A 129,293-nucleotide genomic window follows, 5' to 3' on the forward strand; every position below is an offset into this window, starting at 1 on the left:
TTCTGTCGTTTCAAGAAAACAACTATGACGGTCAGACTGCCTTTAAGAAGGTTTTAGGCTATTTTTGTATTTTTCTCATTTTTTTCCATACCTTTGGTGTTTATGGTCCGACTTCCAAAGTTTTTCACATTTTTCCTCATATCTTTGGTGTTTATGGTCCGATCTTAAAAATTTTTGGAGTTAAAAATATCAAAATTAAATTTCCCGTTGTTTTGAGTATGTAATTTACTTTGACCGTCAGTCTGTTAGTCATAGTACTGAAATATAAATATTAAGAAATTAAAAACAAATGTTGAAAGGTTTCGTGATTTTTTCCCAATATACATGATTGCTTCGCTACTTATGGATGTTGTCATCCTTGTGTTATACTGATTACTTAACTGACACTAGAACTCTTTTATTTAATGATAAATAACTGATGTTAAATGAAGAAAATGTGTAGAGTATGATTAGTGATACTCAGATAATCAATTCATGGCAATTTCCCCCCAATATCTACTGGACTACCAAGATACCCCATCCCTCTTTTTTCATCACTAGTTGCTACGCTCCTAGAGGCCTCTAAGGGTATTAGAGGTGGGTGAGGGGGAAGTCGATTGCCCCAATTATTTTAAATTTTAGTTTTTAAAACAAAACTCTTATTTTTTGTCTGATGATTTCTATTGTGAGGGTGCTGGTACCCTCCCCCCCACCCCCCCCAATGAGTTAAAAAGCTTCATATGACCTATAAGACGTACATTGTAAAGAAGAACCATATCGGTTCAGCAGTTAGCAAGATCCATCGGTACAAACAGACAGACATACTGACACACATCCTGTTCTTTTATATAAGGATTAAAGAAAAAAATTTGTGCTTTCTTTTGGTTAGATTGGATTTATTATGACTCATAACACATGGTTTAAGGTACTGAAACTGACAAATTAAAATCAGGGGAGGGCTATCGATGGTCCCCTTGTTGATTTAAAAGAGATTCTTCCTCATTGTACTTGGTATAGACAAATGATTTTACTCCAAGGTTCTTGATACAAGATATGTATTGTTAGGGTTTTCTTTCTCAGGAATCAAGGAATAGATCAATGAATGAAAAATTTGTCTTTTTTGTAATCATTATTTTGGTTGCTTTTGATATTTAAATATGTAGTCTGTATGTCCGTCTGTAATGTCTGAATCATCCAATCGAATTCAAACCTTACTCGTTGATTCCTGTAACAGTCAAGTACAATTTAGAAAACGTTCAGTGTCTTTATTTTTGTCAATTGTTGTTTGACTGTCTGATTTGTTGATCTTCTCTTTTGTGGATGTTGTCATACTTGTTTATTTTGACAAACCAAAAAAACAGGGAACTAAAGAGATAAGACACTAACCAATAAATTGATGTACATCCCCAATAATTATAAAATTACCCATTTAACTTAATGAACAAACCAACTATAATTCAATAAAAGTTAAGGGAAGCGTTATTGTAAAACTTTGGGGACTATTGTAATATACAGCCCAATGTCCCCTCCCTCCTTGCCAAAATAACACACTGACATAAATATCCCTTATCAAACAATCCCATCTAAATGTGAACTTAAAATATTTGCTTAATAAAGATGAATAAAAAAACAAATGTAAAACCGCAGTGATTAGTTTTTATGCAAAACTTTGGACAGCAAACAATCTTTTAGCAAGGTTATACTTACAAATAAATCTATCAAATATGTTGCTAAATTTTTTGTTGCTTGATTTAATTTTTTACTAGTGGACCACATATACATTAATTGTTGTTTTAACATGTTCTTTACTTCTTGGTTAGGTTTTATAATAATAAAACCCTGTAAGGAAAACTTTCTTGAAGAGGTATTTTTACTTTTTAGTGTGTATGATTTGTTATTTTTCTAAAGTTCATTCAGTTTTATGCTTTTAAGCATAAAAGTTTAATTTCAAGTTATAAGTTTTAATTTCAGAGTAAATTAATATGCTATTATTGAAATAAAAATTAGGTATTATTCTACAAAAATTTGTGAAAATTTATCTTTTTTTTGTAAAACTATAACAATTTTTCGTGTCAAAAGCAGACTAGAATGATTTAGGATGAAATTTATGATACCAGCTTAATTTGTTGGTTAGAACTCTCATGGTAAAAATTAATAAGTTTGTTGTGCGCAGATCCCAGGGTGGGGAGGGAGGGAAAATTGGTCCCCAAAGTTTTATGTGCATTTTCTCTTATTTGTCGAATTAAAATCTTTGGGGACTTTTGAAAAAATCTTTATTGTAGTATCCAAACTTTTCCACCAATAATTATAATCTACAGAATGGTTTTAACCATAATTTAGTAATAACATCAATTTATCGTCCATTGTCTTATCCCTTTATATTCCTGACAGTCCCTAGCTCAGCAGAGAGCGGAGGAGCACTCTGAGTTAAATGAAAGGGATTTGGCTTCAGATTATTTATGTCAAGACGTGTGTAACTTTTTAGCCATAGAGATACTGCTTTTCTTTTAATATTTTGTCTACTTAATTTGATCTAAAAATTTCTATTAAAGTTCATCAAATCCACATAATAGCAGGTTTAAATTAAATAGGTATAATTGGTATTTATGTTTTGTTGTTATCAGAATCCTCAATAAGATTTCAAATAAAACATGGTAGCTTCTCATAGGTCCCGGGAAGATTTATAACTATTTTGTGGGAGGGTACCACCACCCTCCCAAGAGAAATCACATTAGATTGAATTTTTTTTAAATTATAGACAACATTTAAAGTGTCACTAGATGCCTCTAGGGGCGTAGCTGCTAGTAAGATAGAAAGATTTTATTTTTTCAAATAAGGAATCCTTATATTCTATAAGTTGTATTGCTTACAGACAACATATGCTTTATTGTTAGTAACATACTTCAAACTATGGTCAAATAATAGACACATTACAATTAGAACTATATACTCACATACTTCAAACTATGGTCAAATAATAGACACATTACAATTAGAACTATATACTCACATACTTCAAACTATGGTCAAATAATAGACACATTACAATTAGAACTATAGACTAACATACTTCAAACTATGGTCAAATAATAGACACATTACAATTAGAACTATAGTCTCACATACTTCAAATTATGGTCAAATAATAGACACATTACAATTAGAATTATAGACTAACATACTTCAAACTATGGTCAAATAATAGACACATTACAATTAGAATTATAGACTAACATACTTCAAACTATGGTCAAATAATAGACACATTACAATTAGAATTATAGACTAACATACTTCAAACTATGGTCAAATAATAGACACATTACAATTAGAACTATAGACTCACATACTTCAAACTATGGTCAAATAATAGACACATTACAATTAGAACTACAGGCTCACATACTTCAAACTATGGTTAAATAATAGACACATTACAATTAGAACTACAGGCTCACATACTTAAAACTATGGTTAAATAATAGACACATTACAAGTACACATACTTCAAACTATGGTCAAATAATAAAACATTACAATTAGAACTAGAGAATAACCTAAACTATGGTCAAATAATAGACAGATAACAATTAGAACTATATACTCACATACTTCAAACTATAGTCAAATAATAGACACATTACAATTAGAACTACATACTCACATACTTCAAACAACACGTATCTAATTGCATTAGAACTAATGATTAGTAGGTTGTGATTCTAAGTTTTAAAAATAAGACCATAAACAAAGGCGAATATTTTATTGATCTTTCGAACTTTCGAACAGGACATACATTAGATGTAGAGTATCCGCGCTGTTGAAATTTTTAAAACTTAAATATGTCATTAGCGATCTTTTTTCAATGGATATAGAATATACATGGATATATTGACAGAGTAAAAATTGCCATCAATTTAGCTTGCTAATATGAACCTCATTTATTAGTCAGTTCATTTATCCTGTAGGAGGGTAGCTGATGAGGTAAAGGGTGTGGATTATTTTAGCCAGCTGCGAGAATAATTTTATCAGAGTACATGAATCCAAATAATAACATATCCATTCTTTTTTTCAGACCAGAAAATGTAACACTTTCTACGGAATTCTGTGGTCAACATTTTAGATTTTAGTCAAAACATTTTTACACAATCTGCAATTCAAGTGACAAAAAAAATTTTTAAATCTGTGGAAAATTCATACTTTGTTATTGTTATAAAAAAAAGAACCAATAAAGTGATCTAAAATGTCTGTATATCCAACAAAAAGAAAGATGGGATGGTTGAGACATGTACTGACAGTACTCAGTGTTATCATTTTTGTAAGTATTCCATTTTATTCATCATTAAATAGGTTTTATTTAATTGTTCTCTTATTTGTTGGCTTAAAAACTTTGTGTGCTTCCATTAAATCGTGATTGGTTGGCTCAAACATGCATTGTCCAATATACAATCTAGTTATTCTAATCTACAGATGAGGTAATTTTGTTTATAATCATTTGCAATGATATCAATATATCATCCATTGTCTTATCCCTTAATATCTCTGTATCCTTATACTAAAGTAACAGGATGTCTGTGTGTTTGTGTGTTTGTACCAAAGGATCTCGCTAACCGCTGAACCGATCGGGTTCTCCTTAACAGGGTAGCTTCTCATAAGTCCCGGGAAGGTTTATTTTGGGGGAGGGTACCACCACCCTCCCAAGAGAAATGACAAAAAAATCAAAAAATTTTAAAATTTAGGGGAGACTTCAACATCAAATAAAGAGGTATCGTACATAAAAAATTAACTTTAACAAACAAAAACATTTAAAGTGCCACTAGAGGCCTCTAGGGGCGTAGCCGCTAGTGGGGACTAAAGTAGTAAAATATCTTAGCTGTATGGGTTTCCCGAAAGATCTCAAAACCAGTGAAACTGATTAATTCTACAGTTAGCATAGAAATTTAGTATTGTTCTAAGGAAGGTTTTGTGCTATTTTGTGAGATATCCTCAGGACCACAAAAACACTACTGCTTTAACAACTAGCATTATGCGTTTCGTTGAAGTCACTTTTTAATTTTCAGAAAATTACTTTTTTATGAGAAAACAGTATTCTATATTCCCTGAACAGTAGAGCCCAATCGGTTCAGCGGAGATCTTAGGCTTTAGACATTGTTATACTTAGTAAAAGTTCATTATGGACTTATTTCGACAAAAATAGTCACAAAATTTTTGTAATATAGTCATTGTTTACCATTAAAACAGATGCAATATCGTCAAAATAATTCATAAAAAATGTCAACGAAATACAGACAAGTTTAATATGAATAATAAAGAAAGTTATTTAAAACAATAAAAAAAAGAATTATGATAATATATATATATGCTAATCCATTTATCACTAATCATTATAATAATCATAACAAGGAAATATTTATGCAAAGTAGCATAGCCATAAATATAGATTGAAAACAATGTACTGTTTTCTGTATACCGTTCTTAATATTTTAAGAGAGAAAAAAATGTAGAAAGATATACTAAAGAAGTCTATAAACCGCTCGTATGTACTGTAGAGTCTAGATTTAGTATTTTATCCAGTTAAGATTGAGTAGATACTGTAGAGTCTAAATTATGTTTAATGAATTAATGAAGAATAAAAGTCAGTCGGACGGATAGCCATCAGATGTATGCAGATAATCTTAATGTAGAAAAGATTCACTTTTTTTAAAAGCCACAAAACTTGAAATTTTTACATCTCATTGCCTTCTTTGGCGACGTGTGCCAATTTTCAAGGTTTTAACAAATAAAGTTTTATTTGTTAACTAAATAAAATACACCCCTTAGTCAAGGAAGTCCAAGCTTTTCTTGAGGGGCATATTTAAGTGAAAACCAGCATATGCTTATGAGCTGTTTTTTTACAATAAAGTAGTTCCTTTAATAAAATAAATTTTTTTGTTTGCATTCCCTTAACAAGTTCATTAGCCCTAATTTTCTGTTATTTTTAACAGATTTATTATTACAAAAATGTATTAGATTAAAACTTGTATTTGCCAACTTTTGTCTAAGTTTAAGAATGCACGGTTCAGTGATTGTGTTATATATATCACTATTTTCTAATTTCTTTAGTGTCTTTCATCCAGGGATCTGAAGGGATAAGACAATGGATGATAAATTAACATAAGAAGTTTAAGAATGTTTGGTTCAGTAATTTTTTTTTATAGTATTGCTATGTATTTTCGGGTATAGTCCCTTTTGTGGCAACGCGCACCTTAAAGGGGCGATTCTTAATTTTTTTACAGTAGCTTTTCTCCTATTTCTAGCCCTTGCGGGGGCTTTAATCCTGCGGAGCTAATTGCCTAACCCTGTGGGGCAATCGCCTAACCTAAAATAACCTATAAAAAGTCATTACGAAGAATCGCCCCTTAAGGTGCGTTGCCACAAAAGGGACTATTCCCGTATTTTCAAATTTTTCTTTAGTGTTTTTAGTCAGGGAGTTTAAGGGATAAGACAATGGACGATTAATTGTTTCAAATATTCTAAATTGTCTTAGTCTTTAAATTGTACAAACACTTAAAAAGACATCCTATTACTTTATTGATAGACTATTAAACCAAATAATATTTATGTATTGTTTAGTGTTCTTTTGTTTTATGTTTTAATTCATATGGGACCTTGAAATTAAAGGGTAAGGAAATTTTTTTCATTAAATTTCATTTGTAAAAATCAGGGATCTAAAGGGATTAGACAATGGCCGATAAATTCATAATGATACACAGAATTATCACCTCTTTAGATTATAATTAGTGGTTGAAACTTTTGGACATTCAATTTATTAAACCAACCTACCAAAACTCAAAAGTCCCCAAAGTTGTTAAGCCAACGAAAACGAAAACGTTGGGGATGGACTAGTGTAATAAAAAGGCCCCTCCGTCCCTGTGTACAAATGTTGCTTTTTGTTTAATATAAGTGTACATTTACTTTTTCCAGTATGGCTTCGAAACTGATTAATATCTGCTGGATTATAACCAGTTCTGAGCCATACTGAAGAATTATGTATCACATAGTATTACGGACAATTCTATAATAATAACAAAATCAAATAATGATATAGATACTAGTTTTGTTAGGACGGGCCTTACAAAACTGTTTATAAGATTTTCATTTTTAATTTAACATATGTATATGTAAAACTAACTTTAAATTTTCCTGTATTTTTTGCCATAATAATTTATTCAATCTTAAATGCTACTCTATAATTAACTCTGTCTGTCACTCCGTAACGCTATTATGGAATTGTCAGCTGCTATTTAAGATAAACTTATAATTTTCATTGAAAATGTCTCTTTCCAATGAGAATCCAGTACACAACTTACTTAGTCCGTCGGTCCGTTGGTTATGCTACTTAAGACATATTTTTTTATGAATGTTTCATGATTTTCTTTGGTTCTTCTATGTTTTCTTTCTTTTCCTTTTTCTGCTTTTATAGCCAATGAAAATTTGCAGATCTACTGCAGTTCACGGTAAAATATTGCTTGTAAGCAATATTTCCAAAAATCTATGAATTTTAAAGGCTGCTAGCTGCCAAACGGCTGAACATACAGATCATGCCCGCACACTGTTTTAAGCGGCATGAGAAGGCCTACAAATAATCTGGAATAGCCATAAATCACTATTGCATAATTATCTTGCAGTGCAGAGAAATGCGCGAAAAAGACCTATTTTACGCGTTTTTTCTTCAGTGAAGCTTTCCCTGTGCATAATTGGATCTTGGCTATTCGAGATTATTTGTTGGCCTTCTTATGCCGCTTAAAATGGTGTGCGGGTATTATCTGTACGTTCAGCCGTTTGGCAGCTAGCAGCCTTTAAAATTTATAGATTTTTGGAAATATTGCTTACCAGCAATATTTTACCGTGAACTGCAGTAGATCCAAATTTGCTTTATATCTTACTTTGTCCGATTGTTTATCCATGATTTTTGTACTTCGCTACTATGTTGTCATATTTGTTTATCATTTTTCTCCGACTTAAAATGTGCAGAATTAAAATTTCAGTAAGGCTTCGAAACCGATTAATATCCTCTTAATTAGAACCGGTTCCAATCCATACTGAAAAATCATGTATAGCACCGTATTACAGAAATTTTCCACAAATACTAAAATAAAAATCATAATATCAATACCAGTCTTGTTAGACCGGGCCTTCAAAATTGGCTTTAATCTTATAATTTTTTACTTTAATATCCCCGAAAAGATGTCTATAAAACGATGGGATAAATAACTATTATGAAATCTAGCCAGTGTGGATCATTATTATATGACATAATGAATTCAATGACATTTAATATTTTCTTGTACATACGTGTATGTTTTAAGTCAGTTTGTATGTAAAGTTTAACAAGTACAAAAATGTTCAAAAAAAGCACAGCAGAAAAACAGAATAATGTTAATATACATTAAATATTTAGAAAATTAAATGATTTGTTTAAAGAACAAGCAGAAGAAAATTACTTCAAGAAGGGAGAGAACATTAATCTGTAAATTACATTGATAACCAAAGTTTTAAAACAACGTTATCTTTTTCGTTGACTCAAAAACTTTAAGTAATTTATTCTGATTGGTTAATTCTAAACTATTAGTTTTTTAAATTTTCAGCAAATAATTCTAATCTACATATGGGTTAATTTTGTTTATCATCATTAGTGATGTACATGCATAGTTCCTCCATTGTCTTATCCCTCTAGATCCCTGCAAATTGTATGGTCGATCGAATTAGCGGACGTACGTCCAAGCCCTAATTATAAGGTACGTATGCTCCTATTATTTTTTCAAGTTTCTAGTATAATATGCGTATATGTGTGTGCAAGTGCGTACGTTTGTTTAAAGCGTTTGCGTACAAGTGTGTGCGTCAATTAAATGTCATATGGTGGCGTAAGTTTTCCAACAAATGCATATTTTCCTTCTCTTTGTAATTCGATAAAATATTACTTGGATGTTGCACCAAATTTTCATGTTCTCTAATAAAGTGATACTCGTAGCTGGCTAAGATATCGATACCCCTCCTTTACACCATTCCTTTCCCTCCTACTGGGTGAACAAACTGGCCAATAAATGAGGTCAATATAAGCAATTTAAATTGCGGCAAAATTTCCCTTCTCAATATATCCACGTATATATTATATCCATTTCTTTATATTACACACTTACACAAATACAAGTTTCATTGTTATAGCAAGTTGACAAGCTTCTGCGAACTTATTTTGTCCGTATATAAGTAATTCCACAAACATTTGATTGGTTAGTTTAAGCTAGCAGTATTTAATTTGTTCAAACAAAAATTCTAATCTACATGAGGGGTAATTTTGTTTATCATCCATGTAGTAATGTAAGTAGTAAGTAGTAATGTTTGTTTGTCTGTAGCATAAGATTTTGTTAAATACTGATCCAATTTAGACTCCATTTTAGGGAAGCTTTACAAATGTCCCTGTAAGGTTTTATGCTATTTAATTTTTTGTTTGAGTCTTTTTTGTTTAGTTTTAGGCTATTTTCTGTTTTTTGATTTTTTTTAAAGACACTTTCATGTCATTAATGAATATTATCATCCTTGTTTGTTTTCTGTTCTTTGAGATACACCATATTTCATATTATTGTTTTCAAGAGAGTAAAAATGTACAGAAAACTCCATACATTATAGTACGGGTCTATAGTGAATCATAATACGTCATTTTTACATACTCTCAACCTTTTTAACGCCCTCAAAATGTTTTAAGATATATTAGATTACCTCACTCAAAATAAAAAAGCTTGGACGTCCCAAGTTGTCGGCAATCTTTTACTTTAAAGTTTATCTTAATTAAAGTAACCTTATATCGGTCTTAAGAAAGAATTAGATAAACAGCTGCAGGTTGCCAAAATATCTATTTTTAAAAGCGATGCTTTTCTATAATACGTCCGTCCGTAACGGATAGCTTTTTTCGTAAATTAAGGTATGTTAGAATTGTCCTATCGATTTCAAACTTTGCATGGTGATTCCTGTATTAGTTAGGTACGATTTAGAAAGCATAGCAACTCTATAATCATTACCAAAATGTCCGTACGTCCATTTTAAACAATTTGATTTTTCTACTTTTTTAACAACAAATTTTTATGTGATCTAATTATCTGATTGATCTGATTTTTTGTATACTTATTCCTGGGACAACAGAGTACAATATCATAAGCGAAGCAATTCTATAATAAAGTCCGAAAAATATAAGTATGTCTATAAACATTATTATATATCAAGCAGTTTTTTAACAAATTTACTTACAATTTTGCATCGACTCTTATACATTTATATTCTGATTATTTAGTTCTGACACTATACAAGTGTTAATGTCCGTTTGTCCTACCGTTTCAGCACTTCGCTTTTATGGATGTTGTCATCCTTGTTGTATATTTCCTTCTTCAGATTCCAAATTTTTTTTAGAAAATCGTAGTTGTCATAGGATAATTTACATTATGGAAGATTTCAACATAATATTAGTAGATTTATTTTTTTAGTAGATTTTTCATGTCTGTGTACATAAAATATATATAGTTTATATGTGATAGTTAAATACAAAAGTTTATATTTTCAATGACTCATGATGGCTTTCATGTGATATATCGAAAAATTTGGATGTTAGAAAAATGTATAAAAAATATCGGGTATAGTTCTATTCGAAATATTGCACCTTATGGGGCGATTCTTCGTATTTTTCACAGTAGATTTTCTTCTATTTCTAGCCCCTGCGGGGGGCTCTAACCCTGCGGGGCCAATTACCTAACCCTGTGGGGCAATCACCTAACCAAATATAACTTAACCTAACCTAAAATAACCAATAAAAAGCAATTTTAAAAATACGACGAATCGCCCCTTTTGAAGTACACCTAGTGGGTAGTGCGGAGCCACTAGTAACTACAAAGTAAAAGAATATATAAAGATATTTTTTCATTGATATAAAGGACAAAAACACCGTTAATTTTTTTTAAAGTGAATTTTCAATAAGCAATCCATTGACAAAATATGATAGAAAACCTTTAAAAAACTGATGCACAGGGATATTGCAACTGAAAAAATTGTACAACTTGTTAACTATTTAAAATTAAGATTAAGACAAAATTTAATAGTAATATTTGGTAATCATAAAAAAAAGACAGGACGTTTTTCATAAAAATGTGAAGGCATAATATTTTCTTGATGACTATATCCCTGTCCCGTCGGGTACACATGAGTGACTTTATTAGATACAGGGTGTAGCCCCACCACGTAATAATTATTATCAAAGCTTCAAATGTGAGGTAATTTCCCTTATAATTACCAGTGGACCATAAATAGCCCCTCTATTTTTTTTATTTGTGTTGATTTGTTCAGCTTGGGTTAGGTGTGGATAAGCAAGGTTTAGTAGATCCCCAACAGGGTCCTATTACACCAAAAGTAAAGGCACTCCACTCTGCAGAGGAGGGGAATGTTATCCTTTTCTTTAAGTAAGATAAACAGGGGGGGAGTTCTGGGTGTCTATTATCAAGTGATGCTACAAACTGTAATTGCTAGTAAATACTTTTTCAACTCTTTGTCTGCTATAATTTTTAATGGTTGACCAAATTTACAAAAATAGCAATAAACTATAAACTAGGGTTTGTCCAATTTTACTCTATATAAAAAAAAATGCTTAGTTCCGATTTCAAAAATTATAGAAAAAACAAATTTACCACTTAAAGACATACAAACACTGATTGTAGAAAACCTTTGCACCTAAAAAGGTTAAACATGTTTTTTAAAACATGTATAATACAAATATCATATCTAATACTAAATATACAACATGTATAGCAACATATATTTTACCATTTATAACTCATACACATGTACAAATATTGATCTATTTTTTCAAACTATTTCCGTAAACAAAATTTAAATACTATAAGGTTAGGAAATAGTAGTTTTGATAAAATAAACACTTAAATAGTCTTGTAAAATAATGCCCTATCACCAATGAAATCTAAATGGAGGCTTCAAATTAGTTTAAGATTAATTAGATGGCATATAAAAGTTTTTAAGACCTTTGCCTAACCCATCGAGGGGATCGTAACCCTGTTGAACTACCCAGTATCCCATATAACCTAACCAAACCTGCTCTAAAGTAAGAAACCAATAAACTGAAAACTTCTTTTCAATTTATTTCAGTACTCACCAAGCGCTTTAAAGAAACCGCCTAGACGGCCAGCTCTGTAATTATAGAAAGATTTTTTTAAATCAACCTATTGTAAATATTTATTAGTTAATTGTTGTATCCTATTATAGACAGCTTTCCGCGGATATTAAAATGAAAAATTAAAAGTTTTATCATTTAAATTATAATATTTGTGGCAAATATGATGCTATACATGATTTTTCAGTATGGCTTTGAACCAGTTCTAATCCAGCGGATACTCGGTTTCGAAAAATATTTCCAATTCAAAATTCAAATATTCCCTCTTTACCAAAAATTGACATATTTTTCTGGTTACAAATATAATTGGTAAAGGTATTACACATTATTTATTAATAATAATTCTAACGCCTACGGCGGTCGATATTTTTAATTTATTTTGTCATTATGCTCTAGTTTACCCGGTTAAACTTGGAATAATTGTTAATTAAGTCGATTAAATGATAATTCAGACTTTTTTTCAGAGGGATGTAAAGGGATAAGACAAAAGATGATAAATTGATGTACATCGCCAATGATGATACACAATATTACCCCTTCTGTAGATTGCAATTAGTTGTTGAAACGTTTGGACACTCAACTTAATGAACTGACAAATCAAAATACAATACAAATCCCTAAAAATGTTAAGCCAAAGAATAAGAAAACGTATTCATAGAACTTTTTTGACTTCCTCCCTGTTTTTACAACTTATTGTCTACAATAAAAATTACTGTTTGGAACATATATCTATAATACTTATATATTCTCATAAATGATTATGTTGATATATTTACAGCACTTGAGTTTAATAAGTTATGTCTGAGGGTGTAATTATTATCTTGATATTATTTCATCATAAGCTGACCATATTGTTATGCAATTCATGTAAAATTACTAAATTTATAATTAGCAAAATATTCTATTATTTAAAGTAGTAAGGATTTTATTTTAGAAATTTAGTATTCATTAAGAAACATTATTTTAAACATAAGTTGAAGTACTTTTTCTTAAGACTAAATATCCCTCCCCAAAAAGAAAAACGTGAAATAGTTATTTATCGCAGCGTGTTATAGAAAGCTTTCCGTGGATATTAAGATTAAAAATTATAAGGCCTGGATTTTACGATTTTGATTTTAATATTCGTGTAAAGTTGTCTGTGGTGCGATGTTTTACTTGATTTTTCAGTATGGCTGAGAAACGGTTCTAATCCAGTGGATATTTATCTGTTTCGAAGCCATATTGGAAAAATATTACCATTTTTGTGTGAACACTTTATGCGTCCATATTGGCCTGAAATGAATGGACCCGCACTGCATGCGTACATGACAGATGTAAGACAGGTGTGCGTATTAAACAACAACAAAAATCCATGAATAATCAGCGTAACATTATTTACAAATAAAATTATATTAATTAGTTGTGACTGTGCCCCTAGTATCTATGGACCCTATATTTAAACAGAAAAATGGAGACAGAAAAATAGTATACTAAACCATCCCGAAACCTCTGTGGAGCTTCCCCTAAAAGGAAAACTCTATAAGTTCAGTAGTTATTATAATCATAAACTTCAGCAAAAAAATTTACTTTATTATTGAGGCAAAAAGATTATAAACTGTCTATGTTAAATGGGTATATTATAAAAAAAATCATATTTTAATATTTAACAAAATTTGTAAGTAAATCTAAATTCAAACTAGACTCAAATAAATCTTTCCAAGTAAAAACATAAATACTGACATTTGAACATCCAAATACTTTTAACTTTGAATTTTTTATGTTATTTTGATTTCCAGTATTAAAGTAGGAACACTTTAGGTGGCATGCAATAGTAAAATTATTTAACATGTCATGTATGAAATTGTCTTAATGTTTAAGGATAATTAGTCTAGAAAATAAAAAGTATGTAGAGAAAAGGAGGTTATATTTTAGTAAGAAATAACAGATTTAATAATATAATTTCTCGTATTCATTCGAATCCGGTGGATAGGAACCGGTTCTCATCCATACGAAAAAACTATGTCTAGCATCGTATTATATCCAGTTTTCTACGAATATAGAAATGTACAATCATAAGATTGAAACCAGTTTTTTTTAGCCGGTGCCTCCGGCATCTCGGGGCTAAAAAAACTAGTTTTAATCTTATAATTGTACATTCTATGTCCGCGGAAAGCCGTTTATAATACGATACGAGAAATAACTATTCTTATTTTCTTCTATGAAAACAATGGTAGTTTACACTAATAAGAAGAAAAACAACATTTTTTCTCAATCAAATATAAATTTTACTGTAAAGTTAAAAGTAAAATTAATGGTACAATTTTTTATTTTAAAGGGGTTTTAAAAGTTTGGGGGGGATATCTAATGCATTTTATAAATTTTGAGGGCATAAAATGAGAGTTTTTAAAGTTTGAAGGGAGTAAACACCCCTTCACCCCCCACCCTTGAACTTCTATGAAGTTTCACACAACTTTGCCCTAGCTCATTAGGGCATCTTTAAATTGAACACAGTAATAGTGTCGGACTGATTATGACGTAACAAAAAAAATTAGCCAATGAGAGGCCACTATAAATTTTACCATTGGTCAATAATGGCCTCTCATTGGCTAATTTTTTTTGTTGCGACATAATCAGTCCGACACTTTTACTGTGTTCTTTAAATTAATAAAAAAAAGATCAAAATGATTTTAAGACTATAGTTTCATACTTAAATAGTCTAAAACCATCCCAGGAGCAATGTGAAGCTTATCTGAAATGAAAAACTCGGACAAAACAACAAAAACCTTCTTACTATACATATACTACAGGATATGTGTACCTGTCTTTGCATATGTATTGTCTAAGCTCCAAATTCATTACAATTTTCTCTTTCGCGTTTTCATTATTTTTGTTTGCATGTTTATATAAATTTACAGAATTAATACGCTCCTTGTATTAGAATAAGCGGTTAGGCCTATCAATCCCTTTAGATTTATTTTAAAAATAAGGGGGGGGGGGGGGAGGTCTTCAGTGCTCATCTTTAACTTGTGAAAATGTGAAATCTCTAAAATATTTTTCTTATAACAAATATGATCTCAAAAACTTTTTTTGTCTGTAGCTTAGGATTTCGGTAGCTACTACACAAACTAAGTTTAAATTTAATTTAAAATTTACCCCTACCCTGCTCCCCCAACGATTTAGGAGGGGGTATTTACTCCCCCCAAACAATTTTGGGGGGGGGTAAATACCCCCCCAAAATAGAAAATCTTTAACAAAAAAAATTTTTGCGCGCTTCGCGCGCATTTTTATACTAAATTTTTGATCAAATTTAAATTACGGAAATTTTACCCCGGGGGTAAATTTTTGGGGGGGTAAACAAATTTTACCCCTGCCAACAGATTTCAGGGGGGGGTAATTACCCCCCCCAAGCAAATTTTACCCCCGGGGTAAAAATTTTGGGGGGGGGTAAAAAAAATTTGCGGCGCGCTTCGCGCGTCATTTTACCCCCCCCTTAAAAAAATTTTACCCCCCACAAAATAAAAAGCTTGGACGCCCCTGATCGATCCCATGGTGTTTTTAGGCTATTTGTTTTATTTTTCAATTCTTTGGATGGTTTTAGGCTATTTTCCCGTCCATTCTGTACCTTTTTAACACAGAGCCCCTTAATGCAAGGGGCACATCCGCTAGTTTTACTTTATAGATATACGTTTTAAATAGAATTGATTATAGGAAATAAAGACAAGATGATGATATGATTACTGACAGCTCTCAATAAACTACCTTTCTTAATAACAACAAATTTAGAACTAAATTTGTTTCCTTCTAGAGAACTGCCATTCTATACTTTTTAAAGTCTCTTTTTAAAACTTTTGAATATTTTGTAATGTAATGAAATCCACTTGCGCTTTACTTGTATTCAAAGCGTGCACAGCAATTTACCAGGGGGGGGTGAAATAAGGGTAAGGCAATCTTTACAAATTTCAATTTTAAGGGGGCATTGACACCCCTCTACATTTATATTTTGGGGTTGCTATGTAATGCAGTTTTGTATCAGTGCTCAAAGGAAGGGGTAGTAATTTGACATCTTAAAGTTTGAAATTAGTAAATTATAGAGTAGATTCGCTGCTAGCAAACCTAAAAATACATTCATAGTAATATTACTGTAACTTGTTTCCTTAATTTTATTTCATTTCCCGATATGATCCTCCAATTCGTAAGTGGACTACTATATCACTTGCCTCCACACACAAAAAAAAACAGCTTCTTGTTGTGAGGAGAGGGGAGAATGGGCTGTTTATGACACAAGTACATAAAGTTTTCTCATTCGTTGCTCAACAAATTTGGGGACTCAAATGAATTTTAATTGTCCATACGTCTCAACCACTAAATGTAATCTATAGAAGGGATAGTTTTGTATATCATCATGGGATGTACATCAATTTATCGGGCATTCTTGCTAGAATGTATTTAACTTTACTTAACATATCCTCACTCACCCCTAAGAAAAGAAATTAAGAGGGGAGGGCGGTATTTTTGACCAACTGACGAATTTGTGGGATTTTGCCCATTTCCCTGCTTTATGACAAGGTAGGGAAGTGGAAAATTTAAATTTTATATGCAACACAGGGGATTAGAAAGGGACAAAAATTTTAAGCTGAAAATATTTTTTATAAAACTTTTTTAACAAAAATTAATTGTTTCGAGGGTAATGTTACATCACTTTCTAGTTAAAATTGCATTGTCAACTGCTGCTTTGTCATGTGAATAACATAAATTGTAAGGGAAATTTCTTGGCCCACAAACAGACGTATCCTTTAGTTTGACTTTCCGATATAGTTCTACATTTATTGGATTTGTTGTCCGTTGGGCGTTCATCACATGATCTAAGGATACACTTTAGAAATATTAAGGCAAACCTCTTGATTTCAAGACGTTTATTGACTACTTTTAAAAATTGAAAAAATTCATATTTTATTGTGTACAATAAAACACTTTTTACATGCTAAATAAATGCAATTATTTTTTGTAAGGAAATCATTAAATTTTACCATAGAAAAGCAAATTAAAAAGTAACATTTGTTTAAACATTTTTTTTTACTTTGACATTAATATGAATAAACTAAGACTATGTTAATAGTACAGTAAATTGTTATACTGTGAATTTAAAGAATTATTGACTAAAATATAAGTTAAGCTTGTCTAATATGATATTAGCAGCAAAGATTTAAACAAGGATGACAAGATCCATAAGTAGCGAAACACAAAATAAATATTTCAGCCGTTATCTTCAATAGCAACCACGAAAATCACATTCAACATAAAGCGATGCAAACTGACGGACAGACGGGCGGACAGTCAAACAGAACTAAAGATTAGCTATTCTACTTAACACTTTCAAAGAATTCACATTATTTTTTAAAAAGATCCTTTTATCCCCAAGATCCCTGATTTAAAGTCAGCTAAATGCTTTGTCATTAATTTGTAAAAAAGCCCTGCAAAGCAAAGATTAGGGAATTATCTTTTCCGCCTTGAAATTGAATAAGAATAGATCATTTAGAAAAAGAGGTCTAAAATGCTATTTAAAATCTTTTAAGGCTCGGCAATAGTAATGGATATATTATTACTTGGATCTTACACCACATTTTCATGATCCCTGATAAACTGAAACATGTAGCGGGCTAAAACAAGGATACCCCCATCCTCTGCTTCTGGATGAATGAAATGACCAATAAGTAAGTTCCATGTTAGCAATACCTCATAAATTGTAGGTTGCATTCTTGTGAAAAATTGCAACTGTGATACAGATTTTTTAATTAAAGCGGTTGTGGTTCCGTTGCTCTAAAATATAGACGGCTGTGTTCTTATGTGCAATGGTATGCATTTCGGCAGCAGATTGTTCTAAAATTGATCACAAGCCCATCATTATAAGGGAGTCATGTCATTTCTACAACGAGCAAAAGTTAGCTACTGTGTTTTTGACAAAAAGCAGTCGGTTTTTTGTCAATTAGATTTTTAGATATATAATTGACATTATTTTAAAATCTCTTAATTTTAAGATAATTATTATTTGTCGTATCTTATTGTAGACAGCTTTCTGCGGTTTTTAAATGAAAAACTATAAGATTAAGACTGATATTGATTTTATGATTTTTAATATTCGTGGACAGTTGTCTGTAATACAATGCTATACATAATTTTAGTATGGCTTATTTTAGTACTAATCCAGCGGATATTAATCGGTTCCGAAGCCATACTGGAATAGAAATTATTGGCCATCTATTTCCAATATCTTTTTTGTCATGAAGCAAGTTTGAACTGAGTACTTATTTACTTAATTTAGTCCTTGAATTCACAAATTTTAGGGGTTATACCAACATCCGTTCGTCTGAAAACATGGTTTGCATTTATAGATATACTTATTAGAGAAATTAATTATCCACTTCATCCTATAGAAGAGTAGTATGTTGTCTGTCTGTTTGTTTTCCACATCAAAACAATATTTATATATTTTTATGCTGATATTGTTATCAATTTAGATGATATGGGTTATTTATAGCATCGTATTATAGACAGTCTAACAAAACTAATAGGTATGAATATTATGATTTTTATTTTTATTATTTACCTTAATTATTGTCTTAAATACGATACGATGTATGATTTTTTTAATATTGCTCAGAACCGGTTCTAATCCAGTGGAATATATTCTTTTCTTATGTACGTTATATATTTAGTTTTAATCAAATTCTGGGGGCCAATTAGATTTTTGTTGTTGTTGAACTATCCCTTTCTTATAATGATTGTGAATCCTTTAATTTTAGAATGACTGGCTAGGTTGTTAGTAGCGCGTAGCTACTTTATAAGTATTGAATGTTTATGCCGTATTAGTAAGTGGACTACCGATATAACCTCTAGGGGTGAGGCTGCTTTAACGTTTGGTCCAACAACCAAGGATAAATTAGGGGATTCATGTGTCCTTTTCTTTCCAAACACCCAGGGTATTGTGCAACGAAACACCCTAACTGTACATGGTATTAAGTTGTTCCTGTTTAAGAGCCAAGGCATTTCTCCCACCTTTACTATAATTGTTACGTGGCTGGCACCATAAAACTCGAACCCTACAACTACAAAAGACACGTTGCCATTGAAAATGCCGTTGGGTAGAAATTTACTAAAGTGTGTAAAATGAAAATAAATGCAACGTTCTTGTTGTGTTATTGTTATGTGCAATTTTGTCCTTGTTAGATGACTTGAGTGGAGATATAATGACAAGTAACACCTCTCTATTCTTATTTACACATATACACATTTAATACCAGGGAGGGAGGGGACACTGGGTTGATCATTACACTAGTCCCCAAAGTTTTATAATTACATTTTTCTTTTTGTACAACAACGTTTAAGACTTTAAAGAACTTTGATTGGTTTGTTTAGAGTGAGTGTCCAAACGTTTCAACTACAAATTTTAATCTACAGAAGGGATAATTTTATGGATGATCATTTGGAATGTGAATCAATTAATCGACGTTTGTCTTATCCCTTTAGATCCCTGGTCAGCACCTACAAATTATGTCTAATAGTTTACCCTTTCAAACAAATATTTAGATTTCTATGATTTTGCATGTTTTTTTCTAATAATGAGTGTTTTATACTTTTTAAGCTCTTGCTGGACAAACTAAGGGGGGGGGGGGGCGGGCGGGATATCCTCCCCCTCAAAAATATTATGGCATATTGGTTCAACTCCTTGTTTTTACAAATTCACGTATTATTTACATTTCACAACATCTCCCATACACAAAGTTTCTCACAAGTGGGTGTAGGTACCCTCCCCTAAATTAGATAAAAACAAGGATGACAACATCCATAAGTAGCGAAGCATACAAATTAAATAAGAATTTAGATATTAGTTGACAAAAGCATGCATATTAGGAAAAAATCACGAAACCTTTTCAACATTTGTTAATTTCTTAATATTTATTTATATTTCAGTACTATGACTAACAGACTGACGGTCAAAGTAAATTACATACTGGATGCTCAGAACGTCGGGAAATTTAATTTTGATATTTTTAACTACAAAAATTTAAAAAAAAAACGGACCATAAACACCAAAGATATGAAGAAAAATGTGAAAAATATAAAAATAGCCAAAAACCTGCAAAAAGGCAGTCTGACCGCCATTGATGTGTTCTTGAAACGAAAGGAAATTTAATTTTGATATCTATAACTGAAAAACTTTGGAAATTGGGCCATAAACACCAAAGGTATGGAGAAAAATGTGAAAAATAAAAAATAGCCTAAAACCTGCTTAAAGGCAGTCTGACCTTCATAGTTGTTTTCTTGAAACGACAGGAAATTTAATTTTGATTCTATAACTGAAAAAATTTTGGAAATCGGACCATAAACACCAAAGATATGGAGAAAAATGTGAAAAATACAAAAATAGCCTAAAACCTGTTAAAAAGCGGTCCTATCGACATTGATGTTTTATAGTTAATTGTGCTCCTTGATAATGGGAATGTTGTCAAAAAATTTCAGCCTTTTATCTTTTATAGGAGCCGAGAAAATCACGTTTCCCCCAAACTAAGACGGACAGACGGACAGACGGACAGACGGACATTTCAAATTATAGAGTAGCTTCGCTACTAAAAAACATACCAGGACATATAAGAATCTTTACTGTAAGAGGTAAGCGATATCTTTAGTCACCGGCAGACAGACATCCTACCACTTTTATATGAGGATTTATGCAGAATTAAACACTAATGTAGATGAAATTGAGTGATTAGATTTAGGTTACGTAATAATAATAGAATAATTCAATTCTAAATGGTCTATTAGACTACGCCCTTTTATTAAAAACGGTAAAACGATATGAACTGTTAATAACCTCTAGCAAATATTTTATGTATTTCTAAAATTATCATATGATTTTTGCGGCAAATTTAAAGAATATTTAGATATACTTTTTTAAGTCCTTAAACCTTTGAAACCACCCTAAAAAATTTCAAAAATACATCAGAATACCACCCATAAACCTTTGAAACCCCTCCCCCCCCCCTCCCCGCAAAAAAGCTTGTTAGGAGATAAGACATGTTGATAATAAATTTAAGAAAACCACCAAAATTATCCTTTTTTAAATCAAAATTATTGGTGGAAAAGTTTGCCAGTTTGTACCACCAAAAGGTTTTCAGACATTAAATTTGTGATCGAGATTATAAAACTTTTATTACCAATTTAATTTATGGTTAATTGTGCCTTCCCTCCCTCCAAGTTAGGTACAAAACAAATGTATCTTTCACCTATAAAGATTAGTTTATCATACATTTTCCTGTCCCTGTATGCCTTGCTGTTGGTTGAAAATGTAGAAAACCGGAAATGTTTGCAACTCTGAGGCAAAATCAATTATAATGATAATGATAACATCCTGTACACAAAAAAAGCTATACTTACATTATTCCTTGTTCATACAATGGAGTGGGGATTTTGAATATGATATTATTTACTTGTGTGGAAAAATTTCCATTACTAGTAATAGTTATTTCTCGCATCGTATTATAAACAGCTTTACGCTGATATAGAATGTACAATTATAAGATTAAAACCAGTTTTTTAGCCCCGCAGTGCCGAAGGCACCGGCTAAAAAAACTGGCTTTACTCTTATGATTGTACATTTTTATATTCGTACATAGAAAGCTGGATATAATACGATGCTAGACATAGTTTTTTCGTATGGATGAGAACCGGTTCCTATCCACCGGATTCGAATGAATACGAGAAAAAGATAATTCACAGTCAAAATTCCTCTTCCTCACCCTGAAATTTAATTTTCAAAACTCAATAAGAACTAGGGTGTATAATCCCTTTCCTTACAACGCCTCTAAAGGGGCGTTTCTTCGTATTTTCACATTGCTTTTAATAGGTTATTTAGGTCAAGTTATTATAGGTTAGGTGATTGCCCCGCAGGGTTAGAGCCTCCCGCATTGGGTAGAAATAGAAGAAAAGCTACTGTGAAAATACGACAAAAAAACTCCCCTTAAGAGGCGTTGACACAAAAGGGACTATAATCAAACTATTAACATAGATCTTTTCTGCGTTTATAAAAAAGTGAATGTTTTAAATATAGCATAGAAAATATCACTTTTTAAACCAGATTATTACAAATCCAAGATCTATCACAGATAATAGAAAATAAGAAAAACAGGCAAACTGTGGTACATTTAAATTTCCCACTATTCCAACACATTATGTCCATAACTAGGACAGTCAACTGGTAGTTTTACATAGATTTTAATATCAAAACTTTCTTTTTAAAATTTAACACCCTTCTCCCCCTAGAAAAAAAACACTAAGAAAAAAAGTCAAAAAGCGTTACTTTTTTGTGCAATTATAGTTTTTAGCAATAAATAAAAAGTACTTTCCATTTCAAATTGACTTTTTTACAAAATGTTTAAATTTATCATTTTCCCTCCTCTTTAAAGAAATCTCTATGGGACGACTTGGTAAATAATTTATCTCTGTGTTTTGTTGATTTTAGATGTGAAATTAATTCTTTACTTCCTTGGTTTTTATCATAAATAATAATGATTTATTTAGCATCTTAAGGCTTAGAAATTATGATTTATAAGTTTGTAAACTTTTTAGAAAATTTTATATATGAAACAGGCGCCATGGACCTTAAAGGATAAGACAATTATGATAATAAACAAAATTAACCCTTGTATAGGGTAATATTGTTCTTGAAAATTATAGCTTGAAGCAAACAGCAAAGATTTAACAAATGTACCTAAAGTTTTTAAGCCAATGAATGAGAGAACGTGATTATAAATAATTTGATACTAGTGTAATGTACATTGTGCAATCAAATGTAAAACTTAACCTTAGTTTTATTTTTATCTGTATATAATGTAGATTAATTATAATGTTATTTTGTATTTTAGTTCCTGGGATGTGTGGTGATTGGTTACATGGCCTGGGTACTTGCCACCTCCGTCACTGTTACAAGATTTATTGATGGTTCTATGGTAAGTTTTATAATTGATTGCGGCATTTTTGGGAAATCGCGCGCTTATAAATAGAAATCCGCAAAAAAAAGTAACTTTCCATTCCAATTTTTTATTGGCTAAATTTGTTACTGTTCCAAGATTTATTGATGGTTCTATGGTAAGTTTTATAATTGATTGCGGCATTTTTGGGAAATCGCGCGCTTATAAATAGAAATCCGCAAAAAAAAGTAACTTTCCATTCCAATTTTTTATTGGCTAAATTTGTTACTGTTCCAAGATTTATTGATGGTTCTATGGTAAGTTTTATAATTGATTGCGGCATTTTTGGGAAATCGCGCGCTTATAAATAGAAATCCGCAAAAAAAAGTAACTTTCCATTCCAATTTTTTATTGGCTAAATTTGTTACTGTTCCAAGATTTATTGGTGGTTCTATGGTGAGTTTTGTTTGTTATGATGAAATGACATATAGTATTTACGTCTTCCACTAATTCAAACAAATTGTCTAGTGCTTACTCGTCATTTGTCCGTTGGGACATCTAAATCGACGGTTCGTAATTATTTTTTTTTCATAATGACTAAATTTGGAGGGATGGGTTATAAAAAAAATACAAGTATCGCTAATTTGGCGGTAGTCAGATCACCAAATTTTATAGTGAACAAATTTATCAATAAATTGAAAGAAACGTGTTTAAACAAAACAGGGTTATTAATATACAATTTTATCCAATTTTTGAATATTTTGAATATGACTTTAGAAGGATTTTTAAAAAATTAATTTTGAAAATTTTACCCATATATAAATAATGTACTCTTGGAGTCTAGAATATTAAATGTAAATGCATATAATGTATAATGTCTAATTTCCATGAATTTCCTTACATGCAGTTTTCAAATATATTCTTGTCTATCTTTTTATTCCGGGTCAATTTATTTTTTTTTCTTCAGTTTTAGTGTTTTATAAATGTAGCAAAAATGGTATTTTTATAGCACAAAAATTAACCCAAACATTCCCTTTCAAGTTTTCATAAAATGCAAAAAAAATCAACTATCTTACTAAATGAGTACGCCTAACTTTTTTTTCTACTTATATTTTTTTTGAATAGTGCAAAAATATACTTTAAGGGGATGAAAGGTGGGAAAGGGTAAAGTTTTTGGGTAAGGAAGTAAACAAGGAAGGGTGGGTGGGATGCAGGGCGGGGTAATTCTCATATTTATGGGAGGTTAATAGGGGTCTAGCATGCCTCATTGTCATCAGTCTCTTCCTACAATGGATTTAGAATATGTGTGGATATTTTGACAGGGTAATTAGATTGCTTTTATAATCCTCAGATATTGGTCAATATGTTCCTCCGTGGTCAGGAAAGTGGAGGGGTAAGGTTTTGAATCCTTATATTAGCAAGCTGGGAGAAACATTTTATCAGGGTATACGAGAATCTCTCACAATATCCATGTATTCTATATATCCATTGTCATTATAATGTTGGTACAGAACAACAACTTTATTAACTTTTTTGTATTCATTCGAATCCGGTGGATAGGAACCGGATCTCATCCATACGAAAAAAACTATGTCTAGCATCGTATTATATCCAGCTTTCTACGAATATAAAAATGTTCAATCATAAGATTAAAACTAGTTTTTTAGCCCGTGCCTTCGGCACCTAGGGGCTAAAAAACTGACTTTAATCTTATAATTGTACATTCTATATCCGCGGAAAGCGGTTTACAATACGATGAAAGAAATAACTAATATTACATCCACAAGCAACATTTTTAAATAATTTAGTCTGTCTTAACAAGTTTTAAGTTTGGTTTGTCAATCATACAAAAAATATTTGTTTAACTATTTAACTTTCAGCTGGGGAGGATACTTTTATGCCTCTGTAGTTTCTACACTCTTTTTAAGAAAATAATTATACCTATTTGTTGTTTTTATATTTTGGTATTACCTTAATAATGCAAAAACGCATTCAATCCACGTTCTCCAAAAAATATATGCAACAATTATAGCATTATTATTTTTATTGCCAGGAGGAAAGCTTTAAATCAATAATTAGTTGAAATATACTTTCATTGCCTTCTCATTTTAGTTCTTATAAAAGGTTAATCTTGACCTTATCCTTAAAATTTTTTACAATGAATGTGGATTAAATAGAATCACAATTTTATCCCAACTGCAGGGTAGAATAACTCTACACCCCTATCTTTCCCCCACAAGGATGATAATTTACTAATATTTTCAATGAACAATATCCATATAATAAAGTAACAGGATGTCTATCTGTTTGTCTGTACCGAAGGATCTCGCTAACCGCTGAACCGATCGGGTTCTCCTTGAAAGCAACATAGATAGGTATCGTATTACTTTTTTTAAATATAGCCGCTTGTTATATATATTGTAGTCCAATTTGAAAAATTAACTTATTTTTAGTTGTAACATCCCTTTAACCCTAGTAAAATTACTCTATTAATTTTGCCACAAACTGTCAATTTTTGATTTGATATAAATTGAATAATTACACGGTAAGTAATTAATCAACCCTTTACATAGTATGATCGCCAGGGAGGGAGGGGAAATGGGGCTGTTTATTACACTGGTTCTTAAAGTTTTAAAATAACGTATTTTTATTTATCGGCTAAACAACTTTGCGGACTTTTATTGAATTTTGATTTGTTGGTTCATTAAGTTGAGTGTCCTAACGTTTCAACTATTAATTGTAATCTTCAGAAGGGGCTATATTGTGTATCATCATTGGGGATGTATATCAATTTACCTGCCTTTTGGGACTAGCTCAGCTCATTGTCAAAAAAATTATTTTTTTAGATGTTGTAATTTGTAACTTAATTCTGAATCAAAATCAATAATTTAGTTATATAATGAAAAATTATAATGCTTTAAATTCATAGGTCAATGGTCAAAGACAATATATGGATATAGTAAACGGGGAAAGTCGTCAATTTAGGTTACTTATATGAACCTCATTTATTGGTTAGTTCATTCATCCAGAATGAGAGGGGGAGTGGATTAAAGGGGGTGGAGATGGGTGTATCGTTATTTTAGCCAGCTGTGGGTTTCACTTTATTAGAGTACATGAAAATCTGGAGCAACTTCCAAGTATAATATGTAGATTGTTCAATGGCTAACCAAATTTATAAATTTCATCTTACACTTGGTTTAATCACTTAATTAAATTATGAAATTGAAATTAAAGTAAAATCATTTCTCGTATTCATTCGAATCCGGTGGATAGGAACCGGTTCTCATCCATACGAAAAAACTATGTCTAGCATCGTATTATAGCCAGCTTTCTACGAATATAAAAATGTACAATTATAAGATTAAAAACAGTTTTTTTAGCCCGTGCCTTCGGCACCTCGGGTCTAAAAAAAACTGGTTTTAATCTTATAATTGTACATTCTATATCTGCGGAAAGTCGTTTATAATACGATGCGAGAAATAACTATTAGACGTAACTTTTCTAAAATTTAAAAATTAGATTTGATCTTTATTAAAAATACATGTTTACGCCAGTTTTTCATGTAATCTAATAAATTAATTATCGCAGCTGGCTAATATAACGATTCTCCCTATCTTACCCCATCCTCTCCCCTCCTACTTGATGAACGAACTGACCAATACATGAGGTCCATTTTAGCAACCTAAACTGACGTCGAATTTTCCCCTGTGAATGATATATCCTTTGATAGAATAGACACCTAAATACTATTCCTGGGCTGATAAACAAAGAATAAAACAAGGATGACAACATCCATAAAAGCGAAGCTCTGAAACGGTAGGACAAACGGACATTAACACTTGTATAATGTCAGAACTGAATAATCAGAATGCGAATGTATAAGAGTCAAAGCAAAATTGTAAGTAAATTTGTTGAAAAACTGCTTGATACAGGATAATGATTATGGACATACTTACATTTTCAGGACTTGATTATAGAGTTGCTTCGCTTATAATATTGTACTTTGTTGTCCCAGGAATCAGTATACCAAAAATCAGACCAATCGGATAACTAGGTCACATACAAATTTGTTGTTAAAAATGTAAAAAAAATCAACATGTTTAAAATGGACGTACGGACATTCTGGTAATGATTATAGAGTTGCTACGCTTTCTAACTCGTACCTAACTATTACAGAAATCACCATGCAAAATTTGAAATCGATAGGACAATTCTAACATGTCTAAATTAACGAAAAAAGCTATTTAAAAAAGTTAAAAAAAATCAACATGTTTAAAATGGACGTACGGACATTTTGGTAATCATTAATATTATAGAGTTGCTACGCTTTCTAAATCGTACCTAACTACTAAAGGAATCACCATGCAAAATTTGAAATCGATAGGACAATTCTAACATGTCTAAATTAACGAAAAAAGCTATCCGTGACGGACGGACGTACGGACGGACCGACCCTAATTATAGAAAAGCTTCGCTTTTAAAAACGCATATCAACACTAAAGTTAATACTTTTAATATTTTAAACAAAATATTATTATTACAGCCTAAAATCAATAAAACAATTTATCTTTTTTGCAGTTATTGTAAATAAATCTTGTATTTTTATGAGTAATGATGAAAAGACGTGGTCTGGGTGTGGATTCAATCAAGCAAAAGTTTATCTTCTAGAAGTTTAATATTCCGAAATGAGATTTTTGTCTTTCTCTTATTATGAAGTGCTCAATTTTAGGGAAGATTCATATAGAATCATATGTTTTTTTGTAAAATAAATTCTTCGGATGGATTTAGTCTATTCTAAGCATTCTCCTTTCAAAATCTGATCCCCTAGATGCTAAGAGCGAAGCAACGAAGCTTTTCATAGTGCCTATAAAAATAACGTCATACTGGTCTACCATTTGTCAGTCAAAATGTATACTGGCCTGCCATTGGTAATTTAGTCTGTGTATTAGTCTATCATTGGTCATTTGTATTGTATGGCGTCATTTTTTAAAGACACTAAAAACAGCTATTATTGTTATTAAAATGCAGCAAAATTTCAAAATCAGCGCTGTAATGATAAATTTGTAGTTCTGGTGGGTGTCCTGCCATACTCCAGGGTTAATAGAGAAATTAATGTTTGAACCTTGAAATTTTATTTGTTCGCGCAAGTACAGCTTGGATAGTCAAGTGATTGTAGTATGGTAGAGAGAATATACTCTCTCTAGTTGGTCGCGCAAGTACAGCCGGGGTAGTCAAGTGATTGCAGTATATTAGAGCGAATATGCTTATATTCTTTTGATAGACTATAAGCACCTAGTCAATGTCCCCCTTCTCAATTATTAGTTTCTGTTTTGGTAGTCTACGAACGGGTTGTGTTTTTTTGTTTTGTTCTGGGTCTCAAAACCAATAGTCCGATGAATCTTCGGAAAATTGTAGACCAGTCAAAAAAAATTCTAAGATCTTACTAGAGTGTAATTTAGGTGTATTAGATGGTTTTGAGAAAATATGACTATAATTTCAAGCTTATCTAAATTTTTAACTCATGTTCAAAATTTGTTAGGGTTGGGGGATAAACACCCCATACCCCTCCCCACGATTTCTATCCATGAAGTCAATAAAATAATGAAATATTCGCTTTATTGCACCAAAATCAATTGTATATCTTGACTGAAGTATGTATTAAGTGTATATCTGTTAATATATTTTGCCTCCATATGGCTTATTACTTCTTCTACACTCAGGCAAAATAACTTTTAGCGGCTAGTAGAACATCCTGTCCTGTCCTGATTTCTTTCATTTTGACTTTTTTGATGAAAAGGGGGCAAAAAAAGAATAATTCAGTTACAAAAGACCATCAAAAATTCCCGGATGGATTTAAACAATTTATCAAAACTCTGAAATAATGCGTGGTTAGGGGGTTGATATGATATCCACTGTTTTGAGGGTTTACTTTTTGCCCCGGCCTTCCTTACGTTGCATATCTACTATCCTATGATATGAAGTAGTAAGTTTTTGTCTGAAGCTTAAGATCTCCATAACTTATACTGTACCAATTGTGTTCTCTATAAAAGTTAAGCTTCACATAGATCATGTGAAGATTTTAGGCAATTTTATTTTCATGTTTGTGTTTAAAGGTGCTTTTAGCTATTTTTCTAGCCCCTGTCTACAAATTCAAATACAAAGCCCTTAGAAGCTAGGGGCGTAGCCTATAGTACTTTATATGTATCTAATTTTGGAATGTTCATTTCAAAAACTCATATTTATTGAGAAAAAAAAGATTCCTGCAAGATTTTTTGATGTCATAAATGAAAATAGTTGCATGTTGTATAAAAATCTTACGGATAATTTACTAAATTTCTATCTAATAGCCTAGATGGGCCTTAGTTTCCGCGAATTGGTTAGCTATTTTGATTATTTATTTACTTGATTTTAAAGTTGATTTAAAGGGAATGGATCAGTTTTTACTCTAGTATTTTATGTGGCTCAGATGGCCATAAATGTGCATTTAAAGCAAGAATCGATATATATATTTAGTTACTTGGTTATTGCACCAGTTTTTCCATTTTTATGGTACTTCCATATGGCTAATCCGTCCCCTTTATCCCATGCCCTCTCCCTCCTACTGACCAATAAATGAATACTTTATTTGCAACCAAAATTGACGACTAACTTGTATTGTAAATCTTTCAAAGCAAGTTTATGAGTGGAAGGGATGATACACCACTACCTTGCACTAAAATAATCTTCGAATTTTGTATTTGCTGTTAAGTAACAAGGATGATAATAGTTACAGCCAAAGTAAATTGAAAATGAATTTTGGAGGGATACATATTTCATCAAGTGTATTTTCTCTCGGAAAAATCTTAATAAACATAAAAACATATTTTAGCATAAAATTTATTTCAAATAGTAGCTATTTATATTTCAAACATTATTTATAGTATAGCTGTGCTTATCTCTAAAACAATTAAGGCAAATTGTATTTTAAACATTTTGAAAATTTTATAACTTTTATTTTCATTTTTAAAAGCGAAGCCAATATAAGATCATGAGTGTCCGACGGTTTATCAGTCACAGTATCTTTTTTCTTTATTTTTGCTGTATCAGACTTTACTCGCCTCATTAAAAATATGTTAGCTTGTTATATGGAGAGTGGATGTAAAAAAAACGGGGATAATATGACAGTCGAATTTTTGTCGTCAGTTTAGGTTGCTAATATAGTCTTCATATATTAGTCAATAAGTGCCTCCATGGTCAGCGGAGGAGAAATAGAGGGGGGGGAGGGGTCGTTTTATTAGCCAGCTGAGAAGCACATTTTATTTGGGGGTGCGAGAATCTCCCCCAATAATCATGTATTTTATTTATATCCATTTTGCTTAGCTACTTACTAGGCTGATTAGTTAAAATATTTAAAACAATATGGTAGGAACAAAAACTTTTTATCATCGTGACCATTAGAGTTGTTTTTGCTGGCATACATATCGGCTAACCAATAAACCAATGAAAAATTTCAAGTCATACATCAACTTTTCAGGGATTAAAGTATTTGTAAGTTAGAAAAAATTGGAACAAAAAAAGTATTCAGTACAATGATAAGATAAAACAATGAAGAAATATATAAAATGTTATGGTATATTTATTAAATGTAATTTTTAAAAGACAATTTTTTAATAATGGCTAAAACTTGTTTGTATAGATGTTCTTAGTCTATCTGTGTGTACCGAAGGATCTCGCTAACCGCTGAACCGATCGGGTTCTCCTTTACAGGGTAGCTTCTCATAGGTCCCGGGAAGGTTTATAACTATTTTCTTAGGGGGTGGGACACCCTTAACCCCCCCAAAAATGAAAAAAATCCCCCCCCCCCAATTTTTTTTTTTATTTTCTTTAAAATCTAAAACACGGAAAATTAGTTTGATCAAACCTCTTGGGGCAAAGCCCCTAGAGGCTAGCGGCGAAGCCGCTAGTGATAAGATAAAACAATGAAGAAATATGTAAAATGTTATGGTATATTTAATAAATGTAATTTTTCAATAATGGCTGAAACTTGTTTGTATAGATGTTCTAAGTCTATCTGTGTGTACCAAAGGATCTTGCTAATCGCTGAACCTATACGGTTCTCCTTTTCATTGTAGCTTCTCATAGATGTTGGGACCGTTTATGGCTATTTTAAGGCACGGTACCACCAAAACCCTAAAAGAAATGGGCCTAGAAAAAAATTACATTTTTTCTACATTAAAAATAAATTGAAAATAGGGAGTTCGACTTCCATTCCCCCACTCCAAGTGCGACTAGAGGCCTCTAAAAGCGTATCCTCTATAATTTTAAAATCTTTATTATAACTCAACATAACAATCTTTCCATCCCTGAACTCTTAACTATGCAAAACACACCCTGAGGGGGAAATATGGAAAATATCAATATTTAAAAAAAATACAAGGAAAACTGTGTCAATAAGTAGCTCAGCAATAACAAACTAATTACATCTTTAAATAACGTAATTAAAAGAAAATTATCTGAGATTTGATTATTTATATTGAAATAAATCATCCAGAGGAAATTGAGTACATTAAAATAGCCTAAAACCATCTACAGAATTTAATGAAAAATAAAATAGCCAAAAATCATTCTTGGACTTATGTGGACCTTCACCAAAAAATAAGTCAATCTGTTCAGTGGTTGACGAGATCTATACGGACATATAAATAAAAACCATACTGCTTTATATTTCTGTTTTTTTTTTAATTTGAGAGAATCAAACTTCCAAACATTTTCAAAAATCTTTTTTTAATTAATCTAACTTTTTGTTTTAGTTTTGGTCATACAGTGTTATCGGAGTGGGTTTCAGTCTTTTCTTCTCTGGACTACTGGGCTGGGTAGGAGGGGCTAGTGAGTCTCCCTGTCTAGTAAGGTAAGATATCTCTGGACTCCTGGGCTGGGTAGGAGGGGCTAGTGAGTCTCCCTGTCTAGTAAGGTAAGATATCTCTGGACTCCTAGGCTGGGTAGGAGGGGCTAGTGAGTCTCCCTGTCTAGTAAGGTAAGCTATCTCTGGACTCCGGGGCTGGGTAGGAGGGGCTAGTGAGTCTCCCTGTCTAGTAAGGTAAGCTATCTCTGGACTCCTGGGCTGGGAAGGAGGGGCTAGTGAGTCTCCCTGTCTAGTAAGGTAAGATATCTCTGGACTCCTGGGCTTGGTAGGAGGGGCTAGTGAGTCTCCCTGTCTAGTAAGGTAGATATCTCTGGACTCCTGGGCTGGGTAGGAGGGGCTAGTGAGTCTCCCTGTCTAGTAAGGTAAGATATCTCTGGACTCCTGGGCTGGGTAGGAGGGGCTAGTGAGTCTCCCTGTCTAGTAAGGTAAGCTATCTCTGGACTCCTGGGCTAGGTGGGAGGGGCTAGTGAGTCTCCCTGTCTAGTAAGGTAAGCTATCTCTGGACTCCTGGGCTGGGTAGGAGGGGCTAGTGAGTCTCCCTGTCTAGTAAGGTAAGATATCTCTGGACCCCTGGGCTGGGTAGGAGGGGCTAGTGAGTCTCCCTGTCTAGTAAGGTAAGATATCTCTGGACTCCTGGGCTGGGTAGGAGGGGCTAGTGAGTCTCCCTGTCTAGTAAGGTAAGATATCTCTGGACTCCTAGGCTGGGTAGGAGGGGCTAGTGAGTCTCCCTGTCTAGTAAGGTAAGCTATCTCTGGACTCCGGGGCTGGGTAGGAGGGGCTAGTGAGTCTCCCTGTCTAGTAAGGTAAGCTATCTCTGGACTCCTGGGCTGGGAAGGAGGGGCTAGTGAGTCTCCCTGTCTAGTAAGGTAAGATATCTCTGGACTCCTGGGCTTGGTAGGAGGGGCTAGTGAGTCTCCCTGTCTAGTAAGGTAGATATCTCTGGACTCCTGGGCTGGGTAGGAGGGGCTAGTGAGTCTCCCTGTCTAGTAAGGTAAGATATCTCTGGACTCCTGGGCTGGGTAGGAGGGGCTAGTGAGTCTCCCTGTCTAGTAAGGTAAGATATCTCTGGACTCCTGGGCTGGGTAGGAGGGGCTAGTGAGTCTCCCTGTCTAGTAAGGTAAGCTATCTCTGGACTCCTGGGCTAGGTGGGAGGGGCTAGTGAGTCTCCCTGTCTAGTAAGGTAAGCTATCTCTGGACTCCTGGGCTGGGTAGGAGGGGCTAGTGAGTCTCCCTGTCTAGTAAGGTAAGATATCTCTGGACCCCTGGGCTGGGTAGGAGGGGCTAGTGAGTCTCCCTGTCTAGTAAGGTAAGATATCTCTGGACTCCTGGGCTGGGTAGGAGGGGCTAGTGAGTCTCCCTGTCTAGTAAGGTAAGATATCTCTGGACTCCTGGGCTGGGTAGGAGGGGCTAGTGAGTCTCCCTGTCTAGTAAGGTAAGATATCTCTGGAATCTTGGGCTAGGTAGGAGGGGCTAGTGAGTCTTCCTGTCTAATAAGGTTTTATATCTTGTTTATATTGCTTTTGAACTTAGCTTCAACCCCCCCCCCCCCCCCATATCATTTCCACATTTAGTTCGAAAATTGGTGACATAGCAATTTTTTCAGATGAAATGTCCCTCCCTCCTTTATGTTACATTGTATAACATTATTAACACATTGTAGTTTTTACTTTGTCGTAATAGTAAGTTTTTGTAGCACAGCTACTCTATAACAACGCTTATATATTCCTTTAGGGGCACTCGAAAGTAGAATGGAGGTAGTCCAACCTTTACATTGATTTTTTTGAGCAGAGGTAATAGTTTAAAACCTTCTCTGGACATATAAAAAGCTTTACTTTAAAGTATAGAAATATCAGCTAGTGTTAGCTTTTGGAACAAACAGACAGATAGACATCTTGTTACTTTTACAAAGGGATAATGTTATTGCTGCACGACATATGGTTATAGTTATTCTTGTTTTAAATAAAGTAATACTTATAACTGGAACATAATACAATAATAATGGATATAAAATACATGGATATTGTAAGATATTCTTGCATACCCTGATAATATATTTCTCCCAGCTGGCTAATATAATGATACCACCCATTTTGTGAATTTAATAACAGATCGTATTGGCCGATAACTGAGGACTATATTAGCAACCTAAAATGACGACAAAAGTTCCCCTGCTACAATATCCACATATCCTATATCCACTAGGATAATATAACTTAACCTTTGTATTATAACGGTGAACTCAACATACAATTAAATATATATAAAGTATTATATTTTAAGAAAAGAAGCTACAGCGGTTACCTCCCCTTCCCTCTTTGATTTAAAACAAAGGGGGTGTAGTTTTTCGTGTGTTTGTCTTTTACTTAATTAATTAGGTTTTATAATAAGATACAGGGTTAGGGCACTGCAGGTTTAGGCCCCGCAGAGTTAGAGCTTTCAACATAGGTTAGGTTTAAATGATGGGTCGGGTTCTTTGCTCACTAGGTATTTTGAGATAGAGCACCTTACCTATAAGTATGCTATATTTTTTTATCCTTGAAATCGAATGTTTTAGATTTTGTGTAAAAAAATCAAAAATAAATTTCAGATTCTAGGATTTGTTGATGAGTGAAACACCACATTTATTATAAAATCTTTATTCAGATTGAATTTATGGGTGAAATGAAATTGAACACTGCTGGCTAATACAACCCAATGAAATCATAATAATTTTCAACGAATTAGAGAACGTGTTATTCATACTTTGAATACCAGTACATAGGGTCCAATGTCCAATGTTTCTAGTAAAATTAGCCTTAAATGTACTTTATTTTATATAATATTCTATATCACAAAAAGAAACAAAATGAAACAAATCTTATTTAAAGTTTTTACGTAAACAAGGATGACAACATCCATAAAAGCGAAGCTCTGAAACGGTAGGACAAACGGACATTAACACTTGTATAGTGTCAGAACTGAATAATGTAAATGCGAATGTATAAGAGTCAAAGCAAAATTGTAAGTAAACTTGTTAAAAACTGCTTGATACAAGATAATGATTATGGACATACTTACATTTTGAGGACTTGATTATAGAGTTGCTTCGCTTATAATATTGTACTTTGTTGTCCCAGGAATCAGTATACCAAAAATCAGACCAATCGGATAATTAGGTCACATACAAATTTGTTGTAAAAAATGTAAAAACAATCAACATGTTTAAAATGGACGTACGGACATTTTTGTAATGATTATAGAGTTGCTACGCTTTCTAACTCGTACCTAACTATTACAGGAATCACCATGCAAAATTTGAAATCGATAGGACAATTCTAACTTGCCTAAATTAACGAAAAAAGCTATTTAAAAAAGTAAAAAAATCAACATGTTTAAAATGGACGTACGGACATTTTGGTAATGATTATAGAGTTGCTACGCTTTCTAAATCGTACCTAACAACTAAAGGAATCACCATGCAAAATTTGAAATCGATAGGACAATTCTAACATGTCTAAATTAACGAAAAAAGCTATCCGTGACGGACGTACGGACGGACCGACCCTAATTATAGAAAAGCTTCGCTTTTAAAAAGATGTAAGTTTATTGTTTTATTATTTCTTCTTGCAATCAGCCAATGGATATAGAATACGTGGATATTGTGAGAAATTTTCGCATACCCTGATAAATTATTTCTGCCAACGAAACCCCCACCCCTCCCCCTTATGACATTTCCCTATTCCCTCCCCTGATCATGGAGAAACGTATTACTATTGAGCAATGAATGAGGACTATATTAGCTACGTAAATTGACGACAACAATTGCCTTGTCGCAATATCCACGTATTCTATATCCATTAGTCGGCCTTATGTCATCTAATTCAAAGAACTTAAAAGTGACAATGTTAATTTTTTGACCTTTTCTTTTGAAAAAATGTGCGTAGATTTTTGAAACTCGCTAACCACTGAACCTTATAGGCCCTCTATTTTAGCGAAGGTTAACACAAGTCCTAGGATAGTATATGCATATAGAAATAGCATAAAACATGCCAATATTCAATAAGAAGCTTCACTAAACAGGATGGTTTGATTAGCATTAAGAAGATTTTTCGGTCCAGACAATAAATTATCTTACACCTTCTATTTAAGGCTGCTCCTAAATATTTGAAAATACAAGAATCATAAAAATGATATTGTTATGTTACTGTAACTTTGACCTTTTGCGTAGCTTCTCACTATCTATCTATCTAACTATCTATCTATCTATCTATCTATCTATCTATCTATCTATCTATCTATCTATCTATCTATCTATCTATCTATCTATCTATCTATCTATCTATCTATCTATCTATCTATCTATCTATCTATCTATCTATATATATATATATATCTATCTATCTATCTATCTATCTATCTATCTATCTATCTATCTATCTATCTATCTATCTATCTATCTATCTATCTATCTATCTATCTATCTATCTATCTATCTATCTATCTATCTATCTATCTATCTATCTATCTATCTATCCATCTATCTATCTTATCTATCTATCTATCTATCTATCTATCTATCTATCTATCTATCTATCTATCTATCTATCTATCTATCTATCTATCTATCTATCTATCTATCTATCTATCTATCTATCTATCTATCTATCTATCTATCTATCTATCTATCTATCTATCTATCTATCTATCTATCTATCTATCTATCTATCTATCTATCTATCTATCTATCTATCTATCTATCTATCTATCTATCTATCTATCTATCTATCTATCTATCTATCTATCTATCTATCTATCTATCTATCTATCTATCTATCTATCTATCTATCTATCTATCTATCTATCTATCTATCTATCTATCTATCAATCTATCTATCCATCTATCTATCTTATCTATCTATCTATCTATCTATCTATCTATCTATCTATCTATCTATCTATCTATCTATCTATCTATCTATCTATCTATCTATCTATCTATCTATCTATCTATCTATCTATCTATCTATCTATCTATCTATCTATCTATCTATCTATCTATCTATCTATCTATCTATCTATCTATCTATCTATCTATCTATCTATCTATCTATCTATCTATCTATCTATCTATCTATCTATCTATCTATCTATCTATCTATCTATCTATCTATCTATCTATCTATCTATCTATCTATCTATCTATCTATCTATCTATCTATCTATCTATCTATCTATCTATCTATCTATCTATCTATCTATCTATCTATCTATATATCTATCTATCTATCTATCTATCTATCTATCTATCTATCTATCTATCTATCTATCTATCTATCTATCTATCTATCAATCTATCTATCCATCTATCTATCTTATCTATCTATCTATCTATCTATCTATCTATCTATCTATCTATCTATCTATCTATCTATCTATCTATCTATCTATCTATCTATCTATCTATCTATCTATCTATCTATCTATCTATCTATCTATCTATCTATCTATCTATCTATCTATCTATCTATCTATCTATCTATCTATCTATCTATCTATCTATCCATCTATCTATCTATCTATCTATCTATCTATCTATCTATCTATCTATCTATCTATCTATCTATCTATCTATCTATCTATCTATCTATCTATCTATCTATCTATCTATCTATCTATCTATCTATCTATCTATCTATCTATCTATCTATCTATCTATCTATCTATCTATCTATCTATCTATCTATCTATCTATCTATCTATCTATCTATCTATCTATCTATCTATCTATCTATCTATCTATCTATCTATCTATCTATCTATCTATCTATCTATCTATCTATCTATCTATCTATCTATCTATCTATCTATCTATCTATCTATCTATCTATCTATCTATCTATCTATCTATCCATCTATCCATCTATCTATCTTATCTATCTATCTATCTATCTACAGCATGACCCTCGAAAAAGTATTTTTAAGCATCTGCAGCCCTTATTTCTCAATGAATTATAAAAAAATGCATATGTCCTTGTTCTCCATAGTATTCCACATAAGTAGATATAAAAATATTTTTTTTACCTCCATTAACACCGGAGATTTTTAGAGCTAAAGTTTTGAAAAAGTGACTGAGGAAAAAGTAACTTTTAACATGAAACGACTTTTTTAGCAAAATTAAGGTAGAAATCCTTTTATTTTTGTTACTAGCAGAAACTTTATACAAAAATGAAATAAAAAATTTAGTTTTTGAGTAAAAAGCATTTTTTTACACATATTTTTTGAGTCTTTTTAGTTTAATGATATTTTGAAAAACTTACTTATTAGGCAAAATTGTTTAAGATTAAAAAACCAAATAAATCTTTATGAATATAGCAGGAAAATTGTTTTTGTTTCACAATCCTAACTTTAATAACAAAAAAGTTATAAAGAAAATAAAATTAAAACATAATGATTTTTTAGTCTAAAAAGCTTAATTAACCCCCAATTAAGTGATTGAGATGTCAAAAAAGGGGGCGGAGCAACTGTCATAATTAATCCTTTTCTCAAATAAGGGTTAATAAATAACCTAAAATTTGCAAATAATCAAAACATTCAGTAGTATTTTTTGCCATTAAAAATTTATATTTTTTGGTGGAATAAAAAAGAAATAATTAGTTAACTTGTTTTTCTTTGTGTATCATTATTCAGTTGCCAGAAAAACATAATAAAACCATCCAAAAAATAAGAGAAACAAAAAAAAATTCTTTTTCTCAGTCACTTTTTCAAAACTTTAGCTCTAAAAATCTCCGGTGTTAATGGAGGTAAAAAAAATATTTTTATATCTACTTATGTGGAATACTATGGAGAACAAGGACATAAGCATTTTTTTATAATTCATTGAGAAATAAGGGCTGCAGATGCTTAAAAATACTTTTTCGGGGGTCATGCTGTATCTATCTATCTATCTATCTATCTATCTATCTATCTATCTATCTATCTATCTATCTATCTATCTATCTATCTATCTATATATCTATCTATCTATCTATCTATCCTCTGACCTTTGGCGTATCTTCTACACTACTTTTTATACGCCTACAAACGCTATTGTTCTTTCATTTTCTTTCTCAAGCTTTAATTTATGCTTTTTATTTATTTTTTATTGTCTTCAATATGATTCATTTTAAATTCTTTTAAGTTTGTTTTTTCTTCATTTTCCTTTTACTTTTTTCCCTATCGCTTCAGTTTTTTTAATGCATTTTTAAAAACTTAAACAATTTAGCTTAAGGAAGTGCAATTAAGTACATAGTTTCCTTAAATACATAATCAAAAATTAAGAATAATTAAGAAACAGTTTTATCTTTATGATTATATAAAATGATTCATTAAAAAAGATTACATATTAGATATAAAAGTTTATGTTTAACGCCCTACTTTTCTTAGTTTTTACACATGAGGCTCCGCCCCATGTGTCCGTTCGGCCTCTCAGGGTTAGCAAAACTGGTTTTAATCTTATGGTATTTCATTTTAATAACCGTGGATTTTGTTTTAGGTTATTTTTGGTGTTGATTGTAGTGTCGCTGTTGGCTGAGATTGGAGGAATAATAGCCCTCAAGATTATGTCTGTAACGGTAAGTTCAAAATTTAGTAGCGAAGCTACTCTACAACTACAATAATAGCCCTCAAGATTATGTCCGTTACGGTAAGTTCCAACTTTTGGTAGCGCAGTTACTCAATAACTTCATACTGTTCTCCGTCATATAGCAACGTTTCTTTAAAATATAACCTGTTAGTTGGTAACTTAATTAGACTATTTCGATAGAACCTAGTAAAAGTGTCTGACTCTGATTATGACGTAAAAAAATAGCCAATGAATGGCCAGTATACACTGTAATTGACCAATGCACATTGGGGCAAATCAACCAAAAAGGGGATTTAATTATTTAGTACCCTTTAAGTTCATCTCACAAAAATTTCATTTTATATTTTTTTGTAGGTAATTTAACAACAAACAAATTTGCTTTTATGTTTTTTTCTGTCATTTGAAAGGAACATGGAGATAAAGGTCATTTTATGAAGGTAGATAGAAAATTACCAGATTAACCCCTCCCGAAAATAGCCCCCCCTTACCCTATCTATCTATCCATCAATCTATACATCTATCTATCCATATATCTATCCATCTATCTATCCATCTATCAATCCATCTATCTATCCATCTATCTATCCATCTATCTATCCATCTATCTATCCATCTATCTATCCATCTATCTATCCATCTATCTATCCATCTATCTATCCATCTATCTATCAATCTATCTATCCATCTATCTATCCATCTATCTATCCATCTATCTATCCATCTATCTATCCATCTATCTATCCATCTATCTATCCATCTATCTATCCATCTATCTATCAATCTATCTATCCATCTATCTATCCATCTATCTATCCATCTATCTATCCATCTATCTATCCATCTATCTATCCATCTATCTATCCATCTATCTATCCATCTATCTATCCATCTGTCTATCCATCTATATATCGATCCATCTATCTATCCATCAACTTATCATCTCTTTATCCATTAACTATCAATTTATCCATCCATCAATCTATCCCTCTATCTATCTATCCATCTATCCATCTGATTATCCATTTACTTATCCATCTATCTATCCATATATCTATTCATCTATCTATCCATCTATCTATCCATCAACTATCTTGAATTTCGTGTTTAAAATGTCTAATTAGAGGTTTTGGTTGTCAGAGCAATATGAGAATTTTTTAGTAGCGCAGCTACCCTATCACTAGCTTTTTGGGCCCTTTAAAGTGTAACTATGTCAATTGTAGTCCGATTTTAGTGTTCAAAGTGTCAAATTTGGGGTCATGGAATTCATTTCAGTAGGAGGGGAGGGTATGGTGTAAATGGGGGTGGATGGGGATCCTTATTTTAGCAAGCTACAAGTTTCACTTTATTTTTATGTTTAATAAATCCATTATAAATGTGGGCATGATTAACAAAATTTTTTATTAACTAATATCTATATTTATAATGATATTATGATTCTTGTTTACTGTTTATATGTATACTAGCGGCTTCGCCCCTAGCCTCTAGGGGTTTTGCCCCAAGAGGTAATTAAACAAGGATGACAACATCAATGAAAGAAGCAAAGCTCTGAAATGGAAGGACAAACGAACATTAACACTTGTGAAGTGTCAGAACTGAATATTAATGCATGTCTATACAAAATTGTAATTAAAACTGATTAAATACATGTTACTGTTTGAGGACATACTGACGTTTTAAGGACTTGATTATAGAGATGCTTCGCTTATAACATTACACCTTATTGAAATAAGAATCAGTATTCAAAAAATCAGATGAATAGGATATTTTTAACATTCAAAACAATTATTTGTTGTCAAAAAAGTAAAAATCAGCTTGTTATAAATGGATGTACGGACTTTCTGGTAACGATTATAGAGTTGCTGTGCTTTCTAAGTTGTACCTAACTGTTGTAGAAATCAGCTTGAAAAGTTTGAGATCGATAGGACAATTCTAGCCTGTTTAAGTTAAGTAAAAGAGCTAACTGTACCAGACGTACGGACGGACCGACCCTAATTATAGAAATATGAAAAAAAAATTTGGGGGTTTTTATTTTTGAAAAAGAGCTTTAAACAACCACAGGACCAGTAGATATATTCCCTGAAGAGTAGAATTCAATCGATTTAGTGGTTAGCGAGATCTTAAGGGATGGGCGGACAGACAAACAGAAATCAAGCTACTTTGTATTATATACTAGCGGCTACGCCCCTAGAGGCCTCTAGGGGCACTTTGAATGTTTTTTTTTATTTAAAATATCTAATTACAGAAATAATTGGTTTATGTTTCGTTGGAGTCTCTTTTTCGTGAGGGGTAATTTTTTTCTAGGGGCGATTTCTCCTGATAGGGTGGTGGTACCCTCCCCCAAAATAGTTATAAACCTTCCCGGGACTTATGAGAAGCTACCCTGTTAAGGAGAACCCGATCGGTTCAGCGGTAAGCGAGATCCTTCGGTACAAACACACAGACACACAAACACACAGACATCCTGTTACTTTAGTATAAGGATTAACACCTAGGGATCTAAGGAACAAAACAATAACCGATTAACATCCCCAATATTGATACATATTTAATAAATACATATTTAATTAATTATATTACAAAATTATTTGTCTGTAGATGACAATTAGTGGTTGAAAAGTTTTGACACTCATCTTAATGAACCAACCAATAAAAAATCAATTAAATTTCCTGAAGTTCTTATGCTAACGAATATAAAAACGTTATTATAAAACTTTGAAGTTTGGGGACTAGTGTAATTAACAGTCCCCTCCCTTTCTTTAGAATGATTATAAGAACCTCACGTTATTTGCATATTAACTACCTTTCCGCAGTGAGGTAGGGGACATTGGGCTGTTTATAACACTAGTCCCCAAAGTTTTACAGTTGTGTGTTTAAACGTTTTAACTACTAACTTTAATCTACACAAGGGGTAATTTTGTGTATTATCATTGGGGATGTACAACAATTTATTGACCTTTGTCTTATCCCCGTAGATCCCTGATATTTGTAATAATCTATAGAAACGATTATTCAGTTACATTAAAACATCAAACATAAAAAGGTTTAGATTTAGGTTTAGCTTCCCCCCCCCTTCCTCCCGTCTCCATCATTTAGTGCAATAGAACTTGAAAATATTCATTATCAACTTTAATTCAAAGTCTAATCAAATAAATATTTCTTATAACTATGTTTTTGCGTCGTTTATCTATATGTATTACATCTTTCATTTTGACTTTAAAAGCGCATTTAAAAGATTTTCCTAACAAAGTTTTTGTGCACCCAGCCTCAGAAAACGCGCTAAAAACCCCTACGGGGGCGCGGGGGGGTAAATGAAACCAGTACTGGCGATTAAAATATGTCTTTGGGTAATCAAATATCGTTTTTTTAGCCGGCGACACCCGGCGAAAACATGTTTTCTCTTACTGTCTACTTAAATGTTGATTAAAAAACAAGCAAAAATAAACTAAAATCTTGACTTCAACTATAATTATTTAGGACTAATTTCTTGTATTTGTATTTTTTTCTTTTATACTGTCAAAATATATGTAATGCATGACTCATCAGAAGTTATTTTGTCTAATTACGTTAATTCTAAGAGATTTTATAATACTTTTAAAATTGTTGGTGAAACACAAAAAGTATGCCCTTTTCTGTAAGAAAATTTTTGCATTTCTTGACTTCCATGCATTAGAATGCTTACTTAAAAAGCGTATTTTTATGATTCCTTTAAAATCTGATGTACATTGGGTATGATAATACTCATAGAATGTTTAAAACTTGATTTGGGGGTGGTGAATTGTTGCCCCTTGTTGCCCCTATGTGCAATGGTAAAATTTATAGTGCCCTCTCAGTGGCTAATTTTTTTTACGTCATAATCAGAGTCAGACACTTTTACTAGGTTCATTCCGATATCTAAGTAATGCAGCTTTAAACAAGTAAACTATCCATTAGTAACACAGCATTTAAAACTAAAAGTACTTTTTAAGATAAAGATAAAGAAAGAGGATACAAAAAAGAAAAAGAATAAAGAGGAAAAAGAGAAAGAAAAAAAGAATGAGAAAAAAAGGAAGAGAAAAATTCAGATATCTAGTATAATAACCAATGAGAAAATCACATCTTGTCATACGGACGGACCCTAGCTATAGAATAGCTGCACTAATAAGAAGTAAAAATGCTAAAATGTCATAGTTTTAACGTGCCTATGTTTATAGTAGAGCCCTTGGTTGTATGTTTTTGATAAGATTATTATGTAACAAATAAGGTCGGAAATTGATTTGATAAGATTAAGAATATGAACAATTTCAAGATATAATAAAAACGATTTTGTCATTTTCAAGTTTAATATGAGAAAAAAAATCGTTGACTTATAATACCAATCGTCCAAAAATGCGTTTTCTACTTTATAGCAACATAAGAAAAAAATATCATTGGAAATGTGCTAACATAGCCTAATATTCTTGTCGACATTACAAACACATTAAGCATGTCTGATTGAAAATAATAGGACGACATTCCAATAATCTATAATACAAAGTAGAACGATGTCTGTCCGTCTGTCTGTCCGTCTGAAGCTTAAGATCTCGGTAACCGCTGAACCGAATGGGCTCTACTCTTCAGGGAATATACCTACTGGTCCTGTGGTGGTTTTAAGATATTTTCTTGGGGGGTGGGACACCCCCAACCCCCCCCAAAAACAAAAAAATCCCCCCCCCCATTTCTTTTTTTTTTGCAGAAGATTTCCTTGGTCCTTTTACGAATTTCACCTTAATTTTTTTTATCACCTCTTGGGGCAAAGCCCCTAGAGGCTAGGGGCGAAGCCGCTAGTAAGATTATAATTAAAAGATAAGACAATGGATAAGATAAATTAATTTACATCTTCAATGAAGATAAAAAAAATTACCCCTTCCATAGATTATAATTATTAGTTTAAAGGTTTGTACATTGCTAGTTTTTACCAACCAATCAAGTATCCAAGGTTTTTAAGCCAACAAGTAAGCGACTGTGTTTATATAATTATGGGAACAAGCATAATCTACAGTCCAATGTCCCCTCCCCTCCCTTTCTGAAATGTAACATTTTTGTCGTTATAAAACAACACCAACCTTAAACATCGTTAAATTCCAGGGAGGTAGGGGAGATTGGGCTCTTTATTATTCTAGTCCCCAAAGTCTTATAATAAATTTTCTTATTCGTTGGCTTAACAACCAATGGAACTTTTATTGAATTTTGATTTGTTGGTTCATTTAGTTGAGTGTCCAATCGTTTCAACCACTAATTTTAATCTACAAATGGAGTAATTTTGTGTATCATCATTGAAGATGTACATCAATTTATTGTCCATTGGCATATCCCGTTAAATACCTGTTAAAATTCAATGTATGAGTAAATTAGATTGCCTTGTTAAAATAAATTCAGGGAGGGAGGGTATATTGGACTGTAAATTATACTAGTCACAAAAGTTTTCTAAACAAGTTAACATTAGATAGCTTTAAAACTATGGGAACATTTTATTTAATCTTGATTAATGGATAAAAATTCGTAGGAGCCAAACTTTTCAACCAATAATTCAGCTCTACATAGGAGATGATTTTGTTTATCATCCTTGAGGATGTAAATCAAGATATCATCCATTGTCTTATCCCTTAGGTTCCGTGGATAAATGTCACTTAAATGTTGTAAATTATAAGAGTATGTCTGTAGTAACTATTTACCGTTGCTCTAGTCCCATAAAATTATCTTTATGATAGGTAAATTATAATATACACAAACAGGCATTTAGGGAAAACAAAACAAAACTTTAAGTTATGTTAGAAACGGTCATAACACATAAAAGTGAAAATTATAAATCCTTATTCATTTCGAATTTCGATAACCACTGAACATTGACAATGAACTTCTCCAGATAAGGTTCTTAACTATTTTGTGAGAGGTTACCCCCCCCCCCCCAAACAAAACAAACATTTAAATTAAATTTTCGTTTGTTTTATCAAAAATTATGTTTGATTACTATTACAACGGTATTATATACAAATTTTTTAATTAGCTACGCTTTTTGATTTTTTTTTTTAGCTTTAACTTAACCCCTGAAAAGTAACGGTGCCCTAACTACTTAACAATATCCTATAGGATAATATATATAATTATCCCATAAGCTCATAACTTAATTGTTTTAAGCGAGTTTTGACCTATTAGGCTTATAATAACAATATTTTAGTTAAATATTTTGGGTTCTTTTTTCAAAATTTTGTCATTTTTATTTGCACAACTTTTCCTAAACTTAGCATGTCCGTTAGTTCTCAGTTCGTGTGTAATATTACTACGTTCGATTTTAGTTTTTATTGCTGTGCTTCTTGTGTATTTGTGTAGCCTAAAACCATCCGAAAACTATGTGAAGGTTCCCTAAAGTTAAGAACTCAATCTGTTCAGTAGTCATTGAATTCGTAAGCTTCAGACAAAAAAGGTTACTACTTTATTTACAGGATAATCAAAATTTTAATTAAAACCATTTATTTCTATTTTTTTAGACTGAAAAAATATGTCGAACAACATGTATGTTATTTTAATCATCATATGCAATGTACAAAGTCATTTTTCGTGACATAAATAGGTTGACATAAATATTAATGTATACATACTATACAATGATAGGCCAACTGCACTAAATCTCAAGATTTGCACTGTAATTTTGACGTTATTGTCAATAAATTGCTGAATATGACTTTTCATTAGATAGACTATTTATTTTTGTTACTTACGTTTTAATCATTTTTTAAACCAGGAGAACGATCGGGCAAACGGCCAAAATATATTATAATATTTTGTACAATTTGTATAAAACTGCAAAATAAATCTAGGTTTCCGTACATACCTAGCTATGACATTGCATCTATTTTCATTGGGTACAGTTAAGATGATGATGGGCTAATTCAGGGCCCAATTTTGTACATTATATATTATTTTAAATTGGAGTCTTCATAGAGTTAAAACATATTCTTGAAAGATTTTTAAAAATATGCAGAGCATATTATGATTGGATATTTTATCTTATTTTTGCCATTTAATTAAAGTAAGTCAATTAGAAAAATTTGCCAAGTTGATGTCTTGCAATTCCGATTTTGCAGATTCAATTAAGACTTTATTTTACAACAAAAATGAGGGAGTTACACTTTGGAACGTTCTTCCCACCCTTGCAGGCTAGGGGTGAAGCCACTCGAATTATAGCCTATACATTGCATTGTCCGTCTATCTGTCTGTTGTTCTTGCTTCAAAAAACATAAACATTATTTTTAAAGGTTTCTTGATTTTCTTTGAGTTTTTGAATAATCTCTCTCTTTGTTTTCAATGAGAACTAAACTTTGTCTGTTTGTACAACTTATGTTTTTTTTGTGCTTCGCTACTTATGGATGTTGTCAACCTTGTTTAAAATTAAAACTTTTATGATTAATTTGTATATTAAACTTGACATTAACCAAACATAAATTAAGAAAATAAAATAAATAAAAAGTCTTTTCTTCTCAATGGATTGGATATATTATTACTTGGATGTTACATCAGATTTTCATGCTCTGTTATAAAGTGAAACTAGCAGCGGGCTAATATAACGATAACCGCCATCCAACCCCGTTACCCCGTCCCCTTTCTTCTACTGGATAAACTGACCAATAAATGGGGTCCGTATTAGCAAGCTAAATTTACGACAATTTTCCCCTGTCTTATTATCCACGTATATTCTACATCCATTTTCTTCTCATACAGAAAAATGACAAGCCATTAAAATGAACGAACATGTTGTATGTATGTATAAGGAGCGCGGCTACTCTAGTACTATTTCTAGTCTGTATGTAAGTTAAATATTTATTTTGACTGTATCTTTCTTATTTATTAAATTACTAGCGGCTACGCCCCTAGAGGCATCTATTAGTACTTCTTTTTTTAAGGACTAAAAAATTCCTTCCCATAAATTACTTAATCATTAGAAATAAACCTTCCCAGGACACATGAGAAGCTAAATTGTAAAGGAGAACCATATCGGTTTAGCGGTTATCAAATCCTTAGGTAAAAAACACACAGAGATCCGCTTACTTTTATATAAGGTTTTTAAAAAATAAATGGCTTAACATTAAATAAGTTACTTAATTAAAATGTCATATTCAGTGATTTATTAACACTTGCAGTACCAATTCTATGCACTGAATATGAACGTTCCAGTTTTGATTGATACACAACAATAACACAATTTGAACTTGAATCTAAAGGAAATTAAGATGAATTGTGTATTTTTTGGATTTTAAATGTTCGTTTGATTGGTATATAAGAATTGCTGATTAATTTTATTAGTTTCAGTTAGATGTTTTTAAGTTGAAAAGCTACCCTATAACTTGTTTGTGTGGGATACAATAGGATCAATATTTTTATTTAATTTTTTTGTCAAAAATTAATTATCATTTCATAATAATCATATTGGAACAAATTGTATTAATTTTCTTCTGTTCATTGTTTGATTTGCATTTGTAAAAATTCAATAGTTGGAAGGAATTTATTTTTTCAAGTATATGGCTTCGAAAGTGATTGATATCCGATTGATTAGAACAGGTTCTCAGCCATACTCAAAAATCATGTATAGCTTCGTATTACAGATAATTTTCCACGAATTTTGAAGAAAAAAAATCATGAAAAATTAGTACCAGTATTTTAAACACGGACCTTAAGCCCCGGGGGTGAACAAAACTGGTTTTAATCTTATAATTTTTCATTTTAATATCCGCGGAAGGCTTTCTATAGTACTATGCGATAAATAACTATACAAATGGCGAAAAGTTGGACACCAAAAAAATATTTTTATACAATTTTAAACTTTTTTAAAATTATAAAGTTTCTCGTCACCTTTTTCTGTGGTCTCACGTGACCTTGACTATCCTAAGCGTAATGATAATAAATTAGGCAAATTTAATTGGATAATTAAACTAAAGAACGCACTACAGGGAGGGAAAGCACAATCATGGTTGAATTAATCTACAACCCTTTGATTTCCTCAATATTTGTCAGTTAACAATAGCGTAGCATATATCTGCTCGTAATTGGGGAGGTGAAAGGTTTGAATCTCGACCCAACCTGAGTCATAGTCAAGACGTTAAAACTTGAACCTGTTACTTTTTGTCATATGCGCCACATACTAAAAGAAAGGGGAATGCCTAGGCCAACGCTTTACTATGCACAGTTTGGACTTTTAGACAAATGTCGTATAATCAAAGGCTTTGATGTCTGCACTAGTTGGGTTGTTAGTGCCTTAGGACTTGCTACAATAAAGAACAGACCATACGGTTAAATCAGGTTTTAATTATGGGAAAAATAAAGTAATTGCCCATTGACCTATTCCCAAATCCCTGGACAACTCAAGCTAAATTTATCAGGGATAAAGGAGTACACTGACATATACAGAATAATATGAAAGTGTATGTAATTTAAGGAGGGAATGTACATTGGACTGTAAATAACTTTGGTATCCAATGTTTTATTAGTCAGAGAAAGAGGGGACAATTTACTGTGAATTACGCTAGTACCAAAAATGTAATCTCTTCGTTGGTTTTAAAACTTTGGGTACTTATATACTAATAATTCTAATTAGGGGAAATTTGTGTATCAACATTGAGAATAAAATTATCGTGTTTTATGTTTTATCCCTTAAGATCCCTAATTTAATTTTAAATGTAAGCCTAATTGCCAAATAAAGTACATACTTGAAAATTAAACAGTGCATATAATTTAGGATAATATAATTCAATATCAAATCAATTGCAAATTTTTTCGCGTGAAATTTGCCATCAGGAATATGGATGTTTGAACTAAACAAAAAAAATTTAAAATATCTAGTCATCCTATAATATAAATTAAATTAGTAAGGTTTTTTGTCTGTAGCTAAAGATTTCAATAAATACTGAAACAAATGAGTTCTCCATTTTAGGGTAGCTCTACATAGGTCCTGGGATGGTTTTAGGCTATTTTTATCTCCTGCATGAAACTTTGACGTGAGGTCCAACAACCATGGGTAACTATGGGGAGCTATTTCACTCCTTTTTTGTCCAAACACCCGGGGTATTAGGTTAAGTAACATCCATTAGACAAAGAACTCTTTGATTGTAGGACCTTTGTCTGAAAGTCATAACTGCGTATTGGCATTTCTGCTACTCTAACTATTATTTTCTCACATCTGACATAGTAGCAGTAAAAATCATTTTCAACGTCTTCAGTTATTACGGGATTTGAACTCATCCCTTCCCGACGATGAGGGGATGCGCTTACTAATTAAGCCACGGTCGTGAGTATGGTTTTATACCTATACCCTATATTCCGGACTAACAAAAGTGCAATAATAAAATCAATTTGGCAAAGATTTTCGAGTCCTGGGAATTAAATATATGCAGGCGCGAATACTTTTTATGCATGGATAGCGTTTTTGCAATATTTTTGCTACTGACTTTGGTGATTTTTTTAAAATTGAATAGTTTTTTCTAGTATGGCTTCGAAACCGATTAATATCCAGTGGATTAGAACCGATTCTCAGCCATACTTAAAAATCAAGTATAGTATCGTTTTACAGACAAGTTACCACGAACACTAAAATAAAAACCATAAGATTAAAAGCAGTTTTATTAGTACGGGCCTTTGATACTCGGGTCTAACAAAACTTGTTTTATTTTTTCTTTTTATATCCACGTAAAGCTGTTTATTAAATGATGCGATAAGTAACACGTTCAATCACTTCGTAGGATTAAAATCTTTGAGTATTCCTATTTTAACTTGATTGGTTGGAGTAAACTAGGATTGTAAAAAATTTAGTTATTAAATCATAACTATTTATACTTTACATACTCTTAAGTCGATCTTCACCCTTAAATGTAAATTTAAAATTGTAAAAGCCGAAAATACTATAGCAGAAGAACATATCAATATTAATATTCTAAATTATTTATAAATCTATTTTAGATGGAGAATATTTTGGAGAAAGGATGGTTGGAGGTGAACCAGGGAACCAAAAATCTTGTTCAGAAACATGTAAGTTTTATCCTTATAATAAAGTAACAGACTGTCTATTTGTCTGTACCGAAGGATCTCGCTAACCACTAAACTAATCAAGTTCTCCTTAAGGGTAGTTTCTCATATGTCCCGGGAAGGTTTATAGCTATTTTGGGGGAGGGTACCACCACCCTCCAAAGAGAAATAAAAAAAATCAAAATTTTGTTTTACTAATCTCGATTTTACGTAAAGACTTCAACACAACATAGACATATTTGAAATAAAAAAAACATTAAAAGTGCCATTTGAGGCCTTTAGGGGCTTAGCCGCTAGTAATTAATAAGGAATCTTAATTCAAAATTAGTAAGTTTTTACAGAGAACAGACCATTCGCTCATTTTTTATACATTCGGACTACTAATTAGAGAGAGGTTGGTTTAAAAGTGTCTAAATTGTTCAATCATTTTTTTTCATCTATTGAAAGGGTAAATTTGTTTATCATGCTTGGGGTTGTACAGAAACTTTTTATCCATTGTCTTATCCCCTGTGATCCCTGCTAATAAGCAAGCGAATATGTAGACAGGGATCTAAAGGGATAAGAAAATGGCGGATAAATTGATGCATATTATCAATGATGGATCACAAAATAACCCCTTCTATACTTTAAAATTAGTGGTTAAAACGCTGAAACTTTGGGGACTAGAGTAATGAACAGCCCATTGTCCCCTCTTCCCTATTATGTAGATAATTTTCAGATTTTCCAAATGTTTAAAACGTATTACTTAATAGTTATTTCTCGCATCGTATTATAAACAGCTTTCCGCGGATATAGAATATACAATTATAAGATTAACACCAGTTTTTTAGCCCCGAGGTGCCAAAGAATTATATTCGTAGAAAGCTGGATATAAAACGATGCTAGACATAGTTTTTTCGTATGAATGAGAACCGGTTCCTATCCACCGGATTCGAATGAATACGAGAAAACATTTAAACAATTTATAATGTAGTTGAGCTGCTGCGGCTGGCTGGGCCTCGAGGAGTTCGCCAACAACAACGAGCCCATTGATGACAGCTGCTACGAGAGAGTTACTCCTGTCAGTGGTATTGTTGCCAGGTACTTGCAGTTTGTTGCTCTTTTGTCAAACTTCACATTTATCAGTTGCTTTTTTGGCTAAGTATTTTTTTTATAAAACACTTGTCACAAGTACACTTGCCATAAAATAATTTGCAATAAAAGTACACTTGTCATAAAAAAATTTATTACAAAAATTACTGAACTGCTTTTTTACCATGCGTCCCAATTATCAATTGCTTTTTTGTATAAAAATGTAAAATTAATTATTTCTTGAAACTACGACGTTTCTCTACTTTTAGTTAAAGTCATTATATTGTTTTTAAAACAGCAAATTTAAACTTATCTGAAATTCATTATATACCTACACATTTTGCACATTATATTGCAGGGATTTTATATGTGCACAAATAATTTGCGAATAGGACGAAATATATCATTGCAACTATAAGTTATAATTGCGCAGTAACTCTATAGGTCAGGCATGTTTGTGAACCGGTCCTTCTGGCGACTTAAGTATAGTTATTGCATTTTTTACGTAATTTAAAACTTTATAATACAAATTTTTTATTCTGAAATGGGCTAAAATTTTATATATTTACCAATACCTGAAAAAAATATTGTTTTTATTATCCAGATAGCTTTCCTCACTTTAATTATGATAGGTTAAAGATAAAAATATAACTAAAATTTGTCTCTATTTTCCCATTGAACGAAAATAATAGAATATTTATTCAAAGTTAAATATAATTTTATCCTATTCGCAAATTATTTCAGTTTTGTTGTATTTATAAAATGTTTTGTTTTGTATATAGTTAAATTCAATATATTGTAAATTAACAACTTTTATTCATAAAGTTTGTGTAGTTTGTTCAATGTTCAAAATCGCATCAACAATTTTTTTAAAAACATATCAACATTAGGATAATGGAAAGTTAACGATTTAGGGGGTTTTGTCGTATTTTCACATTAGCTTTTTCCTATTTCTAGCCCCTGCTGGATGCTCTAACCCTAGCGGGGGGGGGGGGGGCAACTTCCTAACTCTGTGAGCAATCAATAACATTTACATAACCTAACCTAAAATAACCTATCAAAAAAAAGATGAAATCCGCTACTTTGTTTTCTTTCCATAATCCTAGTATTATTTCCAATATGGCTTCGAAACCGGTGGATAAGAACCGGTTCGGGTCTAACAATACTGCTTTTTTATCTTTTTAATATTTTAATATCCGCGGAAAGCTGTCTATAATACGATGCGATAGATAACTATTCCACGGATCATTGTACAAGCTACACAAATTTTGTAATAAAAAGTTGTAAATCTGTCTGCTCGATACTGCACAACAAAAACCAACACACACACGAGGAAAAGTAACAATGCCATTGATTTGTGTTTATTACAGGTTGTTTAGGAATATTCATCCCCCAATTGTTTATATTTATTACAGGTTGTTTAGGAATATTTCACCCCCCAATTGTTATGTATTTATTACAGGTTGTTTAAGAATATTCACCCCCCAATTGTTTATATTTATAACAGGTTGTTTAGAAAAATTTATACTTCCCTATTCCTTTATGGTAATTATCCTGCCTTTCTTCTAGAAGTAAAAGGCAATATATAAAAAAAAAATAACTTTAGTAATCATAGACGTGCAAGGGTGGTGGTAATGGTGGTGTTTATCCCCCTCAAACTTTAAAACCCATCCATCTACCCCACTCAAAAATTTAAAAAGAATACATTGGATTACCCCGCTCAAACCCAATAAAAAGCTTGGACGTTCCTTTTAGTAAGATCTTATTTAAAACTTACAATCTAATCATAAAAAACTATTTTGTATTTAGCTTTTTCGCTAAAAACAAATCAAAAATGTGAATCTTTTTTTATTATTAACAATTTTAGCATCGAAAATATGTTTATGATTATAATTAAAGTTAGTTAAAAAGTTAGAGTCAGTTTTTCTTGAGATGAAATATCCCTTCCCATTCGATTTTGGTCGATTAACTTTCGTCGGTGGCATGTCAACAGTAAGCACATGCACATTTATTACACAGGCACTATCACAGAGAAAATTATTCGCAGATATTTATGATTCCTTAGACAACAAGGTACAATATTTTAAGCGAATTCTCTCTATAATCAAGTCCTAAAAATGTAAGTATGTCCTCAAACAGAATCCTGTATATACCCAATTTTGCAACAACTTTATATATGTACATTTTTGTATACCTTTAGAATAATGTTCTACCTGTTCTGGCACTCTACAAAAATTATTGTTCGTTTGTCTCTCTTTCAGAATTTTAGAGCTTTGCTTTCATGGATGTTACCACCCCTGTTTGATATCATTCCAATATACCTCCGAAAATAGATGATAGTTATTAAAAAATGTAATTTAAAAATAATTTGTTTGAAACAAAAGAAAATTGCAACTAGAGACAACTTTTTGTCATGGGTTGGTTATTAATAATGGCTTTAGCACCAGGGAGGGGGGGGGGATATTGGGCTTTTTATTACACTAGTCCCCAAAGTTTTCTTATTCGTTGGATTAACAACTTTGGGGACTTTTATTGAAATTTGATTGGTTGGTTTATTAGGTTGAGTGGCCAAATGTATCAACCACTAAATGTGACCTATAGAAGGAAAATTTTGTGCATCATCATTGGGGATATTCATCAATTTAATCACCATTGTCTTATCCCTTTAGGTCCCTGTTAAGTACTTTGAAATAAGTGTACACTTTGATACAATTGCTTTTTTATCACTGGCGCGCTGTAGAGAAGAACTTTTTAATTAAACGAATAAAATTGTGGGAAGTCGAACCACCCCCCCCCCCTAACTTTCAATTGAAGTTAAAAGAAATATTAATACAAATTGGGATGGGTTAATTTTTTTCTAGGGGCGAATCTAGGACGTAGAAGCTACACCTGCAAAGGAAACCCATATCAGTTTAGATCCTTCGGTACAGACAGACACAGATCCTGTTACTTTTATATAAGGAGAAGAAAAACACATTTACCATTATTAGGAGAAACTAAAAATTGCTTATTGCAAAACAGATTTAATAATGTGCCAAAATGTGACATAAAGTAACACATAAAGGTGTAATTTCCATTATAACACACACGCTACTCTATCGACGCTACTCTATATTTCCTTTTGTCTGTCCGGCCGTCAGTTTGAAACGCTATGAGGGAAATGTGATTTTCTTAGCTAATATTGAGGATAGACAGCTAAAATTTTGTTGTAGATTCCCTGTATTAATGATCATAATCAAGTATATATTTTACTTTGTCCGTCAGTTATTTATGCATGAAAAGACATTAAAAATACTTTTCATTATTTTCTTTAAAGGTTTCATGATTTCTATGGATTATTGCATATTTATCAACTAAATATCTTCTCTATAATTCATTTTGTCCTTCCATGAATTTTTAGAGCTTTGCTACTTGGGGATGTTCTCATCCTATTTATAACACTAAATTTTAACACGGGGATGTATTTATTCAGAATAACTATTTGACCTTAAAATTTTCTCAAAAACTTATATAGAAGCTCTGTATTCGAAGGGTAGGGGAAACAGAAAAATAGCTTAAAACCATCCTGGGACCTATGTGAAGCTTACATAAAATGAAGAACATAATCGGTTGATTAGTTATTAAGACCAAAAAAATACTTTATTATAAAACAAGAATATTTTCTTAATGGTTTTATTATTTAAATAGGAAATAATTCCCAAGGTTGATCTAAGTAATTTTTCATGCTTTTCTTTCTTTATTTGCTTATTTTCATTTTTGTTTCATCTTTTTATATCATTTTCTAAGTTTAAAAATTTTATAAAGAATTAGAAATGTCATCATTTACAAATTATCACTATCAGTCAAGAAAATCTAAAAGGTTTAGTCCTCATGTCAAAGTTTTGACAGGGTTTTCAAAGAATGGGAAGACTTCGAAACCTATTAGTATCCGCTGGATTAGAACTGGTTTTTAGCCATATTTAAAAGCAGTGGCGTGCGAACCGAAGGGGGCATTTGGGGCAATCGCCCCCCCCTAGCGACCAAAACGCCCCCCCCTGCCCCCCCCTAGCCATCGCCCCCCCTGCCCCCCCCTAAATGTTGAAAAATGCCCCATTTTGCCCCCCCCTGGTCAATAAAAATGCCCCTTTTTGCCCCCTACCCTAAAAAAAGCAAAACTATCCCAGTTTCAAAAAAAAAGATCAAGAAATACTCCAAAAAAAAATTTTTGGCGCTTCGCGCCAACCAGACAGTTACTATTCATTTAACCTTACCAAATTTTTTAATTAGTGTAGAAATTAGGTTATAATCTTTTTCCACTGAACATAACAAACCAGGTAATAGGAAGTATTTTATTTTGTATAATATAAACTTTTTACCAAAGAAATTTTGTACATCCCCAATGATGATACACAAAATCACAAACCCTTATTTAGATTACAATTAGTGGATGAAATGTATGGAAACTCGACTTAATTAACCAACCAATCAAAATTCCATTAAAGTCCCCAAAGTTGTTGAGCCAACGAATAAGAAAATTTCATATGAAATATTGGGGACTAGTGTAATAAATAGCCCAAAAACCCCTCCCTCCCTGCATATTTGAAGAAAAAAATTTGCGCTTCGCGCCCTTCCAAATGGTTTCTGCTTTTTATCACATTGCATTGTATATTGTGTTTTTATTTCTTTAAAAACATGTGTAAACAACAAATATTTAATCAAAAAGTTATTTTATATAAAAAAAGAAACAGCGTTGATATTTATCTAAGCCTTGTCTAAATGAATAACTATATATGATGTCATATTATTTTCAGGATAAGTTTATCATTTTTTTTGTGTACATACCCTTACAAAAAGACATGTTTTTTTTATGGCAATTTTCATTAAAAACCATTAAAACTAACTACACTCTATATTCCTAACCTGATCAAATACGCCACTCTTGTTGTCTTTAATTGATTTTAGTTCAAAGGGGGAGTAAAAATTTTAGGTGCCCTTCACGCACCGCCCTTATAAATCTTTGGAAACACCACTTAATCAAAAATTAACAGAGTTTTAAAGTGCCATTTAAAGAGGGTAGGATATGTTGATATAACTTTTTAGCTTCTCTATAATTCACTATAGCTGTCAGTACGTAATGCTAAGGGGGAAATGTGATTTTTTCAACTGCAATTAAAGATAGAAGGCTAAAACTTAATGTTAACATTCCCATCATTATGGAGTATAATTAACTATTAAAAATTCATGGAGGTTGGACTGCTTTTCAGGACGTTTTTGGCTATTTTTGTATCTTTTAAATTTCAGGTATAGTCCCTTTTGTGACATTGCCTCTTAAGGTGCATTTCGTCGTATTTTCACAGTAGCTTTTCACCTATTTATAGCTCCTGCGGGGCCAATTGCCTAACCCTGCAGGGAAATCACCTGACCTAACTTAACCTAGAATAACCTTTTAAAAGCTACTATGAAAATATGACGAAATGCCCCTTAAGAGGCGTTGCCACAAAAGAGACTATACCCTATATTTCTAAGAGATTTTTATATCTGTAGATGAAAGGACAAGTAATTTTTTTGTGGATTATAATATTTAAAAAAATAAAATTTCTCGCTGATTCGAGCATCCAGTATGTAATTTACTTTGACTGTCATCACACAACATACAGGAAAAATGATTTGTGACTTTTTCTACCTAAAATATATATTTATTTCAACAGATGCTCTTTAAATTTACTTGTCTGTATTCTTATTCATGATTTTTTGTGCTTTGCTACTTAAAGATGTTGTCATCCTTGTTGTCATACAATAAATAAATATTTAAAATCAGTTTTACATATTATGTTAATTTTTGGTAAATTATTTCCAAAATGAGTGTTTTTATCTCCCCCCCCCCCAAAATTTTTTTAATGAGGTTATTCATCCTTCCTGTTAGGATTTTATAACATCCCCTTCCACCCATAAAAAATGTTTTGTGGTGGGGGGGGGGGAGGTTAAATTATCTTCTGTACTTTTTTTTCAAAGATGCTTTCTAGCTCCCTTCCCTTCGGTCATTGCAGGGTGGGGAGAAGGGATGGGGGAGAAGAGATGGGGGGGGGGGGGAAGATGTGGGATATAAATGGGAAAAAGGGATGGGGGAAGGGATGGGGAAGAAGGGATAAGAACTAGAAGGCCCATAATCAAATAATCCCACCCCTTAAAACGCCCTTATTTAAAATTAGTATATATAATCAAAATGCCCCCCCCTAAAGCAAAGTGCCCCCCCGGGGCACTTTGATTTAGGGGGGGGGCAAAATTTTACAAAATCTTCAAAATGCCCCCCCCTAGACAAAGGGCTTCGCACGCTTCTGTTTAAAAGTCATGTATAATGACAATTTTCTACCACTTATAAAATAAAATTGATAATATTAATAAGAGTTTTTTTTTTGTCTGGGCCTTTGATCACTCGGGGCTAATAAAATTAATCATATGATTTTAATATTTCTGTCCGAGGAAAGCTGTGTGTAATACGATGCTATTAATAACTATTAAATTTTAAAGTTTGTTGAGCCTTATATAAATGTTTGAAAATGGTAACTATAAAATTTTACGGCTAAATTGAGTGTGAAACGCGAAAATTATATAAATTTCATATAAGGTGTAATATATAACTGTAAAAATAACAGGGATGTGACAATGGCTGCAAAATTTATGTATATTCCCAATGATGATTCACAAATTTATCTCTTATTCAACAATTTTGGATTGAAACTATTGGACAATTAAAATAATGAACTAACCAATCAAAATTCAAAAAAAACTATCCACGGTTGTTTAGCCAACGAATGAGAAAACGTTTTTCATAAAACTTCGGGGACTTGTTTAATAAACAGCTCAATGTCGACTCCCTCCCTGGTAATAAGGAAGGCAATATCCATGAAAACGAAGCTTGAACACAAGATACTATTAAAGTTAGGAGATTGGAAATCTTTTCTTCCGGTCAATTTAATTCTTAATTACTAGGATCCTCCCTTATCGTAGAGGGCAAATTACCTTAAATAGCCTAAAACCTGCTTATCTTTTCTTTAAATTGTAGAATAATCTATATAGAAAATTGAATATAGGCTTAAAACTAAACATAAAATAGCCTAAAACCATCCTGGGACCTCTGTAAATCTTACCAAAGAAGGAAAACACAATTATTGAAATATTTATTGAAATAGTAAGTTACAGACTAAAAAAACCTGGGAATAATCCCTTTCGTGGCAACACCCCTTAAGGGGCGATTCGTCGTATTTTAAAAATGGCTTTTGATAAGTTATTTTAGGTTAGGTTTTATTTGGTTAGGTGATTGCCCCACAGGGTTAGGCAACTGGCCCAGCAGGGGTTAGAAATAGGAGAAAAGCTACTGTGAAAGAAAAACGAAGAAACACCCCTTAAGGAGCGTTGTCACGAAAGGGACTATACCCAAAAAACTTACTTCTTTGCATATATCCTTTTTTTTAAATGGAAAAAAATTATTTGAACTTTTCATTATAATTTAAGAAATAATGATACATTATTTTAAGTTATTATATTTTTTAATGATTTTGATCAAAATAATAAAAATGATTGTCCCGCGCGTAATTGATCTTTAACTTGCGCAATTTCTTGACCAGGATTCTTAAGGAATAAGACAATACACGTTGAATTGATATTCACTCTTAATTATGATAAACTAAATTATCCCCTTTGGTAGAATAAAATTTGCTGCTAATTTGTGCAATCAAGAAATAGACCAATGTTAATAACGTGTTTATAAAATTTTGGAGACCAGTATAATTTCCAGTCCAATGTCCCCTCCCTTCCTGATTTTGACTAAGTATGTTACAAAGGGACATTTTTACTACACCAAAAGACACCAAAACAGTAAATTTTATTTTCAGCAAAAACCTAAATTCTGAACTGTCAATAACATGCAGTTTATAAATAGATCTAGATATATACGTAGAAATTATGACAGGGGGAAAATTGTCGTCAATTTTGGTTGCTAACATGTAACTCATTTATAAGTCAGTTTGCTCAACTATTGGGAGTGTAGAAGATGGGGTAAATTGGATGAAAGGAGGGAATCGTTATTTTAGCCCGATAAGAGGTTCACTTTATAATAGTACATGATACTCTAATATAAAATCCAATTGAAAACATATATATTCTCTACAAGATCTAATTTGCTGATATTTGTGTTGACATTATGTCCACCACAAAGTATTTATTAACCTATTCTTATGATATTGAATACAAAAAAAAGGGATTATAAAATTTACGGTTATAGCATTTTTAAAAGACATGAATGAACACTTTTTACCAAATAAATGATTTTAAAGAAAATATTTGATGACATCCCATGATGATATAACTTTAATTATGGTCATTTATAAAATAAAATATGTCTTTTCAACTATTTTAGTAATTTCTCTAGAAAGATCATATTTTGTTTTGATTTTAGTGTGGTTTCTTCCCTAGATTCTAGGGTTTCACTCTAAGGAAATGTAAATTTGAATGTCCCACTAACAGTTAATGTTTCTTTTTTGCAACAATTATGTTAATTTATTTACATATCTGTCACTTGATTTTTATAATTTTAGGCTCAAATAAATGAGGACAAAAATCCCAGGATACGAAGTAATAATTTTTCACTCAAGATCTAGATTACCACTGAACCGATTAAGTTCTCCAATTTGGAAAGCTATATGTAGGTCCTTCTATCTTTAGATTTGAGTCTTGGGGTGGTATTATGCTATTTTATCCACCTTGAACATAGTATACTATACAGAGTCCCTAGGTGACAGGGTTGCCGTCACTAGTAAGTTTTTGAGCAGGAATAAGGTATAATCAGCAAGCGAAATAAACTTAAGATAATATTTGGTGGGCAAATGGAGAGGTCGTCAATTTTAGGATGTGTTGCCCCCCAACGACAGCTGTAAAACACGTACAGGTGTCTTTTTTTTCCGAATTAATTTTGTTTTTGGTGTAAGCTTTTTTTGAGGCACTGCTTAATAAACCTATTGATTTTTAGCAAACAGTTGATAATTTCGTAATTGTAAATACTAATAAAATACCTACCTTTGTGTAAAATTTCTAGTATCTTCAACAATAATTTTTGAAAATTAAAGTCAATAGGAATTTGAATTACACCTGTACAATTACATATCACTGGATTTATGTCACATTGCAATCACGGAAATATTTGTGTATATACACTTTTTGAAAAATCACTTAAAATAAAATTTTTATAAATCACTAAAAAATTCTTCAAAACCATAAAAAGTATTTTGCCCATAACTTTTCAGTCAGATAAATATTACTTTGATTAAAGGTTTTAATAATTACAGTCATTGGGATAATAATTTGATTATTTTGACTGGTTAAAAAGTTGTTGGCAAAATAGGGGGGGGGGGGAAGTTTTGACACATTTGCGTAAACAGTGGACCTGGAGGACTGCAGCTCCTGAACTTGGAGGCCTATCCAAAAAATCTTTAAACTTGGGAAAATTCATCATATAAGAATGATTTTATCCCTAATAACCTATCCTCTCAGTCCAAAGATAAAGCCTATACTCACTGTTTACGCAAATGTGTCAAAACTTCCCCCCCCCCCTTATTACTCTGATGAAATATACTCCAAGAAGATCATTTTTATATTCTTTTAATATTAATTTTTCTTATAACAAAATGTGCCAAAGCATTGTTATAATACTTGTGTGTGTGGTTAATATTTGTTGGTACAGTATCGAGCTGGATGTCAATGGTAGGATTGCGGAGGAGACCAACAACGGGGCCACCCGCAGGATGAAGCAGACAGCCTGTCACACATCTCTCACTGGATGGTTTGAGGTAAAGATTATATTCCAGTATAGCATCGAAACCGATCAATTAGAACCGAAATAGACATACTGAAAAATCATGTATAGCATCGTACTAAAGACAATTTTCCGCGAATATTTTTAAAAAAATAATTAAATCAATACCAGTTTTGTTAGCTTGAGCCTTTGGCCCCTGAAAGCGGAAAAAAACTTGTTTTAATCTAATAATTTTGCATTTAATATCCGTGGAATGCTGTCTATGATACGATGCGATAAAGAACTATTAATTAATTATCTTGAAATAAATTTACAATTTTTTTTACCAAAGGAAAGTTTTAACTTTGAAATTGTAAAAGACAGACAGGTTACCATCCTCCTACTTTGTATTATAATACAATACATATTAAATTTTCATAACTTTAATTTAATTTATAATTCAGGAGAACAAAATCGCCTGGGTGACGATTCTTGCCGTTATTGCTGCTTTACAGGTAAGAAAACCAAGCTTTAATCAAAATATTTTAGCTAACGAATAAGATATAGTGTTATATAACTTTGGGTGAAAGTATAATTTACAGTCAGTCCAATGTCACCTCTCCCTTAGGATATATCCACTTACAATTTCAGTTTAGAAATAATTTGCAACAAATAAATCCACGGAACTTATTTCAAAAAATCTTCCAAATAAGTTGTGAAAAATCTTTCAACTTTAGTTCAGTTTGTAATATAAATCTTTCAACATGGAGTCCAAATTTTACGAGCTTATTTTGCCACAAGAAAAGATACCTTACATCAAAACATCAGACGCTATCATTGGCGGAAAAGGTGGCAATTTTGATATCCAAGAATATGGCAGAAACTATGTTGTCATCCTGTTTCTGTCTGGCGCGTCCCACTCTATTTCTGAGCACACGTTGTCAAAATTTTCTGAAATGACTGCAGAGTTTGAAAATGTTGGCTGCAAGCTGTTGGCTATTACAAAAGCGTCTATTTTTACCGCTGAAATGTGGCTTCAGACAATGGAAGCAGCTGAAAATACTATGCCAATTGTTTGTGATCAGAAAGAGGAATTTATCAGGCCTTTTGGAGTTCTACACAACGACAACAGACTTGGTCATCCTGCCAATACAGTGGTCATCGTGGACAGAAAATGGAAGGTCAGGTACCTGAGCATTCTAGAGCCAACTGTGGAACATTCTCCCGCTGAAATCTTGGAGCTAGTTGGACAATTTCAGGCAACAGATGATGGTCATCACGTAGTAATGGCTGACAACAAGATTATTGAGAACACCATCCCTGCCATGAAGGAATATTTTAAGACTTACGTCCAGACCAATAGTTCTATGCTTCCATCACTGAAGAGACAGGATGAAATTCCTATTGAATCAGGAAGTACAATAGGGTCTAAGTCAGTTTACTCCAAAGGTTCTCGAGCAAGATCAGTAGCGGCAACGTCATCAAGAGTATCGCAAGCACCCTCCTCTACTATGAATGGTTCAACTGCGAGTGACTCTGCTAGTGACTCTATTACTATAACTAATGTTGTAACTCAAGCCCTTGCTAAACTTCCCATGTATCAATTATTTGCAAGAAAGGCAGCTTAGAGTTTAAATAAGTATCATCATAATTTCTGTATAACTTATTATAATAAATAAATTTTAAGTATATTGAATTTGTTTTATTCAGTTCATATATAAAGCTAGTTCGTTCACCTAGTAGGAGTGGGGTGGGGTAAAGAGGGTGGATGGGGGGGAATACTTTAGCCACCTGCGAGTTTTACTTTTTGCGAGTAAATGAAAATCTGGTGCAACATCCAATAATTTATCGCTTAGGTTATGTGCATCGGAATTGCTGTTTACATCCTACAACGAGTAAGAAAACTAAGAAATATGAGGTAAATATAATGATATTTATTATTAGTAGCGAAACTACTCTATGGTTTACTTTGTCTGCCAGTCCATAACGATATGTGGTTGAAATGTGATTTTCTCAATTGCTATTGAAAATAGATAGCTCAAATTTTCAATGAAGATTCCTATGACAAATTCGCATTTATCTACAATCTACATATACATTGTTTTGTCCTTTATTAAAAAGTGGTTCAAAAAAACCCTCAACAATCTACCGGACTTTTGTTATTTCACTTCCTAACCACCAAATCATGCCGTTCCCCTTGTATTTTCTCCTTTGTGTATTACTTTCAGCATAAATCATACTCGTTTTTGCTGCGCTTATAAAAACATATTTATCCTTGCTTTTTATTCCTATCAGGCGTTTCAGAATAGCTTCTAAACCGATTAATATCTACTTGATTAGAACTGGTTCTTATCCATACTGAAAAATCATGTATATTACCTACTGGTTTAAATCTTGTAATTTTTCATTTTAATATCCGCGGAAAGCTGTCTATAATACGATGCGATGAGTAAATATTATTTGCTGGATAATTTCTAATCTGCTGTTTTTTTAGATCCACCCGAACTGTGTCGAAAAGGAAGCTTTATGATTCCTCCTCTGATACCAGTGACTACAGACCAAGAATATAAAACCAACAGACCAAAATATATAATAGGGCTCGGCAACCAACACAACAATGTGTATAGACTAGGGCTCGGCAACCGCAAAATTTCTACCTTTTTTGCCGTTATAAAACACTACTGCTGGAATGGGTAGCCATTATTTTTTTGAAGGTTTTTAAAGTTCTAAAACAATAATTTAAAGTGGGTTGCCGAGCCCTGACATTATCGGTTAATAGTGTTTTTTATTTCAAAAAAAAAATACAATAATTGAAAGCATTTTTTCTTACTGTAATAATATTAAGAACCGAGAATACAAATAACCAAAACATCGAGTGCAGCAAAAAGTTGTTTTATAGTGTAAAACATATCATAAAGTTTAGTTCTTTTTTACTAAGTACCTACCTAATTAAAAAATGTTATAGGATATTTAAAATCAAAACTTAAATCTAAATACCTATAGAATTTCATGGGGTATTATTTTCAAGCCTATAATTTAAGAAAAATATTGGCCTTTTTAAAGTACATCTTATACAATTTACATTATTTGTTTTAAATGTATACTGAATAAAAGCAAAAAAAGTATTGAAATTTAAAGTAATTTTTTTATAAATGCCAATAAAAACAGTTAATCTCTAATATAAAAATGCTTTAACAGTTAGGCGGCTGAATTCAAAAGTTAAATAAAGTTTACTTAAATGATTAAAATACTCAAGAATAAAATAGTAGATTCAAAATAATAGAAGAAAATTGAATTCAACCTCCTGACTGTTTATTGTAAAAAAAAGATTAACAAATGTAAATAGAAATCCAATTTTAATATACCAGTCTTTTTTACCTAATCTTATTTTATGATTAAAATATCTTTTTTTTTAATATCTTGAAAACTCATAATTATTGATATTGTGTGTATTATATAAACTGTATATATATTAAATAATTTACAAATAAATGCTTAAAAATATTATTATTTCTTTCGTTTGAAATTCGCTTTTAATGATGTTATCATTCTTGTTTTTTATATGAATGACACTTTTAGAGTCACAAATCTATTTCAAATTTACCTTACATATAAAAATATTAAATCATTAGCAAAAATCTAATAAAGTCAAAGAATAATGGATTTTAAATTACACTAATAAATAAACTTATTACGATTTCTACTCATTGAGGGAAAATTGTATTTTTAAAAAAATCTGTTTTAAGGACGTCAAAGCTTTATTGAGGGGGTAAAATGAGGGGTTTCAAAGTTTAAGGAGGATAAACACCCCTTTGACGTCCATGTTTAATTTTATAGCCAAAATAGAATTAATATTTAAGAAGGTTTGTATATGATTATGCATTAAATGTAAAAGCAACAAGGCTAGTGAACAAATCTACTTTTACTAGTCCTAAGTAAGTACCTATACAAAATAGGTCTTAAAAAAATTTAAATAATTTTTACAATTCAGTAAAAAAACTGAGATCAAAAATGTATCACATTTTATAAGAAAACAAACAAAATAAATAATTTTTTTCTACAAACTAAAAGGATTTTTTATTTTAAATTGGAAGATTTTTTTGCATGCATAAAAAAAAACAACTTCATGTGAATTTTAAATAATTTCAACTTATTAAAAAGTGCCATAATAGGTATTAAAGTTGCAATTTTATATGAAACTAAACTTCGATTTTCAGCTTTACTAAAAAATCAAGTATAGCATCGTATTATAGACTATTTTCGAACGAAAATTAAAATAAAAATCATAAACTCAACACCGGTTTTGGTAACCCCGGCCTACGACCACTCGGTCATAACAATACTGGTTTTAAGCTTATGATTTTTATTTTAATATCAGCGGAAAGCTGTCTATAATATGATGCGATAAATAACTATGCTTAAAATTTTTTCATTAGGTATCTATTAATAAGTTTAAGAAAAGAAGAAAAAAAAACATTTTTTTAAATTATAAGCGTAAAGAAGAAGTAAAATATTTTAAAGGAAAATTATTTTAGGTATAAAGTTTATCTTCAAACAAATAAAAATCCTTGATGAAATACTATAAAAATATAAATTAGATAACGTCAAACAAGTCACAGACACCCTCGTTGTTATCCAGGTTGAAACAGTAATCCTTTTCTGAGGGGGGAGGGCTCAACCGTAACAAAGGACCCCACACTAAAAACAAAAATGATTAGATACAAATCTTAAAATGTTGTTGTTTTGACTACAGAATAATATTAGTGACTGCACCCCTAGCTCTAGTGGAGGGCGGGGAAGGTCAGGTCAGGAAAAAGGCCTAAAACCACAAGTAATTTATCAAGCTTTCTTGAAAAGTATACAAAATTATAGCCAGTATCTTTAGACATCTTTAGCTTCAGACAAGAAACAACCTTACTACCTTATAATATAGAATGTATAGGGATGAAATGTTATTACAAAAGGACATTTTTTTTCTTCTATAGTCTCCATGTTTTTATAGCCAGAGATCTTAAGGGACAAGCCAATAGACGACAATTTATTACTCATATGGCATATTTGTTTATGAATTTGAGAAGAAATGTAAAAGTGTAAAACTTACTCTCCGAGGTGATAAGATCATCCAGGCCAGGAACTTCCATGCCAAGCTGTGGCATTGGGATGTCTTCAATCCTCTTCTTGACATCATCAACACTCTCATTCATATCTTCCGCATGCTCACGCTTTCCAAGATTAACCTGATTGACAAAGGAGTATTTTCCAAGGTGTTTCATTGAGATAATTTTTTCTCATAAACATTGTTTTATTATGAGAATAATTGGCGGGGTTCACGGTAAAATGTTGCCAAACTCCAATGATACATATAAAGTGCCTAGCAAAAGAAAAAACGCGTAAAATATGTCTTTTAGCGCTGTGAGAAAAGTGTCTATTTTTGAGTATTGACTATTACAGATTTTTTGTAGGCACTCTTTTGTTGGTTACAATGGTGTGCCTACATAAAACATATAAATTATTTGTTTGGCCGATAGCAGCCTTTAACCGTTATTACTTCTAAAAATAATCGATTTCACCTCATTTTACCGTGAACTACGCCAGCTCCGAATAATTTTAACTAAAAAATACTTGAGAGACCACCAATGTTTTAGAGTTTCTTAGACAAAGAAGTAATGTAAAATACTAACTAGTATAACATACATATCTTTTTAATTTTTGTCTATAGGAATTTTCAATTAGTTATTTTAATCATTGAATCATAGGTAGGTAACTTTTATGGAATATACTCCTCCCTGTTGTATATTAGAATCAGATCTTTGTACCATCACAATTTGTTGTTGTTGTTGTTGACCTGCCGGACCGGAAACCTGGATGTTTCTCTGGCCAGCAGCATGATCAACAACTATCATCTGCTGTTGCTGGTTCGAGTCAAGACCAAGACGGTCGCTAGCAGGTATCAAAATATCCTGAAAATAGTTTAATTATAGGTACCAGGTTTTCGAAAAATATAAATTTAAATGACCTTTTAGTTGATCAGTATATAAAAGTAACATCATATGATCTGTGTCTGTTCCGAAGGATCTTGCTAACCGCTGAACCAATATGGTTCTCCTTTACAGTGTAGCTTCTCATAGGTCCTGGGAAAGTTTATTTGGGAGAGGGTACCAACAGCCTCCCAAGAGAAATCCCATCACAACATTTTTTTTAGGTAGGTACTTTTTCTTTTTAAAACTAAAATTAAAATTGAGCGAGGGGCGTTGGCTTTTCGACTTCCCCCTCCCACCGCAAGTGCCTCAAAATATTAGCTCTAAGTTTTGACCAACAATTTCAACATTAAGTTTCTTACAAATAACTACTTTTTCCCATTAGTTACATTATAATCAATTACGTAATAAAATCATGGAAACTTTAAGACGTAGAAAACGAACCTATTTAATGCAGCTACGCTGAGAAATGTAAACCAACCTTAATGTCTTTATGTGTATCAGTGAAAATATTATGAATAACAGGTAGCGAGGAATTATTAACACTTTGGCGACAATTTATCACATTTCTGGAAGTCAACTGATGTTGGTTACAGCTGTTCAACAATAAACTTGAGGTTGTTGTAACTGTGTTGTTGGGAAGGTTGATGTGTGTCACTTCTGGAGGCAAGGGGATTGTGCCAGCCTGTTGTTGAAGCTGTTGATGGTGGTTTATGGCCTCTGTAACTTCTGACGGTGGTGGCACCTAAAAATGGATTCATTATTATTGGACGTTACACAAGATAATCATGTACTCTAATAAAGTAAAACTAGTAGCTGTCTAAAATAAAGGTACCCCCATCCACCCCCCTTATCCCATTCTCTTCCCTTACTACTTGAGGAACGAACTGACTAATAAACGAGGTCCATGTTAGCAACCAAAATTGACAATTTTTTTCCTGTCATAATATCCACGTATATTCTATATCCATTCAGTTGCGTCAGTTTGTCGGTAATTAAAGTTTAAAGAAAATGAATTATTTGGCTTCTATATAGAAAGAATAAAACAATAATGAAACGTGAATGAATAGGTATGGGATTTTTATGGGAGAAATATGAATTTCTCACCTGCTGTTGTCATCCCTGTTTTTAACTAAATGGGGAAAAAGCTGTTGGGGACGGGAGATGGGTGTGTCTTCTCGAAAAATGCATTTATACCCGGGTAGGTAGGGGATATTGGGCTGTTTATTACATTAGTCGGGAGTCCCCAAGTTTTATAATAACGTTTTCGTATTCGTTGGCTTATCAACTCTGGGGACTTTCATCTAATCTATGGAAGGGTTTAGTTTTAGTATTATCATTTGGATGTACCATCAAATTTTCTGCCATTGTCTCATCCCTTTAGATCCCCGACTTCTACCAACTGACCTGGACCACAACAGGGTCAGAATCTGCCTCTTTGTTCACAAGCAAAACAAAAATTTCTCCATTCTCAGATTTCAAATGAATTTGATATTTTGTACTTCCATTGATCTGAGCCTCAGGTAGCGGAACCTCCAGCTGGGTCCCGTTTGGCGCCTGGATAATAATAAAAATACATCAAATACTTGTCTTTTTAAAATTCCAAAGTCCAACTTATAAAATGAAGAAATAAAAAACCTTTTTTTTTGTAATTCGGTAGGTAGGTATTATTAGAAAACGTAAGTTGGGAGAATTTAACAATTATGCATATTTTATTTGAAGGATGCATTCGACATTTCCGACAAACAAAAAAAATAATTCTTTAGTCTCAAACATGATTATTTTTTATTGATATTTGAATTTGAGGCAATATTGTTGAAATATCCCTCTCTGATTTGGTTTAATTAAAGATTTTTTTATTAAGAAAGTTACTTTAGTCGGGACTGAGACTGGGTAGGTAAGTACACATTTTAATTAAAATCTATTAAATGCAATTAAAATCATTCAAACGATCATATAAGTACAATGAATACTCTAAAATCAGCAAATTCTTAGGTATTTTTATTAGTTTATGTAAGACTTATTGAAAATATGATAACAATATTTCCTCGGGACAACAAGACTAGTTAAATCTTTGATTTTTTATATTAAAATCCGCGGAAAGCTGTCTGTAAAAAAGATGCGATAAATAACTATTCCTTTAAGTTTTAAGAAACTAACCTGAATGGCTAATAAAGTTTGTCCATCAAAACATTTGCAAATATCTTGGTTTGTAACATAGGATAAATGATAATTGGATGTGTCATCTAATATATTCTTTATACTCTGCTGGGCCCACTGAAACAATAAAAATAATCAGTGAAGATATAAAATAGATTGTTTGTTTAAATATTTCTTATTAGAACCAAAAAATTAAACAATCGCCACTCATTGCCGAAAAAAAATTACTGATTAGATTCGTGTATTCTAAGGGCCGGGGTAGTTGTCTATTAATTAAAATTGATAGAAAGCCAATCCTTAGAAACCACGAATTTAGGTCTTACACAACAATGTGTGTAAGCGTATTGAATAAGTTTAGCTTACTTAAGCTCCTGTGGACTCCCCTCACTTATACTAAGAAGCAGGGTGCCGGAGCCGTATAATTTTGATGCGGCTCCGGCTCCGCGGAGCCGTATTTGGAAATACGGCTCCCGGCTCCGGCTCCGGCTCCAGCTCCAGCTCCAGCTCCAGCTCCGGCTCCGGCTCCGGCTCCTACCTTAAAATTAATATATCAATTTTTTTTCATTATTGAATTTGATAAAATAAAATAAATAATATAAAATATTTTGCTTTTATTTGATTAAAGCTATATAAAAGTAGAAGGATGTGTGTCTATTTGTTAAGTAACAATAGTTTTTCAGTTTATTATATGGAAATAGACCGTTGCCAAATTATAATATTACTTTAAAAAATCATTTTTAGCTAGTCCGGAGCCGGAGCCGTTTTTAACGAAAAATACGGCTCCGGATCCGGCTCCGGCTCCACCAAAAATGTTGCTGCTCCCGGCTCCGGCTCCAGAACACTGCTAAGAAGTCACGAGTAAGTCTTAGAACCTGAAGGTTCACAATTTTATCTTAAAGTTGAAGATACTTTTATATTCAACTATGACTCACCAATTTTTGTTGATCCAGCATTCGTTCATGTTTTTCTAATAAATCAACTTCATACTCAAGAACTTTCAGTTTATCTGCTGCTTCCTAAAATCAGAAAATTAATATATTGTTGAGAAGGTGTTACTTTCTTCAATTTCTTTCTAAATAAAATCTATTTATATTTTTAAGCAAAACACCTAATTGATTTAATGAATTACATGTTTTCCAATAAATAAACTTTATTAACTTAAGTAATCAAACGTCTAATTCAACTAAACCACCAGAAAAATATTCAAATTTTCAAGATGACAAACAGTATAAAATAAATGAATATTTATTAAACTACATTACCAAATGCAATATTAAGCAACTTTAGTAGTTTATTTCATCCTTCAATTTCAAGGACTGGCGGACGTACATTTCTTAATTATAGAACAGTTGCGCTATCAGAAAACAAACCTGTGAGTCCTCCCCCTCGACTGCTCCTTTCCAAACAATACAATTTTTATTTCTTTTTTCTATCAGTCCAATCCCCTCCAAAACATTTGTTATGTCGTAAATTCTTCTTTTCTGTCGCACATTGAGGGCGTCGGCTGCAACTTTTAGGTCGAGTATTCCACCTTCGGATTCTTTGAGCAGGGAAACAAATTTTATGGTTAAAACTCCAAGTGATTTTTCAAACCTAAAATGAAAATAAAGATTAATACCAATTCATTTAGAAAATTATAATTTTAGTAAATCACTTTTCATTGATAAATAGACGTACAAATTCCATAAAACGACTAAAATAAAATTTTATGTATGTAATGAATAAGCTGCGCGCAGTTGTATGTCAATTACGCGACAGTAGGAAAAACGAACAACAGCGTTGTGGAGCCGGAGCCGGCATATTTTGCTGGAGCCGTTATTCTCCTTAAAAACGGCTCCGGCTCCGGGTAAGCTAAAGTATAAAGAGATTTTTTAAATTATAATTTGGTAACTCTGTTGTGTCGTATGCAAAGGACCCTTTTAAGTTTTTAAAGTCCATTTTTATCAAAAATTGAACTTATAAAACCTTCAAAAGTCAAAACTAGACTTGGCAAAAAAATATGATGAGTTTTTCTTGATTTTAGGTCGGAGTTGAAGCCGCTATCTTCACATGCACCAAAATCAAACGGCTCCGTCACGCTGACGAACAGACAAACTTTTACGGACGTTTAAAGTTAGACGCTCTAACCTACAATACTAAATTATCTGACCAAAACAAAAATTAATTCTTACCTTGTGGGGTTAAAGTCATTATTGTCATTAAAGGACATATTCAATTGTACTTTGATTGCCGTTTTGTAGATATTAAACGATCTATTTAATACTTTTGATTACATTTCTGAAAAAATACAGACGTAAAGCATACACCTATGTGAGGAAATAATGTGGTTTATAGAAGGGAAGAGTTGTTAATTTTCAAGATTGGATATTTGATAGAAAATACTTCTAATACGTACCTCTTGCAAGAAGTTAAAATTATTAAACCGTCTTTGTAATTATATAAAACTTACAATTTAATGTATTTTTTCTTAATACGTACTACTTGTTGATATAAGTATATCTGAGATAGGCGTTTTTTTAGATGACCCTAGGTATTACATAGTAATGTTTAGTTTGATTTTCCGTAATGATCTCGCAGATTGGGTTTGTCATTATACAAAGGAAAACTAGCTTCAATATATAGGGCCCAGCAAGGTTTCAGGCTGTTTTATTTTGAAACACCAACAAGTACTTTTTACTGATACAAGCTTTGAGGTAAATATTGACTGAAATTAAGGGGGTGAGACACTTCCCCCCGCCCCTTCACCACTTTATGGGCTTAATGTTAGTTTTTCTTGAAATTTGCTGTAAGTTTTTTCCGATTTACACAGTAATTAAAATAGAAAAGTTACAGTACATAGGCAAATTATAAATTCATATATACAATATTCATAAATCCTTAAAATTAATACTTTTTGATCATTTTATTAGTTAAAATAGCTAAAAATTAAAATTATTAAAATTCTAGCTCGCTAACTGGCTCCATATTTTGAAAAAGTGTACACAAGAGTTGTTTACTAAATCATATGGACCAATAAATGTCGTCTTTGTTATTAAAATTTTTTTAATAAGGGAAGAATAATAAAACAGAGGGATCTTTAGGGATATGACAATGTCCGCAAATCCCTAATAATACTACTCAAGATTACCCTTCTGTAGATTTCAACTAGAGGTTGAAACGATTGGACACCAATCAAAAAAAAATTGTCCCTAAATTGTTGTTACTAAAAAAATGCTACAAAATTTCTTTAAATCATATTTTGACATTCCTAATAGCCTTTATGGTTTTCGCCTTATTGCTCTTTTGATCCTTGTTATATTAGATTTTCTTATATTTTTATTCAATAAAAAATTTATAGACTTTTGATTTAAAAGGTTGCGTGATTAAATATTTCAGCTCTTGCAACTATTTTTGAAAACTGCATTTGTTTTATAAAATTGCTAATTTTACTTTCATTATCAAATAGGGCGTGTGGCCTAATGGATAAGGCACCAGACTTCGGATCTGGGGATTGCAGGTTCGAGTCCTGTCACGCTCGAAATTTTTATTTATCAGTTAAATTCAATTAGCTGTTTTCGCATATTTATTGATTCAAAACAAATTAAAAATGTCTTATTTTTGTTTTATTTATTCATTTTACATTTTAAGAGGGGAATATTTAAATATAGGACATATTTGCCTTAACATGTGCATTATTAAGCCTAAATGGACTTGAAATATGCAATTTTAAACATTTTTTTGCTCCAGATTTTTCTAGACTTGGTAACAACACATAAATTCAAAATTGTTATGATTGGTCGATACGAGAAACTAAAACGAATTTTTTCATTCCAAGGAAAAAAGCAAGCGAATTTTTTCGATATTTTGTTTTGTTTTCAAACTCTTAAAACATCGTTTTTTCGTTTTAATTACTTTTTATTCTCTATGAAAATAAAAAGCTAGCTTTGAATATGAAAAAAGAAAAACATCCATTTATTTTCTATTTACATTCTCTGAGGTCACCCCCATCTCCCTTCTAGAACAACTTCCTTATCCTTCTCTCCCCCTCCATTCAGTCAAGTCAGGGCAGAATCAGCTGATTATAGCCGCACCATACACATGCACACACACACACACACACACACAGACAATGGATATAACATTAAGTGAATATATTGACACAGGAAAATTTGTCGTCAATTTAGCTTGCTTATATGGTTTTCATTTATTAGTCATTTATTTCATCCAGTAGTTGTGCAGGGGATGTGTTATAGTTATCTTAGCCAGCTGTGATCACCACTTTATTAGAGTAAATGAAAATCTGGTGCAACATCCAAGTAATAGTATATCCATTACACACACCACTTGTAATACACAACACGCAAATATTTCCATCCAATTCCAGAGACTTTCAAAACATGATGGCCGCAACAACTACTACCAATCATAAAAACCATAAAAACGGTTTTAATTTGACCCGAGCCGAGGTTGACAGGCTCGAGTCCGCCCTCAAGGATGAAACTTTTGTCAAGCTGTTGGCGGACTACGCCCGCGAGCTGGCGGACCCCGCTAAAAAGGCGGTCTACGAGGCGGAGATTGCCCAGCTAGAGGCGGAACGTGGCTATGATGTCTCCTTTATCCATCCTAAGCCGGGATATGTCATTAAGGTAAAAATTATTTAAATTTGATAAAAAAAAATTCTTAATCGTCATATTCTTATCAATTTATAAATATACGTTTTTTTCTTCAAATTAAGGTATTAGAAGTGCGTTTACACCTGTAACGCACCTTAACAGCTCGCGCGCGCACGTGATTAATATAAATAAAAGATAAATTCCATGATAAATATATAAATTAATTACTAAATATGCTATCTACACCATTGTCAGTAATTTATTTCAAAGGTAATTGTATAGAATTTTAACTTTGCACTGTAATATTGTTATCAACATTGTTAAATGGTACAATTTGCTTTTGGATGGCCTTAAAGTTTGAAGTTAGTGTACTGTAAAATAGAACCTGGAACGGTGAGAGATCCCTTTGTACAGACAGACACGCACAATGACATTCTGTTGTCACCCATTGAAATGTTTATTTTTAAATGACTTGTCATTTTAAGAGGCAAATTACAGTAAGGATTTTGTCGACAAAATTTGTTAAAAGACTTTTAATATGGAAAAATCCCATGAAACTCAGTTTTTGTTCACTTTAAACATTCTTTTCAATTATGTAACATTTTCCTATAAATACCTATAAGTATTAAGGGCTTAATTTGAATGAACATCAAAATTTTGTTACAGACATCAAAGGCTTCGATTATAAAATGACGCGCTAAATGCACAAAAAAAAACTGTTTTACTGGAGTTTTATGTCCATCCTGTTTTCTTTATCAATAATAAAGGAGGTCATGATACATATATTTATGTAAAAGCACCCAATATTAGCATTGTATTAAATAAAATGAATATTTTTTTCAGGTTGAAGAGAAGGAAACTAAGCAGAAGATTTTCATTAATATTTGTAGTGAGGTCCAGATAGGGACCCCCACAAGTGTGTCCACCAGCCAAGGGGGTCAGTCTGGACTCAAATGGTCCATTCCTTATTCTTTATCCAAGCCCAGGTATAGTTATATCCTATTTTGCCATTGAATCAAATTTCCTTGCTTAAACTTGTATAAAAAAAAACTGTTTTAGGAATGTGAATGTTCTGCATTAATATTGTAGGTACCTTCAGATTTTTTCTTTTGTCACTTTTTATCTTCTATGAAAAAATTCCTTTATCTTAATGAATGTAGATTTGTAGAATATACGTGGATATTATGACAGGGGGAAAAGGGTTGTCAGTTTGTTCATCCAGTAAGAAGGGTGGGAAGATAGTTTTACTTTGTTAAGAGAACACGAAAATCTGATGCAAGATTCAAGTAATAATATATCAATTTATTTTTTAGGGAGGATGTGGACAACAAAGGCTCTGGCTGTGTCGTATACGACGCCATTTTCCATCCTGACACTCTGTACCTGGCCTCTAGAGACACCAGGATCAAAACTCTGGTCCACAACACGGCATTTGATGCGCTCAAGTCAACCTTCAAGGTCCAAGTGGACGCTAGTCAGATTAAATATCCAAAACTAAAATTCAAAGGAGTCTTTCACCCGACTGTTATTCGCAAACCAAAAAATATTTCCCCTGAAGTTTCTATAGGCGGGTCAGGTGACCAGGCAGAGAGTACAATTGAATTTTTGGAAAAGGCTGTTCATATTACCCCATCTTATTCTATCAAGTACAGAAGTCCGACAGATATTCAGGTATAATTTTTTTTATTCTTTAAAGTTTATAATATCTATGCAAACAAATTATTTTTGACATAAAAATAACTACAATCAGGGTCATTAATTGGTTAAAATGTTTGCATTTTAAGAATTAGTTTTATTTGCAAAATCACTGCAAAGGATTGTATTTGTTTTGTTTTGCCGTGGAGAAAAAGGTTAAATCTATTAAACATGGCAGGTGTCCTAAGTTATCATAATTTTAACATAAAAAATCATGTTTTTAATTTCTAAGCACCCTGTTTTATGAGATCTCTAAACAGATAGATTCCTCCTCCCTTTGTTATATAATATCATCTAATAAACATAGTATTTCAACATAATATTAATATTGCAGGATTTCCTACTGCAATCTACGGACGTTCTGTCCTCCCGTCCCAAGGAGATGATTGTCGAAATTCAGCTCCCAAAATTGGACTCTGCTGCCAATCTTGATTTGGATGTTCAGGTGATTATTAAAGTACTAGGTATCAGGATGGGTCAGGAAACATTGGGCTATTTATTTAACTAGTCCCCAAAGTTTGATTATAACGTTTTCTTATTTGTTGGCTTAATAACTTTGGACTCTATTATTGAATTTTAATTGGTTGGTTTAAGTTGAGTGTCTAAATGTTTTAACCACTAATTGTAATCTACAGAAGGGTTTATTTTGTTTATCATCATTGGGGATAAATATTTTTTTACCAGCCATTGTCATACTCATATCACTCTATCTCTGACTAGGTATTTTCTGATTCTTACAAGTTTTAGATTCCTGTTATTGCTACAATACTAAAACATTATCATACATTTGATCAAATTTATTAGAACAAGTTGAACTTGAATATTTTGGAGAAATATCATTTTTGTACCTAGGAATTCCAGGGATCTAAAGGGATAATAAATTGATGTACATGCCATTCTCCATTGATAATGAATAAAATTACCCTTTGTGTAGATTTGAATTGTTTGCTGAATAGTTTGGACTATTACTAGTTAGGAACCAGCCAACCAAAATTTGTTTAGATATAATGAATAAGTTAATGTCGTTATAAATCGTTGGGTACAAGTGTAATATACAGTTAAATATCCCTTCCTCCCTTAAGAATATTAAGCATGTTTTTACATGTGTCGTGTTATCTAATATTCTGTTTTGAAAATTCAGTATTGCATGCTTCCTTATCTTAAATGTAATGTATTTATAGAATTTGATTGATAAGAATTACTGGGTCATAACAAAAACAAGAATGACAACATCCATAAGTATATACGGATCCACGACAACGTAGGAGTCCCAAACGTAGGAGTGGAAAAACATCGGAGTGGACAACGCAGGAGTCCCAAACGTCGGAGTGGGACAAACGTCGGAGTGGACAAACGCAGGATTTTAAACGCAGGAGTCCCAAATTTTTTTTTTCAATTTTTTATTTTTTTTTTATTTTTTAGGTATTTAATTTTCAATTTGAAATTTTTTTCCATTTGAATTTTTTTTTCAATTTAGAATTTTTTTTCAATTTTGAATTTTTTTTATCCCCCCCTTTATCGGTCCCCTTATTTTTCTTAGTTAGGTTAGGTTAGGTTATAGGCCAGGGGGCCGAGCGCTGCGGCTAGGCAGGCTAGGGGGCCGAGCGCTGCGGCCATAACCATTATTTTGTAGACAGGGGTATAAAAAAATTTCAAAATTGTCATATTATTAAAATAGTGGACACTCCTGCGTTTTACTTAAGCAATGTCCACTCCGACGTTTCTCCCACTCCTATGTTTGTCCACTCCGATGTTTGGGACTCTTGCGTTTGGGACTCTTGTGTTTGTCCACTCCGACGTTTGGGACTCCTACGTTTGGGGTAGGACCGTATATACTATGTAGCGAATTAAAAATACCATAGATAGGAATACGGACAAGGAGATTAAAAGAGCATTTGTAAAATAGAAAATATGTTATTAAAGAAAACCTTTCTTGCGTATTTTTAAAATTTTATTTTAATAGATTTAGTTTGTATTTTGACTGACGGACCGACGGACAAAATAAATTACATATTGAATACTCGTCATTGGTACAGTGAATCTTCACACAAAAAAAATCAGCCTTATGTCTTGAATATCAGTCGAGAAAAACACATTTAGTCCTTAGCGTTACGTACTGACGGACAGACAGGTTAAGGGAATTATAGAGTAACTTCGCTACAGATAATTGACATGGCAGAAAATGCATTTAATAAAACGAATATTTCCACGAAATGGACCTAGTTAAAAGTTGCTAAATTCCTTTCATGGAACTAACCAAATCTTTTATACTTTTAATATATATTTTTATGTTTTCAGGAAAAAAATTTGTCTCTCATTCGTGATACTCCTCCCAAGCATAAACTAACAGTCGAGCTTCCCTACCCGGTGGACGAGAACAATGGCAACGCCAAGTTTGATAAGTCCAAAAAGTGTTTAATCGTAACACTGCCCGTAAAACCTGCCGCTCCCCTCATGAAAACCGAGCGGCTGAGTTCTAATGATAGCGGCATTGATATGGAGGAAATATCCGCCAGTAAAAATGGCGATGCTGCCGCCGCTACTGATGTTCATAAACATGTTGTTAATGGTGATAAAGTTGAAGGTTACAGGACAGGAGAAAAGATGGATAACAAATCTGTCAGCAAATGTGATAATAGTAACAAAAAGAAAAGATCTAAAGCGGGTAAGAAAGGCAAAAAAGAGAGAAAGGAGAGCGAAAGTTGTAGCTCTCCTCCACTAACCAGTGAAAACATTGTAAAAAATGGTGAAGAAATACCCAATTCTAACGTCGTTGAGTCAAATGATCGCAATGACGAAGCTGTTGTTGAAAATGTGATACAATCCATTGAGAATGAAAATGGTGTTGTTACGGGTGATGTAAATGTTGAAAATGATTTAATCGAGTCTAAAAATGCTGATATCATAAATAGTGAAATAAGAACTAAGATTGGCTTCCTCGAGGAGGACATAAGCTACTCACTGCCTAACTTTACTCACACAGTATTTGATGATATCATGATTCTTACCCTTGAAGTGAAGAATGTTTCTGAAGAGTCTATTGAGTTTGTCTGTTTTGACAAGTGGAAGAGTTTACATGTTAAGTTTGTTAGCCTTGGGTCTGGCCACTTTCCTATTCATCATGCATTCTATTTAGATTTCTTGCAGGTGTGTATTTTAGTAACACAGCTACTTGGTTACTAGATATATTTATTCTTCTGTTTTAAAATGTATTTGAGAAATGTATTAGGTTTACTCTGTATTATCTTCTTATAACTAGGGTTCTTAAGGGATAAGACAAAGAACGATAGGTAAATAATCTTATATCTCCTTTTTGCTAATTATAAATTATTGTTTGAAAACCAACAATTTTTTTATAGTCTCCTCCCTCTCCGCTAAAAACTAATATTATTTTAAAGTTCTAGTTTGTTGTTTTCTTTGATGATTTTATAAATATAAAAACATCTTTAAATTGTTATTGGATGAAATTTTTTTTTTTAAATATCAAAATATCCAATTGGACAAATTCCTTTAAAATTAAAAGATATAACCTATCAATTTGTTTCTGTTAAGAATCCAAATTTGATATTAAACTTCTATAAATCATCTTCCACTTTAGATTGGCAGCTTTGTAGAGGAAGATATTAGAATAGAATGTTGGGATAATAATGTGGTTCTCCAGTTTCCCTGGGTCAAATCTATGGCCCAGTTCAGGTATAATCATAATTATCATTTATTCTGTCTGTACGCCAGGTATATATAATTCAAATCGTGAAGGATAAATCCGCCCATTTTTGAACTATCAGCAACTCTGATATCGTAATAATCTTGTAGCTTTTATTTATCGGGAATCTAAATACTCTTCGGAAGAATCAGCTTAAAATATCTTGACAATTAGATTAGAATCCTAATAAAATAAGATTGTATGGTTTCCAACCTAGTTGAATTTCTGTCCCCTCTGCTTTCTGTATTTGCCCAATTTATATTCTGAAATACAGATTATTTCCTTATTTCAAAGTTCTTTCCTTGGAAAATATACACTTTGTCGCAAGCCCTTAGAGGCTCCTATGGGTACTTAAATGAGGCTTGGGGAGATTAACCGTCGACCTGCATATAATGGAAAAGTAAAACAAAATGAGAGGGTTTAATGTTATTAAGGGTAATTTCGCTTGCAATTAATGAGATCTTTCACAACAGACAGACATGCTTCTTTTGTAATATATAAAACGTACTTTTAGGGTTGGAGTGTCGAGTGGTGAATTGATGGATAAAGAGCATGCCATTCAGAAGTCGGCACCCATGGAACTTTCATTGAAGACGGACGAGGTAATATTTTTTGTGTGATTACTCTTTGTTTCTTGGGTTTATTTATATTATGCTTTTCATTTTAGGTGGCGCAGTAACTCTATATCTAAGACATGCCGTTGCAATTCGGTTCTTAATAAAACCACAATAAATCGAATTTTCATGTTGTATTAACAAAATGAACAATATGTTAATTGAGAATTACAGCCGGTGATAGTTTACATATTGATTTTTTACCTATAAAGGGGGGGGGGGTTAATGCAACCATCTCGTAATCAATGTACAGATGGCATTTAGAATTCGAATTTCGATCTGAAATTTTGCATGAGGAATCCTTGGTAGGTCTATTTTCCCTAAATCGAACAAAAAGTTGGAAAAGTAACGGCTGGCGGCTCAGCCGTATAGCCATTTTTACGCTATTTTGAAGGTAAATCCATCACGAAACATATCTTAACATAATACTCTTTCCCGCTCTAAAACGTTTTCAAACGGTTCTAGCTGGTAGTTGCTGGTACTAGAAATATAAAAAAATGATTTTTTTGTATCATTTCACTTGATTTAAAGCAAAAATATGTTTCAAAAGTTGATTCCTAAGTAATTTATGACAGATTTGCCCTAAAAATAGCCACAATAAAACGGCTAAACGGCTGAGCCGTTAGCCGTTACTTTTTCAACTTTTTGTTCGATTTAGGGAAAGGAAAATAGACCTACCAAGGATTACTCATGCAAAATTTCAGATATTTACTTAAGATATTTTTAATGGGTAATACTTAGATAGTAAGTATTACTTACAGCTTTGAAACCGATTAATATCTACTTGATTAGAACCGGTTCTGGGCCATACTGAAAAAACATTTATAGCATCGTATTACAGATAATTTTCATGAATATTTTAGGTGCATTATTTGCCAAGTGTACCACTTTTCTGCACTACCTCTCCGATTTTGTTAATACTCTATATTTTGGTCCGTTGGGTGATTCAAGGATGCTGGATGGCCAAAAAAAAGTTTCAGAGTCCCTGGATGTCTAGATATCTAGCTATCTATGAAGGTAGGTAACAAAAATTTAAAAAACACCCATTTTTTCACAATTTTAAAAATTAATTTTTTCATCAATCTTACATCCAACCTATACATTTTATACACCAAAATGATCGTTTATTCATGTAAAAAGCGCACATAATGATATTTTGGCCAAAACTTTAATTTTACAGGGTGTCCAACAAAAAGTGTATTTTGGATATCTAGCGTAATACCCAAAATACCTGTCCAAAAAAAATCATTTTTTTTGGCTTAAATCCTGTGTTTTATCTGTGGGCATATGTGGTATATAACGGTTCGGAGGACCCGGTACTATAAGGTTGTCAAATTTCACTTTGGGACACCCTGTAAATGTGATTTTTGTGTCTGTAGAGCTAAAACTTGGTCCAAATTGGCTATTTTTTTCAAATTACGCTAATATGTGTCTTAGTATGTTTGGCCATAGTGTTTTCTGACCAGATCAATATTTTCCTATTTTTTGGACACCCTGTATTTTCAAAAAAAGAGAAAATTTTTTTTTGATTTTTCAAAATTTTTTTTCTATTTTTAAGTTACTTAAAACTGTCATATAGATACAGATTTTGACTAATAACAATAATATTTGCCTATTTTACAAATTTTTACACTTTTGGAACACCCTGTGCATGTTTTTGAAAAATGATGGTTATTGCCCATTTTTGGGGGTAAGAAGTCGTTTTAGGGCCATATACTATTTCTTCATTTTTGTAGAACTTTCCAAGACACATCATTTGTTATTTATGCAAAAACCGCAAAAAACGAACCGTTTTGCCATTATTCACAGCCAAAGGCGGAATTTTTGACGTTTTTTGCCGTTCCCGAGGTTCTAATGGGCATTAGTAGTAAGAAGACGTTGATTTATCAAGATTACTCTGAAATACTTTTATTTAGGAAATTTAATTTACTAAATTTCATGTGAAGTAAAATTTTTTGTATATCCAACCGATTTTTGTCAAAAGGACTTTCAAATGCACACGATTTATGTTTCTTTTATTACTTATGTTATAGCAATTATTTATATTATATTCACTTTATTTTCTTGTTTTAACAATTGAAATCCATCTCGACCAAAAACGGTTAGCTGCACAAAAAATTTGACTTTATATGAAATTTAGAAAATTAAATTTCCTAAATAAAAGTATTTCAGAGTGATCTTGATAAATCAACGTCTTCTTACCAAAAATGCGTAATAAATCCTCGGGAACGGCAAAAAACGTCAAAAATTTCGCCTTTGGCGGTAAATAACGGCAAAACGGTTCGTTTTTTGCGGTTTTTGCATAAATAACAAATGATGTGCCTTGAAAAGTTCTACAAAAATGAAGAAATAGTATATGGCCCTAAAACGACTTCTTACCCCCAAAAATGGGCAATAACCATCATTTTTCAAAAACATGCACAGGGTGTTCCAAAAGTGTAAAAATTTGTAAAATAGGCAAATATTATTGTTATTAGTCAAAATCTGTATCTATATGACAGTTTTAAGTAACTTAAAAATAAAAAAAAAATTTTGAAAAAACAAAAAAAAATTTTCTCTTTTTTTGAAAATACAGGGTGTCCAAAAAATAGGAAAATATTGATCTGGTCAGAAAACACTATGGCCAAACATACTAAGACACATATTAGCGTAATTTGAAAAAAATAGCCAATTTGGACCAAGTTTTAGCTCTACAGACACAAAAATCACATTTACAGGGTGTCCCAAAGTGAAATTTGACAACCTTATAGTACCGGGTCCTCCGAACCGTTATATACCACATATGCCCACAGATAAAACACAGGATTTAAGCCAAAAAAAATGATTTTTTTTGGACAGGTATTTTGGGTATTACGCTAGATATCCAAAATACACTTTTTGTTGGACACCCTGTAAAATTAAAGTTTTGGCCAAAATATCATTGTGTGCGCTTTTTGCATGAATAAACGATCATTTTGGTGTATAAAATGTATAGGTTGAATGTAAGATTGATGAAAAAATTAATTTTTAAAATTGTGAAAAAATGGGTGTTTTTTAAATTTTTGTTACCTACCTTCATAGATAGCTAGATATCTAGACATCCAGGGACTCTGAAACTTTTTTTTGGCCATCCAGCATCCTTGAATCACCCAACGGACCAAAATATAGAGTATTAACAAAATCGGAGAGGTAGTGCAGAAAAGTGGTACACTTGGCAAATAATGCACCTTTAATAAAAATCATAAAATATAAACCAGTTTTGTTAGCCTGGCCTTAGGCCCCTCGGGGCTTAGAAAACTTGTTTTAATCGTAATTATCTTATTATTCTTTATTTGATATCCGCGGAAAGCACTCTATAATACGATGCGATAAATAACTAATATTTACCTAGGAAAACAAGTCACCCAAAGATAAGAAGTTTAAGTCCACAGATGAGAAACACCCCAAAAAGATGAATTCAGACTCGCCTGATAAAAAGGTAAACATATTTGTTAATGTAGCCAAGCTACCCCATAATTCTTGTTTATTAGTTGAACTCGGCGACTTGATTTTGATTTGAATTTACGTTTTACAATCTTATACAAAACCACAGACGCCAAAAATATTATTGGTGGGAAACACCAATTTTTAGCACCATAACTTTTTAAAAAAGATTGGGTTTATAATAACATCTTTCTTGATACATTATGTTTTTATGCTGTCACTTTTTTATTGTAACCAATACTTAGGAAACTGATGAAAGTAATAAAGATTTATTGATAGGGCCTAGATTTACAGTAAATGTGACGACATGGCGTTAATTTATTTATTTTTTCAGAAAGCCAACAAGGATGAAAAGAAAATTGAGAGCAAGGAAACAAAAACAAGCGAAACTGCCGAGAAGTCTGGCAGTGAACCACAAGATTTTACCAGCGTCCGTGACCGGCACAGCTCAGGGGAATCTATCGACAGTAGCATGTCGATGTCACCATACGATACCATCCTTCTGGAGCAACAGCATATCAAGCACTTGGAACAACTGCAGGCACACACAATTATACATTTATTTGCACAGATTAATTTGTTTTGTATACCTACTAAAACAAACAAAAAATTCGGTGAAGTTGGAAGTTATAAAGTTGCCGTTTTAAATCAGTTTTACTGCGTAAAATAGAAATACCTACATTTTGAATAACAAAGTATAATGGTTTATTTAATCCCAGGCAAAGACATTATATCTGGAGTATATACTTCAGTTTTTCACTGAGTGCCCCAAAAAGTGTAAAATCAATCCTAAAGGATATCTGTTATTGAAGTTGGGCGTAGTTTTTACATTATGATTTCTGAAGGACATATTTAAAGGTGAACTGTTTAATGATTAATTTTAAATTTCTAATATGCCGATAATATTAACTACCAATAAATTCTATAATTTTCTGTGACTGAAGGAAAAAGAGGAGTTGAAAGAAACCGGTTCGGATAGCGAAGAAGATGGAACCAGAAAACAAATGCAAAGGTAAAGGGGTAGTTTCACGAAATGCATTTGAACTTAATTTAGTGAACCGCATATTTTATCCTGGTTAAATGGTTAAACTTCATTTATATAGCATATATTTGAAATAAATTAAATTTTCTACCACGTAGTTTTTAAAAAATCAAGACTTGAAAATTGTCTTTTTGTGATATATGCAATTTAAATATATGCGGTTCACTAAATTAAGTTCAAATGCATTTCGTGAAACTACCCCTTTAGTTGCGCATCCTCTTTATTATATGTATAATTCTATTTGTCAGTTTTATTTAAACTTACAATATCATTTTTTGCCATATTTTAACAAGTTTTCCTCGTATTTCAAAGTAGGATGTGTGTGCGTCTGTTTAAATTTTGCGTATCTTCGCCATTTTTTTATGATTATTTTAGAACAAGAAAACATCTAATTACCTAAACCTCTACTAACATCAATACTTTAAGAAAAAGCAATTCTGGTTGAGCTTGGATACTTTTTTGTTCTTAGATATTTTTGCGAAAACACTCTTTTTTTCTGTTTTAGATCCGTATCAGTAGAGGAGGGTGTAAAAATGGCTGTGATGAAACCAAGAAGTATATTAAAAAGAACAAGTATGCCCTCTCTTGTTGGGTCCAGGTATGATTATTAAACCAAGAAGTATATTAAAAAAAACAAGTATGCCCTCTCTTGTTGGGTCCAGGTATGAATATTAAACCAAGAAATATATTATAAAAACAAGTATGACCTCTCTTGTTGGTTCCAGGTATGATTATTAGACCAACAAGTATGCCCTCTCTTGTTGGGTCCAGGTATGATTATTAAACCAACAAGTATGCCCTCTCTTGTTAGGTCCAGGTATGATTATTATACCAAAGAGTAGGTAATTTTTTTCATTTATGAAAACGTGCTTTCCCCCAAACCAAAAAAAACACGTTTTAGTTACTTTAAGTAGCATACAACAACTCCAGTGAGATTAAAATAATTTCTACAGTTAAAGATTTTGTTTTTATTGGATTAATGTATAAGAATAGAGGGAGAATGAGTTGTATTTAACTGCCCAAATGTCAAAAACCCTGTCCCGATTTTATTATAGGGTCTTTGAAATCAGCTAATAGCGCCAAAAGAACAAACACTACCAAGTCCCTACAATAGATCAGAAAGCAATTTAATAGCAGACGAAAAGGGTCCACGGGTAGTTTACTGGATCATATATCCATATAATACTTATACATTTATTTTTGCAGGTTTCGTTGTTATTCTGAGTCTAACATGTCAGAAGATATGGGTAGTGTTGGACAGCTGAGCGCTGGAATCAGCGAAACTACTATCTCAGGTATATATTATCTTAAAGGTGGTGTCCATCAAAGCGCCTATGGAGCACTGGAACCGCCTGCACTTATTTTTTCCTATGCCTTAACCATGCGATTGGCACTAAACTGCTCAGTGGTGGGCTACCCAGAAGTGATAAAAATATTTTCTCTTTATAAATATGTATACATTTTTATTCACAATTCACAAAAAAAGTATAGAAAATATTGCATAGAAAATGCAATATGTAATAGCAATAGATATATCATATAATAATAAGTATATCAAATAAGAACATGATTCATTATAATTGTTATATTGTATTAACAAGTAATAATCCATAGCTACCAACGTACATATAAAGAATCAAAACTAATATCGTTAACTAAAGAAATAAGAGTTATGAGAGGGGGAGGGGGGGATCTGGGGATAGTTAACTACCTTAGAAATAGGAATAGGTTTGTAAAGAAAATAATTTGAACAATTACTAAAATATATAATACATATGAGTAAAAAAAAATAAATTACAATATTTTGTGGAAATTTTATTCGTTAAAATTTTAGTTAATAATCATTGGGAATTTATATCAATTTATCGTCCATTGTCTTATCCCTTGAGATCTATGGAAAAATATTATCTTTTATAGAAGAGGGCGAAACAATCAAGAAAACTGTCAGATTTGCAGAGAAAACCCAACAGAAACTGTACAGAATAGGATCTAGTATTATGGACGCCAAGAGGAGGGCTATACGACGCAAGAAAACGGCTGAACGGAAGCGTAGATTGTCAGAAGGGGACACTGTTGAGGTTGTTGGTAACATCCCACAGGCGAATGGCAACAGCATAGCAGCAGCTAAGACATCAGCTGGACAACCAAAGGCGGCGAGTCTAGACTCGAACAATTGGGAACAGGTAATTTTGCTAACCTAATCTAACTATTTTAAACCATATAGAACCGAACTTAACCTAACCTAATATATAAGTGAGGATTAAGTTATCAAATGCTTTGTTGATGAAAATTGTCACTTATAAGACGACTTTTACAAAGCATTTGATCCAACTAAAAAAATATTTGTTATTTGTTAAGGAGGCCGGGGTCATTAAACTGTTCCATTATACTAGTCTCTTAAAGTTTTACGATTTCCGATTTGTATTAAATCCTTTTGGACTTTATTTTTAAATCTTTAGTTTTTGAAACCTCTAGTGTTTACCTAAACTTTATACCAGTAATTCTAATTTACAGAAAGGGTAGGTAATATATATCATAATTGGGAGTGTACATCAATTTATCGCCGTTTGGCTTACTGCAATTTACCTTACATTATTAGATTTCTTCCAACAAGATTATCTTTCTGTTTTAGAAATGTAACGCTTATGTTTTTGAAATTAATTAAATGTATGGGGGGGGGGGGCTTCTCGTTTGTTTCCTTACCTATTGCTTTAAGGTAGGTGAGGTTATATTTGGTACTGAGTTGCCCCGCAGGGTTACGGCCCTTCGAGTCCGCAGTGGTTAGGCATAGAAGAAAAGTGGGGTTGTGGGTTAAAAAGTGATTGATGGGCTGTTTGATGGGAAGCTCTATCTATTGTTACATAAACCAATTCCACAATTTCCCTCCCGTCTCATTTCCACTGTTGTTAAGTCACATTGACAAGCTCTAATCTGTAAATAGATGCACTGCACACCTAGTGTCAATCTTTTTAGTCCCACTCATGGTTTTGCTTATTTAGCCCTCATTCATAATTTTAGTTTTGAATTTACATCTTAACAAAACAAATTTGCTCTAATGATGTTGTTATATTGTTATTGCTGCACTTTATAATGGTTTATCTCTAATACAAAGTAGAACTCTGTCTGTCCGTCCGCCCGTCTGTCTGAAGCTTAATATTTAAGTAACCACTGAACCGATTAGGCTCTATTTTTCAGGGAATATACTTACTGGTCCTGTGATGGTTTTAAGCTATTCGCTTGAGGGATGGGACAACCCCAATCCCTCCCCCCCAAAAAAATTTAGTTGAACCAATGCAGTCCACACTACCTCTTGAGGCATAAAAAGCCCCTAGAGACAAGGGGCGAGCCCGCTAAGTTTCTTTAAAAATACTAATTCTTTATTGCTCTAGGAATCCCACGATGATTCCGGACTTTCCTCCTCTCTGGAAGAAACCACGATCATTGACGGAGAGGCAGGTAACCAAGCCAACAAGGATGACAACAACCAGAAGAGCAAGAAGCGGACCAAGAAAAGAACCAAAACATTCTCCATGAGCAATGACTTGATATTTGATCTCGATATTTAACTCTCAATAATATTTTACACTATTCTTATTATCACTATTATACACTTTATATATTTGTCACTAAAATTAAATACTTATTTATGAAGTAAAAATAATGAAATAATTTATTTATTAATTGGAGTTATACGGAGTACAATTTGTTACCCAATTTCAAAAAGAAAAAAATATTTTCTGTTATCCATTTATGTAGTTGTAAAAGCATCCACCCACTAGTTGTAGTTGTAGCACTGAATTTACCAAATTGCAGAACAGTCCATATTTAACTACTGTAAAAGTTGTACATTTCCAGATTAATGTAAATTATAATTGCTAATATTATGCAGGAATTTTCAAAATTCTAAACCTAAAATGTTTAAAAATCCCGTTGTGAAATTGTTCAATATTATCTACATACACATTCATCTTTGTTTATTTATGTTTTTATTTCTATTTTTTGAAATAATATGTTAAATGATTTAAGCTCGTTTTTTTTGTTTTCAATTATGATAGGGTTATTAATTTCAGGGATATATAGATTGGACAGTAGGCTAACAATCAAGGCTTTACCGTGTCTTTTCAAACCATCATCAATCTTAGTAGAGAAGCTACTCTATAATTCTTAATGTTTGCAATAAACAAAGAATGGGGGGGGGGAGGAAACGTGAATTTCTCGGCTTCTATTTAAGATACACAGCTGCAACTTTTTGTTAACATTCCCTTCCTTGAGCAGCATAATTAAATTAACTATAAAACATCCATGGCGGTCACACTACTGTTTAGCAGGGTTTTTACTCTTTATATTTTTCACACTTTTCTCTATATCTTTGGTGATTACATCCAATTTTCAAAAAATTTGTAGATGAGGATGTAATAATTTGACTTCCCTTTGTTCTAGGGAAAACATCCATAGTGGTCTGACTGCTTTTGAGCAGGTTTTTGGCTAATTTTATATATTTTTCATGTCTGGTATTTTTGGTATGATTTAAGGGTATCAAAATTAAATTTCCAGCCATTCCTATGGAGTTTTAAAAGGATAACAAGTGATATACTTTTTCAGTTGGTAGGTATGTCACTTGGTATATCAATATAAAAAAAAATTTAAACATGTGCTCTTTAAATTTCCATGTTTGTGTTCCATTGAATATTTTTATGCTTCACTACATATAAATGTTGTCCTTGTTTTATAATTGAGTCTCGTCTTTAAATGATGTACAGGTAACTAATACCCCAATATCCTAAAACTTAGCCAGAAGAAGAAAAGTTGCATCATTCCTAGAACCCATAGTTTGTGATTAATTTCAGATCCATTATTCTGGCGCTCTCAGGGACAAGGGAATGATATTCTGACAAACAACTCTAAAGGAAAATTTCCCCTTTTCCTCCCCACCCCTCTTCAGATACATGACAAAATATACCATAAAATACTAAGTAAAGTTTCGTGATTTTTTGTAGAATTGTTGGTTAGAATAGCTACCCCTGTAGCACTAAATCTCTTGGTTTTAGTAGGACTAGGGGCTCATAGCAGGCAGGGAGTAAGGGAGGAGACAATGGATCGAATATTCAAATTTTAAGAGTCTTAGACTTTGGGTACTGGCTTAAAGGGAATGTGCAAGAATTCAGCATTTTCTGACTGAATTTGGGTACTAGCACATCAATGCCCCATTAACTAGCTGAGTTAGTTTTGAATATTGCAGACAAAACAAATTGTCCTTAGATGACTGGTTTTAACAAATAGATTTCCCAAGAAAATGTCATTTCATGTATAGAAACTCTACTGTGATATTTATGTATTAAACAATCTAAGACCCCCTTAAATTTAGGTAGCAGTAAAAAAATATATGAGAAGGGTTGAAGGGTGATTTTTCTAGTGATTAATTACAGAATGTTTACTGCATTATGATGTACTTGTAATTTAATTTTCAAGTAAATGATTTTTTTCTTAGAACTAATTTTTTTCTCAATTATAATACCATGATCCCTTTACTTTGGTCAAATTTTTTGGATAAATCTGGTTTTCAATGCTTTTCAGTGAAAACTCTTAAATTGAATTAATTGCACATTGTCCCCTCCCTCACTCCCTGCATACTGCATAGCAGGAGCATTCTTCTCCTTTCTATAGTTAGATTATTTCCTTACATATTTAAACACTGAAGTCAACTCAACAGAATATGGGAAGATAAATAAAAATAGCCCAGCTGTTTGTATCATTGCTCCTGAATATTACAGTGGGGTACAATGTTAAAAAGAGGTAGTTATCTAGATAGAAAGATTTATGAGAATGTTCAGATATATAACCCAAAAGATAATGAGAGAGAAAAGATATTAATAAAGATACTACACACCACTAAGAATAAAACAAACTACATTTCATAATAATTTATTATTGTTAAATTTCAAAATCAAGCTAGAGAACAACAAATACATTTGTGATGCATAAGATTTTCACTTAAACATTAATTTAATTTTCATGCCAGGCGGATTTCACTGTAATTTGATGAAAAAAGTTTTTGTATTGACTGCATTTAGTTAAACACTAATGCTGGTTGGATCACTGTAGGGGCCAACTCTCTTGTGGGAGTCCATTGCACGAACACTGAAATGATATTTATTGCCAACAGAAAACTGTTTGAGAGTACAAGCCATGGGCAGGGGCAATGCTTTTACATCTCCAACTTTTTTCCACGAGGAGGCATCAGGGACACTGTTTGGAAGCTCCTAAATAAAAGTATAAAATTGATAATAAGTGAGCAATATCATACATTGGTACATAAGGGCATGGAAATAATAAATTACTCTAAGCTGCACAATGAACTTTATAAGGACATTACTAAAATATTAATATAATACATCAATTTTTATAAAATATTCTTGGAATTCACTAATGTTTTTCACTTTTGTTTCACTAAGGTATGGTATGTCACAAATTTCAGGATTTGAGTGAAAATTTTTGTAACAAAAATACTTTTCAAGTATTAGTGATAAGATGCATGTACAAGGAAAGTCACTGCACCCAACTGAGAAAAAAGGCGAGTTGTTACAACACCTAGGTTTTCATTTAATGTTTAGTTGAAATGTGTATAACCTGTTTAATCCCTGAAAATTTCAGCTGTCTATCTTAGATAGGAGCCAAGAAAAATCACGTTTTCCCCATAGCGTTACAAACGGACGGTCAGACAAAGTGAATTATAGAGTAGGTTCGCTGCTAAAAAATATATATGAGTTCATTGATAAAAAGTTTTCGCAAATATAGGTATTAAATAAAAACTACACAGATCAACATTACGACTTTGGGCGTCGTAGTTCTAAGGGGCGTCGTAGCTCTGTGGTAACGAACTGAGTTACGGTGTGGTGAGAGTTCGAGTTAAAGTCCCCATGTGGCAACTCGAATTTCTCAGCCGCAATTCATTCACACAACTTCCCCTTGGTTGTGTAAGAAGGGTGATAATTGGGTAGTTTGGATACTCAATAGTCAAGTACATAATATCAGTACAACTCTAACCCAAGCTTTTCTGTGGATATCGTCATTCATTACGGTGACTTAATTTGGGACACCTGTCATACTCGGCGAGGATGAGGTAATAAAGAGTAGGTCCCTTGAGACAGCGGGTCAAGTACTTGTACTTGAGCGTGGACCTTGAGCTGGCCCTGGTGCTAGCATACAAAAGTGTCTCGTCCTACTCCATGACTACTTAGGTCCAAACACTAAGAAACCATGGTTACACACACACTTTGGGCGAAACCACTAGTTTTAAAATAAAAGTAAGTATTAAGTATTGAGAGATTAATTTACTGGAACAATACCTATTTTCTGCCATAAAAAAATTTAAAGAAACAGGACAAGATTACATTCAAGATTAGGAAAAATGGACATAGGAATTTCATGTATTAAGTACAGTAAGCTGTGCGGTTGTTCCACAAGGTCTCGTAAACAGCTATACTAATCCCTCTACAATCTTCAGAAAAGTTTAGTTTTGGTCCAATACAGGTTTCTAGCTATATTGCTGGAGGGGGGGGGGGGGGGGGGTCGCACCAACTTCTTCCCCATTCCAAATATACAGGGACAATTTATAATTATCTAGAATGGTCTTTCTAACAGCCAAAGAAAATCAACACTTAAAAATACTCTTACCTTCTCTCCTGTCCTCAAAAGCCCCTAACGGCCTCGGGGGGCGTAACCGCTATGAATTATAGGTGATGATTATTACCTGATAAGCCCATATTTGATAAGAAATGACTGGTTCATGAAGGAATAGATTAAGCTGCATATTCCACTTGAGTACCACACCCTCTGCTCCCCTGCCAATGGTGAGTGATGGTTTGGGTGGCAGCTGTTTCAAGTTCCCATAGGCCAGGGTCTGTGGGGGTCGGGAGATGGGTAAAGGAGCGGGATGTCGTAGCTGAAATATTGGATAACATTAATAATTTTAGGATGACTGACAGACAGACGGACAAAAGTAATAACATACTGGATACTCTTTGGTGAAGGGAATCTTCACAAACAAAATCAGATGTCTAACTTAATAGCAGCTGAAAAAATCGAATTCCCCTACAGCAGTAGGGGCTGCCGGCTGGACGCGCAGACAAATTGAAATAGAGTAACTTCGCTACTAACAATGATCCTTTAAGAAGGAAGATCATTATTGTTCAGTAGGTGGGTTAAAAAATTACCACAGCTCTTTGTTGAGGTATCTGTCTCATAGTCTGCACAGGCCTAACAGTGAGACCAGGCCGCGTCACCTGCTGAGGGGAGGGAAGGGCCACAGGAGTGTCGTCATCACTGAGGTCCACAACCTCTGGGTTGTTGCTCGGGGCCTGTCTGGGTGAAGGCACAGTGGGGCGGGACTGTTGCGGCTGGGTTTGTATCCGTTGGGGTTGGCTGGTCACTAAGCCATTTGACAGAACAGCTAAAGGTAAAAGTATTATTTTTCTGTAAATCAAATGCCCTAACTCTCCATTAAAAGATTAAACATAGATACCAATTTTCTAATTTAAAAAATGAGCAACTGTAGGGGGTAAAGATTTTAGTCTGCCATAAAATATCTTACACTTCAGCCTGCCTTATTAATAGATTACCAAATAAATATCAAGTTTATTAGGTTTAAAAGTATTAATGAAAAATAATCATCCCTGAATTATTTGCAGGTCTTGCAGCACCATTCTGAGCCGCAGTCGTCCGATACACACCATTAATTTGCCTTCCTTGTGTATTTGTACGGATTGCCAAAGCATTGTTCGCTGCAACCGCCGCATTTATGTACTGCGGGCCGTTTGTAGCTGGCCGCGCCTGAGCAGCAGTGGCAGTGGGTGCAGCAGCCTGAATGGCAGACCTCTGTGCGGATTGTTGTGGCTGTTGACCTGCAACAGCTGAAGGTTGCAACCGCCTAGCTGCATGTGGCCCACCAGGTCCTGTCACCTTCTTTTTGGCACGTTTTTCTGGAGGCATCACCATTAAACCAACACTTCTTGTTATTTTTGTTGGTTTGACAAACTTGTCACCCATGGCTTCTTTTGTTTCACTCATGTATTTTCGTTGAACTGTTGACAAATCCTAGAATTAGAAATTCTCCTACAAAATTTAATACATAAGTAACGTTTTATTGACAAAAGGGGACTATGCACGAATAAGAGCACAAGTGATTTTAAGCATATTCTAGCAGTGATTATGAGTAGTTTTAGTTATTATACTAGGTTTTTGTAAATATAATTATATTGATGAGGAATAAAAATTTCCAACGCGGTTTTACATGTAAAACATTGAAATGTTAAGTGATATGGGCGAAATAGTATTAAATGTTTTTATGAGTTCATTGTGCAAAATAAAATAACTCGGCAAAATATCATTAAATGTTGTAAAATACAAAAGAACATTTATCAAACTTATTTCTTATTACAACTTACCACCCCTTTTGCAATACTTTGTGGTTAAAAGGTAGATTTGATTAAAAAGGACCATTAAAACTCCTTATATTTTGGTAACCACCATTGCTTTCATACTTATTGTCATAATTATTCTTGATTTGAAAGAAATCTTACCTTTAGATTTTTGCTTAATATTTCTGATTGCTCTTTCCAAGATTCTATTTTATATAACATTGTATATTATTTACTTTTGTTCAGAGATAAGTTCAATATTAAGATACTTTTAAATTATTATAAATCACTTTGTCAGTCAGTAACTCTATGTGGGAAATGTGATTTTCCTAGCTACTATTCCCTATAGAATGCTGATTTTTAGTTTGAAGATTATTAGGTCCTATGAGCATCCAGTATTTATTTGGCACGTTGTTCCGTCCGTCATGCTTCAAATTTATGATTTATCGAAAATGAGAAAAGTATCTTTATTTTTTGATATTTTTTGTGATGACTGAAAATCTGCTCTTATCACTGTCCGTTTGTCCATCTTTAATTTTTGTTCTTTGTTACCTTTTTCTCTCCTAAAATATCTATAACTGGGGGGGATCTGTTTCAAAGGGGACTATGCACGAACAAGAGCAAGTGATTTTAAGCACCTTCCAGAAGTGAATATGGGTATTTTTTGTTGTTGAATATACTAGGCGTGGCACAAAAGTATTCTTTTTTGACGAAAAATGTATATTTAGTAAAAGTGTTGTTGTGGTATTGTAAACAATCTGATTAATATACTTATGCAATTTACAGCATTTGATGATGTTTTGTCAAGTTATTTAATTTTGCACTTTGAACTCAACGAAACATTTGATGATTTTTCTTTTAAAAATGTTAAACATTTCAAAGCTTTTTCTATAGAAAATCATGGTGACACTGAAATTATTTAGTCAATATAACCATATTAAACATAAACATAGTATATACACCAAAAAGCACTAAGATTCACTGCTGGAAGGAGCTTAAAATCGTATACAGTCTCCTTTATGTTAGTGTGGTATCCGCCTAGGGTAAATGGCAGACACCAGAGTTCGAATAAAGACTACGGCAGTGTGAACAGACGTGGACACCTATACTATAGAGAAGCTACGCTTCTCTAGCAATCACTAAATAATAAACATAGTCTATTCAGTTGTTTCTTTATTGCTGGTCTAAGGATGACTAAACTTGTACAACATAATATAAATACATATGGATTAGGAATAAAGATAGTTAAAGATAAATCATACAGTAAAATATAGATAATTGCAATGGTTAGGTAGATGGCTATCCCTGTCTGGGGCAGGCAGGATAGCCCATGGAACAGCACAATAGGTAGATAAGCATAGAGGGGTTGAGTGGTAGGTCTGGGTACTAAAGAGGGAAGGTTTGATGATTACTTGTGACAACAACAGTCTGTGTGGGGGTGATTCTATCAGGTGAGGGAAGGCTTAGATCCTTTATCCTCAGGGTTGAGGTGGTGCTGATAACTTGGTGGTTGAAGGGGAAGGTTCCGGTGCTTAAGATGGGAGAGGGAGGGGTAACACCCCTCCCTCCATTTGCAGGACAACTGAGAGATGAAAACCAATACCGTTATCTGACATATTTTCAGGTGGCCTTACAATTGTATAATAACAGGATTTAGCTGGGTGCGTAGCATCACTATAATGTCTTGGTTTCTGCATGGTCCAGAGGTGCCGCATACCACAACTCTCCCCTCGGAAGGCTGGGAGGGGTTGTCTGCACCGCCAGACTTCCGACAGTGGTTGCGGCCTTCAGTTTGTTGTCCTTGTGGAATGGGTCCGCCAGGATACCAGCTGCTGAACGGTGGTGGACTCCAGCCCTCCCCAGGTCGAACGGAATCTGCTATATCTGCTGGAGTAGCTGGTCCTGTTGGATGTTCTGGCCGTTGGATGTGTACCTCTGAGGCCACCCTGGCAACCTCCAGGGGTGGCACAGCACATGAGGGGGCTTGGACCAACAGCCGCCTGGTATACACCTCTTCAGGTTTCTCCACTGGGCTGGTGGTCTCCATCGTGTTGGTCACCTTGCTGCTGGCAGGCTGGCTACTGGATGCCGGCGCAGCTTCTTCGCCCTCGGGGCTGGTCAGGTTCATTCGGCTTCCAGGGTCTCTGTCAACGCGGGCAGGTGGTGGTTGCCATACTGTAGGAGCGTTGCCTCCCTCAGGCTCATCCTGGACATTGGCAGGGTGGTGCCTGGCAGTCAGACCTGCGGGGTAGGAGAAGGTAACAGTCCATCCCTTATGCCGGAGGCTGTCTTGGATCTGCAAGGGTGGCTCTGCTCTAGTTGGCTGGGAGACAGGCCCATCCACGGCCACTGCTGCTGGTGGACTGGAGGCACAAGGCTCCGGATTTCCTCCCCTAGCCTGAAGGGGTCCAGGCACATCGTCTCCATCTTGGGTAGACATAATTGTTGGGGATCCTCTACTTCTATGGTTAGGCTCGGCACTTGGCGCGTCCAGTTGAGTTACTCCCCAGGCAGCGGTCAAAGCTTCTTCAGTTTGGCTGGTAATGGCTGATATCCTGGTTCCTGGGGCAGATGCAGGGGGCGCAGGCAAGTTTGGCCCAGCCCAAACTTCCTGGTACACCAGTGCAATACAATTACCCTGGCTTGGTTGAGGGAGGTAGACAGCTGGATGCAGTTGGGGGTGAGGGACAGCTGGACTCTCCCTGCTGGCTGGGGGCTCTGGCTGGCTGGGGGTGACGGGTGTCACCCCTTCCTCTGGGGCTGCGGGCTCATTCCGGGGTCCAGGTATCTCGGTGGCGGCGACGGTTGTCGCCCCAGGCACCAGCGTGGGGGCACTGGATAGCACCCCCCAGTCTTCACAGGGGTCCAGGTCTCTCGGTGGCGGCGACGGTTGTCGCCCCAGGCACCAGCGTGGGGCGCTGGATAGCACCCCCCAGTCTTCACAGGTGGCGGCGACGGTTGTCGCCCCAGACATCAGCTTGGTGGTGCAGGGAAGCACCTCTCGTTCCTTCCAGGTGGCGACGCCGGTTGGCGTCCCGTACATCGACTCAGACTCGCTGGCTAGCGCCTCTGGCCTCTCCCACTCGGCGGCCGCCAGGGCCTCCCCGTACACCGTCCCGGTGGCGCTGGGTAGCGCCCCTCGGCTCTTGCTGGGGGTGACAGGGGTTACGGACACCGGTCCCCTGTGGTTGAGGCTGAGGTCCAGGCCAACCCGGTTGGGTTCAGCCGCTTCCCCCAGCACGTTGATCCTGGCCACTATGGTCCCGATCTGAGACACAGACTCCTGGGTAGCCGCGGCCCCAGCGGCGGCAGCTGGTTGGGGTGACGGCTGGGCATCTCCCTCCAGGTGGACCTGGGTGTCAGACTGGTTGCATGCAGGTTGTTGGGCGGCCTGGTGTTTCTTCATTGCCTGGTCCCAACCGGTTCTACACTTGGCGGCTGTGTGGCCGTTGAAGCGGCAGCGCCCCTTCGTCCAGCTGGGTCCCATCAGGCCGGCTTCCCCAGGGTGTATCAACCTGCCAGGTCTCTCCTCCTCCAGTTGGGGCACCAGCTGACAAACAGGGTCTCCCCTACTAGGGGTCAGGCGGTGCTGGGCTGCGTGTGGTGGCTCCTTGGTTACATTCAGCCTCCTCCCCATACACACAGGTCCCTTCCATCCAACAGCGGCTCTCCTCTCCTGGGTGGCGAGGCCAGCCGCGGCCTTAGCTTCTGCAGGTGCTTCTCCACATGAGGGATCCTGCCTCTGGGTACGCCAGATAGTTGGTAGCAAAGGCCGTTGATGGTGCCAGTCGGAAAGGGGGCTATGATCTCTGGGGGGTACCTGTGGCCAGTGTGTGGGCAGGTACCCACAGTTGAACCAGCAAGGCCCAGAAGATGCCATACTGATGGTAGCCTGAACTGTATTCTGGACTGCCAGCAGGCTGTTGGTAGCCACCTGAGTTGGGCCAGAGTTGCCAGCTGGTATTGCGTCCCGGCCAGGCTCCGTCAGCTGCTGGTGGGGAGCCCCTGCGGTGGTTCTGGTTTTGGCAGGGGGTGGCCTTCTTGTTGACTTCCCTAGTTGGAGCTCTGCATCCTGGTGGGCCTCCATCTTCAGCAGCATGGGGGAACTTGGCTGGGACATGTGCAGTGGTTCAACAGAGTAGAGGCATCTGGTCTTGGAGTGTGGGGGAACAGCCTCACTGCTGCTGGTCAACCCTGCTCCCTCCGTGCTGGGTAAAGCCTTCCACTGCAGCAGGTCACCAGTTCCCATCCTTAGGCCGGTCCCCAGTCGTTCCATGCCTGGGGGCTCCCAGGGAGGCTTGGGTGGCGGCTCCCCCAGGTACGCGTCGGGCATCTGGGTGAAGAGCCTATTCCCCTGGGACAGCTCCCCATCCTCCAGCTTGGTGAGGCCAGCGCCAGGTAGGACCTTTCCACCCCAGAAACAGGTGGTACTGGCCCTAGGGCTGGGCCCCTTTGGAGTCTCAGTTCTGGTGGTAGTGTCCATCTTGGGGCTGGCCACTAAGTCTCTGAAGCTTGTCACCTTCTCATTAGGCTCAGTTGCATCGTTCAACACCCCCAGGAGGACACCTGCAGGTTCAGCAATCCCCAGTCCAGTATTGCTATTTCTCGTGCGTTGAGCACCAACTGAACAGGAGCTGTGCAGCGGACATTCAGTCACCCTTCCAGACAAGGGCATCTCAGGGACCAGGGGTCTGTGACCTGGCATGTGTTTGATGTTCACTGTACTCAACACAGTAGGCCAAAGTAATAACAGAAGCAGTATCTTGTATGAAGAAGCAGAGAGTGGTGGGGTACAGATGTTGGTGGTTCTGGTCCAAATGAAGACTTCTGTCCACCACAGTGCCAGCAGCAGGCCTAGGCACACAGTTAATGCCCAATCAGGAATGTCTTCTATTGCCGCACGTCGGGCCAGGGGCTGACAAGTTCTTATCTTGTAGATATAGGAGCAGAGTAGAGTAGCCGCGCCGCAAGGAGGTTCGAGCCGGCTCACCCCTAGTATAAATACTATAGCTGTGTAATTAGGGTGATAGTCCACGTAGCCGTAGGCTCGGTCCTCCTGGCTCAAGAGTTTCTGTGGCTGGCGCGTCCCCATGATAAGTAGCAGGGGGTTGGTCTGTTGGGGCCAGCGTCTTGTTTAACTGTTGAGCCTGAGTTGTTCTCCTTTCCAGTATAGCTCTTGATTTCTGTGATAACCAGCGGATCTTAGCTTAAAGGTAAAGGGAGTATGGTAGGTATCCACAGATGTCTCTAGGAGCGTATCCGCTAGTAAATATATGGATAGGTAGGCTATCTATATATATATATGGCTACACGCCCATATATATATATATACGTGTATAGGAATATCCCCAGAGCTAGCTAGCTTTCCTCCTTGCTCCAAAAAAATCATGCTTCCTCTGTATATAGTTCACAACTATGAGGGTCGATGGTCCAGGTACACACCACCACTGCCCAGTGTGGGGCATCAAGTCAGGCTATGTCCACAGGGTGGGCGTACTTTCGTTCAGTTACCATATCAGTTTCCAGTGTTGTTTGGTGAGGTTAGTATTCACTTACTTGCACCCATGATACAAAAAAAACAACACTATTTATCACTTGGGTGTTTATATATACATATATTTGTTTCACTAACCACTCAGCTTTGAAGTAGGGTTGGCAGGGCTAGGAAGATGTTGAGGGTCTGAGCGGGTTTAAGGAACTGGTTTAATTTTCCTTATCACACTGTAGATAGGGAGGGAGGAGCTTGCAAGTTTTTCTCCTAAAAAAATATCTCTGTTGTATGCTATAGAGTGGCCCCTCTCCTGTGTGTGTGTGTGTGTGCGTGAAATCTCCTTTCCGTGCAGCGCGCTTACGCACCGTCAATCCGCGCACACAGGTAAAACGCGCACTTATCCCTCAACTCGCTCTCTCGTTGGTCCGCTTTGTCCGTTGAATTTTATGATATTCCGCACTCCGTTGCGCTACCCGTAAATGGCGCTCTGTGATCCCGGTCACTAGCTCCACACCATGGGCGGACTTAGTCAAGTGTGGGTAGGAGGGGGGAAGCGCGTGAGGGGACGGGGTAAATCCGTCCGTTCCCCCTGTGAGGAAGGGGGGGGAATGCCGTGGGTTGAGGTAACTGTGTAATGAGGTAATGTTGCCCTCTCTCCTTAATCCTAGGTTTATTTTTATATCACCTTGATTGTATTCTCTTCAATGGAGAGTGAGCCCCTCCCTTTCCTCTGAAATAAGGGGTGTATTGTTGTTGTGCTGTAGGCTTGAGGTAATTAGATTGTGTATCAGGGCATTTGTTATATTACATCTAGCTTCTATTTTTGTCCTTATCACAATTACATAACAGATTTGTTTACCAACCCTGTTCTATTTTTAGTTGTTATCACAATACACAGTAAATCCAAGCCTGTTCTATTTTTAGTTTTATCACAACACAACAAATTGTTTGCCAATCTTTGCTCATAAATCTATTGTTTAACCATCACACCAGGGTGGTAATCCCTGCAATGTGATATAATATCTGTTTTTCTAGATGGGTGGCTGCGTTGTAGCCTCTCAGGATACTTGGAGTTGACGTAGTTTTCTCTGCTTTGGTGCACTACACTCGTATGTTGGCTCGCAGCTCGCAGCTATGTGGCGTGTTTCAGCCTATCGGCGGCAGGGAATGTCCCGTCCTGCTAGCGCCGCTTGCAGCTATGTGGCGTGTTTCAGCCTATCGGCGGCAGGGAATGTCCCGTCCTGCTAGCGCCGCTTATCCAAATCCGGCTGATGGCGGCAGGGAATGTCCCGTCCTGCTAGCGCCGCTGGTTCGGATCCTGCTATCTCTTGCAGTAAATGTTGGCCTATTTTCAGCCGTTTGCACTTATTTGGCTTGTTTCAGCCAGTCCGCAGGCCTGTTTCAGCCCTTTGAGCGCTCAATTCTCCGTTAGACGTCGGCGCTTCTCGCGGTTCTCCGTCAAGTTTCGCTGTTTCACTTCCACAACTGCCGGATGCAGAGTTAGACCTTGCTATCCAGGGTGGGTAATTCAGGTTGCTTGTGTCAGTTTTGCCAGTTTCGCTTCCACAACTGCCGGATACAGAGTTAGACCTTGCTATCCAGGGTGGGTAATTCAGGTTGCTTGTGTCAGTTTTGCCAGTTTCACTGCTGGGAGTACCTTAGCCTCAGCTGCGCGTCTGCTCTACACTTGTGGTTCGCCGTAATCTCACACAGCTGTCACCAAAAGTTGTGGTATCCGCCTTGGGTAAATGGCAGACACCAGAGTTCGAATAAAGACTACGGCAGTGTGAACAGACGTGGACACCTATACTATAGAGAAGCTACGCTTCTCTAGCAATCACTAAATAATAAACATAGTCTATTCAGTTGTTTCTTTATTGCTGGTCTAAGGATAACTAAACTTGTACAACATAATATAAATACATATGGATTAGGAATAAAGATAGTTAAAGATAAATCATACAGTAAAACATAGATAATTGCAATGGTTAGGTAGATGGCTATCCCTGTCTGGGGCAGGCAGGATAGCCCATGGAACAGCACAATAGGTAGATAAGCATAGAGGGGTTGAGTGGTAGGTCTGGGTACTAAAGAGGGAAGGTTTGATGATTACTTGTGACAACAACAGTCTGTGTGGGGGTGATTCTATCAGGTGAGGGAAGGCTTAGATCCTTTATCCTCAGGGTTGAGGTGGTGCTGATAACTTGGTGGTTGAAGGGGAAGGTTCCGGTGCTTAAGATGGGAGAGGGAGGGGTAACACCCCTCCCTCCATTTGCAGGACAACTGAGAGATGAAAACCAATACCGTTATCTGACATATTTTCAGGTGGCCTTACAATTGTATAATAACAGGATTTAGCTGGGTGCGTAGCATCACTATAATGTCTTGGTTTCTGCATGGTCCAGAGGTGCCGCATACCACATTAGTATTGAAAATTGTGAAAAAATATTGTATGTTATTTCTCCAATAAAAATGGCGTAAACTTGAAAGTTGAGAGTAGGTATTCAGAAAAAGTAAATAAGTTGTTAAGATAAATCCTCCAACCCATCCAATATTAGAAATTCAATCCCTAGTCCCTGTAGATATTGAGGAATTTTAACTAAAGTTTATAATAATATACATTCCTGCAGATTTCTTAAACTTATCACATTGTCTTCTAAGGTTGCCAAGTTCTTCCTTGTACACAAACATTTCTATCAGCTTTTTCTACAAAAAAAAATGGGGTAAATAGCAGAGATCTGAAAGCATAAGACAATGGTCGATAAATTGATCTTCATCCCACAAAATTACTTCTTCTGCAGATTACAATTAGTGGTGGTTGCTAAGCCAACGAATAAGGAAACGTTATAATAAAACTTTAGGGACTACGTAATAAACACTAAACAGCCCAATGACCACTTAAATATTGCAATTCGCAAGAAATTGCAAAATTAAATTTGGCGGGTAACGATAATTTCCAGCGATAGCGGCGGTTCCGCCGCTGTGTGTATTTCAGTTCCACACTTTAACCTCTTTAAACGGCTATTCTCAATTCTGAAATCATTCCATGGAAATAACGCAAAAAAACAACTTTAACTTTACCTTGAGCAAGTTTTCAAGATCCTTTCTATCCATTTTGCGGAGTTTGCGAAGTGATTTGTCCAAATGTTCTAATCTTGCCTTTTTAGTTGGCTCCCCTGGTTCTGTGTCAGCCTTTCTCTTTTCGCTATAAATAACATTTCATTATCTTTTATTTCTGTTGAGGTTTAATAGATACAACAAAAATAGAAGGGGGGGGGGGGGGGTTGACAAAAAAAAATCTTCTGAAACTCTCAAAAACATCTTACACCCAGAATATGTATTTGATTACTACCAAAAAATATTTAGGGGTGTTATTTACCTCCCGTCCTGTTAATTTGGGCCAGGGTAAAAAATATTCCGGCGAGCTTCGCGTACCATTTTACCCTATCCCCCCTTCTTAATGTACCCAACATCCAAAGTTTTCATCCCCCCCCCCCCTCTTTAAAATAAAATGCTTAGACGTCGTTGATCGGACTAAAGACAGACTCATATAAAGACTTGCTTTCCCCACAAAAAAAATCTGGACCAACAAAGCAAAGCTTCTTAAACAAAACGGTGGGGGGGGGGGGGGGTATGCTTTTGCTTACTACCACAAAATACCAAATCCATACCTCTGGTTTGTGGTAGTTTCCACTTCTTCCTCTAATATAACCTCATCTTGGTCTTTCTCCTACAAAAATATTTTGCTTAAAAAATCACGAAACCTTTTATTTAAAAAATATTTACAGATGCATTTGATTAAATGAGCGAAGTTGCAATAATTCTACTTTATCTGTCCGTAATTTGCCTGTTTAAAACAAATATTATTATTATCAGGGATCTAGGGTATAAGACAAGTAATTAATGTTAATTCTCAATGATGATACACAAAATTACCCTTTCTGTAGATTACAATTTGTTTTTAAAAGTTAGGACAAGTTGAGCTAACAAATCAAAATTCAATAAAAGTTATCAAGCCAACGAAAAAGAAAACATAAATATAAAACTGTCGGGAATAGTGTAATGAACAGACCAATGTCCCCTCCTCCCTGCATTATTCTACCTGAATCATGTCTTCATCATCAGAATCTGCATCAATCTTGTTGAATGTGATGACACTATCAACAGCAGCAGCCGGGGATTTACCAGCCTCACTACTTGAAGCAGATGAAACAGTTTCTTTGTCTTTTGTATCAGCTTCTTCTTGAGTAGGATCTTTATTAACTTTTTCTTCTTCAGTATTTTCATCAACTGATGTTTCAGTAGACGCTGTTTTTGCTTCTTTTTCCTCTGCTACTTCAGAATTTGTGATTTCTTTATTGTCTTTTTCTTCAACATCCTTCTTTTTTTCAACATTAACAGATTTTTCTGTTGAATTTTCTTCAGATTCCGCTTCACTGTTGTCATCATCTGAGTCATCAGGCCTTAATTCTATATTGTTTGTTGGTTTAGATACCTCTTTTTCATCATTTTCTTCTGTTGCTGATGCATTGACTTCTTCCATAGGAGAATCTTCATCTTTATCAACTGATGTAGGTTTGTCAGATTGTTCCTCTGTTTCCGATTCTTTAGTTTTTAACTCAGCTTCTTTTTCTTGGTCATCAGAAGCTTCATGTGAAACATCATGATCTTCCATATTTTCAGAGTTATCTTTGGATGTATCATCTTTATCATTGACCTCATTTTCTTGTTGAATATTTTCATCCTTTTCACTTCCATCATGGTCACTTTCATTCTTATCACTGTCATCTGACTCATTGTCTTGTGTTAGCTCGATGTTGTTTATTATTTCTTCTTTTTCGTCTTTTTCATGACTATCACTAATGCCATTTGTTTCATTGTTTGTTGCATCAGCAGAATTTGATGTTTCACTTTCTTCTTCCATCTTTCCATTCTCCACTGGAGACGCCTAAACAACAAGGAATGACAGTCTAATTATATCATTCTTAGAATTTAAAGTGCTGTAGCAATAAAAAGAAACAAAATTACAGATGACAAAAGTTTACATAACTATTATACAGTTAATTTTTACACCATTTAGATTGTGCATTTGTAAGTTTCTCTGCCATAGTATGAAGTGAAAGTAAGACAATAAGGACTTTAAAACCTCTAACAAAAAACTTTTGAAAAACAAGCTTAATTAATAAAAATTATAAAAACAATTTTTGTCAGACATTGTTATATTAATTTTTGTTTTAAAAAATCAAACTTACCAGTCCGTTTGTATTCAAAGAGTCAAGTTCACAGCCATTTGAAATGTCTACCTCCATATCACCTGCCTTGCAATCTGCGGTTTCATTGTTGTCAATTTCATTAAAATAAAAAAATAAAACTCTTAGAAGCTTAACAAGGCTTATTTACAAGAATTATTCATCTGGCTTCTATACTACACCTAGAATCTATAGCCAAAGTTGAGGTTAAAGTGTGACACACAAAAATCGTGTGACAGACAAACTTTTTGATTACTACATTTAGAAGGTCCTAAGGGGTATACAAATGATGAGAAAGCTTTGAATAAATATCAATGGGTTAAAGAAGAGAAAACTAAAGTCTAAGTATTACAGTTGGTATGCCCATGATGAAGCACAGCCCCTTAAAATGCCCACTAATTTTAGTCTTTAGGAAATATTTGTGTTTCAGAGATTGAATGATTACATGAAAGTTATTTTTTAATAATTGATATATTAAATGAAACAGTGGTATGCCCCCCCTCACAATCACCACCCCCTACCAACATTAATCCTCCCCAAAAAATCAAATTTAGGGTGCATACAAGTGATCCTCCCCCTTCTCCTCTTCAATCAAAACTAAAAGAAAGAAAACTCTAATCTTGAAAACTACTTGGTAAAAACTATTAATAACTAAAATTTACTCATAAATACAATTTATAAAAAAAACAGTTATTTTTGAATAAAATAAATCTATAGGTAGTTTTCTTAATACTATTAGAAATTGAAATTGACAGCTTCCTTTAATAGCAGAAACAGCTTCCATATCTAAAATAAAAGGAAAATATAAATTGATTGTCAACAAATTGTGACAACATTTTATATAACCGATGTAATGGACAAAAAAAATCACTGGGTATTTATAAAACAAATGTCCAACCCATTTTATTTGTAATGAATTAACATGAATCAGTTTTGTTGGCTTCTAGCTCATTTTGAAAAAAAATATGGGTGAATCCCCTCCCTCCCCCCTTCCTCTCTCTTATAATGATGTGTTTGATATCAAAAAAGGTCTATTGGGAGGTAAGCTGACCTATATTTTCTTATTATGGATGTATTTTGCCGCCAACCCCCCCCCCCCCCCTATTAACCCTTCTACCCTAAATGTGTTATAAACTCAATCCCTCCCCTTTAAACAAACATTAACATCCTTCCCCTCCCCTATCCTGCACCCTCCCAGAAACAATAAATCATACTTCATTCAAAAATATTTTAGAAGTTTAACCCCCCCCCCCCCCTCAACCTTATAAAAATTATAGGGAATAATACTGTTCTAAATTTTTTTCTAAATGCTGCATCTTCATATTTGTGATGTTACTCCCCCTTATATTACTTAACTTTTTATTTAAAAAATTAAAAACAAATCCAAAATCCTGATTGAGTGAGTCAGTCAGGGAGGGCAGCTGTCATGAGAACCAAAATAAACAGTTAAAAAACCCTCCCCCCCACTCCCCACCCTTTTTTATAGGGAAAAAACTAGTAAAAAAAATTTTGATCAACAAAAATCTGATTGAAGGAGGAGTCAGTCAGTGAGGGAAGATGGTTTTATTACTATAATTAATAAGTATATTTACTCAAAAAGGCCTAACCAAAAATATTTTAAAGTATATGACTTAAAACTAATAGGAAAATCTGGTTGAGTCAGTCAGTCAGTGAGGGAAGAGGAAATCATGACTAGAATTAAGGGTTAATTTTAAAAAATATACCTACCATTCCCAAAAATACATCACAATTAATAACAAAAATGTATATTTATTTAAATAATTTTCAACAAATAAAAAAATCTGATTGAGTGAGTCAGTCAGTGAGGGAAAATGGCATAAAAACTTATAATTTTTAGTTTTAAAATAACTTTAAACTTACCAAAATCTAGAGATCCTGTCATTTCTAATTATTCATACTCTGAAATCGGAAAAAGACGACAATTAAACGTGAAAACTCGTGCAACTATTTGGGCCAGAGAGACAGACATTAATACAATATTCTGCCCTAGTAACACACAAACAAGCGGGAAAAAACGAGGATATCTACTCAACTAAAATTATACAGTGGATTTTAACAAGGCACACGTATTCTCTATCTATTCATACATCTATAGACATCGTTATATTAATAATTAATCGTCGCTAACGATAGAAAATCACGATTTTCACTGCTTGATTCACGATAAAGTTGTCGGTATTTTCATTCCTTTACAGAAAATGTTAGTGGTGGGCAGAACTCAGCTGGTTAATTCGGCAGTTTTATCTATCTTTCCCCTTTTCCATCGTAATATATGCTTTACCCCCCACCGAAATTACGCCGCCTCCCTCAGTTTGCTCTAATGCTAGATTTATGTCGTGTCAGTACGGGGATTTGTGTCGGCTAGAGAGCGACAACTAGCGCCATCTGACGGCCCCGCCGCATCTCCTATCTTTCATTTCCTGCCGTACATTTGTACTGCAAAATTAATACTAATCGATTTTTTTGCGTTTTAACGATTTTAATTGGCCATGTATGACCAAAAACACGATCCTTAGTCAAGTTATATACTTTTTAAAAAAATAATTTTACTCAATTTTCTCTAAGAAAAACTTAAATCTGAACTAATTTTTGCAATATACTATAGGAATTAAAACTATTTTATTTTATATTTATTTGCAAAATTATGACCTTTTCCCATTTAAAAATATATACAAATCCTGTAAGAGCAGCAGTAAATGCTAAAAATTCTCCAAAAAAATGACGTCACGCCCCCGCCGCTAATGCTGAACATGCTCTTGTCCCCACTCCACTTCTCTCCCTTTTTTGTATTCCCAAAATGTTGCACCCCCAACTTTCTGCCGAGTGTATAGTTGTGATCCGTGTGTTGCGAGCTCTACTCAGCTCCACAACAGGGATCAATATTTACACACAAAAATTTTTTAATAATTTTTAAAAAACTTATTTTACAGCAATTCACAGTATACATTCAATGAATAGATAGAATATGTTTTTGGAAAAAAATCATGAATTATTTTTATTTTTTTTTTATGGAGGGGGGGGATTTAATGACAAAATTAGAAAAATTATTTTGAACACTAAAAAAAAATATTTTTAAGTAAGTATATAAACCCCTGTTTTATACCCTAGCTGCAAAGGTCTTATAACTAAATAAAAAATTTAAAAAAAAACTGAAGAAATAACATTTTTTTGTAATATTATTCCATTATTAACCCCTGTTTAGTGCACCGCCTGTTAAGGTTTTCATAGCTGACTTAAAATCCTGAAAAAAAATATAAAAAAATATTTAAAAAATGGCTATAAAAGAGCTAAAATTCATCTTGAAATGCTCCAAAAATATGTGTATTTCAATTTAATTAATAAAATATTAATGTTGGACAAAAGGCCCACAAGGAAATTATTCTCAAAAATCAGAACTGAATATTTTTTTAAAATCTACTTTATGTCCTAAATTCAATCCATTTCATAATTGGCTTTTTTTTAAAAATTATTGGCAAATATCCCCAAAAGAAATTTTTCTATGGGCCCAATCCAACATTTTCATATATTGTCCTGAAATATCAACAAAACTAGCTGAAAACTTGTAAATTATGATTTACAGGACAATACCCAGATGAGAAATAATCCTCAGCTATAAAACTTGCAGCATGATACCATAAAAAGAAAACATCATAAGGCTATGGGACTAGAAAAGTGTATGTGTGTCAAAAGATATAGAAAATGATTAATGTTATGGGAGAGTTTTGCCGCCCCGTGCCGCCCTGTTTGCATAGTCTGGCCTGACTCAACTGAACTCAGTCTGTCAGAATGCTGCTAGGATAGGAGGGCAGGCTACACAAATACACTCACTGCTCCCACTTTTACTGCGGGAAATACATACTTACAAATTGCGTATTACTTTTTATACTGGCATTTTAGTTTGCTTTTCTGATGTTAGAGGGGCAATAAAATATATTTTGAAAAAATATTTTTTTTATTTGAATATTTAAGTCTAACTATCAATTTATTGCCCCAAAATAGGGGCGTGCCTGAGGGAAGGGGGGGGGGGTGCAAGGTGCTAAATCAAGAAATTGGTTGAAAATGCCTCCACCCACCCCCTCCCCCTCTTATCTCCAACCCTCTGAACGCTCACACCCAAATTGCAAATCCTACTGCATTCTATAAAGATTCTAAATAAAATCCTTATAAAAAATATTTAAAAATTTTTATTTTTTTGTCAAGTATCAGAAAATAGCAGTAATATTATATCAATTAATATAAAAAAAAATGAATAAGTTTTTAAAAAACATATATTTTTACTTTGATATAATTCCTGAGATAATTTAAATTACTATTAAATTGAACAAAAGATTTTTTATAAACACTGTTTGTTTAACATATTTTCTATTTGAATACAGGGTGCGACAAAAAAATCTCCCATTTTTCAAAATAAAAAAAAACCCAAATTTTTGCAAATTTTGTCTAAAAGTTTCATCATTAAACTTTATATCAACACATTTTAACATATTTTCAATTTACATACAGGGTGTGCAAAAAATATTTATGAATTTTTAAAATATACATTTGTGGTTTTCAAATAAATCCACAAATTGTTCAAAATTTGCAATAAGTTTCATTATTAAATATCCTGGCAATAATAAATCATGTTTGCAAAATATCATTTTCTGCTTTGTATATTTTCAGAATATAATACATGCTTAAAATTTCTTCAAATTCAGCCTAAAAAAAACTAATCTTTTTAGGCTTGAATTGGCTCATATTTCAGAAAATGTCTTGCTTATAGTTACTATACAATACACTAGTTGCTTCAGCCCTAGCCTCTAGGAGAGGCCGAAAGACAAACAAACTTACTGCTTTAATTTGTATTATTAGTTTAGGAAATATAAAGCATTGAAAACAGACTTTCCGGATTTATTATGAGCACCCTGTACTTTATTTATACTTGCTTCTCTTTGTATATGATGCCAATTGACATCCTTACATAAAAGTAATATGCAATGACAGGCTGTCTGTAGCGTAAGGGCTTTCTAACCCTTGGACTGAAATGGTTCTCCATTACAGTGAAGCTTCTTATATGTTAATGGAAGATTATAGCTATTTTTTGAGGAGTGGGTCCAAGAAAAATCACCCCTAGAAACTGCCTACCCCAAAAAAAGAAAATTTACTTTTCTTTTTAAAATGGAAAGAGGAGTGAGACAACTTATCTTCTTCCTCTATACCCCCTTCTTTTTAAAAATACCATAGAGGTCTCCAGGGGCATAGCTGCTATTTACAAATAAAACAAGAACAATTGTGTTCATTGAGGCAAAGATTTTCTAAAATAAGTCAATTTTGGGTTAAGAATAAATATGACTGGAGAAAAGTAAAGAATAAAAAAACAATAATCATCTCTATGCACATATAATTTCCTCACTGACTCACTTCTTCTCACAGAAATGTTATTATATGCCATTATTAGAGTATATGCGCCCTTAGAGTAAATTCGTGCATAAGGTAACAACCATTTTTTGCACAACTTTTAATATTTCTTTTTATGGTTGTTACAGAATATATTTACTATGTTGTACTTTTAAGATTGTAATTTTATTTTATTTTCAACAAATTTTTTTTTTAATTTGACATAAGAAATGGAAGACAAAATTAAACTATTATCTTTCTCTCTTTTTCTCTCTCTAAATGTAAAATATAATACATTTATTCTAAGTTAAATCATATAAATTTTATAAGCATCTGAGGATTGTATAAATATTTGAACATGAAACAATCTGTAATTCAAAAAAGAATTTTGAGTTGGCAATTACATATGAATTTTATAAGCATAAAAAGCATCTATGACCGTTTTTGGTATTGTTTTTGTTCTGTATGTAGCTTTATGAAAGAGTGCTGTTAAATTCCGCTGGAGGCGCCAGGCTGACAATAAAGGAAAGAGGGGGGAGAAGTAGAGAGAAGTGAAAAGATACTGCGCAATATTGAAATATTTACACTCAATTGTTTACAAATATTTTTACTTTTCTTCTTCTTTTTACTTTTATCAATACCCTTCCTTGCATTCATTCTTTTTGTTTTTTTCTCAATAACAAACTTTATGCATTTAGCTATAAGGGAAATTGTATTTACTCAACTGCTATATAAGATAATTTTTTGGTAGATTTTTTCCCCTGACCAATTCAAATTTGCTCAATAACTCAGGTACTTTGACTGAATGTTTGTCCTTTGAATAGTAGTAAAAAGTAAATTTTAAGGGAAGAAAATAGCATTCCTGGCTGTTACTAATTTATAGATCATCTATAAAGATTACTTGTGAAGATTTCCCTTAATAGGCTAGTTTTAAAATTACATTATTATTAAAGACATAATAATAGAGAAATAAATATAAAAAAAATTTCAAGGATATGTAAAGTTAAAAAAGAAATTTGTTAAAAAGTTAAATAAAGAAACATTTACTTTGAATTTAACAATTTTCATTTGATACACAAAATCAAAAGGTACTTTTGATTTATCTATTTTATCAGATTCAATATTTTTGTAACAAACTTCTTGTTTTTATGTAATCAAGGCATGAAGAAGGAAGGAGTCTCCACCCTCCCAGCGCATTAATAAGGCAAGTAGAAAGGGGGTGAGTTAGGTTGCTAACATGGACCTCTTTTATTGGCCAATTTGTTCATCTAGTAGGAGGGAATGGGATAAGTTAAAGGGGGTGGATGGGGGATATTAGCCATCTGAGAGTTTTATCTTAAATTTTTTTTCTATATTTTCTTAAACTATAGGGTGACAAAAAAATCGTTCTATAAGATCATAATAGGTAACTAGCCAATAGCGAGATAGTTATATTGAGCCAACTCTAGTTATTACAAATATGACATGAAAATTGTAGACATATTAACACAGTGTGACCCTATGCAGTGCAATTTGTGATATTAAGAGTGAGACTCTATTAATGTTTACTCCATGTTATTGTTGTTTATATGATTTATTCATTTCAGAAAAAAATCATACATAATATAATTTGAAAAATACAAACTAAAAAAATTTATACATTAAATACACGTTAGGGTTATACATTTTTGATATTAATAAACAACATAATAAACCAACTACATATTAAAAAAATAATGTTTCATTTGGTTTGATGTTCAAGTTTCAGTTTGTTAGTTGGTTTGATAGAAGCAAGCAGTTTGAACATTAGATAAATGGAGTTTTAGGGTTCACAGTTTAAGCTTATTGGGCTCAAAATTGTAAGGCAGTCTTATAATAAAAAGACTTCAATGGATCTTGCCGGGATTTGAAAGTTACACTTGAAGTGACCAGCACCTAGGCTTCTGTTAGTGAAGAATACCCCATGAAGTTACATTACCAAACAATGTTGGCAAGAAAGCATACAAAGGAAATAAAATGACTCAAAATAAACTTGAATTGATGAAGCAGGACAAAAAAGCAAGCAGACAGTAAACTGTTTTCATCTTCTCCTAAGACAAAAATAATGTGTTTAGGTGTTAGAGCAACACACATGTTTCGTGTTTGTCTTAACCATACAGCAGTTTAGGTAAAGTATGACTTTAAAAGCAAAAGAAGTTTTAGAAATCTTAAGTTGGAGATGTCTACCCAAAACCAGGACCAATCAACAGGATATGTTTATAAAGATTTATTGTGTTACTTTACACTATTACAAGGAATAAAATCGGAATTAATTTAAAAAGAGGACGAGACAGTGTTACTCGCTTGGCATTCTAGAGCAGACTGTTAATAGAGTAATAAATTACGATGCAACAAAGAAGTCGGAGCAACTAATTATTGCATGTGACAGCAATAAATATATATTAGTGGAGCCAAATTGACAGCCCAGAGACACATAAATCTTAACTAATGCAACATTTATTGTTGCACAAGAAAAGCATGTGGCAGCAATAAATTATATTAGTGGAGCTATATAAATCATATCTAATGTAACATTTATTGTTAATGAGTGGAGCCAAATTGACAGCCCAGACACATAAATAACTTATTCAACATTTATAACATTTTTTATTCAACAAAAACACCATGTGTCAGCAATATTATATTTTTGGAGCCAAATTGACAGCTCAGAGACACATAAATCATAACTAATGCAACATTCATTGATGTGCAAAGGCTAAATGTGGTAAATACATGTGATCAAATTGCTTGTGTAACAAAGTCCTTTTATAAAAGGGGGGCCATGCATGGGATACAGTCAGTGTCTTTTAGTCATGCAAAGGACAAGCATCTGCAGACAGAGCTATAAAAACAGAAGCTAGAGGTCACCACAAAGAAGAAAAATGGAAGATTTTGATATCTTTTTAAGGAATGGCCCCAAGTACACTCCTGAAACTATCACTTGGGCAGATTTTAAAGCCAGGCTTTTGAATTACATAGAGACAAATGCACTTTTTGGGAAAAATTATAGACTTGTTAGACATTTGATTTATGGATCAATGTCAGATAAGGCCTTCTCTACAATAAGTTCTTACAAACCCTCTAATGAGCCTTATTCCAACATGACTGGAGAAGAATGTCTTACTTTTATCTCTACTTTCTTTGCTCCAGTCTTGGAGAGGAGATGGTGGAGACTGGAATTTGAGGAAAGACGTCAGGGAAAGGATGAGAATGTGATTCTATACCTTTCATCAAAATGGTCCTTGTTTAAGAGGTTATATGGAAAGACAAGCCAACTTCATTTTGATGATTTCCGAAGAAGCTGCCTCAAAGGATTTTCCAATAAACTGGTGGCCCTGAGAGTGTCAGAACAACAACCTGATAATTTTGATTATCTCATGGCTGTTGCTGAGGCTGCAGTTGCTTAGTCAAGCAAAGGACAAGCATCTACAGACAGAGTGTAAGTCCTAAGGCAAGACTTAGGTGAATATATCTAATTATCCGATTGATCTGATTTTTGGTATACTGATTCCTGGGACAACAAAGTACAATATTATAAGCGAAGCCTCCAGGGGCTTTGCCCCCCTCCCCCCAGTTCTTTTTAGGAGAGGAAAAATTTGAGTATGTTGGGTTTTCTGGGGGGGAGGAGGTGGGGTTTTGTACCATGAAGCCAAAAGCCTAAACCTTTCCCTAGATTAATATGGAAAACATTCCTAAAACAATTTTTCCAGTATGGCTCTAAAACTGATTAATATCCGCTGGATTATAAATGTTTCGAAGCCGTACTGATAAATAATGTATAGAATCATAGTACAGACAATTTTCTATGAATAATAAAAGAAAAATACCAATAGTGTTAGCACGGACCTTTGGCCCCTCTGGGCTAACAAAACGGGTTTTTATCTCATTATTTTTCATTCTAATACCCGCAGAATAATACGATGCGATAAATAACTATTCTTGCCGTTTACCAGATATTAGCAAGTATGAGCGCCCACCCATATAAGACCGGAAAGTAGTATAATAATGGAATTATAACGTTTTCCTATTCGTTGGCGGTATTATCCTCATAGGATTTTTTTCAATTTTGAAAATTTGAGTATCACACTCCCTTCCTCCTCCGACAAAACTATGACTCTCGCCGCGGCGCTCTGCCACCTATAGCCTAAACCCTAACCTAACCTAATTGTAAAAAAAAATCTTTTTCAGCCAGAGTCATAGTCTTGTCGTGTCAAACACTTATTGTGATTATAGAATGGGTAATTTGAGTATCATCATTGGGGACAGCAATTTATCGGCCATTGTTTTATCTCTTTAGAGCCTTGTATAAAGTCACAACCACTTTAAAGCCAAATAGTCGAGAGAAACAGTTGAAACATATATCAACAGAATTCCAATAGTTTTGACAGGGAATTTAATACATGCTTATTAATTAGGGGTATCCTATTAAAACAAAATTTTAAAGTCAATTTTATACAAAAGCTTACGAACGGAAAGATGTTTCGAATTATAGAAGCTTCGCTTTAACTAATAATAATGATTTTGTCTTAGCAAGTTTTAATGTAAAGGTTTCGTGATTTAATTGCTAAATAAAAAAAACGAATCGGATAATTTTTAATACTTTTTACGGGTTTACCACACCCTATTATCTTGTCTAGATATTTATAAAATTTGAGGCATCTCTGTAAGTTTCTGTAAACCTCTATATTAACCAGGAATTTAAAGGGATAAGACAATGGACAATAAATTTATGTACATCCCCAATGATGATATACACAAAATTAATAAATCCATTTTTTAAATAAAAAAGGATTAATGGGTGAAATTTCAAAATTAAAAAGAGGGAAATTACAGGGATCTAATGGATAAGACAATAATGGCCGATAAATTTGATGTACATCCCCAATTATAATACACAAAATTACCCCTTCTGTTGAGTACAATTAGTGGATCCTCAACTTAAAGAACCAGCCAATAACAAAATTCTATGAAAGTCACCAAAGTTGTTTAACCAACGAATAAGAAAACGTTTTTTTTATAAAACATTAGGGACTAGTGTAATAAACGGTCCATTGTCCCCTCCCTTCTGATATTAATTCTCCATCTTCTAAATTACACTGAGTAAGTGTATTTGCAATGCATCAGTGCAAATATTGCAAATTTTGTCAAGATCCGATAAACATTCAAAATTAAACTAAGTGGCAATACTTTGAAAAAGAATTAAAAACTCTTTCATGCCCCTGAAATTTACTGTATACACTGCACCTATATATGCCTTTTGACAACCAACCCCTAGGATTAAGAGCAGAAGCGTGCAGAAAGGAGGTGTATCTACCCAAAGACAAAATTAAGGGGGGGGAGATACACACCCTATTGATTTAACCCTCTTTGCCCCCTCGACAGGGGTCTATACACCACTTGACCCTTTAAACTGTCAAGGGGTGTGTCAAGTTAGTTAAGACACTCTATTCTTAAAATTGTGCAATTGAGCAAATTACGATCCATTTTTAAAACAGTTTTTACATTTATTATTGTTTCTCTCCATCTGAATGTCTGTCTGAATAAATCTCATGGAACAAGATGCTTTTGTGACTTTTTAGCTATCACCTACTCTCCCCCTTTTCTATATTACACCCTAGAGCTCACAAAACCCTCGAAAAACATTGTGCACGCTATTTCTTATGTGCTGCACATAATATCAGCAGATAGGAACCATTGTTAAAAATGTTTAAACCTGCAAAATTTAGAATTTTTTATTACATTTTCTAGGGGCACTTGAAGGGGGGAGTGGTAAGAACTCACCAAATTTTTTTGGATGGGGGATTTCTCTTGGGAATGTGATGGTTCCCTCCCCCAAAATAGTTATAAACCTTCCCTGGACAAGCTACATTGTAAAGGAGAACCGGCGTTGTTACAAAAGACCAACGCCTACAAAAGACCAACTAGTCGGTTCTACAAAAGACCAACGCCTACAAAAGAACAACACTACAAAAGACCAACGCCTACAAAAAATCGTAGAGCTGGAAGGTCTATAGCTGCAAATGGTGTACCTGGCCTGCCTAGCCGCGGGCGCTCGGCACCCTAGCCTAAAACCTAACCTAACCTATGTTAGCCCCAGGACATTTATTTACGAAAAATATCCTCAACTACCACAAAAAGTGGTAGGTAGATTTTTACAATTTTTATATTGTTTTTACAATTTTTAATATTGTTTTTACAATTTTTATGTTAGGTTAGGTTAGGTTATAGGCTAGGGGGCCGAGCGCCCGCGGCTAGGCAGGCCAGACAAATATCCCGTTACTTTATAAAAGTATGATTTGTATATTTCTGAGCACATTTTTCTATATAAATGTAAAGAATTGTGTTTTTTTGTTTCATCTGTCAGTCTCAAACATATTTTTTAATTAAAAATAATATTTTTATCACAGAATGAAGCATTTATTATCCATATCGGTCAAGCGGTTATCGAGATTCTTCGGGACAGTACAGACTATTTTTTTTAGGAAAGGAGTGGATATTAGGCTGTAAATCATCATCTTATTCGTTTGTGCAAAAAACTCAGACACTTTTATTGAATTTTGATTGGTTGTTAAAAACTAGTTGTGTCCGAGCTTTTTAACCAATAATTTGAATCTATAGATGCAGGGGTTGTCCATCGTCAATTGACTTATCCTTTAAGAAACCTGGATATTTGTAATGACGATTCAAGAATGTTTAGGCACCATGCAATCAGCGAAGCATCTCTATACCTCAGTCTTAAACGTTAGTATGTTGGTATAAAATATCATGTGATTTAGCTCATATTTAGTCAATATTCGATTGTCCGTCTTATTTGTTTAGCTTCGCTTTTATGGATGTTGTCATCAAGAAAAAAGAATCATTGTCATTAATAATCTATTATTTAAATTGATAAGTAAAGGTATCTCAATTTTCACTATAACTCAACCATCAGAATCAGATATTTATAATTAAAATAATCAGTGATGTGGAGCCGGAGCTGGAGCCGTTATTTTCAGAGCGGCTTCGGCTAAGAGCGATGCCAAAAAATATCTGGGAAAAACAGATTTGTTGTTAAGTTTTTCTTCATTTTAGGTAGGAGCTGGAGCTGTTATTTTCCGAAGTAGATCCGCTGAGCCGGAGTCGGATTCGAAGCCGCATCAAAATCAAGCGGCTCCAAATCACTGAAAATAATATATTGTTTATGATAAGGTTAACTAGTGATGTGGATCAGAAGCAACCTTTTTTCAGGCTGTTTTAGCAACAAGAAAATCTTTTTCTTAAATACAAAATCGATGAAATTTTGTGTGTGTTTGTAGATGTCTTATCATGCAGAAGGAAAGTAGGGGGAGAAAAACACTCAAAAATCAGACACGTAGCGTCATAAAAATGTTGGAGATGAGAATGGAAGTGGGAAAGAAAACCTCTAAAAAAGAGATGGATAATCCCTTATTTTTATGACGTCACGTCGCTGATTTTTGATTGACTTTCTCTCCCTACATAAGGAAAGTGTTAAATGCTAATTTGATAAAGGTAGAGTTTTTGTGAATTTTTAGCAAGGCGCCGCCAGTAGAAGCTGAAGTCGGCTGTTTTCACTGGAGCTGAAGCAGGAACAAAGCCGCCCTAAAAACACGTCGGCTCCACATCTCCAAGCTTCACATAAAGGCATACATATATTGAAAGATACAGAAAGAGTAAAAAATGAGTGTTTATTATTTCAAAACAGCTTTGACAATAGCCTTATAAACCTTACCCCTGTCTTTGTGCTGAGTTCCATATTATAGCACTAGCGACTGAGCCTCTAGCATCTACGATATCTGTGTCCAAAGGGTAAAACAGGGGCAAAAAATAACCTATATCCATCATGGGACACATGTAATGCTTCCTTAAAAAGGAGAACTCAATCAGTGTAGTAGTTATTGAAATCTTAAGCCTCAGACAAAGGATGGGATAAAGAGAGCTGAGGTAATAAGAATAATAAATATGAAAATTGGGCATTTCCTAACAGAAGGACAAACATGAACTATAAAGAAGATTTGCTTCAAAAACAGCATTATAGACCAACTAAACCTATTTTCTTTGTTTAATAAAAATTATCATTTTTCAGGTAAAAATAGCCACGGCAGGCAATTATGGAAGCTATTGGCCGCGGGATTTTCGGCTCCTCTCCATATAAAATTAATGCAAATGATTTAGTGAGTGGAGTTTTGTATGTTGGGAATTGGTGTGTCAGATTGTATGTGTATAATTATGCAGCTGTTCCGGGCTAGCTCTCAAGCTGTCGTTATACAACTATTCTCCCCCCCCCCCACCCTCTCCTTAACACAACTACTTAATACCTTCTCATAAATTATCTATCCCCCCTAAATACACTCTACCTAGCTCTCTTTTTTTCTATCGTTCCTATATTCAGATATATAGCCTGCTTTTAATGAAAATGTATTTTTCTTTTTTTTGTCAGAGGATTTATTGTGTTTTGTTACTTGCTGAGTCAGAAAACACAAAATAAATCATCAACATGATTAGTATTTACAGCAATTAAGCCTTTTCCATTTGCAATATGCCTGTCTGTTGTTCCTTACAATCTCGTAAACGGCTAGACTCATATATTAGGACACTTAATTTGGGGTAATCTCTTATTTGCTGGGCTCGTCAGCCGTAGTTGATGACTATACAGCCGCAGCCACGACTTCTAGACCAAAGCCGCCAGTTTATCAATAATCATTAAACGGCCAGCAGTACTGTTTTTGACAATCTGAAGGTACAGCCACATCAACCTATTAATAGCTGCAGCCGCTAGTAATACAAGCTCATATAATCAGGGTGGGAGGGGATATTAGGCTGTTAATTACACTAGTCCCCATAGTTTTATGATATAGTTTTCTTATTGGTAGGCTCAACAACTTTCGGGGCCTTTAATGATTTGATTGGCTGGTTCAACCACTACAGAAGGAACAATTTTGTGTATAATCATTGGGGATATACATCAATTAATCAGCAATTGTCTTATCTCTTTAAACCCCTGCATATAATAGTGAAGAACTATCTATTCTTTCTTTATTCAATAATCCTGTTTCTCATTCCTGGTAAGGTTCATGCTTTTCAAACTAACTAGTAGCTTTATTGATTTGGGTTGGGGTAAGGTTGTCGGGGCCATATCAAAAAGGGAGGAAGGTTTCCTACTATACCCCTCCCCCTTTCAAATTCCCTAAAACCTACCCAAAACAAAAGTAAAGCTTTCCTGAAATTTGGGGGTACGAGATCGAGGATTAGCCATTTAGGAGATTTTAGCGGACAGACAGACAATCTGTTGTTTTAGTATAAAGGAAAGAATTGAATGAACAGATATAGCCTTAATAAAATTGATATATTATTACTAAGATGCTGCACCAGATTTTCAAGTACACTAATCAAGTGATGTTCGCAGCTGGCTTAAATAACGATACCATCCTCTTCCAACCCTTTACTCCATCCCCTTCCCTCCGGCTGGACGAACATTACAAATTGACCAATAAATGAAGTCCAAATTGACGAAAAATTTACAAAGCCAATATATCACCCACGTATATCCTATATCCATTGTTATAAATTACCACCATCCTTTTCATAGCAAAGTAAATTACATTTCTCCTTAATATAAAATTGAACATTTTTAGGGCAGATGTGTCCGCTCTTTTCTTATAAAACAATGGATTCAGAATATGTGGATATATTTACAGGAGAAAATTTGTCAATTGAAGTTGCTAATATGGACCTCATTAATTGGTCAGTTCTTTCATGCAGTAGGCAAGTAGGGGATGGGGTATAGTGGGCGGATGGCGTGTATCGTTATTTTAGCCAGCTACAAGTTTTACTTTGTTAGAGTACATGATAATCTGGTGCAAGATCCAAGTAATTATATGTAAATTTATAAAACTATAGTTTATTAGACTAGGGACGATGCAACTTGATATTTGCAAAAGCACAATTAATGAAAAAACACCAAGTTCTTTGTAAATTTGCATCTGTATTTGCGCATTGTAAACAGAAGTAAACAAGGATGACAACATCCATAAGTAGCGAAGCACAAAAATTGTGGATGGGAATACGTAGAAGTAGATTTAACGTATATTTATTAAAATCAAGAATAGATTTATTGGAGAATATAAACACGAAACCTTGTATTATTATGTATGATAAATTACATACTAGATGCATATAACAATGGGAAAAAATATTTTGAAACTGTTAATGCAAAAAAGTTTTAAAATTGGACCAAAAATACCAATTGGACCAAAAAGATATGGGGAAATATGTCAAACATATAAAAATAGCCAAAAACTTGCTAAAAGGTACTTTGGCTGCCATTGTTTCTTTTCTTTAAACGACAGAAATTTAATTTTAATATCTTTAACTGAAAATTTTTTTTTAAATTGGACCATAAACACCAAAGATATGGGTAAAAATGTGAAAAATATAAAAATAGCCAAAAACTTGCAAAAAGGCAGTCTGACTGTCATTGTTGTTTTCTTCAAACAACAGGAAATTTAATTTTGATATCTTTAACTGAAAAAATTTCGAAAATTGGACCATAAACACCAAAGATATGGGGAAAATTGTGAAAAATATAAAAATAGCCAAAAACGTTTCCCCCAATTCATTAATTACGGACGGACGGACAGACGGACGGACGGACGGACAGACGGACAGACGGACAGACGGACAGACGGACGGACGGACGGACATAGTGAATTATAGAGTAGCTTCGCTACTAAAAAGATTTAAATGTTATAATAACGTCTAAACTAAATGTCGAAATTTTAGCAAATGTATTATTTCAGACAATATGCACTGGTTATCATCAAGACCTTATGGAGGGGGGGGGGGGGGTTTTCGTGTGTCTTTTAATTTCCCTTTAGGTTAGGTTAGTTTATAATGGGCAGAGGGCATTAAAAGGGTTAGGGCTTCGCAGGCCAAGCAGGGTTAGAGATACCCCTCCTTTTTAATCAATTTATTTTAAAAATGGGGGGGGGGGTAATGTGCTCGCATTAAGCACTTTGAGGGAAAGCACTGAGTTTATTTTGTAGATGTTGTCCAACTTGTCTTCTTTTTTTTTGCCTAAAAGCTAAGCTATTTTTTAAGTAATTGTTCTTGTATTTCCTTTTCTTGTCCTATTATATAAAGTAGTAAGCGTTTTTTGTCTGTCCCGAAGGATCTCGCTAACCGCTGAACCGATATTGTTCTACTTTACAGTTAAGCTTCTTATAGGTCCTGGGAGGGTTTTAAACTATTTTTCGAGAGGGTGTCTTTACCCCCCTCTCCCCCCAAAAATAATTTTTATAACTCTTTTGAAACTCAAATTTAAAATAGGATGAGGTTAACTTTTCCTTCTCCTACCAGTGCAGTGCCCCTAAAGGCTTCTAGGGGGCGTAGCCGCTAGTACATTATATTGCAGCCAGTGTTTATATGCTGGAAGTCCAATAGAATAAAACTCATGATATTGCTGAATGATGAAACTAGTAACCTCATAAGGGATAAGACAATGGAAGATAAATTGCTGTACGTCCTCAATGATGATCAACAATACCCCTTCTTTATATATAAAATCATCGATTGAAAAGTTTATAAACTGCAAAATTTTAACAAATTAATCAAAATTGGATAAATGTTCTCTCCTGATAAAAATCCTATACTTCCAGCTATAAGAAAGGTACATTGCCTAGGAGTATGGCCCTACCCTTTGTTTGCACAACCTTTGTTTTAAAAGCTGTTTGTGGGGGGGGGGGATGAAAGTCATATTTTAATTTGATTGTTTATAACTTCAGGGCAGGTTAGGTTAGGTTATATTGGGTATTGGATAGTCCCGCAGGGTTAGGACACCTTTTAAATGGAAAGCACCAAGTAGTTGAGGCTTACTGCAGTTTTTTTAGTTATTATTTTCTTTGCATTTTCTATTACAGACAGACTTTCAGCATAAAAATCACTGAACCTAGCCTGTCATTTCCAGCAGAGGATAAACGTCGCACAAGGACTTTTATATTCAGTAACAGTTGAGTCTAATTTAGCATAGCCTAGCAATAAACATACATAATTCATTTTATATTCAGTAGAAAAATAGAGAGAGTGTGTTGTTGTAAGGTTTTGTAGAGAGATATTCAGAACCCGGGGAGATAAAACATTCAAGTCGGGGAGATAAGGGGCCACAGAACGGGGAGAGAAAGAAAAAAATGTGTTGAGTTACAACTACAAGGCAAGGCGGGTGGGAGAGAGAGAAAGCTGGGACTGAACAACTAACTACACAGTGTATGTACACTAGAGCATGGCAGCTGTCATCTGCTAAGTAAAGCTGCTTCATAAAGCTGCTAGATGAATCACTTAACAAGAACAAACAAAAAAGGATATAATTGCTGTACTCTATCGCATAAGAGGCTATTGCTGACATCATAATGGCATTCATGTTAGAGCTAATATGCCTCAAATTCAATCTGAAATAATGATCAACTAATAAATTTATAATATATGTGGATATTATGATAGAGTAAAAATTGTCGCCAATTTAGATTGCTTATATGAACTTTATTTATTGGTCTGTTCGTTCAGCCAGTAGAAGGGTGGGGTGGGGGGGATAAAGGGGATGGGTTATTTAACTTGATGTGAGCATTACTTTATCAGAGTACTTGAAAATCTGGAGCAATATCCAGATTTTATTAATGACATAATGACTTAGTTTGCCCAATGTAATTTTGATATTATAACAGTTGAAAAAGTTTACCACAGTCTATTCACAATATTATGAGCTTTCTATTTATTTTATACTGGAATAGTTATTTATTGCATCGTATTATAGACAGCTTTCCGTGGATATTGAAATGAAAAATTATAGCATTAAAACCAGTTTTATTGGCCCCCAGGGGAAGAAGGCCAGGGCTAACAAACTGGTATCAATTTTATGATTTTTATTTTAATATACGTGGAAAATTGTCTGTAATATGATGCTATACATGATTTTCAGTATGGCTTCGAACTGGTTCTAATCCAGCGGATATATATAGCGGTTTTGAAGCCAAACTCTAAACATAAGACTTGTTTACTTATACAATGATTTTATTGTATTTGCTTTAGTATATGATTTAAATCAATATATGTATAGGCATACATGTACACTGTACAGGAATGGAGGGGACATTGGAATGTAAACCACACTAGTAACCAAACTTTTATAATTCATTTACTGACTTTGGGCACTATGATTAGATCTTGATTGGTTTGTACAAACTAACAGAATCTTACCTTTTCCCCTATAATATTAATTTGTAGTTTTTCTTTTTGTTTATCATAATTGGGAGTGTACATCAATTTATCGTCCATTGTCTTATCTCTTGATACCCCTGCATTAAGCTACAATAATAACATTCTGCAGAGTTTTCTTGAACTGGTGTCTACAGGGATCTAAAGGGATAAGTCAATGGTCGATAAATTGGGGTAAATCCCCGATGATGATTTACACCTAAAATTACCCCTACTGTAGCTTCCTATTAGTGGTTGAAACTTTTAGACACTCAATTAATGTGAACCAATCAATCAATGATCAATTAAAGTCCCCAAAGTTGTTAAGCCAACGAATAAGCTATTAAAGAGGATAGGCATACCTAAACTTAAATGTAGTTTAAGATTATTTCATTAGATATTAAAGTAAAAGAAACGAGGGGACATAAGCTATACGTTACTCTCCTCTCAGGTCAGATTTTTTGTACTGGGCCTTTGAAATCAGCTAAAAACTCGGATATATACATAATCAAATAGCAATTTGATATAGGACGAAAAGGGTCTCTGCCATTTGGGTTAGGTAGTTGTCTGGAGGAAATTAATTGATAAAATCACAAATTTTTCATCAAAAGCGAAGATCTACAATCAGAAGTAAAAAATACCAGTGTGAAGGAATCTAAGCTTTATACAACAATCTTGATGTCTTTAAAACTAATGTTGTAATATAATGATAAGATATTGATTAACAAGGATGACAACAGCCATAAAAGCGAAGCTCTACAATCAGAAGGAAAGACAAGCTTTGTACAACAAGTTCATATGTTTAGAACTAATGCTATAATAGACTGATAATATGAAAATTAACAAGGATGACAACAGCCATAAAAACAAATCTTAACAATCAGAAGGAAAGAAAATCAGTGTGAAGGAATCTAAGCTTTATATCACAATCTTGATGTGTTTAAAACTAATGTTGTAATAGAATGATAAGATATTAATTAAAAATGATGATTATTAATATAATCAAGGCTAGAATTAAGCAGCAGAGAAATATAAAACTTCTCTTTTGTGAATGTTCAAATAATCGATATATTATTACGTGGATGTTGAAACAGATTTTTATATACTCTGATGTAATGCTCGCAGCTTGCTAAAGTAATGAAACCCTGTATCCATTCCCTTTACCAAATCCATTCCCTTTCTACTGGATGAACGAAATGGCCAAAAAATGAGGTCCATATTAGCAAGCTAAATTGACGACAAATTTTCCCCTGTCAAAATATCCACGTATTACATACTACATATATCCATTATTAAAATCTATTTGATCATTTTTCCAACCATATTCTTAGAATTTAATTTACTTATCATGAATAAAAATATTAAAATTAAATGTTTTTGTTGTGTTTCAGAATTTATGTTTTCCATTACCTAATAATTTTAAAGTCCTTGTATAAAAGTAAGAGAAGATGTTTCATTCTACCTGTCTGAAGCTTTAGATCTCGCTAACCGATGTTAAGATATGATTCTCCTTTCCAGTTAAGCTCTTTTTAGGTCTAGGGTAGTTTATAACTATTTGTTTAACCACCACCATCTCAAGAAAATCAACACTGGATAAAAAATATTTACTGAAAATAATCTTTTATTTTCAAACTAAAATTTATAACCGCAGGTGCTTTAAGATGCCTCTAGGGGTATAGCCGATAGTATTGTTAAATGATTTTGTCCCCATAAGTTTCGTTTTTTGCTCTTCTAGGGTAAATTACTTTCTTATCAACAAATTCAGATTTGTTTTTAAGAGGATAAAAATGGTTTTCTGTAAGATTCATCTGCCCTTACCTACAATTTCTCCCCTTTCCAAAACAGCTGACCCAACAGATTTTCAGACAGAATTACACATTTTTTGCTGGTATATCATATCTGTATTCCTGTTTTCCAATTAGTAACTTTATATTCAGCTTTTCTATCCTCCCTGTCAAATAAGAGAAAATCTTATTATGGGAAATAAAATTTTCATCAAAAATAATGATCATAAGAATAAATTTGAATAAAAGAATATTGTCAATAAAAAGTTTATATCAATCAATCTTCTTTCTTTAGATTAATTTATTAATGGAGGCTAGACTACCCCCCCCCCCCCCCACCTTAGTTAAAGGAAAAAAGAATTGTAGAAATGTTAGATTTTTCAGTGCTTGAGGACCTAACATCCTGTTAACTTTTTATCAGAACCATTTTATCAATAATCCTTTCTCTAGTCAAAATATATTTTTTTATATTTACATTTATTTATTTTTCTACTGTAGGAACTTTTGTTTTATAGCTGGAATATTGACTTTGATGTACTATTGAATGCCATCACATAAAAGATATCTAACACACGAAAGCAATATATAGTAACACCATAGAGTCTGACTTAGGAAGGCTAAGCTTTATAGAACATGTTCTCTGACTTTACAACATGGAAACAACTTAGGGAATCAAAGCTGTATGAAACTTGTACCCTGAGTTTACACTTTTGGATACAAAATGAATGACTTAGGAAAGCTAAGCTGTATAGAACTTGTCCCCCGAGTTTACAACTATGGAAACAACATGTTTTTTTGCAAATATCCAAACAACAAATATTTCAAACAGCTTTCATATAACAAAGAAATACTGTGTATTAAAAGAGTAAAAAAAGTTTAGGTGCATGAATTAAGACGCAGTTTTAGTAGAATTATAGTTTAGGAATCATAACTTTTCTAAAATAGTATAAAACTCTGTTTGTGCAGCCGCGCAATTTTTTAACAATTTTCAATGTCAGCTGCCTAATATAGCAGCTAATGAATATTGATAATTTTTTTTTCAAGTTCTTACAATGCAATGGATGTTGAATATACATGGATATTATTACAGGGGGAAAATTGTCGTCAATTTAGGTTGCTGACCTCGCCTATTGGTCAGTTCGTTTATCCAGTATCAGGGGTAAAGGGGGTGGATGGAGGGTATCGTTATTTTAGCCCGCTTTGTGCTTTACTTTATTAGAAAATGTGAAAAACTTGTGTAAGATCCATGTAATAATATATCCATTGTTCCTGAACTAAAATGTTAATATATTTCAAAAATCCAAAGCAAGACTGGAGCTAAATTAAAACCAGACAGCTGCTATGCTGTGTGGTTATGTTTACCTGCCGGACTTTTTTAATCGGCTCCGCCTCGTCTGTGGCTCTAAGAAAAACTTAGATAGCTACTCCAATTGGCGGCATTGGCTTCAGCGAAATTTCGATCATTAGACAGCTCCGTTTTAGCTCCTGGAGTAACCTGGAGCTCTATAGCTAAACAGCTTCACATCTCTGCTGCTAAGCCCCTGCTAAATACATTAAATTTAAGTACTGGACCTGGAGTAACCTGGAGCTCTATAGCTATACAGCTCCACATCTCTGCTGCTGAGCCCCTGCTAAATACATTAAATTTGAGTACTGGACCGGGAGAACTATGTATATATATAAATGTACATTTGTTCTAAAAGGAAGGTGATTGAACTCTTATTATTGTTCAAAGAGAATGCTAGAACGTTTATTTTTATAGATTATAAAACTTAAATATGATTTTTAAAATGGGACTCTGCAGACAACAAGTTGATACTGGTTTTCATGACTATTGATAAGTTTGGATTTGGTTAGTTTGAGTTAGGTTGAATGACTGGTAATCCTTTGCAGAGTAATTTCCCCGAAGGGCTAGGCCCACTGCAGTAAATTTGCTTTGATACAATAACTGTTTGAGATCCAGTGTAGGCAATGCTAATAACTCACGCTTGGTTTTTTTTTATTAAATGAATAAGTTAGGGTACAATGTTTGGCACTTTCGATATAAGTAAATGATAATAAAAGACCCATAGAATGCGATAATAACTTCAGAAAAATCGAAGAAAATAGTTTTAATACTTAATTAACGTTTTTAAGTTTTTCTTCAAAAAGTTTAGATAAGATGCCTTTAAAAGTCGTCTATGATTTTGTCAGGGATAAAAATGGAACTTTAAAATAAGAATTACAACATATTTTTTCAATTAGTACAAAGTAAAATTTTGAACATTTTATTGATCAGTATATTTTTTAAAATGTGAAGTAGAAACCTGAATATTTTATCATGAAAATTGTGTTATGATTTGATTGTCTGCTAGATTACAAGAAAAAAGATACTGACAGTACTTGTTGGTTCTTTAAAAATAATTATGTAGATTACTTTCAGAACCCCTCTTTTTGCAACGTTATTTCAATAGAACAGAGCCGTAGTCTTAGTGTACTCAATATCTAGACAGCCAACCATTGTTTTAGAATTGTTCAATTTTTTTAACTTCTGATAAAAACAGAATTAATGGTATTTTTGTAAATATTATACCTCCAAGAAATGGCTATACTTCCCAATCATATGTTGTGTGATATTTAAGAGGAATTATTTTAATATAATGTCATTAAAATATTCGTTAAAAAAAGTGCTATTCAAGCTTATACTTTACATTTTAATGTGTATGATAATTCAAATAAAAGATAATGAAGATTTATATTATATTTAATTGTTATAATTATAAAGAAAAACCTGGAAACAGTAAAAAACTGACTTTATTTTATTGACGTAGGGAAAATTTTGTCAAATATTTGAATAAAAAAACAATATAAAACAAAATAAATTATTTTTAATATAGTCACAAAAAGGCTTAATGAGTTTAGGAAATATTTCATTCACTAATCATGTCATTTAAACTCCATAACACAGAATACAGTGTTAAAAGATGTTCTCGTTTTAATTTTAAGTAATTTGAAATGCATTTTAATACCTTTTAATGATTTATTTTTTGGAACATCTTTTTATAAAATGTTATTGATTTTTGAAGTTATATGTTAAAATGTTTTTAAATTTTGTTAACATTTTGTTTTAAATGTAGAAAATTGGTAATTCTAAACATTCAAAAAATGATTTTATTAAATTTTCATCACTTAAATTGCATGTTTGATAAAATTTTCAACTGATAATTCAAGAAAAATCGTTTAAGTTTTATTATATTTTACTTTGAAATGTTAAAAAAATATAATTATTGTCAAAAATGTGGAAGTTATACTTTCCTCAAAAAAAGACCTAAAACATGCAAATTAACACGTGTAATGAGATTTTTTTTCTTTCAGGTTTAATTTTAAGTAATTATTGATATTTTTTGTAAAAAGGATTTTATATAAAAAGTTTTAAAACTCGAGTTATGTAGTGGTTCTAAAAAAGGTTGCGAATTTATGCAATTTTCTTGCAAAAAAAATTTTCTAGGATTTTAAAAATAGCAAAGGGTGTTATTAGACGTACTTACAGATACAATTGCAAAGTCATTTTGGCCAAACACTAAAATAAAGTTTTGACATCTGAGGGTCCAACCGTGAACTGTTTACTAATCCAGGGAGGAAAAGAACATTAGGCTGTTTTTACACTAGTACCAAAAGTTTTATAATAAAGTTTTCTCATTCCTATCTTAATAACTTTTAAGACTTTTTGAATTTAGATTGGTTGGTTCATTAAGTTGAGTGTCCAACCACTTATTATAAACTTCAAGAAGGAGTAATTTTGTGTATCATCATTGCATCAATTTATCGGCTATTTTCTTATCCCTTAAGATCCCTGATGCCAAGCACAAGTAAAGTTGCTATCATATTAATTCCGAGAACACTAGGAATCTTAAGGGATAGGACAATGGACTGTGAATTGAAATACATCAAAAATGATGATGATCAAAATTATGATG

At 33.6% G+C, this 129,293-nt stretch overlaps 4 protein-coding genes and 1 non-coding gene across 7 annotated transcripts; 3 read left to right on the forward strand and 2 right to left on the reverse strand.

Annotated features, from left to right (window-relative positions):
* The first annotated feature begins 4,058 nt into the window (after nucleotides 1-4,058).
* LOC145322003 (CD82 antigen-like) lies at nucleotides 4,059-65,001 on the forward strand. 2 transcript variants are annotated; one of them, XM_080163729.1, is made up of 10 exons: nucleotides 4,059-4,297; nucleotides 23,083-23,166; nucleotides 31,917-32,014; nucleotides 39,540-39,618; nucleotides 50,592-50,660; nucleotides 51,631-51,737; nucleotides 61,444-61,549; nucleotides 61,959-62,009; nucleotides 63,351-63,412; nucleotides 63,989-65,001. In XM_080163729.1, the coding sequence occupies exons 1-10, from the start codon at nucleotides 4,223-4,225 to the stop codon at nucleotides 64,062-64,064; spliced, it is 807 nt and encodes a 268-aa protein (XP_080019855.1). In that variant the 5' UTR covers nucleotides 4,059-4,222; the 3' UTR covers nucleotides 64,065-65,001. The 2 variants fall into 2 exon arrangements, with proteins under 2 accessions (XP_080019855.1, XP_080019856.1); XM_080163730.1 differs by having other exon boundaries at nucleotides 61,468-61,549.
* Nucleotides 65,002-66,037: 1,036 nt separating this feature from the next.
* On the reverse strand, nucleotides 66,038-71,911 carry E2f2 (E2F transcription factor 2). Its single transcript, XM_080163723.1, has 9 exons — nucleotides 71,804-71,911; nucleotides 71,003-71,225; nucleotides 70,565-70,648; nucleotides 69,633-69,749; nucleotides 68,880-69,029; nucleotides 67,954-68,217; nucleotides 67,280-67,454; nucleotides 66,596-66,730; nucleotides 66,038-66,192 (listed from the first exon to the last, which is right to left on the reverse strand). Exons 1-9 carry the CDS (start codon nucleotides 71,839-71,841, stop codon nucleotides 66,089-66,091), a joined length of 1,290 nt encoding a protein of 429 aa, XP_080019849.1. The 5' UTR covers nucleotides 71,842-71,911; the 3' UTR covers nucleotides 66,038-66,088.
* A 1,165-nt stretch (nucleotides 71,912-73,076) lies between these two features.
* TRNAR-UCG (transfer RNA arginine (anticodon UCG)) lies at nucleotides 73,077-73,149 on the forward strand. Its single transcript has one exon. It is a non-coding gene; the product is annotated as a tRNA-Arg (tRNA).
* An 816-nt stretch (nucleotides 73,150-73,965) lies between these two features.
* On the forward strand, nucleotides 73,966-88,765 carry LOC145321997 (protein kintoun-like). 2 transcript variants are annotated; one of them, XM_080163724.1, is made up of 14 exons: nucleotides 73,966-74,257; nucleotides 75,068-75,210; nucleotides 75,538-75,895; nucleotides 76,254-76,364; nucleotides 78,218-79,066; nucleotides 79,518-79,612; nucleotides 80,137-80,224; nucleotides 83,607-83,693; nucleotides 84,033-84,239; nucleotides 84,643-84,710; nucleotides 85,246-85,338; nucleotides 85,947-86,035; nucleotides 86,658-86,923; nucleotides 88,130-88,765. In XM_080163724.1, the coding sequence occupies exons 1-14, from the start codon at nucleotides 74,009-74,011 to the stop codon at nucleotides 88,304-88,306; spliced, it is 2,880 nt and encodes a 959-aa protein (XP_080019850.1). In that variant the 5' UTR covers nucleotides 73,966-74,008; the 3' UTR covers nucleotides 88,307-88,765. The 2 variants fall into 2 exon arrangements, 1 of the variants encoding a protein (XP_080019850.1); XR_013880480.1 differs by lacking the exons at nucleotides 86,658-86,923; nucleotides 88,130-88,765 and having other exon boundaries at nucleotides 85,246-85,402.
* Nucleotides 88,766-90,646: 1,881 nt separating this feature from the next.
* Nucleotides 90,647-107,194, reverse strand: LOC145321998 (uncharacterized). The gene is made up of 12 exons (XM_080163726.1): nucleotides 106,778-107,194; nucleotides 105,656-105,682; nucleotides 104,900-104,973; nucleotides 103,750-104,595; nucleotides 103,319-103,377; nucleotides 102,729-102,852; nucleotides 102,272-102,353; nucleotides 94,319-94,362; nucleotides 93,413-93,833; nucleotides 92,954-93,189; nucleotides 92,491-92,682; nucleotides 90,647-91,000 (listed from the first exon to the last, which is right to left on the reverse strand). Exons 1-12 carry the CDS (start codon nucleotides 106,797-106,799, stop codon nucleotides 90,812-90,814), a joined length of 2,316 nt encoding a protein of 771 aa, XP_080019852.1. The 5' UTR covers nucleotides 106,800-107,194; the 3' UTR covers nucleotides 90,647-90,811.
* Between the last annotated feature and the right edge of the window lie 22,099 nt (nucleotides 107,195-129,293).

This window comes from Acartia tonsa, chromosome 6 (assembly GCF_053477335.1).
Source record: "Acartia tonsa isolate MP-2025a chromosome 6, ASM5347733v1, whole genome shotgun sequence".
In the NCBI taxonomy this organism is placed as follows: domain Eukaryota; kingdom Metazoa; phylum Arthropoda; class Copepoda; order Calanoida; family Acartiidae; genus Acartia; species Acartia tonsa.

What these genes read in the sequence shown, in the direction of transcription:
- LOC145322003 (XM_080163729.1), top strand. Translation starts at nt 4,223, where the DNA reads ATGTCTGTATATCCAACAAAAAGAAAGATGGGATGGTTGAGACATGTA. An exon ending in TACTCAGTGTTATCATTTTT is followed by an intron (nt 4,298 to 23,082) that starts GTAAGTATTCCA and finishes TTTGTATTTTAG; the next exon opens with TTCCTGGGATGTGTGGTGAT. An exon ending in TCAAGATTATGTCTGTAACG is followed by an intron (nt 39,619 to 50,591) that starts GTAAGTTCAAAA and finishes AATCTATTTTAG; the next exon opens with ATGGAGAATATTTTGGAGAA.
- E2f2 (XM_080163723.1), bottom strand. Translation starts at nt 71,841, where the DNA reads ATGTCCTTTAATGACAATAATGACTTTAACCCCACAAG. An exon ending in AATGACTTTAACCCCACAAG is followed by an intron (nt 71,226 to 71,803) that starts GTAAGAATTAAT and finishes TTTTCATTTTAG; the next exon opens with GTTTGAAAAATCACTTGGAG. An exon ending in AAACTTTATTAGCCATTCAG is followed by an intron (nt 69,030 to 69,632) that starts GTTAGTTTCTTA and finishes ATTATTATCCAG; the next exon opens with GCGCCAAACGGGACCCAGCT.
- LOC145321997 (XM_080163724.1), top strand. Translation starts at nt 74,009, where the DNA reads ATGATGGCCGCAACAACTACTACCAATCATAAAAACCATAAAAACGGT. An exon ending in TCTATTTAGATTTCTTGCAG is followed by an intron (nt 79,067 to 79,517) that starts GTGTGTATTTTA and finishes CTTCCACTTTAG; the next exon opens with ATTGGCAGCTTTGTAGAGGA. An exon ending in TTTCATTGAAGACGGACGAG is followed by an intron (nt 80,225 to 83,606) that starts GTAATATTTTTT and finishes ATATTTACCTAG; the next exon opens with GAAAACAAGTCACCCAAAGA.
- LOC145321998 (XM_080163726.1), bottom strand. Translation starts at nt 106,799, where the DNA reads ATGACAGGATCTCTAGATTTTG. An exon ending in CTTTGAATACAAACGGACTG is followed by an intron (nt 104,596 to 104,899) that starts GTAAGTTTGATT and finishes CTTGTTGTTTAG; the next exon opens with GCGTCTCCAGTGGAGAATGG. An exon ending in ATGATGAAGACATGATTCAG is followed by an intron (nt 103,378 to 103,749) that starts GTAGAATAATGC and finishes ATATTTTTGTAG; the next exon opens with GAGAAAGACCAAGATGAGGT.